The 144,179-nt window shown below is 42.7% G+C and overlaps 3 protein-coding genes across 5 annotated transcripts; all 3 read right to left on the reverse strand.

Moving 5' to 3' along the window:
- Nucleotides 1–3,104: 3,104 nt before the first annotated feature.
- erlin2 (ER lipid raft associated 2) lies at nt 3,105–66,774 on the reverse strand. 3 transcript variants are annotated; one of them, XR_009651458.1, is made up of 13 exons: nt 66,705–66,774; nt 62,156–62,265; nt 57,135–57,216; nt 54,364–54,410; nt 49,003–49,064; nt 48,050–48,175; nt 47,523–47,596; nt 32,752–32,810; nt 23,526–23,617; nt 23,353–23,442; nt 15,872–15,951; nt 5,083–5,387; nt 3,105–4,861 (listed from the first exon to the last, which is right to left on the reverse strand). XR_009651458.1 is itself a non-coding variant. In XM_060907522.1 (13 exons), the coding sequence occupies exons 2-12, from the start codon at nt 62,257–62,259 to the stop codon at nt 5,226–5,228; spliced, it is 978 nt and encodes a 325-aa protein (XP_060763505.1). In that variant the 5' UTR covers nt 62,260–62,265; nt 66,705–66,774; the 3' UTR covers nt 3,105–4,861; nt 5,224–5,225. The 3 variants fall into 3 exon arrangements, 2 of the variants coding, with proteins under 2 accessions (XP_060763505.1, XP_060763504.1); XM_060907522.1 differs by having other exon boundaries at nt 5,224–5,387; XM_060907521.1 differs by having other exon boundaries at nt 3,105–5,387.
- A 9,010-nt stretch (nt 66,775–75,784) lies between these two features.
- LOC132872186 (uncharacterized) lies at nt 75,785–77,410 on the reverse strand. The gene is made up of 3 exons (XM_060906816.1): nt 77,236–77,410; nt 76,771–77,053; nt 75,785–76,675 (listed from the first exon to the last, which is right to left on the reverse strand). The coding sequence occupies exons 1-3, from the start codon at nt 77,319–77,321 to the stop codon at nt 76,103–76,105; spliced, it is 942 nt and encodes a 313-aa protein (XP_060762799.1). The 5' UTR covers nt 77,322–77,410; the 3' UTR covers nt 75,785–76,102.
- Nucleotides 77,411–92,203: 14,793 nt separating this feature from the next.
- Nucleotides 92,204–96,424, reverse strand: znf703 (zinc finger protein 703). The gene is made up of 2 exons (XM_060907523.1): nt 95,789–96,424; nt 92,204–94,461 (listed from the first exon to the last, which is right to left on the reverse strand). The coding sequence occupies exons 1-2, from the start codon at nt 96,044–96,046 to the stop codon at nt 92,950–92,952; spliced, it is 1,770 nt and encodes a 589-aa protein (XP_060763506.1). The 5' UTR covers nt 96,047–96,424; the 3' UTR covers nt 92,204–92,949.
- Between the last annotated feature and the right edge of the window lie 47,755 nt (nt 96,425–144,179).

The raw sequence follows: 144,179 nt of genomic DNA on the forward strand, positions 1-144,179 counted from the left end.
AAACGTCTGTCAGGTCATTGGGACAGTTTCAGGGACAGACTGGCTCTTGGCCCGAGATCACTGCTTCAGTCACTACGTTTACATGCACATAGAGAGAATCGAATTTCTGCCGTTGCTTGACTGAAATCGAAGTTCAAAATGCCATGTATACACCTTAATTCGGCTGAAATTGAACCGAACTTGATTTCTCGGAATCGAGCTACACGAGCTACTTTAAGCATGTATACCCTATCGAGCTAGTTGTCGAGCTACTTCCAGAAGTGACGAGTGACGAGACCACAAGCGGGAAACACAACAGCCTTGGTCGGCATGACAACGAATCATGACAACGGCATGAATCTTTTTTGTGGCATTGTTAAAATTTAGCTCACTTACTGTATCACCAAATACATCTGTACAGCTGTTGCATCGCTGTGAATTGTGTATATAAACAAGTCATTGTATTTGTGTGTGTGTATATATGTCCAACATCTGAAGAATGTTAATAAAAACAAAACAATTGAACTTTTTGTGTGTTTATTAAGACATAAGTTAAATTGTAAGCAAAAAAATATACATTTTTTTTGTAAGCAAAAAATGGACTTTAGAAAAACATTATTGTGCAAAATAAGTTGTCTTACAAAACAGTGGTCTGCGCCGGACAGTTTGTAGCCACAGTCTGTTAGAGCAAGCCTAACAGCTTGAACACGGAACTGCTAGTGTTGCCAGATTGGGGGTTTTAAGTGCATTTTAGCAGATTTGAACATGTTTTGGGCTGGAAAACGTCAGCAGTATCTAGCAACACTATAGCTCTTCTTCATGACGACAACTGGAAGTGTACCAACACGATGGGGCGTGTAGCGCCACGTGTGGCTTGGGTGCACAATGCACCTTGCACAATAGCCCGATTTCACTTGTGCATGTAGGATTGGATTTCTCTGGCACCCCTGCTGGGACTCTTTGCTCGATTACCAACAGCAGCTCGATTTGGACGTGCATGTAAACGTCGGTTATAAAAAAAGGACTTCAGGTTAAAAAGTCAAGTTTGTTTGTATAGCGCTTTTAACGACAGACATTGTCCCAAAGCAGCTTCACAGAATCTGAATGACCCAAGACATGAGCCAATTTTATCCCTAATCTATCCCCAATGAGCAAGCCCATGGTGACGGTGGCAAGGAAAAACTCCCTCAGACGACACAAGGAAGAAACCTCGAGAGGAACCAGACCCAAAAGGGAACCCACCCTCATCTGGACAACAACAGACAACATGACTAACATTTCATGTTAAAACTGTTAGTCAGTTTCGTTGATGTTATAAACTCTTCATTGATGGAAACTTGAGTGCAAAACTGTTCATGACAACTGCAGTCCTAAAGTTAGCAAGTCAACTGTAGTCCTCAGCCATAAAAGCATTACTGTAAGAGTCCAGAGCGTCTTCCAGGTGTGACTTTCAACTGTCCATATAGGGCCGTCCTCCACAGGAGCGATGCAGTGAGACTCCAACCAGATGTCAGGCATCAGGCAGGTCCAGGCAGGTCCGAGGAGCAGAAGAGGAAAGTTCCTCAAGCTTTTTATTTTTAAATAATTAGGTAACTGATGTGATGTAAGCAGAGCGCTGCACTCCTAAGCTCTGCTTTATCATTACAAATCCAATAATTACATAAACCCTCAGGGACATTAATGTTGAAACCAGATCCGGATTAAATGCAGTTGTGTTTCTGTACACAGACACTTTCTCTGCTGTCATCAAATATCAATAATTTATGACTTTCACCCATAAGCTGTTTTTGCTCGAGATGGAAGAAACATTGGAACCAAGCTTGAGCTGCAATCCAAGATGCACAGTGACCACACCAAACCGATTCAAAGTCCAAGATCATGTCCAACACACACAGAGTTAATGAGTGCTGGATCCAGCAATCAGATGTAAATTAGAGTTTGTGACGTAGCTAATTCCTGTTTCATAGCGTTTAAAATCTTTGTTGCTTGTCAATGAGGAGAAAAAAACCTGATGGAATTAGACAAGAGCTTACAAATATCGCACCAAAATGAATAAATAAAATTATATATATTTTAATGCACTTGCATGAGGTGTTTTTTCAGATGATTTGATAAAGCGATATTTGGCAAAATTGAAAAACCTTTCACATTTAAGGTCACATGACATGAACGAAGAGGAACAAAACCAATGAAAATTACAATGACAAATACCAGGTTGTGAAGATCCATCACCATGTTTAATTGAACTGACTGGTGTGAGAGGAGAAAAACACAGCTTTCGTCACACATCGCATGATCTCATCTCATTATCTGTAGCTGCTTTATCCTGTTCTACAGGGTCGCAGGCGAGCTGGATCCTATCCCAGCTGACTACGGGAGAAAGGCGGGGTTCACCCTGGACAAGTCGCCAGGTCATCACAGGGCTGACACAGACAACCATTCACACTCACATTCACACCTACGCTCAATTTAGAGTCACCAGTTAACCTAACCTGCATGTCTTTGGACTGTGGGGGAAACCGGAGCACCCGGAGGAAACCCACGCGGACACGGGGAGAACATGCAAACTCCACACAGAAAGGCCCTCGCCGGCCACGGGGCTCGAACCCGGACCTTCTTGCTGTGAGGCGACAGCGCTGACCACTACACCACCGTGCCGCCCCACATCGCATGATGATTTTGAAAAAAAAAAAAAGTGCAAGCAAAAAAAACAAGCTATTTTGCGTAAAATTGCTACAGAAGCCAGCCTCACAAGTATGGAGAGGGATTTCAAATCTGATATCTCTATTTACATCCACGGAGAGCAGAGGTGGATAAAGAACCCAATTTCATTACTTAAGATCAAAGTACAGATCCCACTGGGCAAATGTTACTCAAATACAAGTGAAAGTTGTACAGTCAAATTTATACTTAAGTAGTGAAGTAGTTGCTTTTAAAAAATACTTAAGTATTAAAAGTACATTTTCTGTCAGCGCATTGTTGTATTATTGCCACAACGCTTACAAAACCTAATGCCTCTGAAACAACCGACTGGATTTACTGACGAGCTTGTAGAACCTGTAGAATAAACACCTGGTATAACATTACAAAATGAAACAACGGAACTGAAAAAGAACCACGGTCACTTTCATTTTTTTTCTTTTTATTGAACACTCCTCCCCACCCCCACAAAGCAGCATGGTTGTGTTCTGACCCAGCTGTGGCAGTGTGTGCACATGTGTATGTTAATCAGGAAGACAGCTGAATAGCTGTAAATGCAGCTTGCTCAGAAAATAAAAGTGACAGTCTAACCTAATTAAAACTCTGGTCCAGACCTCAAGCTTAACAACAGCCCAACAGCAACACGGCTTTAAGCGAGAGAGACAAAAAAAAATAATAATAATAATTGTGCAAGGCCATGATCTGACATCAAAACAAAAAATTCGAGCAATTCGTTGTGACTGACTAGTATAATACTGTCCATCTCACAGGTCTCACATGCAAGTATTCATGCACATATGAATCTGCCCGTGCCATCATGGTGGCTTAACGTTAAGCTAGCTAGTCAGTGAAGCTCCACCTGACATGCTAGCAAACTCTCTTCAAACTCAAATCATACTGGGTAGCTAATGTTACTAGGGAAGAAGGAGGAAAAAAGGGGGGGGAAAAAAAAAAAACTCAAGTACACTCAAAGCTGTTTACTATTGTGCTGATTTTATAAACAAATCACTTGGACACAATCTTCCTGCTGGGGTTATGTCAGTTTACAGAGAACCACACTCAACAGCGCCCCTCCATGGATCTAGGGAGTTTTATTTTTATTGTTTTGTTTTAACGTGTTCTGGATCACACCAGGCAGGAAAGTTGAGGGAGCTTTTAGGTGTTGTCTCTCTGCTGCTCAGGAATAAACTTTTTTTTGTTTTAATGGGTTCTGGATTCTTTTCTGCCTGGTGTGATCAGAACATATTTTAAAAAAAAAAAAAACCACACCTCCCGAGAGATTAAAACTAAGACATTTTGTGTGTGTCATGAATCTCAAGCAAATTACAGACATTTGTGCAAAATATTTTTGATGAATTCTTCAAAAAAGTAGTTTTGGAAAAGCTATAAATCTCTACATACACTCCATTTAATTTTTTTTTGAGAGAAAAGACTTTGTAGTTAAGATAATTTGTGTCTCAATACACTAACAATTCAAAAAATAAATAAATTACAACATTTTGCAGTGAAACCTAAAAAAAAAAAAAAAAAAAAAAAAAAAAAAAAAACATACATACACATATATATATATATATATATATATATATATATACATACACACATATATATACATATATCACACACACATTTTTTTAAAAACAGTCTGGCGGTGTTTCAGTGTACACCCATCCCCCGATAACTGTGGTGCATTTCACTGGCAGATCGTTTATAATGCGTGACACTGAATATATTCTAAAAGTATCGTGACGGATGTGCCGTCTCATCGCTCACCCCGAGTGGGTCACGTTAACGGATCGCGTGGCTCTGATCCAAGAAAAACCTTCAGGAACGTCAGGAACGTGTAAAGTCAGTGAAACTACTTTTTATTCTTTTCAGTGTTGGAAGAGACGTTACTCTGACTTTCTCTCACATGTTCAGAGTCAGAGTCACATTTTAGACTTCTGTAATCCACTCAGAGTAGAAACAGGGTTTCCCCCCTCAGTGCAGGAACATGCTGAAACTCTTCTTGGTAGTAATGCAGCAGATGGTGTGGGAGTTCAACACCGACAAGAGTTCATTCAGATTAATAACACCAGACGGGGGGGGAAAAAAAAAAAAAAAGGTGGTGTGTGTGTGGGGGGGGGGGAGACACCCCTTTCAGCTTGATATCCGCTGTCTCAGGGATGGAGCTGTCTCTACTTGCCTAAAAAAATAAATAAAAAAAAGTTACAAACCCATCCCTTTATTGGCCCATATCCCTGTTCCAGAGCGTTCTCAACTGGAAACAAAACTACTCTGACCAGTGACCATCCTTCTGTCCAGCTCAAGGCTGCTGCTGTTCTTGTTATTTAGACATCAGAAGAAGAAGAGAGTCACCAAGCCCCGTTTTAAACTCAGCTCTGTGTTTTCTTGGTAAACACACACCTGAAGAGGAGCCCAGCGAGAGCAGAACCAGTACTGCTGCCTCTTCTGTAGTTCCAATATGACACCTGTTTCCCAGTGTGAGAGAGAGAGGAAGAGAGAAAGAAAAAGAGAGAGCAGGAGAGACTATCAGCATGTCTTCACCTTCAGTCCACATTCAGGACGTCTTCAGAGAGAAGGTCTGTGGGTTTGGACATGCTCCTAGAGTCGATGAACACGCGCGGGATCTCACTGCCAAAATAGATCTTACTGTTCGCCGCTATAGCTTTATACCTCATCATCTGCAGGTACTCCGGGGTCAGCTTCATCTGAGAGATGGAGAATATGAGAGAGATGGAGAATGAGACAGACAAGAGAGAGAGAACATTAATGAAATGAACCCTGGTGTTCACTGCCTACTGTTGATAAGAATTCGTATCTTATTTTTAAAAAGATGACATCTGGGAAGACTTTTGGTTCGTTTTATTTTGGCAAGATGAGCAATCTGAGAAATTCGACATGGAGCTCGTATTAGCAGGAAAAAAAAAAAAAGTGTTGTGGCTCAAGCAGGTACTCAATTGCGATAAAGCGGAAAAAGAACGAAAAAAATTTAATCATGAATGTTCATCGCTGAGGACCTGCGTCCTTACTCCATCCGAGGAAATCAAGCATTTCAGTTTCTCCTCCACGCCCTGGGGACAGATGCCCACAGCACCGCTGTACAGGGACACAAAGGAACTTGAGTGGTGGAGATGCAACAAGAATCTTTTTTTTTTTTTTTTTTAAACTTATTACTTTTAAATAACAAGCAGTACAGGATAAGTAACAAAGAAAAAAAAACCAAGAACAATAAATTAAATTGGGGAAGATGATCCATATTTATATTCTTTTTCCTTTCAAGTCAGTCGGGGCTGGGATTCGTCCTTGAATGCAGTCCATTTCTGCTAGTTTTGTTCAAAGTCCTCTTCTCTGACCCTTAGGCAAAAAGTCAGTTTTTCCATGGTGTACATTTCCTCAACAATGTTCAGCCATTGTCTCAGGCCCTGTCCACACGGCAACGGATTCAGGTGAATCTGATAAAATTGTTTATCGTTTCGGCCTGGCGTCCACACGGCACCGGCGTTTTGGGTGCCCCAAAATGAAATCTTTTGAGAACGGTTTCCAGAGTGGAAAAATCTGGCAACGGCGCCGTTGCGAAGTCGTCTGGATGAGTAGGACGGATTTGTTTACGATAACGTCACAATCACATGACTAGAACAAGCAGCACTCTCGCGCGCATCATTCGTAACAACAGAAATTGAAATTGTTTCCACATTAACCTGACTGACCTGCCAGACAGACAATTTACACCTGCTTTGATGAACAGAAAGTCCAGCCTTCCACACAAAGCAACAGTTACCTGACTATAATGGAGGCAGAGGGGAAAAGGGTCAGAAGACCCTCAACAGACTGTTTTGTATGAACCACTGCATTGCATTCACTTCTGTATACAGCTTTTCTTTTAAATAAACAAGTAACAACCATTTCTTGAATTTCTTTTTTTTTATTGGATAAGACTGCTTTTCAAAATGTTCTCACACAATAAGAAAATTAAGTTATATAAAACTGCACACTAATAAAACTAATTTGTACACACAGAAGGCACGATTTCCTCGCGTAGTCGCAGCCGTCTTCTTGTTGTTGTTGTATGTTTGTTCCTGTGAGTGCTTCACGCCGGGTAGAAGAAGGGGTTTATGCGCATGCGTCCTACTTCTTCTATTGTTCTGGTGTCTCTGATGGGACCGTCTTACAGCGCACGTAGAGGTGTGGCATGTGTATTGCATCGTTTTCAGCAAGCGTTGCATTGCCATATGTACCTGATATTTTACTGATCTGTAGCCTTAGTCTTGGGGGGGGGTCCCCACAGGTATTAGCCCGAGGTACACAATCCAGGGGTCCATCGGTACTTTTTGGTTTAATGTTTCCTCCATTATTTGAATAACATTTTTCCAAAACAGTTGTATTTTTGCACAGGACCAAAAGATATGTGAATGACCAGCATCCATACGTCCACAACCCCACCAACATTTCTGTTGTAATTGTTTACCTTTGGAGTAATAAAGAAGCATACAAGATTCTTTCAGCTAAATTCCTGCCATTCTTTAGAATTGGTTGAAGAATGATGTGTGAGACACATGGAATGCCAGTCACTGTCATATTGAATTCTTGTTCCCACTTTGATTTAACATTTAATAAATTAATTCCATTACATTTTTCAAAACCTCTCATTTCATCCATCTCATTAACATCTGCTGATAGGTACTTATTGACGACTTTGTCGTAAAAATGTCCTAGCTGTAGACAGTGGTAGAACTCTTTGTTTTCCAAGTCAAATTCTTTGAGTTTTTCGAAACTTTTGAAGGTTTTCCCTTCAGTTAATGTGCACAACAGCGGTCATTCCCCTTTCTCTCCACTTCATAAAAGTGTCATCTGACTATGCAGGACCAAACTTGGGTGTTTGAGAGGGCCATATTAGTAGTTTGCTGTCACCCTCCATATTGTTTTTCTTGACAATCTCAAACCATGTTTTCAAAGTGTCTCCTATAATAGTATCATTTTCCTCATGGTCTATATATTTTTCCCCCCTAGCTTAGCAGGGGGTTGCAATCTACTTCCATTCAATTCAATGTGTTTCCACTTTGCTTATGTTGGGGAACACCAGTAGACAATGCATCTCAATTGAGACGCGTAATAATATTGTTTTAGGTTTGGCAGGGCTAGGCCTCCTTGTTCTTTATCTAGCTGAAGAGTTTTGAATTTTACCCTTGGCTTTGCACCTTCCCAGATGAGTCTAGATATCAGCTTGTCCCATGATGTAAACTGGGATTTTAACACGAAGTGAGAGAAACGACAGTCGTCTGGGCAATACATTCATCTTTATCACCTCGATCCTTGGACTGAAATCCAATATTTATGTTGACCATCATGTTATATCTTTCTGAATTCTATCGTTTAAAGTACCATAATTAGTCTCATACAAATTGTTTAAGTTCTGTGTGATTATTACACCCAAATATTTTATACATTGTTTCCCACTTAATTTATATTTACTCCTGATTTTCTATTTTATGTGTAACTTAGAGTACCTGTGTTTTTGTGATGTTCAGTTTGTACCCTGACATCTGTCCAAAACTTTCCAAAGTCGTCAAAAGTTTAGAGAATGTAAAGTTTGGGTTTAAAGGAACAGTCCACCGTATTTCCATAATGAAATATGCTCTTATCTGAATTGAGACGAGCTGCTCCGTACCTCTCCGAGCTTTGCACGACCTCCCAGTCAGTCAGACGCGCTGTCACTGTTAGCAATGTAGCTAGGCTCAGCATGGCCAACGGTATTTTTTGGGGCTGTAGTTAGATGCGACCAAACTCTTCCGCGTTTTTCCTGTTTACATGACCAGTGATATGAAACAAGTTCAGTTACACAAATTGAAACGTGGCGATTTTCTATGCTACGGAAAGGCCGCACTATAATGACAGGCGTACTAACACCTTCTGCGCGCTTCGACAGCGCATTGATATCTGAGCTCCGTATTTTTTTTTTTTTTTTAAATATCGCGTCCACATGGGCAACGGATGAGTAAAATATCAGGTTCATATGGCAACGCTTGCTGAAAACGATGCAATACACATGCCACACCACTACGTGCGCTGTAAGACGGTCCCATCGGAGACACCAGAACAATAGAAGTAGGGCGCATGCGCAGGTAACGGGTTTATTTTTTTCTACTTGCCATTGTGTGTAGTGGTGGGGAAATTCTGCGCTGGCCCTTTAAGAGCACAGGTAGTTATGGGAACGAGGCGCTGGCCTCTTTCAGTTCGTTTTGGAAATGTAAGCGCCAATGCCACTGGACGTTTGCAGCCCGTCCTCAGCAGTGTATTTGTGTCTCATTTCTTCAGAGTAAAAAGACTGGTGAACAACACAACACAATGTCTGTTACACGCATAAACCCCTTCTTCTACCCGGCGTGAAGCACTCACAGGAACAAACACACAACAACAAGATGGCTGCGACTACGCGAGGAAATCGTCCCTTCTGTGTGTACAAATTAGTTTTATTAGTGTGCAGTTTTATATAACTTAATTTTCTTATTGTGTGAGAACATTTTGAAAAGCAGTCTTATCCAATAAAAAAAAGAAATTCAAGAAATGGTCCAGTTACTTGTTTATTTAAAAGAAAAGCTGTATACAAAAGTGAATGCAATGCAGTGGTTCATACAAAACAGTCTGTTGAAGGGTCTTCTGACCCTTTTCCCCTCTGCCTCCATTATAGTCCGGTGACTGTTGCTTTGTGTGGAAGGCTGGACTTTCTGTTCATCAAAGCAGGTGTAAATTGTCCGTCTGGCAGGTCAGTCAGGTTAATGTGGAAACAATTTCAATTTCTGTTGTTACGAATGCTGCGCGCGAGAGTGCTGCTTGTTCTAGTCATGTGGTTGTGACATCATCATAAACAAATCCGTCCTACTCATCCAGACGACTTTGCAATGGCGCCATTGCCAGATTTTTTCACTCTGGAAACCGTTCTCAAAAAATATCGTTTTGGGGCACCCAAAACGCCGGTGCCGTGTGGACGCCAGGCCGAAACGATAAAAAATTATCAGATTCACCTGAATCCGTTGCCGTGTGGACAGGGCCTGAGGCAACAGCCCTGTCGTGTGCCTCTGTAAAGTTTGAAACTGCCTGTCAGAGAGCCATTTATCCTCAACCTGGTAGTTGGGTCGCTATATAAAGCTTTTATGCAACTGATGAATTGGTTATTAAAGCCGAATGTTTCCAGCACTTTATAGAGGAAAGGCCAGCTGACTATCAAATGCCTTCTCAGCGTCGAGGCTGCACTCAGACGATGTTTAACTTATTCTATAATGTGGAGTGTACGTCTAATATTGTCCTGTGTTTGTCGGCCTTAATGAATCCAGTTTGATCTTCATTTATTAGGTCTGGAAGATGATTTTCCAGTCTTTTAGAAATTATGGAAGTGAATAATTTATAGTCTACATTCAATATGGAGATTGGCTGATGAGATTCACATAACTTTTTGTCTTCTTTTGGTATCCCTGATATCACTGCTTCTTTCCATGATGGGGTATTCTAGCATAGAGTCCAATTCAGAGATTCTAGCAAAGTGGGTGCGAGGTCCTCTCTAAAACCCTTATACCACTCATTTGGGAATCCATCACTCCCTGGGCACTTATTTTCAAATTACTGATAGCGCTATCTAATTCCTTTTTTGTGATTGGGGCGGACAATGATTTGTTTTGTACTTCTATGTAGGGAAGATCCAGTGATGACAAATATTTATCAATTGATTCCTCATTTATTAGGTCTGGTTGTGAGTGCAATGTCCTATAATATTCCTTGAAGCAGTTTTCTATTCCCTGAGGCTCGAGTACTACTACATTACTTAATGGGTCTATAATCTTAAACATATAGTTTTTAATTTGTTGAGTTCTAAGGCATCTTGCTAATGCATTTGTTGCTTTTGGGCCCGATTCGTAATGTCCGTTTTATAAATCTCTATTTTTAAATCAGCAGCGACCATTGCATCTATTTTTCTTCTAACTGGTCTGTTAATCTTATATCTATCTTTGTTTCTCTAATTTTCTCAATTCCTCCTCTAATTTATCATATTTTCCTCATCTTATTAACGTGAGCCGTCCTTGAGATCAGATTCCCTCTCAAATTGCTTTAACTGTATCCCAAAATTATTGTTGGTTCTATTTCACTATTCTTATCTTCAATACAATCCTTAATTTCTCTTATTTCATTCACGGTTGTTTGGTTATTCAGGATTCCGATATTCATTCAACATAATGTGTTTTTACGTCTGTCTCATTTAAGTGTATAGTTAAATAGATTGCATTATGATCCGATATATCTACTGTTCCTATAGGGCATTCTTTCACCTTATGTCTATCTGAGATATTCATCAGAAAATAAATCTATTCGTGAGTGTATCTGATGAGTAGCCGAATAACGTGTGAAATCCTTCTCAAGAGGATGGAGATTCCTCCAGACAAACATACCACTTTCTTTGATTGAGAGAGAGAGAGAGAGAATTTGACATACAATTTCATGGATTAAAGCAAAAAAAATTATTTGACTGAAAATTGCCCGGGGGGGGAATGGGTGGATTTCGATGAAATTCTGAGAATGGTTAACTTAGAACTGATAACTTGATCAATTAATTAATATATTCAATTTATTGCACTCTCTTTCCATTGCTTCCATATATTATTTTTGTGGCAAACCACACAAATGCATGCACCTGGAATGTTTAGTTTTTTGCACCATGAACTAAATTTCCGTTTTCACCTATTTCGTACAGCCAAGCCCACCTCCACTTGTTTTTTACACCTTTATCGATGGCAGACACATCAGTGCCTTCTTTCATGTAAAGCGCATCCATGCTGCCGAAACCAAAAGCAGAACGACATGCTCCTCTATGCTCGACGTCATTATAGAAAAAAGTTTGGATCTTCGCTTAAATTAAAATTATAATTTAACCTTACTTTGTGTTGAATACGACTTCAAAAACAACTCAAGATTTTATTAAGAGAAATATTGTGGCCAACACGAGTGTGAAGTTACCTAAAAGATCGTGTGACGTTGGCTGCTATCTACTTTGCGTTCGTTCTCATTTTCCTCCATCGTTTCATAGGCCAGAAACAGATGTTTTGACGTAATTTAACTTAGTAGGCTATGATTATTATTTAACCGTAGTCTTCTAGACATTTTGACTGTTTGGGGCATTGAACGCTGGTGTATGATTTTCAGGGAATAAAGTTTAGCGCATGTCGGAACATCATTGCGCTCGCAGCCTCCAACTCCTCAAACGTCCTTTAAACTGTGATATAACGTAGGCTATAAGGCACGATTCTAACATACCTTACACACTGGCCTAACGAAAATAATAATTGTTGGGGCGTCTGCTGATTTGTTAGCTATAAATTTAGGTCTAATCACTTCTGACAGTCTGCAAGCATTGCACCGTCGGGTCTTCAAGTCTGGCTGAAGCAGAGGAGCGGGCTTTCTGGGGTTTATTTTTTCGTTTTTTTTTTTTTAACATGCTCTATTTCTATATGTCCAGGTTTGAACTAAGTCATTTTGGCAAGATTTAATTTAATACAAAACAGAAATGGTCAGACACAAGCACGCCAAGCACATGGGAATATATTTTGCCAATTTTGACAGCGCATGTTTTTTTAATGCCGCACCATAGACAGCGAACGTTTAAACATGATCAAACATAGGAAATGAACGACACGAAGCATGGCTCAAAAACAAAAAAAGTTAAATAAACCCTGCTGATAGTTGATGGTGTTGCAACACATCAGTGTTATAACCCAATCTCTACCCAACCACCCGTCATTTTAATTCTCCTCGGATCAGCAACGACCTCACATTTGGCCTTGGGAGAGTTCAGTTGACGGAAATCCGTCACACGACGGAAAACTTTAATCCATGCAATTTATGTTGTTTTTTGCTAGTCATGTCTATTGAGTAATTCAAAGTTGTGTTCCAGTCTCCAGCACAGACTAATATCCCTTCACTTAAAGCAATAATTTTGTCAAAGAGCAGAGTGAGAAGTTTTCTATCACTTTCTGGAGGAACATACTGTATATACACGCAAATGTGACCAGGACATTATCAAGTCTTCCTTTAACTATGATGTACCTCCCCTCTTTATCTCCTCCTTCCTTAATTAGCTCAAAATTCGGGGAGTTCGACACTAGAATAGCCACTCCTCTTTTTCTATTATTTTTACAAGAGCTGAAAAAAAAAAAAAAATTCAAGTATCCAAACCTTTTCAACTTATTGTGTTCTTCATTTGACATGTGTTTCCTGAAGCATTACAACCTGTGATTTCTCTTTTTTTTAGCTTTGCGAATACTCTGCTTCTCTTAATCGGATTTCTTAGGCCATTTACATTCAAAGATACGATCTTTAAGTTATATGACCCTGCCATATGTATCACATGAAATATTGGTCTCCCCCAAGAGAAGGAAAAAAAAAAAGCCAGTAACAGTAACTATGCTACAAAAGAGAACATAAGAAAACATAGGCCTCCAGATGAGGAGATCCATCTCCCTGAGTGACCCTGTCGGAAGGTCGAGGGTAAAGCCTCCCATCAGAAGAGGGCCCAATATTAGAGATGGTCAAGTCTGGCAAAAGAACCATCACCACCCTTTGAGTCCAACGTATGTCCTAATTGAAACCACTCTTCCCATATATAAGATGATTAAACACTGTGGCCAAAGGATCATTCAAATGAAATATTCAAACATTGTAAGTTAGCACAAACTTATTTATCAGAGCGTAGCAGAGAAGCCTTAGGTGTTTTCCTCCGTGTCCTCTCTCGGGAACTCCTGCAGTTTCTCCCTCGCTCTCTGTGCGGCGTCCCCCTGACGGTCTGCTCTCTGCTCCCATCCAAGCAGATCAGCCAAGCGTGTCCAGGGCGGGCTCTCGCTCCCTCACCTCATATCCCCGCCTCTGCAGCTCTCGCCATGCCGCCTCTGCGCTGCTAGAAGTTCAGACCCCGGTGTCCCAGTAGATCCTCATGCTAGCGTAAGGCGTTTGAAAACTGATTCCTTTCCCCTTTAGTGCTTTCTTGACTGTTAAACATAAGGAGTACAACACAATCTCAGCCGCATAGTCATGATCGAAGTAAATCGCCCTGTTGCCATGCAGTATTTTGCCCCTTTTCCAGGCCTCCCTTAACACCAATTCCTTGGTAGTGAACTCCTGGAAGTTGACAATTATCGGCCTGGGTGGGTCTTCAGGTCAGGGTTTCTGCGCCAGGGAACGGTGCGCTCGCTGAATTTTCAAATCTAAATCCTGCGGCAGCGGTATCTCACATTTGAGGAGAGTTGTGATGAATGATAATACGGAGCTTTCCTCCTCGCCCTCTGGCACACCGAACATGCGGATGTTATTACGTCTGGATCAGGACTCCAGGTCCGTTAATTTAGCTTGGATAATCTTTTGCTGTTTGACACAGGTTGAAAGCACCTCATTTACCTCCACTGCCCAGTCCTCCCCACGCCCCACCCGGGTCTCCACTTCACCTACTCAGCCGGACAGGCTTTGCATTGCTTTTGTAAAGTTGCCGAGTTTGTCATTAGTTTCTTGACCCAAGAGGTTGATTTTCTGTGTCAGGGAATCATTACCCCCATTCAGATCAGATTTAAGTTCCTTAATTGCTGCCATTAAGTCAGTAGAGTTTGTGTTTCTTCCAGTTTTCATGGCTTCATCCGCACCGCTGCTCATCTGCTGTGCCTCGGGGTTGCTAGTTTTCACCACCAAATCGCTTTTATCTTGATAATTAGGCACTCTTTCTTCTGGCCCCTTGCGTGCCTCTTCCCACTCATCCAGAGTATGTTCAACACAAAATTAAATTAACGAGTTTTTAAAGCGGGAAAACAAACTTTTCTGGGAGAGTGGTCACAAACACGTTTAATCACTCCATAAGCTAATGAAGTCCATCAAGAATCATTTTAAATCCAGTTTCATTTCACTAAACCAGAACGTCAGGGGCGTAGCAGCTCATCTGGCCTGCCATTAAAACCACCATGACGACCAAAACATCAAACAAAACTGAAATGTGACGATGTGAGCGAGGGCCAACCTCCACGACAAACTGTTTACAACAGGATCAACAACAAAAGGGCTAAATTTTGTTCCCTGAGGGAATATCGACCCAAAACATCAATCAGAAATGGAGTCGGATGAGAAATTTGAGAGGAGATATAATTCTAGTGAGAGGCCTGGAAAATTCATTAATTTGGCCTAGTTAGTAAAAAATTTGACAACACAACAACCAAGTTGTGTGGAGTGACGAGTTCTTTCAAACAAAACAACGGAAACGGAAAATTAGTGGAGAACTGACAGAGGAGATGTGATTTAACTGGATTGTGGACGACGGACATGACGCCACGGTAACAGATTACTGGCCTCATTGACATAAGCTAATAAATTAACTGCACACCATGTCTTAACCCGTTTAAACTCCACTGCTCAATAAAGCTCGACAAAACTGTTCATATGACCAGGCTCAGAGTCACAGAGCAAAATTAACCATGCTCTCTGGGAGGGGCATCTTGTCTCTCTGGCTGTGATTGACAGGAGACTCATGGGTGTTGATATGTAGAAGAGGGCAGAGAGCACTTCCCTCCTGGTGTGTTGCGTTGCCCCATGATGCAACATGAGCAGCAGGCTGAAGAGACGCAGATGACTGGTGTAACGCAACAGAGTTCACATGGTCGCTGTCATGTGATTGGGCACTAGATTAGGCTGGTGGGCGGGGAATTGGCCAAAGAATTATGTAGTGGGGCTCTGGAGGAGACAAGCATTTTTCACTCTATTCTCAGGAGCTCATGATGTCATAGCCAAAGATCATACTTTCTGGGAGGAGGGATGGCATTAATTAGTCCCGTCACTCAGAGTAAGAATAATTAACCACGGGTGTCAGAGCTCATTAAGAGGACACTGGGGCTTTTCAGCCATTTTATTTATGTAGCAAACGAAAAAAAAAAAAGCTACAAACCACATCGCTTTTGAGGGAAACTCCAGCAAGTCCATTCAGAAACCTTTTAACTCAGTAAAACTGTGAATGTTAAGATGCTGCAGGAGAGAAATTAAATAAACAGGCTGTAAGAGAACGAAATGAAAGAGCCTGAGGAACAAGTGACAGACATTAAATCAAAAGACAAAATATAAGAGGGGGAGGAAATCCAGGCTGATTTACTGAATGTTTTTAGGGAACACATGACCGTTCGCTCACCTTATTAGCTTCAGCTGCTCTCTGAGCCGTGTAGAACTCAGCATCTGCTTTAGCTTTCTGCCGAGCGAGAAATGCACCATCTAGAGAGAGAAAAAGAAATTCAGCTCCAACAGGTCTCTAATCTAGAAACTATTTGAGATGGATGGTGAGTGAGTGTGAGAGAGTTGGCACATGCGCATTCTGTGCGACGTACTTCCTGGCTTCCAAGTTGTTTGCGACAAGTCTTTTTTTTCCCCACGAGTGTTGGCATTAAATCACTAATCTTTATTTTCTCTACAAATAATTTTCCAGTATACTTTCCTTTTTTTTTTTAAATTTTATTTTTCACCTTCCTTTTCCCACATTTTAATAATTTTTTTTTCAGAAGAACGCCAAAACCGGAAGCTCTTTTTTCCTCCTCCTGCATAAAGACCACAAGTGGAGGCCATCCACATCAGATCTGCTTTAATATCAACAGATCCTTGATTAATGTACGTGAATCCTTTCATCATGACACACCTTCAGCTTGTTCAGTGTGCTTAGTGCAGGATGTTTAGTCATTCTTCCTCTGTCGCTAGCGATAGCTTTGTGATAAGTGATTAGTTAGCTCTCTGACAGAGAAGATTACAGTTTTAGAAGTGCGTATCCAGACTCGAGAGAAGGCTAGCGAGAATGAGAACAGTGTAGTTTCTGCAGGGGAAAGTCTGGATGCCCTAGGTGGAGTTAACAATTCCCCCAACTCCGGCATTAGAGCCCTCACAGTGGGGCGAATGGGTGACAACTCTGCGGCATAAGCGTAGAGCCAAAGCTACCACTGAGGCTCGCCCACGGAAGCACCACTCCTCTCCGCTTCACGTGTTGAATGGGTTTGCCCTCCTCAGTGATGCACCCGTTGAGAAACCTGAAAGAGCTCTGGTTATAGGGGACTATCATACGGCACGTGAAATTAGCTAGGCCTTTGGAGGCACCAGCAGCTTCAGTCAAGTGTATACTGGGAGCCAGGGCGCTAGACATAGCAAGTAATCTTAGGATCCTAGGCAAGCACAGGTTCTCAAAGATAGTTATCCACGTAGGAGCTAATGATATACGCCTTTGTTAGTCTGAGGTTACTAAGAGTAACTTTGTAGAGGTGTTTAAATTAGCGAAGGCGATGTCAGATGCTGTAGTATGCTCTGGCCCCATCCCAATGTGGCGTGGCGATGTAGCTTACAGCAGGTTATGGTTGCTGAACTGCTGGCTGTCCAGGTGGTGCTCTGAAAACAGTGTGGGCTTTATAGATAATTGGGCTAATTTTGAAGGCACTGCTGGCCTGTTAGGGCGGGACGGTATCCATCCCACTCGGGAAGGTGCTGCTCTCATTTCTTGCAGCATAGGTCATAGTCTCAGAACAGGCCTACTGAATTTCTGACAATCCAGAGCCAAGGCCAGGGAGCAGACGAACAGGCTAAACCGACTGCCTGCTAGCTGCACAGAGTCGTCACTCAGGGCCCACTACATTGAGACTGTGTCTGTTCCCGGAGCTCAACAAAAAAGTAGAAATACTCAGTTTGTTCCAGTAACCTAAATCAATATAAAATTAGATCATACTGACTGTACAGCTGCTGACAACACCTTTGATCTAAAGGTGGGGCTATTAAATATTAGATCTCTTACATCTAAAGCGCTAATGGTTAACGAACTCATTACTGATCAGGAGTTTAATGTACTTTGTTTAACTGAAACATGGATTAAGCCAAATGAATATATAGCATTAAATGAAGCGAGTCCTCCTGGATACAGTTATATACACCAGCCTCGTCTAACTGGCAGAGGAGGCGGCGGCGCGGTTATTTATAATGACTTAATCTCTTCCCCAAGTCCTGTGCTATTGCTGCTTTGGCCTCTTTGATTGTTGGACCATCTTCTTCTTCCTGTACCATAGCTTTGAGAATTAAGGCTACATCCACACGACAACGAGATTTTTTTTTTTTTTAAGCGGGTAAATTTAAAAAAAAAAAAAAAAACCGCGTCCACATGGGCAACGGATCAGTAAAATATCAGGTACATATGGCAACAATGCAACGCTTGCTGAAAACGATGCAATACACATGCCACACCTCTACGTGCACTGTAAGACGGTCCCATCAGAGACACCAGAACAATAGAAGTAGGACGCATGCGCATAAACCCCTTCTTCTACCCGGCATGAATGAGTGCTGCTTGTTCTAGTCATGTGGTTGTGACATCATAAACAAATCCGTTCTACTCATCCAGACGACTTCGCAACGGCGCCGTTGCCAGATTTTTTCACTCTGGAACCCGTTCTCAAAAAATATCATTTTGGGGCACCCAAAACGCCGGTGCCGTGTGGACGCCAGGCCGAAACGATAAATTTTATTGGATTCACCTGAATCCGTTGCCATGTGGACAGGGTCTCAGTTCCTTCAGAGGGAGAATCATTGAGGAGGTGGGGGTGGTTTCACTGCTCATAAGTGTTGTCACTGTTTTCAGTGGTTTCAGGAGTTTAATGAGTTGTTCTGCCAGTCCTTGCTCCTCATCACTCAGTGCCATGTTCTTGTTGGACTTCAGATCTTTGTCCAACAAAGCAGAGTAGATGGCAGCCTGCTGTTCAACATATCTTTCCAACATGTGTTGTATTCCATCTAGTCGTGACATCTTGGATTAATTTGTGGTTTGGCAGATTTAACATCTCTTGTTTTACAGTCAGTCCATGTGGGCTGTGGTGCTTTTGTGAAAAAAACCTCAACTTTTCTTATCTTCCCGAGGAGGCGGGACACACTGTTGATTGACACTGCCTTCTTAGCTGCGAGGTTTACAACGTGAGCAAAGCAGCCAATTTGTGGTCTCAGTCCAGCCATCTCATGAACAGCATTTACAATATTGGCTGTGTTCTCTGTGGTCACTGGAATGGTCATATTAGGCCTTTCTAACTTCCACTCAGTCACAGTATTTTTTAGTTCATCTGCCAAGTGCGCGCTAGTATGGCTTTCATAAAGAGGACGAGTTTGCAGTCCGGCGCTCTTCAGTTCCCAGTCCGAGATATAATGCACGGTAACGGTGAGGTAACTCTCTGTTGCCCGAGATGTCCAGCTATCGGTGGTCAGCGCGAGGCTTTGTGTATTAGCCAAGTCTTGCTCAATACATTTGCACGCTGTTTCATAAAGGCCAGGCATTATAGTGTTGGTGAAATGCGTGCGGGAGGGCAGCGTGTAACGTGAATCAACAGTTTATCAGGTACCGAAATCCCACGCCTCCAACGGAAGAAAACGGCTGCAGATCTTTACGCCAACCGCGTGGCTTGTGTGTTTGTGTTTTTCTGAGCTGCTGCTATACTTTTGTTGAAAGGCATTTGAGAGAGACTGCCGTTTTTTATTGGGGTTACCTGCTCGAATGATCTGCTTCCAGAAAGAGATATATTGGGGTGGTGGCGTCTGAGGTGACTAGCCATGTTAGACGCTTTTCCCGCGGAGTATGGAAGGTGGGTCAAACAATGCTTGCAGACAGTCTTACTTCTGTTTACCGTTTTCACTCTGTCCTCATTATAGTCAGCTGCAAATCTGAAATGTTTCCACACCGCAGATGTGTGTGAAGCCGGAGCATCTTCATAACTCTTCCTCTCGTCAGCGGTCGCCATGACCGAGTTTCTCGCCGTAGCAAACTTTTGGCTTAGCTCAGTATCACAGCAGAGGGGACAGGATAATCCTATGATTGGCTATTAATTGTAGCAGGGAGGGGTTCTCTGCTGTGAGTAGCTTGTTATGCTGAAGCAAGCACACGGAGTGAGACACATTCTAATGCAAAAATATTAATAATAGTAATAAAAAGAACCGCGGTTAAAAGGCGTATTGAACTGTGTAGGGCGTACCGTACGGGTTTAAACCGAGTATTGTTGCATCCCTAGTGTCTACATACAGTGGGGCAAAAAAGTATTTAGTCAGCCACCAATTGTGCAAGTTCTCTCACTTAAAAAGATGAGAGAGGCCTGTAATTTTCATCACAGGTACACTTCAACTATGAGAGACAGAATGGGGGGAAAGAATCCAGGAAATCACATTGTAGGATTTTTAATGAATTAATTGGTAAATTCCTCAGTAAAATAAGTATTTGGTCACCTACAAACAAGCAGGATTTCTGGCTCTCACAGACCTGTAATTTCTTCTTTAAGAGGCTCCTCTGCCCTCCACTCGTTACCTGTATTAAATGGCACCTGTTTGAAGTCGTTATCAGTATAAAAGACACCTGTCCACAACCTCAAACAGTCACACTCCAAACTCCACTATGGCCAAGACCAAAGAGCTGTCAAAGGACACCAGAAACAAAATTGTAGACCTGCACCAGGCTGGGAAGACTGAATCTGCAATAGGTAAGCAGCTTGGTGTGAAGAAATCAACTGTGGGAGCAATTATTAGAAAATGGAAGACATACAAGACCACTGATAATCTCCCTCGATCTGGGGCTCCACGCAAGATCTCACCCCGTGGGGTCAAAATGATCACAAGAACGGTGAGCAAAAATCCCAGAACCACACGGGGGGACCTAGTGAATGACCTGCAGAGAGCTGGGACCAAAGTAACAAAGGCTACCATCAGTAACACTACGCCGCCAGGGACTCAAATCCTGCAGTGCCAGACGTGTCCCCCTGCTTAAGCCAGTACATGTCCAGGCCCGTCTGAAGTTTGCTAGAGAGCATTTGGATGATCCAGAAGAGGATTGGGAGAATGTCATATGGTCAGATGAAACCAAAATAGAACTTTTTGGTAAAAACTCAACTTGTGTTTGGAGGAGAAAGAATGCTGAGTTGCATCCAAAGAACACCATACCTACTGTGAAGCATGGGGGTGGAAACATCATGCTTTGGGGCTGTTTTTCTGCAAAGGGACCAGGACGACTGATCCGTGTAAAGGAAAGAATGAATGGGGCCATGTATCGTGAGATTTTGAGTGAAAACCTCCTTCCATCAGCAAGGGCATTGAAGATGAAACGTGGCTGGGTCTTTCAGCATGACAATGATCCCAAACACACCACCCGGGCAACGAAGGAGTGGCTTCGTAAGAAGCATTTCAAGGTCCTGGAGTGGCCTAGCCAGTCTCCAGATCTCAACCCCACAGAAAATCTTTGGAGGGAGTTGAAAGTCCGTGTTGCCCAGCGACAGCCCCAAAACATCACTGCTCTAGAGGAGATCTGCATGGAGGAATGGGCCAAAATACCAGCAACAGTGTGTGAAAACCTTGTGAAGACTTACAGAAAACGTTTGACCTCTGTCATTGCCAACAAAGGGTATATAAAGTATTGAGATGAACTTTTGTTATTGACCAAATACTTATTTTCCACCATAATTTGCAAATAAATTCTTTAAAAATCAGACAGACAATGTGATTTTCTGGATTTTTTTTTCTCATTCTGTCTCTCATAGTTGAAGTGTACCTATGATGAAAATTACAGGCCTCTCTCATCTTTTTAAGTGGGAGAACTTGCACAATTGGTGACTGACTAAATACTTTTTTGCCCCACTGTATACATCACATCACACAAATAAATATACACACACGTATCTAGTGCTTTTAGTCAGTTAAAATTATAATAAAAAGATAAATCCAGTGTCCTCAGAGAAAAAGATCCCTTTCTCATGACACTGATATTATATAAACATTGTCCAGCCTTACTACTGAAGGACTCCTAAATGAAACATTGTGCTGGAAGTAGGACGTGATTATGCTCTTTCTTGTGGGCAGAGCCTGATAAGCAGGGCTCTGTGCACCCTCTGAGTAAAGAGCACACAGTGGCTAATTGTGCCCATGGCTGACGGAGCATCCTGCCAGACACTGAGAAGAGGGAAAATTCCGGGAAAAGAATCTGGATGACAGGGACGAAGTCCAAATAAGCAGCTCTCTCTATTAGTCCTCGTTTCCTCCAAAAAGCCCCTTTTTTTGTAAAGGCCCAGTTACTAAGGAACCCAATGGGGGACAGCTGAATGGAATAAATTCAACATCTTGAACACAGTTAAGCCACACAACCACACAACGAGCACAAGGGCTCCAAGTGAAACATTTACATTTCAGTCAGAGAGCAAAATGAAAAATCCATAAACTCAATTCTTTTAAACATCAGCACACTTGTGTTTATTAATATCTTCAGGCCATGCACGTGTTTATTTATGCAGAGGAGCTCAAAACTTCCGGTTTCAGCCTTTTCCCGGATTCGCTATTTTCAGTAACTCTGGGAAACAGTGGGAAAACATTATGGGTTTGTTTTGTTTTTTCTGGGAAAGTCACAATGCTGGCGGCACGGTGGTGTAGTGGTTAGCGCTGTCGCCTCACAGCAAGAAGGTCCTGGGTTCGAGCCCCGGGGCCGGCGAGGGCCTTTCTGTGTGGAGTTTGCATGTTCTCCCCGTGTCCGCGTGGGTTTCCTCCGGGTGCTCCGGTTTCCCCCACAGTCCAAAGACATGCAGGTTAGGTTAACTGGTGACTCTAAATTGAGCGTAGGTGTGAATGTGAGTGTGAATGGTTGTCTGTGTCTATGTGTCAGCCCTGTGATGACCTGGCGACTTGTCCAGGGTGAACCCCGCCTTTCACCCGTAGTCAGCTGGGATAGGCTCCAGCTCGCCTGCGACCCTGTAGAAGGATAAAGCGGCTACAGATAATGAGATGAGTGACAATGCTTTGTACCCACAGTGGCTTTGTAAGATATCCTAGTAGTAGAGTAGCCAATCAGAGCGTGCGATTGCTTATATCCAGTGAATGTGGATAGAATAAAAATGTATATACACAAATAAAACCCGGAATACGTGGTTCTGATAAACATCATAAAAGTAACATTGCTTCCTAACGCTGCTTCATAAGTGTGTTAATATAAAGGTAAACCTCCTTCATTAACCATATCATATAAATGTCTTTATACCACATCGTTATGAATTCTCCATTCTGATTGGTCAGGTGGTGTTGATTCATTTGCAGGTTTACATTAACGCGCTCTTTCTAATATGTTATTTCTATACGAACAGCTCACTCAGAGTGACTTGTATGGCAGACGCACCGCTAACTAAACTAATTTTTTAATTAACATTTATTTAATGTTTACTGAAGGAGTCTCCAGCATCAGCGGTAAAGCTGTCGTGAAGCTTTCTGGTATCTTCAGGACAGTTTACGCTTCATGATTTCTCTCTAACATAAGCTGTGGTTTTCTTTTTGTCTTGTTAACTTCAAAAGGGAAAAAAAAGGTTGTGAGGGAACGAGTGTTTATAGCTGCTATAACGCGAGTGACCGGTCACTATAAACTGATCAAGCATGATACTCTGTTCATTAATGAATTAAAATTGTAATGGTTGGTGAACTGCTGTGGCGGAAGAGGAATAAAGCACTTCAGGAAGCGCTGTGATAGGAAACTAAATCAACCTGGTTGTGGTAACAAGAACTCCGCTTCATCACACCAGCCTGCCGTTGATTATTTTACTGTAACTGCACCACACAGAGGGTTTTATTCTATAAAAGTGACTCGCTACGTACCCTCGATCTCGGAGATCTTTTTCTCAGTCTTCTTCTCCATCACCTTCTGTCCAAATTTGATTTCGGCCACCTGAGCGATCTTTTCTGCCTCTAAAAAACACACCCACACCAAAAAAAAAAAAAGTTATGCATATCATCATAAATAAACCACTCTGAGTGACAGCTCTGCTCACCAATCACAGCTCGTTTCCTCTCAGTCTCCGCCTCCTTCTCCACCACCTTCTGTGTCTGTGCGGCGATCAGCAGCTTGGTTCTCTCCGTTTCCCTGACACACACACACGATTTTTGTGGATTAAATAAAATGAATAATACAGCCCTCCCTGCTCCACAGTGGTATAGATGACTTGCAACCACGTGACCAAAACGTGCTACATCATGAGCGTCCACCATGATGGTGGATTCACAAAGCAACCATGATGGCAGCCACTGAAAGCGTGTCGTCTGTAAACAATGCTAAATTCTCAGTATTACCACAATTTGAATTGTCAAGCGAAGATAGAGGTGTGGTTTTGACAGATTTCTTTTTTTTTAAAGTCACTTTTCTGAAGATAAGACACTTCTACCGACCATCGAGTACGAATACAGGTCATTTTGTCCAAAACCTTTTTCAGACGCACTATCAATTATTTTATATTTCAGGTATTTATTTGTTCAGAAAGAGGAGGAATTCTCAATGAAATTTAACCGAAGCGAGACACATTTTTGTAAAGCAAAGGAGTGCCCGAGTATGGATCACATTAAATCGTTAGGTGCCAAGCTGCGCTCTCGCGGGGCTTCGTTCGCGAATCCTGGGCTGAGGTGCGGACCTACTGACCCGAGACCATGCCCTTTCCAAGGAGGAGGCTTAGAGGGAGGTGCCTGTAAAATTTGGCTTCGCCGTGAGCTCCCCTGGCCGAGTTATTCATTTTTAAAAGGCGGCTGGATCACATTAAATCTTTAGGCGCTGAGCAGCGCCCTCACGGGGCTTTCGTTCGCAAACACCGGAATGCCTGAAATATAAAATAGATTGATAGTGTGCATGAAAAAAAGCTTTGGGCGGAATGTCTTAAGTATCGGACGAAATTGTCAATGGATGAAGTGTCCTGATCTCCTCGCCGTACTAAGCCTCAGAGTTTCCTTGCCCTCTTTCCGAATCATGGATGAAATTCTAAAAAAAAATAGAAACGTGCCATGGTCACAAGTACTGTTGTGACCACAACCATATACAGGACAAAGATATGGCATAGCTCAGTGGTTCTCAAATTGGGGGGCATGGACACTCGGTGAGTGGGGCGTGTGGTCACAGATCACTCAGTGGCAAATGCCAGGGGCTGGTTTACAGTTGCACCAACAAATAAATATCTTCGTCTTCAGTCCAACCAATGAAAATGGAGAGAGGAGTTATTTGAATCTCAGCAAGGAACTTTTATAGACACACCTCAAGTGCATAAGAGATCACAGACATCAGAGAAACAACTGTGCAATCGAGGCAGGCTCGTAACACTGCAGCTTTCATATCGCCTACTATTAGCTTTTCAATTACCTTTTACCAACAGCCTTTTTAAAAGGCTATATCCTTGCATATATAGCTAGCCTTCCAGCACTGCTATTGCAGAAATAATTTAAACAAAGTCTAAGGTAGAGATGAAAGTGGAGCAAAGAAAAAAACCCTGAAAGTCAAACTAAGATTTGGTGGGGGGGGACATCCCCCGAAAATATTTTAATAACATAACACGCAAAACCCTGCATTCTCATGCATTTTAGTACTTATTTTCACTAAAACAAGTTATAACTTTTAAGCCTTTTTCTTTCATGTACATTAATGATTAACATGTCAAAAATATCAAATTTAATTCCCCTAGTTAACAAGTAATTTTCAGGAGTGCATTTAGAAAACGTGGTGATTTTCCTGCTACACAGTTCAGTACTTTGAAAAAAAAAAAAATCAGACAGTTGAAGATAAACTCAGCAAAATCCCCAAACAGTGCTGTTAAACAGGAAAGGTCTGTTAGAGTTTCTAAAGCTTTCAGGTTTCAATGTTGGGGACGTTGAGCCTCGTTTATCAATCTTTTAGTAGAGTTGTGCGTTTGCAGAAGCTAAAGTGAACTAAACATTTCCAATTCAGATTTATGCGAGTTGAAGTCAATTGTTTACATTAGTTCGTATTGTCTGTAAATTTAAACACACCAATGAACACCAAATTTCTCATATAAATCAGGGGCGTAGGGTGTGTGTGGGTGTGTCACACACTGACTGGCAGCCTGAGTGCATTATGTAACAAAAAATTCCCATTGCTAGTTTTAGGCAGCTTAGAAACCGGCTCTTCCATTACTGCTGTTTCTTCCACGTATTCTTGATGATGTGTTCTAGAAACGGCACTGAAACTTGGCTTCGAAACCACATAATGCAACTTTGATTTTGGGGGGGGGGGGGGGGACAAAAAAAAAAGTATTCATACCCCTTGAACTTTTGCACATTTTTCCACCTTACAACCACGAACTTAAGTTTTTTATTGAGATTTTATGTGATAGACCAACACAGAGTAGCACATAACTGAAGTGAAACGAAAATGATAAATGGTCTTCAAAATTTTAAACAAATAAAAATCTGAAAAATGTGGTGTGCATTAGTATTCAGCCCCCCTGCGTCAATACTTTGTAGAGCCACCTTTTGCTGCAATTACAGCTGCAAGTCTTTTGTGGTATGTCTCTACCAGCTTTGCACATCTAGACACTGAAATGTTTGCCCATTCTTCTTTGAAAAATAGCTCAAGCTCAGCCAGATTGGATGGAGAGCGTCTGTGAACAGCAATTTCAAGTCTTGCCACAGATGCTCAATGGGATTTAGGTCTGGACTTTGACTGGGCCATTCTAACACATGAATATTCTTTGATCTAAACCATTCCATTGTAGCTCTGGCTGTATGTTTAGGGTCATTGTCTTGCTGGAAGGTGAATCTCCTTCCCAGTCTCAAGTCTTTTGCAGCCTCCAACAGGTTTTCTTCCAGGATTGCCCTGTATTTAGCTCCATCCAGCTTCCCATCAACTCTGACCAGCTTCCCTGTCCCTGCTGAAGAAAAGCATCCCCATAGCATGATGCTGCCACCACCATGTTTCACAGTGGGGATGGTGTGTGCAGGGTGATGAGCAGTGTTAGTTTTCCGCCACACATAGCGCTTTGCATTTAGGCCAAAAAGTTCAACTTTGGTCTCATCTGACCAAAGCACCTTCTTCCACATGTTTGCTGTGTCCCCTACATGGCTTCTTATGCCTGTCTTTCAACAATGGCTTTCTTCTTGCCACTCTTCCAAAAAGGCCAGATTTGTGGAGTGTACGACTTATAGTTGTCCTGTGCACAGATTCTCCCACCTGAGCTGTGGATTTCTGCAGCTCCTCCAGAGTGATCATGGGCCTCTTGGCTGCTTCTCTGACCAGTGCTCTCCTTGCTCGCTCTGTCAGTTTAGGTGGACGGCCATGTCTTGGTAGGTTTGCAGTTGTGCCATACTTTTTCCATTTTTGAATGATGGATTGAACAGTGCTTCTTGAGATGTTCAGAGCTTGGGATATTTTTTTATAACCTAACCCTGCTTTAAACTTCTCCAGAACTTTATCCCTGACCTGTCTGGTGAGTTCTTTGGTCTTCATGATGCTGTTTGTTCTTCAGTGTTCTCTAACAAACCACTGAGGCCTTCACAGAACAAGTGTATTTATGCTGAGAGTAAATCACACACAGTAGGACTCTATTAACTAATTAGATGACTTCTGAAGGCAATTGATTGCACTGGATTGTATTTAGAGGTATCAGAGTACAGGGGGCTGAATACTAATGCACACCACGTTTTTCAGATTTTTATTTGTTTAAAATTTTGAAGACCATTTATCATTTTCGTTTCACTTCACAATTATGTGCTACTCTGTGTTGGTCTATCACAAGTTTTTTATTGAGATTTTATAAGTTCATGGTTGTAAGGTGGAAAAATGTGAAAAAGTTCAAAGGGTATGAATACTTCCGCAAGGCACTGATTTTTATATACATCACGTCGAAAGGAGGAGGAAAGTTTTGCTTGTTTTGACACGGCGAGTTATTAACAAGAGAAAATACTCATAATTCGCAACTAAAAAAGACTGCAGCTACACTGGCAGCTTGAACATGCTTTCTAGTGCGATTGTGTTGCGCTTGCGCAGAACGGTGTCAGTCCTGCGCGCCTTAGCACGTGCACCTGAAGGCGTGCGCGCCTAACGAGCTCCGGCATGCGCGCCGTTAAGAAAACACCCGTCTTTAAATCAGTGAACTATGTTTGGGCTATTTAAGGACCGCGCCCATGCAAGGACGATGCGAAGTATTACGCCGCGTCTAGGAACGCGAAAAATCCGAAAAATAAATCTCTCTCCATTCGGAAAACTGGAGATTTTCAAGAGTTGTGTCAAATATCCGGATTTCCGGGTCATTAGCGGAAAAAATCCGGAGGAAAATCTAAAAATCCGGAATTCTGGGAAAATCCGGAACACTTTCATGACTCTTAAAAAGACTATTTCAGCCCTCTTTTCTCACTTTAAAACTCCATTTAAATCCAATCTTACCATCTCTCTTTCCTACTCATCAACCTACCATTTCTCCTCTCTTTAATCCTTCTCCTACTTTTTTCTCCCTTTCCTCCACTTTTTCTTCGATTAAAAATTGTAAGGTCCAACACCGTATCACAGTTGATTATATTTTAACTTAATTACATTAAGCACGGTTTGTAGATTGCTCATTTTAGCGGAGCAAAATTACATGATCATCACGAGGCACTTGCAACTTAAAAAAAAAAAAAAAACCCCGACGCTCTTCCAGTCTGTGCTTCAACAGGCAGTTCAGATGATCAGTTACATTAAGTCGCGTTTATTTGGGGTCCTCTGTCAGAAAATGGGTTCTGGGCATGAACAGCTGCTCTTGCACACAGAGGTTCACTGACTTCCCAGAGGGAGTGTGTTATAGTGCTTGTATGAGCTACGAGAAGAGGTGGTGAAGTTGTTTTTGACTAAAAGCAATTCAGAACTGGCCAAACACCTCCATGATTCCCTTCCTTGTTGTATTTGGTCGACATAGTTGACCGACTGAAAAGCTTGAATCGGTCTTTGCAAGGCCGAGATTCCAATGTGTTGGTCCTTGCTGACAAAGTGGATGCATTCATCCAAAAACTTGCCCTCTGGCATCACCACAATTACTGGAAACTGTGACGTTCCCCAGCCTCGCAGACTTCATCGCTGAGGCACGCGGCAGTGGTTTCTCTATTTTTCAATCAGCTGCAGATCACCCGTCTGGGCTTAAGCAGCAGTTAGTTTCTTATTTCAAGGAGGACTGCTGGGCATTTTCATGGGTTCGGGACCCATTTGTTTGCACCGCAAACGATTTGTCACTGCAAATGCGAGAGCAGCTTATTGAGCTGAAGCGTGACAACAGGCTGAAGCACTTTTTTTTGCACCTGTTCTCTTGCGTCCTTCTGGGTAACACTGATGCAGGAGCGCGCACACACACACACACACCTCTGTGACGCTGCCTTAAAAACTCTCCTACCTTTCATGTCAACATACTTGTGTGAGGTAGGCTTCTTAAAACTGACCGCACTAAGTACTGCAATCGCACACAGATTAAGGAGGACCTGAGGCTGTGTTTAACTAAAATTGAGCCAAGAATTCGAGAACTCTGCCAAACAAAGCAGGCTCATGTATCACATTGATTAAAAAAAAAAAAAAAAAAGTTTACTAGATGTGCATCTTGGCCCAATGAAGAACTTAAATTTTGGATGTGATCCAGAAACTTTTAAAAGGATATAGGGCAAAATTGAACATTTTCAGTCTCAGACTGTGTTGTCTAACACTAATACACTATTTAAAAAAAAAAAAAAAAAAAACAGTAATCACTTGCTATTTTTGGGGGGGGGGGGGGGGGGGGAGGGGGGGGGGCCCTCAAAGTACACTTACTACAGTTAGGGGGGCCCAGATCGCAAATATTTGAGAACCCCTGGCATAGCTAAAAGAATGCTTAAAGCAGTGGGGGGGGGGGGGGGGGGGGGGGGGGGAGTTGCGCACACGCAGCTGTTTTGTATAGAATGTCATTTGACCTCGCATTTGTATATCCATCAACATCGCCGACATCCAGGTTTCCATTTTGCTTTGACGTCACTTGCAAGTCAAGGATAGTCCAATTTGCCTTAAAGCCAATTCAATGATATGCAAGGAATTAATTTTACAAAAATTATGCCCTTACAGAAAAATAATCAATGATCGGGAGGCGTGATGACGGAGTGACCCATTATCTCCTGGAAGTTGATTGTTTTCCAATAACAGCACACCCCGAAGTGTTTTATTCCTCTTACACCACAGCAAATTTTCCAACGATTACAATTTCTATTTATTACATCATACTATTTATTTATCTGCTTATAGTTACATTTTATCATCATAGAACATCTCTGAAACCAGTTAGTTCCTGTTCTCACTTACAACAGCTATAAACAGTGCTGTGGGAATATAGATACAGTGGTGCTTGAAAGTTTGTGAACCCTTTAGAATTTTCTATATTTCTGCATAAATATGACCTAAAACATCATCAGATTTTCACACAAGTCCTAAAAGTAGATAAAGAGAACCCAGTTAAACAAATGAGACCAAAATATTATACTTGGTCATTTATTTATTGAGGAAAATGATCCAATATTACATATCTGTGAGTGGCAAAAGTATGTGACCCTTTGCTTTCAGTATCTGGTGTGACCCCCTTGTGCAGCAATAACTGCAACTAAACGTTTGCGGTAACTGTTAATCAGTCCTGCACACCGGCTTGGAGGAATTTTAGCCCGTTCCTCCGTACAGAACAGCTTCAACTCTGGGATGTTGGTGGGTTTCCTCACATGAACTGCTCGCTTCAGGTCCTTCCACAACATTTCCATTGGATTAAGGTCAGGACTTTGACTTGGCCATTCCAAAACATTAACTTTATTCTTCTTTAACCATTCTTTGGTAGAACGACTTGTGTGCTTAGGGTCGTTGTCTTGCTGCATGACCCACCTTCTCTTGAGATTCAGTTCATGGACAGATGTCCTGACATTTTCCTTTAGAATTCACTGGTATAATTCAGAATTCATTGTTCCATCAATGATGGCAAGCCGTCCTGGCCCAGATGCAGCAAAACAGGCTCAAACCATGATACTACCACCACCATGTTTCACAGATGGGATAAGGTTCTTATGCTGGAATGCAGTGTTTTCCTTTCTCCAAACATAACGCTTCTCATTTAAACCAAAAAGTTCTATTTTGGTCTCATCCGTCCACAAAACATTTTTCCAATAGCCTTCTGGCTTGTCCACATGATCTTTAGCAAACTGCAGACAAGCAGCAATGTTCTTTTTGGAGAGCAGTGGCTTTCTCCTTGCAACCCTGCCATGCACACCATTGTTGTTCAGTGTTCTCCTGATGGTGGACTCATGAACATTAACAGTAGCCAATGCGAGAGAGGCCTTCAGTTGCTTAGAAGTTACCCTGGGGTCCTTTGTGACCTCGCTGACTATTACATAGCGAGGTAATAGTGTTGTGAAGATCAGACTTTGATAGATCCCTGTTCTTTAAATAAAACAGGGTGCCCACTCACACCTGATTGTCATCCCATTGAAAACACCTGACTAATTTCACCTTCAAATTAACTGCTAATCCTAGAGGTTCACATACTTTTGCCACTCACAGATATGTAATATTTGATCATTTTCCTCAACAAATAAATGACCAAGTATAATATTTTTGTCTCATTTGTTTAACTGGGTTCTCTTTATCTACTTTTAGGACTTGTGTGAAAATCTGATTATGTTTTAGGTCATATTTATGCAGAAATATAGAAAATTCTAAAGGGTTCACAAACTTTCAAGCACCACTGTATAATTAGTCAGCGCCTAAAAGTGGAGCTCCTGATGAGTTTATGAGCAAAACATTTCCAAAGGACACAATTCCCCTGAATAGAATATAGCACCATGACTGAACCATTGAATCGTGTCGTGTTTTTCACCTCAATAAATCACTGCATTGTCTCGTGACAGACATATCACAGTTACGATACATATTTGTTCCTTTCTTTGATCACTGCATGCCATGCATCAGAAACACCAGCACATTTATCATGGTGCAACTGAGTTTGACTGACTATATGGTTATTACTGTACAGTTACGATCAAATATCAAACTTGAAATCTGATTTCATCTGCCACATCCACAGGCAGCACCATTAATCTCCCTGCACCTGTTCCTGATTAGAGCTCAATCACAGCGCAGACATTTATTTAAGGACTCAGAGTAACAGTTTGCGAAAGCCTTGTATTTTGTGTCCCCTTTCTGGTTTTGACCCCGTTTGTGTTTTTGGACTGAGTATTGTATTCCCTCTGATGTCCTGTCTGTGCCTCACTCAGACTCTGATTTTGGATCCGTTTGTGAGCGTGTTTTCAATAAAAAACTCCTCCTGCAATTACATCCATCTATCACACTTCCGACACAAACTGTCAACTGTCCAAGTAAGTGGACTAAAAACATAATTCATTTTATATCAAGTGGTCATGAATGTTTTCTGTAAATGTGTTATTTCTAAAAAGCAGATTAAAAATCAATCTCTCTGGCCGTCAATCACTGCGGACTATGACTGGAGGGGAGCCCGTTTGGCATACAAGGCGAGGTGAAGGGTCTCTCTTAAAAGGGGAGTAATACGTGAGCGCAACTTACAGCTTTCCCCTCGCTAGTCAACCCCACTTTCCAGAGGTGTATGCTGTTTCAGCTGACGGGGCTCTGGCTTTGGGCGGGTATCAGGCGCCCCAAGTAATCAAACCCGATACCGCTGCCTTGCGGTTAGGTTTTCTGAACCAAAGGCTAAGGGTGAGGTCCCTGACAGAAACCCCAAAGTCTGCAGCAGCAGGTCAGTGGATGGTTGCAGACGGCATGTTTCAGAATGAAGCCGATGGCGACTGCTTCCCAACATTTTCTCTGAGGAAAGGTCACCCACCCAAGTGAACTGGATACTGCAGGGCAACTCAGTTTTCCACCAACTGTAGGGCTGCGGCATTCCACTGGAGGCCAGAGAGTAGCCGAGTTGGTGTGCACACAGCTGCCTACCCTACTACATTTCTGTGCAGATTAAAAATAAGCACTGGATAAAAACTCTTATGGAAATAAAGATACACGTTTCACTGTCTGGTGGTTAAGTGTTTATGAGATATGCCGCCTTGCACTTATGATCGGGTTCTCTGTGGTGGGACACAGACGTCATTTATACAGTTGCAAAATCAGGTTGATGCTCTTAAGTATGGAGCTCTTCTATAAATAAGACCATGCGGTAAAGGGGGGGGGGGGGGGGGGGGGGAGGAAGCAGTGATGTCCATGCTTGCTGGACGTCACAAGAAACTTACATGAGCTCATAGTTTCTGCGGATGGACTCAGGAATGTTGGGTTTAGTAACACGAACAGCCTGCAAGATACAAAATTAAAATCAGACACAGAAAATATGAATTATTATTATTACAGGGTTCCTACAGATATTTTATGTTGAATTTACTACCTTTTTACTACCTTCACAATTTTTTTTACTACCACAGCGACAATTTGGATTTGGACATTTTCTCACAATTTAACAAGGTAATGTTTGAGTGTGTGTGTTAGTCCAAGTGAATGTGCTACATATAAGTTAGTGACAACTCTACCCAAAGAGTTGGATTGATGAGACAAGATAGAAAGAAAATCTGAACGTACAGGTAGTGTAACTCTTTCCCTTTGGACGCATAATAGAACCTCCCATTGCTAGGGCTACACATGGAGTAATGCATATTTGCATAAAAGAAAAACTTCCACATACAAGTTATAATTTTATTGAACTGTGAAACTGTGGCCCATAACCTCTTAACGGGTACACAGATTTGCACTAAACCTTGTGTCTCAACACTTCACATTAGGTACAAGATCTGATTACATTTTGTCGGCCAACACTTTCAAGATGGCCAACCTTTTGTTTGTGGAATAATCTTTTGAACAGGTGAACAGATTTGCACAAAAAATCTTATGTGCTTAGGTACATCAACTCATTACATTTAGATCAGGTCAAATGGCAAACACGAACCCACACACACACAAAGCGCACACACACATGGGTGCACACACGCATGACAAAGACAAGACACACACCCTAAAGATACAAAACACACATAACCCAAGCCCTATTTTGGCAGTCTCTCAACACATTGCCAAGTTTGCTTAAGATAGTCATTTGCACCAGTCCTGTAGTGGTGAAGGCCCGTGGGCAGAGTCAACACCTTCCTCCCAGAGATCAGTGTTTTAGAGGGTTAATCTTAATCATTTGAACAGTTCAACAGATTTGCTCATCACATTTTGGATGCCTCAAATGGCGCGCACACAACGCACCAGGCGCGCACACAACGCATTACATGTGTCTCAGTTGTTTGACCTTTTCTTCGATCAACTTTTCAATGAACGCCTCTCGCCGATTGCCATCTACCGCCTTTAGCCAGTCTTTAAAATCAGGTTCCTCCAGCCAGAGGTCTGAAAATTTGCATTTCCCCATTGTTTAATTCACACGCAGATGTCGCCAGTCGGGTCAACAGATAGATTCGACTAGAGCCGTATAAACAAAGTCAGTCAGTCTCGTACTAAACAATCTCTGGTATAAATTTATACTGGATTCGACCGTTATTGGAATTCAATGCGCATGCACCACCAACTCCTCACTGCGGTCCTCCTCGATACATAAAAATAAATTCGCCCAAATATAGTAATTTATGGATATTATGGCATGCAGGTTAATTAAACGAATTAGAAAAAACACAGGCCCAGTTGGATGGGGGTCCAAAAAAAAAAATTTACTACCACGTCAGATTACGTTTACTACCTTTTACTGGCCATAATTTAGCCTATTTTAATTAACTACCTTTTAAAACCCCGCGGGAACCCTGTATTATTATTCAGGATGAAGAATCAGTAGTTTGACCACAAACAAGACAGAAGTGAGTGTACGAAAGAGCAGAAGACAGAAAACATGGAGATTCTTTTCTGCTGGCAAACAACGTCTTCCTGTGACTGAGCTCATTCTTCTACTGGGAGGGAAAGGCCCCCCCCAAAAAAAATCCTGCCTGATTATGTAACCACCTGAAAGCAGTCTGGCAGAGTTTCCTCCACTTACTGGAAGACCAAAAAAAAAAAAAAAGAGAATAAAAGAGAAAGAAGGCGTATTAAGGGGCTTAGGAATCCCCCCCCACACAAAAAAAAAGCAAAAAAAACCCACACTATAATAAAAAACAGTGCACACATCCCACCCCCAGGAATTCACGCTGCAACAATCTTCTGAAGGCTCTCACTGACTCCCTGCTGAAACACTACAAAATCATGAGAGCGCAGAAAAGAAAATGACTTGTACTTTCCTTCTTTACTCACAGCCTCATTTTGCTGCATGAAACGAAGAAAAAAAAAAAAAAATGCCCCCTCGTTAAAAATTGTGCCTCATGTTCAGTATGAGTGTCTCATGCTGAGGACAATTTCTTAAAGAAACATTGCATACTTTTTGTCCATTTATAGTTATGTTTAATGTTCTGGAAAACAAGCTCCTGTTCTTGCTTATGTTATAGCAGCTATAAACAAACATTCTCTCCCCCCCAAAAAAACAAACAAACAAAAAAAAACCTTTTACTTCTACCGGTTACAAAAACACTGACACTGGAGACTCCTTCCATAAAATGTTCGACACTGGTAACATATTAAAGTCCCTATGAATGCGCTGTTACGATAGAAACAATAACTCCAAGGTTTTCAAAGTGTGGGAGAGTCAGCCCCCCCTCAGAGAGCAAATAAACAACAGCGCCCCCCCTCATTTTTTGTTGTTGCTATACTTAATGTTCCATTCGTATTTTAAAAAAAATGGTTGTTGTACACATGATTTTTTTTCCTTTTACACATTTAAACATCTGTGCTTTGAAAACTTTTACACATTTTAAAAACCTGCTTTTTTAAAACATCTTTACACATTTTAAACATGTGCTTTTTTTTTTTTAAACATCTTGTTTTACACATTTTAAACATCTCATAGCATCGTTAGTGAGCACCTCTTGGCAGACAACACACTGTGGCAGTGGAGCATCTTCAGATCCAGTCCATGAAAATCCAAACTTTAAATAATCGTGGTCATACTTCCTTCTTTTTTTGCTTGGCCCAGACTCTGTCTCCTCACTCACTGTAGCTTTAGGTACTAAAAATCCATCCATTTTGTCTCTGGTAAAGGCTAGCTGAAGTTTGCTAAATGTCCGCAATAGTAACTTATTCTGGTTTATTTTTCCTCACGCTGCGCCCCCCCCCCGAAGAACTCTGGCGCCCCCTAGGGGAGGCACGTCCCACACTTTGAAAAGCCCTGCGATAACTTGTTAGTATGAGCACATTTATATAAACCTGTGATTTGCAGCTGCACTGCTGTTATGAAGCATTCGTATAAATCTGCAGGTGATTATAGGAAATCGTGCGTGCTGACTGGTCGAGCGATTCTGATTATTAATTTCTTGATAATCACCTTGAACGACTCGGCAAAATGGCAGCCAATTGCTCCGTCACCGTAAGTGAGGAAGAATTACAAATGATGAAAGAAAACGCTGTTCTGAAAAGCACTAAAGATGCTCCGAAGTTTGGTCTAAAACTATCCAAAGGGAAGATGAGATTGGGATTCATTTTATCGATTTCAAAACAAAAGTATTTTCTGTGTGATGTAGAGAAGTGACAAGTCTGTGCCACAAAGTTATTACAATTACATTCTGCTTTTGAACTTTGAAATAAATTGTTTTAATACGATTTTTTGAAAAAAAAAAAAAAATCGCCTGTGTATTTATACTAAAACCGTTATCCACCTCATGCTCAGTGAACACTGATTTTGTCTCCGTTACTAAAAATCACTGATATTCACTTTGCCTTCAGTGAATAATTGTTAATTATTAAACTGCTGGGTTTAGACTGTGCACACACACACTTAGACATTTACATCAGTCATCCATCAACTGAACAAATCACCTGCCCTCTCTGTCTGGGATTAGGACCAGTACTGAATCAATATCCATGAACACTATATTAAACATCAAGAAGAGAGAAGCCATGTTCAGACAAGTCAAATTTCTTGGCGTTGCTCATTTGGAAAAACTTCACACAAAATACTGTTGCAACTTTACAACCTGCACTGATGACTGACATGACACACACACACACACACACACACCAAACTAATCATCGGTTTAAAACCTCCTCCAGATTCACTCTGTGTACACACGCCTACATCGTTACCATAACGACTCAACAATCCAGAACTGCAAGATAACTGCCTTTCAAACAAATCAGACTGGAAAAGATCCGATCATTTACAGCAACAGGAAGTGGAGTGACTGGTACTGATGTGCAGGGGGCGGAGCAAACGACTTGAAGGCTGAGAGCGGTTCGAATTTAAGCAAAAGCGTGAAAAAAGTGAAGTAGCGCCGACCAGCAGGAAGGAGGGACGGTGGTACGACATTACGACTTACAAACTTGTTACACTCACCGGCCACTTTATTAGGAATACCCTAATAACTAACTTTCTTCACGTGCAGCAGTAAAAGACCTCGGAGTGATTATTGACCCCAGTCTTTCATTCGAAACTCACATTGATAACATTACCCGGATAGCTTTCTTTCATCTCAGAAATATTGCTAAGATAAGAAATTTAATGTCACTACATGACGCAGAAAAACGAGTTCATGCTTTTGTTCCCGCCAGGTTGGATTACTGTAATGCCTTACTGTCTGGATGTTCCAGTAGGAGCATAAACAAGCTCCAGTTAGTTCAAAATGCAGCAGCAAGAGTCCTTATAAAATAAAATACTACTATTGACCTTTAAAGCACTGAATGGTCTCGCACCACAGTACCTGAGTGAACTTCTGCTCCTCTATGACCCGCCACGCCTACTTAGATCAAAAGGTGCAGGCTATCTGCTGTACCTCGTATAGTGAAGGCTACATCAGGGGGCGGAGCCTTTTCTTACAAAGCCCCACAGTTATGGAACAGCCTTCCAAGTAGTGTTCGGGAATCAGACAGTATTCCCTCTGTGCAATACCTCAATCCATAACGTGAAATGCAACACACACCTCAGGACTGTGCACCTTACACACAACACACACCTCAGGACTGTGCACCTTACTGTACCTTACCTTGCAGTACTTCATAATGTGTAATATTTTATTTTCTAAATGTGACTCTCCTCTGTGCAATAATTTATAAATGTGCAATACCTCACTCCATAATGCGAAACAACACATACACCTCAGGACTGTGCACCTTACCTTACCCCCCTTACACCCTCTTTTTCTCTCTCTCTACACGTTGTTTGCACTGTTATTGGAGTTGCTTTTAATCTCATTGTACATGTGTATAGTGACAAAGGCATTCTATTCTATTCAGACACAGTCTCAGTGTTTAAGTCTCGGCTGAAAACAGATCTGTTTAGTCAAGCCTTGTGTTAATGGTGTTTATGAGGTAAAGGAGTAGATCTGGAGGGTCCTCAGACAGTGTTTTGGTAAACTGGGATGTATGGATGCTGTCAGTCCCCACTCGCTTGCTCACTCGAGTTTGTTGACGGTGTAGTGGCTGCTGCTTTATGTCCCGGGGCCCCTCATGCCTGCGTTACCTTCTGGCTCTCCCCTTTTAGTTATGCTGTCATAGTTAGTTGCCGGAGTCCCCGCTTGTACTCAGTGCAATATGTATACTGCTCCTACTTATTCAGGTGATATTGGGCATACCTAACCACCTGTGTTTTCTCTCTCTTCCCCCCCGTCTGTCCCTCTAATGGCCCTTTTCCACTACCCTTTTTCAGCTCACTTCAGCCCGACACGGCTCGCGTTTCGACTACCTCAGAGCAGCACGACGCAGCTTGCTTCAGCCTCACTCAGCACCCAAAACTCGCACAGTTTTGCAGTGAGGCTGAAGCGAGCCAAACCGAGCCGAGTGGGGCTAGGGGCGTGAGGAGACACTCCCCTGTGCACTGATTGGTGAGGAGGAGTGTCCTCACATGCCCACACGCCCCGCGAGCACGCTGGGATCTGTAAACACCGTAAACCCGGAAGAAGAAGAATTACGAGAATTTCTGAAGCCTTATGCGCCTCGCCTCATCTATACGCTCTTGCCAGTATCTGTTGGCGTTGTCGGTGACGACAAGCCACAGCACCAAGACCAGCAACACTAACGACTCCATGTCCTCCATGTTTATTGTTTACTATCCGGGTCGTGAGACTACCGCTTAAAAGGACACTGATGTCACTGTTTGCGCCGCCTAACGACATCACGTGACGTCCACCCACTTTCGCTAACTCCACCCAATGTGTCCACCCACTTCCAGCCAGCACGGTTCAGCGCGGTTGTAGTCGAAATGCAACTCCAACAGCCCCACTCAGCTCGACTCAGCCCAACTCAACACGGCACGGCTCAGCCCGACTCAGCCGTGTTGGCAGTGGAAAAGCGGCATAAGTTACATGTCAATCCTGAGATCAAGATGCTGAACCTCTTCTGCTCCTCGGACCTGCCTGATCCATCCTGATGCCCTACATTTGGTTGGAGTCTCATCGCATCGCTCCTGTGGAGGACGGCCCCATGTGGACAGTTGAAAGTCACATCTGGAGGACGCTCTGGACTCTTACAGTAATGCTTTTATGGCTGAGGACTACAGTTGACTTGCTAACTTTAGGACTGCAGTTGTCATGAACAGTTTTGCACTCAAAGTTTCCATCAGTGAAGAGTTTATAACATCAACGAAACTGACTTCATGTTAAAACTGTTAACGTTATAGTCATGCGGTCTGTTGTTGCCCAAATGAGGATGGGTTCCCTTTTGAGTCTGGTTCCTCTCGAGGTTTCTTCATGTCGTCTGAGGGAGTTTTTCCTTGCCATCGTCGCCGCAGGCTTGCTCATTGGGGATAGATTAGGGATAAAATTAGCTCATGTTTGAAGTCATTAAAATTCTCTAAAACTGCTTTGTGACAATGTTTATTGTTAAAAGCGCTATACAGATAAACTTGACCAATAACTACACCCGCTGTTCTGTAGTCAGACAATTCCTTGATGCATCAAATCATGCAGATACAAATCAAGAGCTTCAGTTCATGTTCACAATGTTCAAACATCAGAACGGGGGGGGGGGGTGTCTCACAGTAAAATGTGACCTTCACTGCGGTATGGGTGTTGGTTTGAGCCAGATGAGCATTTCAGAAACTGCTAATCTCCTCCTGGGGTTTCACACAACAGTCTCTAGAGTTTACACAGAATGGTGCGGAAAACAAAAAGCATGGACTTGAACGACAGTTTTGTGGGTGGAAACAAACCTTGTTGATGAGAGAGGGTCAGAAGAAAACGGACAGATTCAAAGTGGTTCGAGCTTTTTGGCCAGGAAGGATATAGTAACATACAGTGCTCAGCGTAAAGGAGTACACCTCCTTTGAAAAGGAGCATTTTAAACAATCTCAGTGAACACAATTTCCAAAGTGTTGACAAAACAAAGTTTAATATAACATTTGTAACTTGTAACAGGAAAGTAAGGTTAATAACTTAGATTACACATTTTTCAGTTTTACTCAAATTAGGGTGGTGCAAAAATGATTACACCCCACAACAAAAACTACTACATCTAGTACTTTGTATGGCCCCCATGATTTTTAATGACAGCACCAAGTCTTCTAGGCATGGAATGAACAAGTTGGCAACATTTTGTAACAATCTTTTTCCATTCTTCAACAACGACCTCTTAGTGACTGGATGCTGGATGGAGAGCGATGCTCAACTTGTCTCTTCAGAATTCCCCATAGGTGTTTGATTGGGTTCAGATCAGGAGACATACTTGGCCACTGAATCACTTTCACCGCTGTTCTTCAGAAATCCAACAGTGGCCTTAGATGTGTGTTTAGTCATGTTGGAAAAGTGCACGACGATCAAGGGCACGGAGTGATGGTAGCATCTTCTTTCAGTCTAGAGCAATACGTCTGTGAATTCGTGATGCCATCAATGAAATGCAGCTCCCCGACACCAGCAGCACTCATGCAGCCCCACATAAGGACACTGCCACCACCATGTTTCACTGTAGGCACCAGGCATTTTTCTTTGTATTCCTCACCTTTGCGACGCCATACAGTTTTGAAGCCATCAGTTCCAAAAACATTTATCTTGGTCTCATCACTCCAGAGTATAGAGTCCCAGTAGTCTTCATCTTTGTCAGCATGGGCCCTGGCAAACTCTAGGCGGGCTTTTTTGTGCCTGGGCTTTAGGAGAGGCTTCTTTCGTGGACGGCATCCATGCATGCCGTTCCTCTGCAGTGTACGCCGTATTGTGTCACGGGAAATAGTCACCCCAGTTTGGCTTTCTAATTCTTTAGATAACTACAATGAACTTGCATGCCGATTTTCTTCAACCCTTCTCATCAGAAGACGCTCCTGTCGAGGTGTTAACTTCCGTGGACGACCTGGACGTCTCTGTGAGATGGTTGCAGTTCCATTTTTCTTAAATTTTTGTACCACTTTTGCTACAGTATTCTGACTGATAAGTAAAGCTTTGCTGATCTTCTTGTAGCCTTCACCTTTGTGGTGTAAAGAAATTATTTTCTTTGGGTAATTCTGAAGAGACAAGTTGAGCATCACTCTCCATCCAGCATCCAGTCACTAAAAGAGGTCGTTGTTGAAGAATGGGAAAAGATTGATGTTGTAAAATGTCGCCAACTTGTTCATTCCATGCCTAGAAGACTTGGTGCTGTCATTAAAAATCATGGAGGCCATACAAAGTACTAGATGTAGTCGTTTTTGTTGTGGGGTGTACTCATTTTTGCACCACCCTAATTTGAGTAAAACTGAAAAAAATGTGTATTCTAAGTTATATTATTAACCTTACTTTCCTGTTACAAGTTACAGATGTTATATTAAACTTTGTTTTGTCAACACTTTGGAAATTGTGTTCACTGAGATATTGTTTAAAATGTTACTTTTCAAAGGGGGTGCACTCCTTTATGCTGAGCACTGTAATCACTCTTTACAACCGTGGTGAGCAGAAAAGCATCTCAGCATGCAATAGAGAGAGAACACAGTGGGTTCCAGTCCTGCAGTTCCGAATAAAGCGCTCGGCGTGGATCAAGATCTCATTATTATGACTAGCATTATAACTAGAACTAATACCTCGTTATTGAGTGCTCGTAACGTATTACAATTTACTAATCCATTATTTCAAAAATAACTCATGACGATTTACCAGTCATCATGACTTGATATACTTTAGTAATTTATTACAACTTAATAACTCCTTATTACAACGAACATAGTACAACCCCAATTCCAAACAAGTTGGGACAAAGTACAAATTGTAAATAAAAACGGAATGCAATAATTTACAAAATCTCAAAAACTGATATTGTATTCACAATAGAACATAGACAACATATCAAATGTCGAAAGTGAGACATTTTGAAATTTCATGCCAAATATTGGCTCATTTGAAATTTCATGACAGCAACACATCTCAAAAAAGTTGGGACAGGGGCAATAAGAGGCTGGAAAAGTTAAAGGTACAAAAAAGGAACAGCTGGAGGACCAAATTGCAACTCATTAGGTCAATTGGCAATAGGTCATTAACATAACTGGGTATAAAAAGAGCATCTTGGAGTGGCAGCGGCTCTCAGAAGTAAAGATGGGAAGAGGATCACCAATCCCCCTAATTCTGCACCGACAAATAGTGGAGCAATATCAGAAAGGAGTTCGACTGTGTAAAATTGCAGAGTTTGAACATATCATCTACAGTGCATAATATCATCAAAAGATTCAGAGAATCTGGAAGAATCTCTGTGCGTAAGGGTCAAGGCCGGAAAACCATACTGGGTGCCCGTGATCTTCGGGCCCTTAGACGCCACTGCATCACATACAGGCATGCTTCTGTATTGGAAATCACAAAATGGGCTCAGGAATATTTCCAGAGAACATTATCTGTGAACACAATTCACCGTGCCATCCGCCGTTGCCAGCTAAAACTCTATAGTTCAAAGAAGCCGCCGTATCTAAACACGATCCAGAAGCGCAGACGTCTTCTCTGGGCCAAGGCTCATTTAAAATGGACTGTGGCAAAGTGGAAAACTGTTCTGTGGTCAGACGAATCAAAATTTGAAGTTCTTTATGGAAATCAGGGACGCCGTGTCATTCGGACTAAAGAGGAGAAGGACGACCCGAGTTATCAGCGCTCAGTTCAGAAGCCTGCATCTCTGATGGTATGGGGTTGCATTAGTGCGTGCGGCATGGGCAGCTTACACATCTGGAAAGACACCATCAATGCTGAAAGGTATATCCAGGTTCTAGAGCAACATATGCTCCCATCCAGACGACGTCTCTTTCAGGGAAGACCTTGCATTTTCCAACATGACAATGCCAAACCACATACTGCATCAATTACAGCATCATGGCTGCGTAGAAGAAGGGTCCGGGTACTGAACTGGCCAGCCTGCAGTCCAGATCTTTCACCCATAGAAAACATTTGGCGCATCATAAAACGGAAGATACGACAAAAAAGACCTAAGACAGTTGAGCAACTTGAATCCTACATTAGACAAGAATGGGTTAACATTCCTATCCCTAAACTTGAGCAACTTGTCTCCTCAGTCCCCAGACGTTTACAGACTGTTGTAAAGAGAAAAGGGGATGTCTCACAGTGGGAAACATGGCCTTGTCCCAACTTTTTTGAGATGTGTTGTCGTCATGAAATTTAAAATCACCTAATTTTTCTCTTTAAATGATACACTTTCTCAGTTTAAACACTTGATGTGTCATCTATGTTCTATTCTGAATAAAATATGGAATTTTGAAACTTCCACATCATTGCATTCTGTTTCTATTTACAATTTGTACTTTGTCCCAACTTTTTTGGAATCGGGGTTGTACCACATTACAGCTAACACAATTACAACTTAATTTGTTATAGCAAGATAGCTTTAAATAACTCAGTCACTTAGAAACATTATTTCAACTTTAACTCGTTATCGCTCACTAACTCATGATGACTAACTCATGATGACTTAACCTGTCTACCAACTTACACTCGTTATTGCAACTTTTTTTGATGCACCAAGTCATTTCTGTGATATGTTATTAGTAACTTCATTATGAGCGCTGCAGAATTTATTTTCAGAGAGAATTCATTTGATTTGTGCTCAAAACTGATTCATATACAAGTCTGAGCAGAAATAAAAAAACATTCATCATCAAACTGGTGGTTTTGAAAGTGTTCCGTCATTTGCCATGTTACACGTACAGTTGTTCCACTAGTAAAACCACATCACCCATGACTAAACTCAAAAAGTTCAACGCAGCCAGCTGTGCGTGTGTATAATAATAAACAGTAAAAGTGGGTGTGGCCTAGTGTCTGGTTTACAGACATGAACAACTCAGACTTTTGGCCTGAAATTCGTGAGAAAGTGCACAGAACAGCATGTGCATATTCTGTTTTGGATTAAAAGCTCATCATACTGAGCAAACCGCAGCCAAGTTTCATACTGCATGTGCCTGTCCAGGACCACTGGAGAGATCAGGGTTTAATCAGAAGGTTGAGAAGAGAATAGCAGTGTTTTCAGGAAACAGCTCATGTGTCAGTCATTGCAAACTCAGAAATCCATAAGACGCTCTAATTAAATAAAATACAGATGCAAGCGGCGATCACTGGGGTCCCGCAGCATTGCAGAAGTTGCAAACATTGGAATAAAAGTGGTTTAACATCTTCAACAGCACACAGGACCAATTGCAATGAGAATTGCAAATTTCGAGCTTCAGCAGATCTTAAGGTTTTGCATGGTACAACTTTTCATCATCAACACGGACTGGAGATAATGCAGGCTAGGTTTCATAAAAAATAAAAATTGGGGGAGGAAGTTGGTGGTAACAGACACAATGATTGGGAAATTATGCAGAATCAGAAAAGAAAATGGTGTTTTGGTGGAAGAAATGTAGCTGATGAGATGGGAGACAAAAAGACTATGTTCAGACTGCACCCTGAAACGACCCATATCCGATTTTTTTGCCCATATGCAACCTGTATCCGATTTGTTATTGACAATCTGAACGACACAGATCCGATTTTTTCACATGCGACCCAGGCCGCTTGGATATGTGGTCCTGAATCCGATGCATATCCGTTATTTTCACATGCGACTGCAGTCTGACCGGACAGGTCGCATTCATGCAACCTACACGTCATCAACAAGAGACAAACGTCACTATTCTGCGTTGGCTAATCCCGCCTCTTTGGTGGAAAACAACAACATTTGTACAGTTTTCAGAATTTAAATAGACTTTTATAGAATTGATCAAGCTAATGGTGGATTTGGTAGGGACCTGGATGTTGATCTGTTAGCCTGATTAAATAAAACAGTTTCTATAACTGATTTATAACTTAAACCATCCTGTATTACAAGATAAGATTGTCCTGGAAATTTCCAGTAATTTGACACCTTCGGTCTCATTCGATTACGTTCATTATGTCTTATATTGAATATTGTTAGTTTTTTTCTTTTTTTATCAGACATCTACAACCCTTCGGTCTCATTACTCTGCTGCCCACATTAATCAGATTATTGTGTGAGTTCCGCTGCCGCCACAAAAACCACATCGCCAGGTCTCGCCTCATCTCCATCGCAAACTGCACTGGTGTTTCTGCACCTTGAGCCAGCGCTGAGAGAAGTTGCAGAATTCAGCTGGCTATAAACAATCTAAATAAATATTTATAAAAATGTAGAAAAAAGTTTATTAATATGACGAAATAAATATGTGCAAATTATTAAGCCAGAATTAAGAGTTTGGTAATACAGCGGCCGTATCCCAAATGACTGCCTACTGAAGCTCGAGTGCACTATATAGAGTTTAAAAATCCATTACTTCCTAGTAACATGTAGTGCACTTATATAGAAATTAGAGAGACATTTAGGAGTCAACCCTCGTTACCAGGCTACACGTTTTCATTTCAGCTCAGAAACAAAAACACACACGAGACCTCACACTTTAACACTAACCAGATAATTAAACAAACAAACAAAAAAAAAATTAGTAAACCTGAAGAGTGCGCTTTTTTTTGTTTACGTATTACGTAGATGTGCTTATTACGTGTCAATTTGCGCATGCGGGACACTTTTGGGTCGTTTTCCGTTCATATTGGAGATCGCATTCAAGTCTCATATAATTGGTAATGTGAACGGCCTAACAAAAAAATCGGATTTCACAACAAATCGGATATGGGTCGTTTCAGGTTGCAGTCTGAACGTAGTGAAAGACTTCATAGTTGGACCATAGCTTGTGTGTGGCAATAAGCACAAGGCTTTAAAGTTTCATAAAGATTGGATGTTTTCTATGGCAAATACTGGCTGCTGAAATTTGATTGGCTGTTTTGGTGAACCAGCCAATCGGCACTTTAGGACATTTAGAAGGGGCCGCTTTGTCACAAGCACACTCAAGCACAGTGAAATTTAACCCGTCTGAAGCAGTGAACACACATGCGCATACACAAGTGAGCAATGAGCAGCTATTGCCGCTTTTCCACTACCAACGCGGCTGAGTCGGGCTGAGCCGTGCTGAGTTGGGCTGAGTCGAGCTGAGTGGGGCTGTTGGAGTTGCATTTCGACTACAACCGCGCTGAACCGTGCTGGCTGGAAGTGGGTGGACACATTGGGTGGAGTTAGCGAAAGTGGGTGGACGTCACGTGATGTCGTTAGGCGGCGCAAACAGTGACATCAGTGAGCTTTTAAGCGGTAGTCTCACGACCCGGAGAGTAAACAATAAACATGGAGTCGTTAGTGTTGCTGGTCTTGGTGCTGTGGCTTGTCGTCACCGACAACGCCAACAGATACTGGCAAGAGCGTATAGATGAGGCGAGGCGCATAAGGCTTCATAATTCTCGTAATTCGTAATTCTCCTTCTTCCGGGTTTACGGTGTTTACAGATCCCAGCGTGCTCGCGGGGCGTGTGTGGGCATGTGAGGACACTCCTCCTCACCAATCAGTGCACAGGGGAGTGTCTGCTCACGCCCCTAGCCCCACTCGGCTCGGTTTGGCTCGCTTCAGCCCCACTCCAAAACTGTGCGAGTTTTGGGTGCTAAGTAAGGCTGAAGCGAGCTGAGTCGTGCCGCTCTGAGGTAGTCGAAACACGAGCCGTGTCAGGCTGAAGTGAGCTGAAAAAGGGTAGTGGAAAAGGGCCATATGCTACAGCACCCAGGGAGCAGTGTGGGGGTAGGTGCCTTGCTCAAGGGCACTTCAGCCCAAGGCCGGCCCCATGTTAACCTAACCGCATGTCTTTACGCAAATTTAGGACATTTTGGCCAAGTACTTCAAATTTCAGATTTTTTAAGCGCAAGTATTTCTTAAAATATGAACATGTCAAGTGTAGCACCCCCTATGGATGAAACGTCATAAAATTGAGCGTATCCAAGGAATGGAGTAATGACCAGGTGAGATATATCTGAGATCCGAGGATATAAAGTGAAAACAGAACAGAGATAGATGACTATGTGAAAAGGTGATCTAAACTGTGATCTATCACTTGCTGGTTTTCCAGTAGTTGTAAACAGATAACGGTTTCTTGTCTTCACTAGGTAGCGATTAGCACCGTTGCCTCACAGCAAGAAGGTTCCGGGTTCGAGCCCCATGGCCGGCGAGGGCCTTTGTGTGTGGAGTTTGCATGTTCTCCCCGTGTCCGTGTGGGTTTCCTCCGGTTTCCCCCACAGTCCAAAGACATGCAGGTTAGGTTAACTGGTGGCTCTACAGTAAATTGACCGTAGGCGTGAATGCGAGTGGTTGGTTGTACAGGATGAGTGTTATGGATAATTCACTAGTTGGATTATACTTTAGCATTTTCCATGTGTTATTGTCTCGGTCACAATTACCTTTGAACAGTAATCCTTAATATTCAACACCTTTTCCTCTGGCAGAACAACTCCCTGACATCTTAAGTAATCATGATTAAAAGTCTTTTATTATACGCTGATCATGTACACTTCTTCCTGTCACACTTTTCCAACTGATGGTGTTTAGATGGACACAGAAATGTCCAGTTTGGTTTTGAATCGTCCGGCGAGTCCAAATAAACATTTTTACAGAGAGTGGAACAGTGTACTGAACGCACCTGAATGATTAGACCGGGAGCCATGATGGTCAGCTCCTTCTGCAGGGTAAGCTTCAGATTCTCATCAATCTGATCTATCTCACACACACACACACACACAGTACAATCATAATTCTGCACTCATCACAATTAGGGCTGTCAAACTATTAAAAATATTAATATAATTAATTACATGCTTTGTAAAAGACACCATTGATCAAGCATGGCCACACCCCCTGCAATAAGCTAATTTTTTAATGGTTAAAATGAGGCATGTAGCACAAGTGGGTGTTTTTTTTTTTTTTGATGTGGAGTGTGTATATTGTGAAGACACACCCCGCTCTGTGAGTCACATCATTATAACCACAACATTACTTTATAACGTGTCCAGAAATCTTATTCTGCCTGCACAGTGAATTCAACTCAACTCATGACGTTTCATATTTCTATTCACTCCATCACTAACACACTGGGACATCACACCAGGCTTCATGTGATTTGTTTTGCATGAGTGGAGGTGGAGATTGGTGTGGTGGTGCGTTTCATACCGAACAGGCCGATGTAAACCTCCTGAAGTGTGTGCACACTGCAGAACTGGTTCAGCTCATGGTGCACTTTGTTGAAGATCAGAGCCTTGTCATAGTCCACTGTGTAGTTCCTCACAATGGTATACACTGTGCAGGGAAGAGAGAGGAACGATGACAAACTGAGAACCTACACACAGACACACACCCCTACCTGCCAACCTTTAAAACGACCCTTTTACATAAAACGTCATCCATCAGCAATGTCTGAATACACACACACACACACACACACACACACACACACACACGTCACCACATAGCTAAGAACAGTCATGGCCCCAAATTGCTTTCTTTCTCAGCACACAGTCTTACATTAAACAGGGAGGATCGGCTGAAACCCAACGCTGCCTGCTCCTAATTTAGGAAAAACACTGGAACTCGTTTATCAATCTTTTAGAAAACTTGTATACAAATGTTATCATAAAGCTGAACCAAAGAAATCATTCCCAGGATTAACATCAGCCCAGTCAGAATTGGCCAACGTCACACTGGTTTACCCAAAAGGGACCAATCAGAATTTTTCTTCCTACTTGCATGGGATTTTATATTGATAACCAAGATTACCTCATATTACCAAGCATTTTTCAGCTCATTAATATAAAATGTAAAATGTTCTTTACTTGATTGATTGGCAAATCTCAGGACTGAAACGGTTTGCCCAACTAACTACAATTTCATGAAGGCCACATTACTTGTGTAAATGCTCCTGCAAACTATTTACGAATAAATTTGTTTGTGTGAACATATGAAGATTGATAAACGAAACCAAATAATCGCTCATTACAGCTTGTGTTTCAATTAGAAGCCATGTTCGCCTTGTGTCTCCAGTACAAAACTAAAAATGGACACCATTTGGGGTAAACAGGACATCGTGGATATTTCACTAACTGTTACAGAAATGTAAATGCATTTACCAGCTGAGGGTACGAGGTAGTTCACCACTTCTATCAGATCGAAATAGATCATCACTCCTCCACTGCCAAAGAGACAACATAAATATTCATGAATGCAAGGATGAGAATGAAAAATATTTTAAAAAGTCTGAAAAAAGCCGGGGGTTTGGGGGCCACAGGCACCCAGCGGGACCCAGGGGCAGAAGCTAATGACTTTTGGCTTTTTTTTTTACTCCAAAACCATTAATTTTAATCAGCAAAAAGTTGCAATTTATTTGGAAATAAATTCCCCTTCTTGGTGGACTAAAATGATTAATATGGTACAAGAGACTCATTTTTAATCAATTCACATTTGATTTAAAAAAAAAAAATCAATGCACCTTTTAATATAAACGAGCTCTACAGTATTATATTTCTGCATCTTTGCTATTCATGTCTTTGAATACTCTAATCCTTTAAAATGAAGTGCAAACCAGAAAAAAGTTCTATCATATAATTCTCTTAAGCTTTCTTCTAACGTTATCATGGTAGCAGGAGGTCTTGCATATTAAGCAGGCAACATTCAACATCACTCATCACTTCCCTTTCAACTGTTGTGTACTAACTAGGATTTATCTGGACAGGATGTTGTGTAATGTAACAGATACCATCTGGCCAGTTTGAAGATTGAGATGATTTTGAATTAAAGAACAGGCATGTACAACTGGCATTACATATTGGAAATTTTTTTTTTTAAATCAAAAACTATAAGTTCATCTCGGCCTAAAAAATTTGGGCAGACGCTCCCGCGCAGCACACGCCAGCAATTTCCCTCCGTCCCCCTATGCAATGAGCAATAAGTAGGAGAGTTAGGCTACGTTCACACTGCAGGCTGAAGTGACTCAAATCCGATCTTTTCGCCCATATGTGACCTGTATCCGATCTTTTATTGACAATATGAACGACACAGATCCAATTTTTTCAAATCCGACCCAGGCCGTTTGGATATGTGGTCCTAATTCCAATTCCTATCCGCTCTTTTCATATGCGACTTCAGTCTGAACCGCCAGGTCGCATTCATCCGACTTACACGTCATCAACAAGCCACAAACGTCATTATTCTGCGCTGAAGTAGGCGGCGGGTCTCTCAAAAAAAGTTACAACATGGCACATAATCACGGGCGCAGATAGAGGGGGGGACGATTTAAATTCACTTCGTTCGGTCCCCCCCCCACACTTTGCATAAGGCAAACCTCACGGAAAAATCAAGAGACTATTTACCATTCGGTTTATTGAGGTGCACAGCAGTGTATACATAGTTGCAACAACTCACATAAAACAAAACAAAGACTGATATTTGGTTGGTTGAGCTGCGCAGACTGCACAGGTTGCGAGCTCGAGCTTGGTTGCTATGGTAACCCACAACAAGTTTGATAGGCATATTGGGGTTGGTTTGCTGGCAGCTTTGTCCCCCCCAGTTTTTTGTCCCCCCAGTTCAAAAAACGTATCTGCGCCCCTGCGCATGACATCAATGCGAGGGACGCTTCAGGCTGTGAAGGTTCTGAATCTTCTCAATGGAAGGACGCAGAGGTTAGGGAGCTGATTTCCATTTGGGGGGATACAGCTATTCAAGCTAGATTGGATGGGTCATACCACAACCGGGCGGTTTTACTTCCGTAAACACTGGCCATGCTCACTGCGTGTGACGTCGTCGTATCCTGCAGTGCGCATGCGGAACACTTTTAGGTCACTTTTCGTTCATACTGAGGATCACATACAAGTCGCATATATTTGTTAATGTGAACGACCTCACAAAAAAATCGGAATTGAGCATTAAGCCTTGCAGTGTGAACGTAGCGTTATACATGCTATCATATCTACATTTCTGATAATTTTAGGTATGATACTATGATTCTCCCCAACATGCTACATTAGATAAGCTAACCTCATTTATAAAAGATAAACACACACACACACACACACACACACACACACAGAGAGAGCATGGCATTGATTTGTGCGATATACACTATAAATATAATGAATCATTGAACAGGCAAAATAATTTTCACCCTCCCTTTGTGTTTTTTGGTGTATATGTGAAGTTGGATAGTCCTCGCCCCTCTACTAGCGGAGTTTATCATGTCAGAACACAATGAGCAAAGTACTTTTCCTGGGACATCTAGTTTCCGTATGTGATCAGCGAGCTTCGTTGTGACAGTCTGCTTGTCGATCTCGACATTCAGTGTTCTTTCTATCCAAGCCCATCGAAAACAGTTCTTTATTCCTGCACCTTTATCAATCTCCCTCGCTCGATCCTCTTCTTTCTTATCTAGGACTTTTGCCATTGTCGATATGCTAAAATATCCCTCCTGAATACGTGTCTTTCCGATGTTACCAATGCGTATCGTCAAACAGTGTGTACGGTTGGTGAACGGCGACTGCAGGCCACGCGTGGAGAGCATGCGTACTTGTGTTTATACACTGCACGCGATGGGATTTCCCGAAAATTCTACCGCAAATAAGTCGAACATTGTCGCAAAAGTGAATGTTAATTACGACATGTTGAAAGACTTGAGTGTGTTAACCCGGAGCCCACCAAGAATCAACACGTTTTAAGGTGACCACAGATCATTAACCATACCTCACCCCCCGAAAATTTCTCAACGGATTTACATCGATCTCAAAAACGATCATTTTGGTCTGAAAAAGTTGGAAATCCGCCGATCGGCAGAAAATTCTCATCCCTGATGAATGAGACTGGGACAAGCAATTAATATCATTCATTTCTGTATTCGCTTCACTTTTGTTTCCTCTCCATTACTGTCAGAATCACAGATGTGTTATTACACTGCAACTCCGTGATAATGAACTCCTTGGGGGACGTCCAAATAGTTTGTTTTATTATGACTGAAGTTTGTAATACTGAAATGGACCCACTTGTCACACCAATCACTCACTCTGACATAAAACAAGACCAACTGTTAATTTATATTTACACTTAATTCACTTATTTATTTTACTTCGTAAACATGCAAGTCGCACTTGCCGTTGTTTGCTTGCTGCATCTTTCTTTTCAGCCCGTTATGTTGATCGCGGTTATGGACGAAGTCTCGGAGCTCCTGTTCTTTAAAAGTTGAAATAGAATTTTTCGGGATACCGTAATCTTTAGATAAATTTGTTGCTTTCGCACCACGCTCTGGACCAGTGATTCTCAAACTGTGTTACGCGTACCACTAGTGGTACGCGGGCTCCATTCTAGTGGTACACCAAAGAATCACTTAAATATAAATAAAATTAAAAAAATAAAATAAAACGTGAAATATTATCCATAATATCCGAATGGATGAAAATCTCATCAACCCATGACAAGAAAATGAAAGGAGATACAAATTAAGTTAATAATTTTAAAAAGTTTGCAAGTGCTTCTGGGTAGCCATACGTACGCATTCCCGCCGGTTCCGCTGACAGACGGTTATCCGCCATTGGTAGACTAGGCTGTGATGGGAAAAGGTGGAGGTGGCTTTGCTAATTATGACGAGTACGACAAAATTACTGTCGTGGCTTAACTCTGCGAATGGGAGGGTGGATCAGGAGAGAGGGAGAACTGAAGAGGACGTGTGTGAGCCGAGCGCAGATGCTAACGACAGTGGCAAAACCAGCCCCAGAACTGCTAGCAAACGGCAGAAACCAGTGAGGAGGAAGTCTGACGAAAAATACATAAAACTGGGATTGATTTGGAGCGGGACAGAGGAGCTGCCCAGGCCGCAGTGTGTTGTATGCGGGGACATTCTGAGCAATGAGTCCATGAAACCATCGCATCTCAAACAGCATCTTACAACCAAACACACAGCACTAAAGGACAAACCAATGGATTTTTTTTTTTTTTACGAAAACGTGATGAACTGAAGCAGTCCAAGTCCACCATTCTGTCCTATGGTACACCTGTAACCAAAGCACAGGAAGCTTCATATCGTGCCAGCCTCCTGATCGCCAGAGCCGGTAAGCCGCACACAATCGGGGAACTGCTGTGTTTACCATTAGCCAGAGAGATGACACGTATCATGCTTAATGCTTTTCCTCACTTTTGTTTTAATCTTATTGTTCTTCCTCTGTTTGTGGGTGTGTGTTTCTGTTTCAGAAAGCAGTCACTGGAGTTAAGAAACAGCAAGAACTGCAGCTATGCATAGCCTGTTTTGATTTTTTTCAAGTACATCAAGTACAGTACTTTTTTTACTTAACATTTAAGTACAGTTATTTAACTTAAGTACATTTTCATTTAATCTTTAAGAACTGTCTTTTAATATTTTTTAGTACAATGTTTATTTCACTTTTATGTGCAATTAATTTGATTTGATTCATTATTTAAGTACAGTGTTTTATTTTCCTATATTTAAACACAGTGTTACTGTTCAAAGTACTGCGTGTAATGTTACAGTGGCCAACAATATTAAATATACTTGTTAAATAAAACCTCCGCCTTGTTTTTAATGAATACTTAGGCCTACTATGCTACTGTATTTTAATTTTGGTCATTATGGTGGTACTTGGAGAGCTAAGTATTTTCTGAGGTGGTACTTGGTGAAAAAAGTTTGAGAACCACTGCTCTAGACAGTCCAGGATATGAAGTTTGTCTTCGACGGAGAGCACCTTACCTTTACAAGTGTTATGTAATGGAAACGGATTTAACTACAGGAAGTGTGTTTATTTAAAAACGGGCAGGTAAACAGTTCAGAAACATAAATGCAGGATCATAGAACGGGCAATGGTCGAGCGAGGCACAAACAGAATATCAGAGGTAACTGCAAAGAAAGGCCAAAATGCAAAAGTGAGAAAACCAGTAAAGCAATACACAGATACAAAGGTTTGGTTACGTGAGACAGTACAGCACATATGCTTCAAAGTCTGTGTATTTAGTGTCCTGATAAGCACGCTGTGATTGCACTCTAATCTGGAACAGGCGCATGGTAATTAGTTCTAATGATGCTGCATGCACAAGAGCTCAGAGCATGAACGTGCATGGACATAAGTAGCCATGACAAGTGCTTATGGAGTAAAGAACTGAGTAAAACTGCTTCTAGCTCAGAAGTCATTTTATTGGATTTTTTTTTTTTAAGGTCAATGATCACTCTTCTTGATAATTGTTAGTGATCGACACCTAAGCGAGGCTCGTTAAGCCTTCGTTTTATGGCATTAACATGTATTAACTTGACTACAGACTTGATTACTTATCGTGTGTATTGGGGGGGAGGGAGGAGAAGCGCATGGCTCAGTGATTTTTTTTTTCTTTTCCTTTGAAGACTCCGACTCATCATTAAAGGCGGGGACATGAACTTACAATATAGCTTATCCATCAGCAACAAACCAACTGTTGACTGCTTTACTCCACAGATGTTTTCTTACCTTGTGCCACAGGGAACATTTTTCACTTCATCCGTCTGAAGCGTGGTCTGTGAAATCAAAGCAAGATATAGTAATTTAATGAGCCAATTTTAACCGCACAGCTCCGTGATTTCACCTTCACACACACTGTAGGCCTCATTTCCTTGGTTCACATCTGATAACGAAAGAAATAATCCATTACAACACCAATTCTGTTTCGAGCTGCTGAGACTCAGCAGTGAAGCTTTGCAAGATCAAATTAACTCGTTTTTCCTGTTTATAATGTGGAAAAATAAACAGCACCACCACTGCACAAACTTGTTTTTTTGGAAATAACACCAGCATTATAAAATTAGACAAATACATCTTTACATTCTATAGCACTAGATTAATTTAGCTTTGCTAGCTCTCATTTCTTTCATCTTAAAAAAAACCCACAAACACTGATGTAGATGGTACTCACGGTGACAAGCTACTAGACTTTACCACTGTGTATAAAAATGTAAGTAAATGCAGTTTACAAATACCCCTTTTCCACCAAATCAGTTCCAGGGCTGGTTCGGGGCCAGTGCTGGTGCTGGTTCACAACTCGTTCAACTTGCGAGCCAGCTGAGAACCAGTTTGCTTTTCCATCGCTCGCGGTGCTAAGGGGAGCCACGTCATTACGTCGCTGTATACGTCAGTTACGTTAATCAAAACTGAGCCTGGAGTTCATCAAAATGTTTGACTGTAAATGGAACATATACTAGCATGCAGGCTACTGATTAACCCATAAGAGCCCAGACCGATTTCTCAATCAAGAAAAATTATTGAGGAAGTAAAATGAACTAAATAGACGACAAAGAAAACATCTCTGACCTTTTATTTTTTAAAACAGCACTTTCACGTCTCAAGATCTGAAATATTAAATTGCAAATTTGCAGAACACTGCAACACTATTACACTGTTAACCCCAAAGTTCATTCTGTGCAAATAGTCTGAGTAAATTCCACTTTTAAAGATTAGTTTTATTGCATTACTTAAACAGTAAGAGTATATGAGACAGTCATTGGGTTACTCATTTTTGTAATTTAAACAAAACTATCCTGTTTTACCTCAGGCCACAGTGCTGCCCTGTTGTGATTGGCTCAAAACTCAAGGCAAGTTGAGCTGACGGCTACAGAGGAAGTTGCGCCATTTTCTAATTTACACAGAGCAATTTAAGGTCTTTGCACTTTTGGCAGCAAGCTAATTAGCATGTTAGCGGCTACAGTCGGTTGTCGGCACATTAAAAGTGGGTCAACGTTGTAACGACATAACGCTACTGTACAAGCAATGCTTATTTAACGCTAACAAACTTAAGCCCTATATGTTGAAATTCCTCTCTTATTCCTTCGTTAATTTATCACACAGTCTTACCTCAGTCAACTTCTTCCCTCCTTCTGTGAAAATTCAACGTCTCAGACGCGGACACAAGTGGGCGGGAGATGCGTTTGATTAAGTCTCCTGCTTGGCTGGTGATAGATTGGTGTCATTATAGCGCGTCGGAGCGGTTCATGCCAGGCTCGAGTCCGCTCAACGTCAAAAAATATTGGTTTAGCCTATTTTTTAAATAATTTTCAAAAATAAATTTTCAAAAAGTTACCCGGGCCACGGCCCCCCTTCAGGAATTCCTGAAGGCGCGGCGGCAAAAATCAAGGTGCGGCGGCCCGCCACAGCCAATTGTACATAGCGGAAACACTGCGTTGCTACGTTTGCATAAACCTTGGCGCGAATATCAAAGCAAAAACCACACAGAAGAAGCAGCAGCAACAACAACAATAATAATACTGGATGACTTCGCGTTTGTACAGCTGCTGCTTCTCATCGCTTAAAAATGGCGATCTTTCGCGGTCTTGTTGTTGGTCTTAACAACTCCGCTCCCCCGCTGACGTAAGCCCAGCAGAGAGTTGGTGCTAGCCTGGAACTGTTTTTTTGGCCCCAGAGCCAGTTCTTTATCAGTGGAAACAGAAAACCCAGTTCCAAACAAAGCACTGGCCCCGAACCAGCCCCGGAACTGCTTTGGTGGAAAAGGGGCATCAGAGGCCCAAGAGAACAGGAAAGAAGTCACTTTAGTTAACGTGGTTGGTTTTAAAGGAGAATGATGCAAGGAGATGGTTCACACCTACCGGCCCTCTGGCTGACCCGACCACATTTATTAGATTAAATTAGATTCAACGTCGTCACTGCACGTGTCACAGGTGCAATGCAACGAAAATTATTACTAACTAACTAGCTCTATGGTCAACCTCATGATGTTTGCCATGAGCCCTCCCTTGTTCTGGGGAACTGTGTATCACAGCCTGACTCATTTCCCCAAAGCTCTGTCGCTTGCCAGCATTGTGGCCAACTCTTGATGCGTTCCTCGTTCCTGAAATGGAGCTTTTTTTTTGTCAAATACAGCTTCTGCGATTGCATCCACCATCTCCAGTGTCACAATGCATGTGAATATTCTCCCTCTCTTGAATGAGAGAACATGTTTGACATTTACATTTAATATTTTCAGCCCAGATAACTGAAACTACAGTTACCAAGTCAGTGAATACAGCACTCCCACAGTCATTATACAAATTAGTCGTCAAGGGCAAGAACACAGCAGGAATGAACAAAACGCACGCTGTCACAGTACATGCACAGGTTTGTGTATGAATTTTATACTTTTAACCCCAAGCCAAGATTCTTTTGCACAGTAAGAGATACCTGAAAGCAGGAACCCAGCTCCTGAAGCCTGGTGGACGAGCAGGAAAGTGTATAAAGGTGTGTGTGTGTCTCACCTGTACAGACTTGTAGGTGGTAATGAAGGGCAGCATGAGGTGAAACCCCGGGCCGTTGGTGGCAGTCAGCAGAGCTCCACCTCTGAGAACCAAAGCAAAACAGTTTAATTTGGCACTTTAAGACTCTGAAGCTGCTCCTGGTGATCATGAAGAGGTTTTGCTTGTAACTGCCAGCATATTTTACAAGTAATTCTATGGAACGAGACTGCTTTTAAGAAGCACAGCTGGCAGCGGGAGCATTTCTTCCTCCCTCTTTTCATCACGGTGGCGCTTCCAAAGCTGAGAAACATTTAACCTGACATCAAGCCATACACACCAGGGAGCAATTTTTAAGGGGTCAAGTGAGGGAGAGGAAGAAAAAAAAATAAACCCATGGAAGTTCAGCGTGGGGGGGGATATAAATTAATTTTTTTTATATTATACACACAATATAAAAATAAAGCTTGCTACTGAGTGAATGAGGTCTAATCTTTCGCTAATATTGCACTGTGAATAATAAATCTAATCTACTGACAGTAAGTCCACATTAACTACGGTAGAACTGTTAAACACCGTTATAGTTACACAGGACTGTGAAACAGAAATGACAAAATCCGAGGAAACAATTTTAGCAGGGGGTCTGGGGGCCGCAGGGCCCCAGAAGCTGAACAGATTGTGTATATTGATAGATTTGAAGCATCTCCTGAAAGCAAATATTTTCTCAACCATGCCATTTAATTTGAACTGTTATTATTATGTTGAAATAATACAATATGAACTGATTTACCGTTTAACTGATAAGGGTTCACTTGAAGAATGAAAATATATCATCAATAACATACCTCATATTGTAAATTCACTTATATTCTTGTGTAGATTCGTATCAATTCATTGGGTACCATAATGTCTTTTCCGGGGGGAAATTCCAGACTGACTATTAAAAGGTCCCATGGCATGAAATTTTCACTTTCTGAGGTTTTTTAACGTTAAAATGAGTTCCTCTGACCTTCTTGAGTCACCCCAGTGGCTAGAAATTTCATAATGTGTAAACCAAACTATGCCCAACATTTGAGAATGACGCGTCAAAACGGCGCGTTGATAAACTCTTCCCTTGCCTACGTCAGCAAGGGAGATGATCCCCACGCCCCCCCTCTGGATTCCCACCCACTGTATGGATTGCCCGCCCAACTCAAAAGTTGCTGTTTGTCCTACCAAGCCTACTGCGCATGCACAAAGCCTACTGCGCATGCGCGGAACACATGACTACATTTTGTAGTGAGCCCATAGAAGACACAACATGGAAGTTGCGCTGTACATGGATGTGACAACACGGAAAGGAGTCTGTTTTTACTGCCGACGGGAGAGCCCCTGAAGACGCAGTGGCTTAATTTTATTTACTCCAATAATACGCCGTCGAGTCTACCTAAGACGGTGTATGTTTGTCGGAAGCATTTTCCTGAGGAATGTTTCCACAACTTGGTACAGTACAGGGCAGGTTTTGCACATCAACTGACACTGAAGCCTGGGTCCGTACCAAGCATCCCTGCCGCATCAGCCACAAACACCGAACAAGTAAGTGTATAACTGGTCGTTTTGCCGTGTTTTAAAATCGGTGCGTTAGCCTAGCAATGGCTACATTAGCTGTGCAGCTAACCGCTTCCTGCAGTTAGCCAGGTACATGGGCTCGAGTTGTACTATTTTTTTTTAGACAGGGCGGACGGACCTGGGCATTCGCCCGCCTGGCCGTGCCCGACGAGGAGCGCTCTCGGCCGGCTTGGGAGGCAGACGGCAGCCCCTCCCCCCATGGCATGCCCCCACCCTCTACCCTTCCCCGCCTCCATGCTTCTCATTAGCAAAACGACGCACTGGGAAAAGCTCTGAAATGGGGCTTTCTCCCAGGAGGCTATATCTACGTACCGAGGGTTCATTTCGAGAAAGGCTGCGGACAGAACATCCGGAAACCTCCACGAGCCCGTTTAAAGCATCAAACCACCATGCCATGGGCCCTTTAAATAATAGTCACTAATGTTCTTGTTTTTGAACTGATTCAATACCAAAATGTCTTTGTTCATGTTAGACAGATTCTAGTCAAAAACTATATACAACTATTTACAAGTCAATATTTATATTTATTTCCTTTTCTTTGTTAGCAGTTTCTTCAGCTTAGAAAGCCTACTCTTTTCTTTCTGACTTTCTATACGGCTTTTCCTTGCTCTTTTGGTCTCTCTTTCATTACATATTCATGATAACAATGGATATTATGAACAATAACGCAAGTTAAAACTACATAAATAATAAATGTGAACAAGATGATCTACCTGGTAATCTATAGTTCAACAGCTTCAATTTCACCAATTCCGCATGTTTTTTTCCTTTAACATGGTCAACCAAACGTGTTCTTCCACCAGAACCGTACTTCACATCCTGATGGCACAAGATGCAGTAAGCTTTCCCCGGTTCTTTTATCTTCCGTATGTGCTCATGGAGATATTCACTACCGGCTTTAAACTCCAGCCATAGCCAATTCCATGGATTTTTGATGCCGTTTTCCTCGTCAATGTTTTTGACATCGTTGGTCTCACCGTCCTCCCTCTGAACGATGTCCCTCCGTGACGCGGACATACCGCGAAATTCTCCTTTTCAAAACCGTTGATATCGAAAGCGTGTTTAAAGAGCACAATGGTAAAACGAAAAGAACAAGATTCGCGCCATGGTTTGTAAGCATGGCACAAATGCCGTAAACTGGTCCGTCACTGTCACAAAAGAAAAAAAGATACCAAAAAAAGTACAATGTCGTTACAGAAAGAACAATTTGCGGTAGGCTCTTTCCCAGACTCGCCGGCTCGGTGACACTCGCTGTACAAGACTACTAGCGGTCGGTAGACAACAACCCCTACCCCCCCCATTGCAAAATTAGATGATTTACTAAAATTATATTTTTGGCGGCCAAATTCGCGGAATTCCGCGGATTTTTCACAGCTCTGGTTACAGCATAAGAAATTTTTTCTTCATTTCTGCACAAGTTCTCCAGCCAGCGATTTTTTTTTTCGTTTTTATGATAAAGCAGGCCGAGTGCATGGCTGGGTGTGTGTGTGTGAGAGAGATAGATATATATCTAAGTATATATTGCAAAACCTTCAGATTGATCCTACACCACAGTTTAAGAGTTTTAGACTTTGAAAAAGTGAACAGTAATGCTGTGAAAAGTAAAGGTTATATTAAATATGAACTGAATTTGTATTTCCTACATGGAGCTGAAGGATTATTTTTTGATAAGATTATTCAAAAAAAACAAAAAGGTCATGTTACTTAAAATAAAATACCCACATGGGCCTTTTTTTTATATATAAACTTTATTCAAAGAAAAACACAAAAAGAGCCATATACTAATTAAAAAAAGGGGAGAACATGTTATTAAAAAAAAAAAAAACACACCCCAAAAAAAAAAAAAAAAGATGCCACATTATCATCATCAACAAGAGCCATATTATTAAACAGAAGAAAAAAAAAAAGCGCCACAGTAGAGGGACATGTAGGACGGCTTGGAGACAAAGTGAGAGGATAAGCTTGAGATGGTTTGGACATGTATAGAGGAGAGATCCAGGGTATACTGGGAAAAGAAAAGAATGCTAGAGATGGAGTTGCAGGTAGAAGGAAAAGAGGAAGAGCAAAGATGAGATTTATGAGGAAGGTTGGAGTGACAAATGATACGGAGGACAGGAGGAGATGGAGGGACATTCTACACTACGGCGACTGCTAACGGGAACAGTCAGAAGAAGACAGAGCTGAAAGATTTGGGATTAAAACCGGGGGGGGGGGGGGGGGGGGGGGGGGCACAATAAGCAGAGAAAGTATATTGTGCTTTGGCTAATTTTTGCAAAGTGAATAAAAATGTGCGCGCTAAAGCAGAACTGAAGGCAAATTTATCATCAAAATTCTCATTTTATTAAATATCGGAATGCATTTCTGATCGCTATTTTGTCACTGCTATAGCAAGTTATGAGTGTTTTAAATATGCTCTGTAATATATCAGTCCATATGCTAAAGCAATTACCATAAACGAGATTCGTTGAGACCTGTGTGAGACATCGTAGGATGGAAGTAAAACGTACAGCAGAAATCAAAGTGACCAACATCTGCCAACGCTGTCAAAAGACGTGCGTGCCCTCTTTCGAATGCTGACGTAATCAAGCCAGAAGTTGTTTTGATAGCAATCAGGAAAGTTTGAAAAAAGTAGGCAGTAATCGTCATTTAAACTCGTTTTTGTGCAATATTTCGTTTGGAAAACAGTTTTCAAAATGGCGGCACTGACACCTGGCTGACACTTCACGTTCCGAAGTCTCTCACAAGTCTCGTGAAGATCACGCGGATAAGCGATGGTCCACAGCAGGCAAACAAAGTAAACTAAATTCAACATGGCTAAAAACTGAACAGGCCCATAAGTATAATATTTAATTGCAATTAGTTGCCAATACGAGTCACGATATAAGGTTACTAAAACCGAAAACGGAATTGAACACCACGTTAAGAAATAAAGCAAGTTTAAAAATGGCTTCAGTTCTCCTTTAAGGCTACAGCACCATCTGCTGGACACAATCATTGTTGCACCAATTAAATTCTGATTGTCGTCATTGTCGTATTCTCTTGTATTTTCTAAGCACGTAGCTTTGCCGTGATTTACATCACATTATACCTGCACTGTTATAAACAACCAATTAAGAAAGTAAGGCGGTGGGTATCGGTTACATTTACTATTACAAATTACTCAAGTTCAAGAAAACTAAAGAAAAGAAGCCATAATAGTGAATTAAAAAACAAACTGACCCCCCCCCCCCAAAAAAAAAAAAAAATTAGTAAATGCACAAAAAAAATTGTTAGCTTTAATTCAGAGTGAAGATGGAAACTAGGATGCTTTATTATAACATTCTAATAAAATACCTCCATCACATGACGCTGTAGCTTTAAGCCAGAGTGAGCATGTATATATAAAAGTGCTATAGTTAACTGAAAGACTATTTTGTGCACGTGTAATCGAGTGTCACCTGTAGTAAACAGCTGTGTGTCCTTCCTCAATCTTGTGGACAGCAGAAAACAGTGCAGCACCTCCAATAGCCAGGATCACCGACACCACGGCTGCCGCCGTCATCCTGACCTGCCGAGGAGGACGACCACACACGCAAGCAGGGAGATTTCACTGTACAATAAGCCTATAGTCCCTTATGTAGACTATGAAGGGTGTAAATATGATGTCTGAGCCATAGTTAGTGCACTACATGTCCAGTGAGGAATCAACAGGACTACATACTGTATGGTGTAAAATACAGCATCTAGACCATTAGTGCACTACATGGTCAGGAAGGTGACCATGTGGATGACACAAGGTGTAAAATACAGATTAAAACACCCTTTCTAGTGCTTTACATACCCAAAATGGAGCCATACATAGGTTCTATAATCTATCATCAAGTGCACTCTATATCCAATATGGAGCCTGATAGGGAGTATAATCCATATCTAGTATCTACCATATGGGCTATTGGACCAACTCTAACAAGATGGAAACGGACTCCAAAAGTGGCAGTCCAACAGGCGAAGGCAGTGCTCCAACACCCTGACATCGTGGGCTACGTCCAACAAGGTAGAGGAGGTTTGGAGCTGGGGCAGAGCAGACCTTTGTGGAGCAAGGCAACCCCAGCAGAAAGGAGGAAGTTGGTAGTCCTGGAAGTATAGCGCCAGGAGGAAGCAGCAAGATATGCTATGGCTGTCACACAAGCAAAACAGGGACAGTGGATGAAATGGGAAAGGATTGAAAAAAGGAGGATAAGCTGGAAGGACCTGTGGGAGATGGAGGCAAGCAGAATTAGCTTTCTGCTCAGAGCAACATATGTCCTTCCTTCACCCAAAAAACCTCCAGCAATGGCTGAACAAAGATCCATCCTGTCCACTATGCTCAACTCCAGCTACCCCCAGACACATCCTCACTGGATGGAAGGTGAGTCTCTCCCAAGGCAGGTACACATGGAGGCACAATGAAGTGCTGAAATGCCTGGCAACAGCAATCGAGACCAAGGGAACTGCTACCAACACCCTGCCCCCCAGAGCTTCGAGCACAGCACCAAGGACGCTATTTGTCCGAGAAGGAGAAGTGCAGAGAGGGCCTCCTCCACTAACCAGGACTGGTCAGCTGGAAAGAGCCCAAGACTGGAAAATGCAAGCTGATGTAGGCCAGTGGCTTACAGTCCCACTACCACCCTAAGACCAGATCTGGTCCAACACCCTGCACATTGTCTGCTTTGCAGAGCTGACAGTACCCTGGGAGGATGAGGCTGCGGTATGCAGAGATGGCAGCTGAGGCAGAACAACAAGGCTGGAAAACAATAGTTTGGCCAGTGAAGGTCAGCTGTAGAAGCTTTATTGCAACATCTACCGTCAGGTCAATCAAAGAGCCAGGGATTCAAGCACAAACCCCGCGTCAGACAATAAAAGAAACGCTGCAGCCAGTGGTTGTGGATCAGAAGGAAGGACCCCAAAATGTTCAGGACACACACCCAAGTCTGATCAGCCTGTGGTGGGCCTGCCTTAGCAGGAGGTGTATTGTGATTAAAAGGCCAAAATATCCAATGACACTACGGTGCACAACTGATGGTGTCCCTAACATTTTCTGGTGATTTCTAGCAACTGTGAGTGGTTGGCATTTTAAAGTCAGTACAGTGTGGAGGGCTGCATACAAAGAACTATCAACAGCTCATCCGAAGCCATAAAATAAAACGTGCACTATATCTCCAACATGGAGCCTGATAGGGATTAAACTCCCCAACTAGTGCACTACACATCCAATATGGAGCCTGATGTGGATTACACTCCCCATCTAGTGCACTACACATCCAATATGGAGCCTGACGTGGATTAAACTCCCCAACTAGTGCACTACACATCCAATATGGAGCCTGACATGGATTACACTCCCCATCTACTGCACTACACATCCAATATGGAGCCTGACATGGATTACACTCCCCATCTAGTGCACTATACATCCAATATGGAGTCTGACATGGATTACACTCCCCAACTAGTGCACTACACATCCAATATGGAGCCTGACATGGATTACACTCCCCATCTAGTGCACTATACATCCAATATGGAGCCTGACATGGATTACACTCCCCATCTAGTGCACTATACATCCAATATGGAGCCTGACATGGATTACGCTCCCCATCTAGTGCACTACACATCCAATATGGAGCCTGATATGGATTACGCTCCCCATCTAGTGCACTACACATCCAATATGGAGCCTGATATGGATTACGCTCCCCATCTAGTGCACTACACATCCAATATGGAGCCCGATATTACACTCCCCATCTAGTGCACTACACATCCAATATGGAGCCTGATATGGATTACACTCCCCATCTAGTGCACTACACATCCAATATGGAGCCTGACGTGGATTAAACTCCCCAACTAGTGCACTACACATCCAATATGGAGTCTGACATGGATTACACTCCCCAACTAGTGCACTACACATCCAATATGGAGCCTGACATGGATTACACTCCCCATCTAGTGCACTATACATCCAATATGGAGCCTGACATGGATTACACTCCCCATCTAGTGCACTATACATCCAATATGGAGCCTGACATGGATTACGCTCCCCATCTAGTGCACTACACATCCAATATGGAGCCTGATATGGATTACGCTCCCCATCTAGTGCACTACACATCCAATATGGAGCCTGATATGGATTACACTCCCCATCTAGTGCACTACACATCCAATATGGAGCCCGATATTACACTCCCCATCTAGTGCACTACACATCCAATATGGAGCCTGATATGGATTACACTCCCCATCTAGTGCACTACACATCCAATATGGAGCCTGACGTGGATTAAACTCCCCAACTAGTGCACTACACATCCAATATGGAGTCTGACATGGATTACACTCCCCAACTAGTGCACTACACATCCAATATGGAGCCTGACATGGATTACACTCCCCATCTAGTGCACTATACATCCAATATGGAGCCTGACATGGATTACACTCCCCATCTAGTGCACTATACATCCAATATGGAGCCTGACATGGATTACGCTCCCCATCTAGTGCACTACACATCCAATATGGAGCCTGATATGGATTACACTCCCCATCTAGTGCACTACACATCCAATATGGAGCCTGATATGGATTACACTCCCCATCTAGTGCACTACACATCCAATATGGAGCCTGATATGGATTACACTCCCCATCTAGTGCACTATACATCCAATATGGAGCTCGATATTACACTCCCCATCTAGTGCGCTACACATCCAATATGGAGCCTGATATGGATTACACTCCCCATCTAGTGCACTATACATCCAATATGGAGCCCGATATTACACTCCCCATCTAGTGCACTACACATCCAATATGGAGCCCAATATTACACTCCCCATCTAGTGCACTACACATCCAATATGGAGCCTGATATGGATTACACTCCCCATCTAGTGCCCTACACATCCAATATGGAGCCTGATATGGATTACACTCCCCATCTAGTGCACTACACATCCAATATGGAGCCTGACATGGATTACACTCCCCATCTAGTGCACTACACATCCAATATGGAGCCCGATATTACACTCCCCATCTAGTGCACTACACATCCAATATGGAGCCCGATATTACACTCCCCATCTAGTGCACTACACATCCAATATGGAGCCTGATATGGATTACACTCCCCATCTAGTGCACTACACATCCAATATGGAGCCTGATATGGATTACACTCCCCATCTAGTGCACTACACATCCAATATGGAGCCTGATATGGATTACACTCCCCATCTAGTGCACTACACATCCAATATGGAGCCTGATATGGATTACACTCCCCATCTAGTGCACTACACATCCAATATGGAGCCTGATATGGATTACACTCCCCATCTAGTGCACTACACATCCAATATGGAGCCCGATATTACACTCCCCATCTAGTGCACTACACATCCAATATGGAGCCCGATATTACACTCCCCATCTAGTGCACTACACATCCAATATGGAGCCTGACATGGATTACACTCCCCATCTAGTGCCCTACACATCCAATATGGAGCCTGACATGGATTACACTCCCCATCTAGTGCACTACACATCCAATATGGAGCCTGATATGGATTACACTCCCCATCTAGTGCACTACACATCCAATATGGAGCCGGATATAAACTATACTTCCTAATTAGTGCACTAAAGAGAGTTATTTTAAATCCAAGCCAAATACATAATTTTTGGTGTTAAAGTTTGGAAAGCAAGCCAAGTGCTTCGTCATTAACACTATCTAGTGGAATTTACCTGAACAACTAGCTTAACTAGCCAGCTTTTTTGACGTTAGCAGATTGCTAGCTACCTCGTTTGAGTCTCACAACTTAGAACATTTCTTTCCCAAACATTTCAATTCCGGTCCGTTTGACATTCTACACGAATTCAACACGATTTCTGCCGCTAATCCGCTGTTCAGCTGAAGCGAACCGGAACAAAGCGCTGTATTACCTGTCCACGCTAATTCAGATTATCCCCTTCAGACACCTGAGCACCTCAAACTCTCCACGGCGTCATGACGCACAATTACGTCCTTCGTCACCGGAAGTTACCGCTGCTTCCTGCTTCTTCGTGCGATTCCCGCCTTTTGTCGATAGATGACGCCAAAGTCAAAGTTAGCATTAGCATGGCAGTTCTTCAGTTCAGTTTGTCAGCTTGGAGATATTTTTTTAACTATGGTGTACCACATTAAAAATAAAGCTTGTGTTGCAAAAAGGGGATAAATATATATTAAAGTTGTATACTATATATTCACGAAAATCAGGATTCAGAGCACTAAGGATGTGCCAGGAATTCACTCAAATGTTTTTTTATTTTTTAATTTTAAGCCCAAATTAAGGGCCAAAGTCGTCTCCACCTCTTGAGAAGACTGAGGTCTTTTGGTGTGTGCAGGACACTGCTTAGGACTTTTTATGACTCTGTGGTAGCATCAGTGATTTTCTACGCTGTGGTCTGCTGGGGCTGTGGAAGTTCAGAGAGGGACAGGAAGAAACTTAATAAACTGGTCAGAAGGGCTGGCTCAGTCTTGGACTGTCCTCTGGACTCCATTGAGGTGGTGGGTGAGAGGAGGATGTTAGCCAAGCTGACCTCAATCATGGAGAACCCCTCTCACCCCCTACATGAGGCTGTGGGGGCTTTAAGCAGCTCTTTTAGTAGTAGACTGCTACACCCACACTGTAAGAAGGAGAGATACCGCAGGTCATTCATACCTACTGCTGTCAGACTGTAGAACACCCACAACTTGTAATGTAGCACCAATAACCTGTTTGTCGTTATATTTGCACTACTTCAGCACTACTACCTCTGCCATCTCTCATCGATGCAATTATTATGTGCAATAATATAGGCCTTAAACTATTTTTATGCATACTTATATCTCATCTCATCTTATTATCTCTAGCCGCTTTATCCTTCTACAGGGTCGCAGGCAAGCTGGATCCTATCCCAGCTGACTACGGGCGAAAGGCGGGGTACACCCTGGACAAGTCGCCAGGTCATCACAGGGCTGACACATAGACACAGACAACCATTCACACTCACATTCACACCTACGCTCAATTTAGAGTCACCAGTTAACCTAACCTGCATGTCTTTGGACTGTGGGGGAAACCGGAGCACCCGGAGGAAACCCACGCGGACACGGGGAGAACATGCAAACTCCGCACAGAAAGGCCCTCGCCGGCCACGGGGCTCGAACCCAGGACCTTCTTGCTGTGAGGCGACAGCGCTAACCACTACACCACCGTGCTGCCACTTATATTATATATATATATATATATATATATATATATTATTTATGTACATATGTGTGTATATATACAGAGTCTACCTGTAATGTGCAATTTTTCCGAGCATCTCAATAAGGCAATTTTTCTATACTTTTTCTCGGTAGATAATGTAAATAGCCCTCTGTATTTAATCCTTCGTTTGTCTAATTTTTATTTCAGTTTTATTTGTTACCTGTTTGACATTTTCTTGCTACTGTAACACGTGAATTTCCCCGATGTGGGATGAATAAAGTGAATCTAATCTAATCTAATCTAATCTAATCTAATCTAATCTAATCTAATCTAATCTAATTACAATCCATCCATCCGTTATCTGTAGCCGCTTATCCTGTGCAGGGTCGCAGGCGAGCTGGAGCCTATCCCAGCTGACTACGGGCGAAAGGCGGGGTTCACCCTGGACAAGTCGCCAGGTCATCACAGGGCTGACACAGAGACACAGACAACCATTCACACTCACATTCACACCTACGCTCAATTTAGAGTCACCAGTTAACCTAACCTGCATATCTTTGGACTGTGGGGGAAACCGGAGCACCCGGAGGAAACCCACGCGGACACGGGGAGAACATGCAAACTCCGCACAGAAAGGCCCTCACCGGCCACGGGGCTCGAACCCGGACCTTCTTGCTGTGAGACGACAGTGCGAACCACTACACCACCATGCCACCCCCAAATTACAATCATTACACTTAAAAGTGCAATCATCAATATTTTTAATTTCCTCCTAGGACAAATAACATGGAAAATGATGTCCAAATGATAATAAACAATAGTTTAAGCCACTGTCTCAGAACAGTTTGGAAACCTGCCTTCCAGTCAGGAAAGTTTGTTGGTATTTGGATTGGCTTCTTGTCAGTCATTTTTATAGCCACGCCCCAAATGCCTCTTCATATCCTCATAAATCATTATGAAGAGAAGCTGTACATTTATAGAGTCTTTAAGGCCCTGCTCACACTACAGCTCACGATGGGCTTGCGAATACTTGACAATGACTAATCGGTAGCATCGCCACCAATCGTGTGATGCACGGCAAAAGTTCTCCAAGCTTCATGAGTTGATTTTGGTGCATCTCCACCTTGTAAGTGACCAAAAACAGCACGAAAAGTTTCAATGCATGCTTTGAAATTTGGTGGAGATGTTTTCATCAGCAAACTAAGCAATGAATACTCACAGATGGGTTTGGGAATACTTCCCAAAGCTCGGGGAACCTTCACTAAGCCTCTTGGGATGTATTTGTGTCAAATCCATATCTGCAACACAGCGGTGAGGTGTAGCTGAACCTTTGCCAAGATATGAAAAGTGCATTTACATCGATCCTTTGCTGAGGTTCATAATTGGTTGGGTGAAGGGTTCATGAATTTTCGGCAAATGTTTGGCAATGGTTAGATGATGCATTTGTGATCATCGCTGATTGATCAAGAAAGTGGCACAGTAAAAGTATGCCAGGAAATAAAGTTATTCATGTTTTGTTTTCACAACCCAGTTAAATCCGGAGACATAAAACCAAAGTCTCACGTCACATCATTCCGTTCCGGATATGTAAAATGGTGGCAAAATGCTTTTGCTTTCCTGGAATGAAATTCCTTCCTGGTTTTGAGCACGTGCTCAGTGTCCTTTTTGCTAAAACATTGAGAAATGTAAAATTCTATTAAATATCATAAGCATTGTTGCATGGCTCATCTAAAACAGTACTTTGGTATTTCTATAATCTAAATCAGATCTCCTTGAACCAGAAATAAAGTGTTTTATGTTAAACATCCATTACAGAACTGGCCTACATTCCTACCAGCCTGGAATCAGCTGAACTGCCAACAACGTTGGCCGTGTTTCCATTGTAAAGCTTAACCTCCCTCAACCTGACAACAGCAGAAACATGAGATCCCTGCATGACCTGCTCTTTGGTGCCGTGGTGGTAAATTTATGTTGAGCACCTTTAAACAAAGCAAGAGAGAGAGAGAGAGAGAGAGAGAGAGAAGACTTGGCGGAACACAATGAGAGAAAAGAAGTTTGTCAGAGTTCATTAAGTATCAGGGGAAGATCTGTGGGGCTGGCAAGGCGAGGCGCGCCAGGGGCCGGGCGCCATTAATCACGTCTGACAGCGAAGCGGGCACGCCGAGACGCTGCTCGTGATTACAGAGAAGGGTCCTGACCGAATTGGTCGGTTTGCCGAACAGAAACTCAAGACAAGGAGGCAAGAAAGCGGAACCAAAGAGCTCTCGACCTGCATTACTCTCATTGGCCCCAGTTTTTCACGGCGAGACCCTTTTCCTGTTTCAAAACAATCATGGCCACGTGGGAGTGAATGAGCCGAGGTGATGAGTTGCCAAAGCAAGGTCACTCTGCTCTCGAGCATTTTGCCTTCGTGTTTATGGTTTTGTAACTGGCACAGTCATGTCGAATCAGAGTGAAAGAGTGATAGAGAAAGGAAAAGAAAGGAAAAAAATAGAAAGTAGGGTCCTGTGTTCCTCCTCTGCATGAGACTGACTTGACAAAAGCCAGATATTTGAAAGTGTTGACTGCTTTCATGACGCTGACATTTCTCAATACAGAGAAAACCAAATGCAGTTAAAGGTGGAACGTCGCACTGTCCCAGTACACTGTCCCTGGTCATCATCCCTGTACGCTGTCCCTGTACACTGTCCCTGGTCATCATCCCTATACACTGTCCCTAGTCTTTGTCCCTGTACACTGTCCCCGTACACTGTCCCTGGTCATCATCCCTGTACACTGTCCCTAGTCATCGTCCCTGTACACTGTCCCCGTACACTGTCCCTGGTCATCGTCCCTGTACACTGCCCCCAGTCATCGTCCCTGTACACTGTCCCTGGTCATCGTCCCTGTACACTGCCCCTAGTCATCATCCCGGTACACTGTCCCTGGTCATCATCCCTGTACACTGTCCCTAGTCATCGTCCCTGTACACTGTCCCTAGTCATCGTCCCTGTACACTGTCCCCGTACACTGTCCCTGGTCATCATCCCTGCACGCTGTCCCTAGTCATCGTCCCTGTACACTGTCCCAGTACACTGTCCCTGGTCATCGTCCCTGAACACTGCCCCCAGTCATCGTCCCTGTACACTGTCCCTGGTCATCGTCCCTGTATACTGCCCCTAGTCATCATCCCGGTACACTGTCACTGGTCATCGTCCCTGTACACTGCCCCTAGTCATCGTCCCTGTACACTGTCCCTGGTCATCGTCCCTGTACACTGTCCCTGTACACTGTTCCTGGTCATCGTCCCGGTACACTGTCCCTGGTCATCGTCCCTGTACACTGCCCCTAGTCATCATCCCGGTACACTGTCCCTGGTCATCGTCCCTGTACACTGCCCCTAGTCATCGTCCCTGTACACTGTCCCTGGTCATCGTCCCTGTACACTGTCCCTGTACACTGTTCCTGGTCATCGTCCCGGTACACTGTCCCTGGTCATCGTCCCTGTACACTGCCCCTAGTCATCGTCCCGGTACACTGTCCCTGGTCATCGTCCCTGTACACTGCCCCTAGTCATCATCCCTGTACACTGTCCCTAGTCATCGTCCCTGTACACTGTCCCTGGTCATCGTTCCTGTACACTGTCCCTGTACACTGTCCCAGTACATTGTCCCTGGTCATCGTCCCGGTACACTGTCCCTGGTCATCGTCCCTGTACACTGCCTCTAGTCATCGTCCCGGTACACTGTCCCTGGTCATCGTCCCTGTACACTGTCCCTAGTCATCGTCCCTGTACACTGTCCCTAGTCATCGTCCCTGTACACTGTCCCTGGTCATCATCCCTGTACACTGTCCCTGTACACTGTTCCTGGTCGTCGTCCTTGACTAGTGTCTATGTTCTACCTGCCTAATCTCCACTGAAATAACAGCAAGGAGTCTTTTTCTTTCTTATTTACCAGTAAAACTGAGGTTGATATTGATATTTTATGTTGATATTTTGTGTCATATCCTACACTCACTGGCCACTTTATTAGAAACACCCATACACCTGCAGTTCTCTAATCAACCGATCCCTCGAAAGCAGCACGATGCATCAAATCCCACAGATACAAATCAAGAGCTTCAGTTAATGTTCACAATGTTCAAACATCAGAACGGGAAAAACTGTGATCTCACAGTGTGACTTTCTATCACTGTGGTATGGGTGTTGGTTTGAGCCAGATGGACCGGTTTGAGTATTTCAGAAACTGCTGATCTCCTGGGGTTTTCACACACAACAGTCTCTAGAGTTTACACAGAATGGTGCAGAAAACAAAAAAACCAAACACTGAGTGAGTGAGCGACAGTTCTATGGGTGGATACGAACGCCTTGTTGATAAGAGAGGGTCAGAGGGAAATGGACAGATTGATTCAAACTTTTTTGCCAGGAAGGATATAGTAACTCATATAATCACTCTTTACAACCATAGTGAGCAGAAAAGCATCTCAGCATGCAACAGAAAACAGAAGAACACACTGGGTTCCACTCCTGCAGCCAAGAAGAAGAAACCTTTATTCGTCACATGCACACTTCAAGCACAGTGAAATTCATCCTCTGCATTTAACCCATCTGAAGCAGTGAACACACGCACAGACACTCAGAGCAGTGGGCAGCCACACCAGAGCGCCTGGGGAGCAGTACGTTGCTCAAGGGCACCTCAGCCCAAGGCCACCCCACGTTAACCTACTGCATGTCTTTGGACTGTGGGGGAAACCGGAGCACCCAGAGGAAACCCACACAGACACGGGGAGAACATGCAAACTCCACACAGAAAGGCCCTCGCCGGCCTCGAACCTGGAAACTTCTTGCTGTGAGGTAACAGCGCTAACCACTACACCACCGTGCCGCCCCTAGGAATCTTAGAACCAAGAATGAGTTCCTATTAAAGTGGCTGCTGAGTGTGTGTCAGTGTGCTTTTACATTGCGCTAGTAAACACCAAATTTTCACTCAAATATCAGAAAAAAGTATTTTTCTTTGCTTTTTTTAACCAATAAAACTGCTATTTATCAATAAATATTGATATTCCTTCCCTGTTGTTTCATCTTGTTTCCGCTGTCACTGTGTCTTTACCCTGTCTGTATAAAATATCTATAGAAACATACTAGCAAGATAAATTGCTAATCTGACATACGCTCACCAGCAAGAAGTCTTTTTTCATTGTAACCTGCCAACAAAACTGAGCTAAATAACGATTTAGCTAATTGTTTCATCTCTTTATTTTTATCATCACTGCATCTTTATCCTGTCTGTAGAAAACATTAGCAATGATGTGCTAGTGGCTTAAATGATAAACTATTTGCTTTCCAGAGAAATCTTTCACTGTCCCATTTGAAAGCATCAAATATTTTCACACGGTTCGGCATTCATGATTTGGATACAACATTGTTATTTTTCAGTATGGCGGTTCTGTTCACGCCCGATGCTAATTGTGTAATTCGCTGTGTATAATTTACCAATAAAACTGAGGTAAACATTGATATTCTCAGTTGTTTTGTCTTGTTTATGATGTCACTGTGCCTCGATGTTGTCCGTATTTGGAACACAAAGGCTACATGTTAGCTAGTTCAACAAGAGGTTTGCTAGCTAGGCTAATTATAATTTAGAAGATTTTTCATTGCGTCACTGATTAGCATGTTCACTGCTAAGCTAAGAATCATGAAAGCCAACTTGACATGATTTTCTTAGAAGGTTTCCAAGCTGCTAATGCAAATTATCCGGCTATATTGAGCTAATTTGACTGAGGAAAAGCACCACCACTACCACTTTTGAGTTACAGATGGGTGCCTAAAAAGGCATGAGTTTGAGTTCATATATGGGCTCAGAGACACGCCCATCTGTCTCAAATACAGACACGCCCACTGGCCTGACAAACTCTCCATGGCTGCTGTGGTTCCCTGTGAGAGATCCGTCTCTCTCAGACAGCTCATGTGGAGAATAAATAGGACTTAGAGCGACAGGCGAGAGGGGGACGAGAGTGCTTTAGCGACAGTGATGTGTGTGTGTGAGAGAGAGAGAGAAAGCGAGAGGGAAGGAGGGGCGGGGCTGAGTGACGGCCGGAGATGGAAGCCTGTGTTAAGTGCTGCTCTTGAAGGCACGTCAGGCCCCATTAGATGTCAGATGTAACAATACTGAACTGGCAGCGAGGACTGCTGCGAGTCTCACAGCCATAAATCACACACTGACAGCAGCCTGACACACACACACACACGCCTCTGTGTTTTGGCTTTCACAGTGTCCACAGATTCCCAAATTAAAAGGCCGCCAGCATGATGACATTCCTCGTAATCTCTTTTGTATGTCTTTTTTTTTTTTTTTTGTGTGTGTGTGTGTGTGTGCGTGCGTCCGTGCGTGCGTCAGACCATCAGAAATCCCTGGGTCAAATAAGGGTGGAGCTTATATTACATTTAATCAGCAAATCACAAATCTGATCATACGTTACGGCCAGTGGGTTTTTTTTTTAAGTTCATACAAAATATAATATCTTAGCCACATTAGCTAAGCTAAGACAGCACTGTGCTAACATTAGCCAACTAATTAACCAAGCTAACAATACTATAAGTGTTTGTGTTCAGTTAAAGTTGTGTACTCTTCTGTTTGTATAAAACCCATAGTCAAAATGGTAGCCAGGTTTCTTAAGAAACGGTAATAAAATAGTAGAAAAGTTGCCTCCAGTGGTGTCAATCAACAGCAAATGAGCATTAATTAAAAAAAAAAAAAGATTACACTGAATCAGTGCTTCAAGGAGAAGACAGCCATTTTACTTACAATCACAATGCACAAACTGTGCGCTATACTGCTCATGCTAATGCTAACATCTTTTCATTTGAGCAGCTACATACGCAGAATTCGAAGCAGATAGATCATGTATCTGTCCTTATACCGAGTAAACACACTTTTGTTCTTAATTGGAAAATGTAATGTTTTCTTCAAAAGGAAAGTGACTGTAAATCCAGATAACTAGCATCGGCTCGCGACTAGTGAGAGTTGCGATAAGGACGTGTAAGTGGTGAACACACACTGGAGCTGTGGCCACTGATGGATCTAAACTTACAGTTATTTTCAACTGCTTACACACATTTTCAAAGCTCTGTGTCTGTTTCTCAAAACTTTACACACAAATCCAACTATTGCTCACACAAAATGCAAAAAGCGCCCTATCTCCTGCGAAATGAAACACAGTATTCAGAATATTCTAAACACACCTCAAAAGCAAGCATTTGTCTCACATCATAAACACATTTCCCATAGTATCACAGACGTGTGTATATCATTTACACACTCATCTCATCTCATTATCTCTAGCCGCTTTATCCTTCTACAGGGTCGCAGGCAAGCTGGAGCCTATCCCAGCTGACTACGGGCGAAAGGCGGGGTTCACCCTGGACAAGTCACCAGGTCATCACAGGGCTGACACATAGACACAGACAACCATTCACACTCACATTCACACCTACACTCAATTTAGAGCCACCAGTTAACCTAACCTGCATGTCTTTGGACTGTGGGGGAAACCGGAGCACCCGGAGGAAACCCACGCGGACACGGGGAGAACATGCAAACTCCACACAGAAAGGCCCTCGCCGGCCACAGGGCTCAAACCCGGACCTTCTTGCTGTGAGGCGACAGCGCTAACCACTACACCACCGTGCCGCCCCATTTACACACTGTTGCTCTAAATCTAAAGCTCTTTTGTTTTTATGGGTTTTTTTTATATATTGCCATACAAGAATGAAAATGCAGTATTATGCAAATAGAAGTCAACACAAGCAATATTGGAACCAAAAATATTAAATTTTCTGAATAAATCGGTTGCTGTTGTGAACGCAGTATTGTACAGCATATAAGAAAAAAGAAAGCAAAGTACACCAACCACCACATATGGTGATACAGCAACCAAAAAATAGACATGTATGAAAAAGTGTGTGTGTGTGTGTGTGTGTGTGTGTGTGTGTGTGTGTGTGTGTGTGTGTGTGTGTGTGTTGATGGGGAGAGCAAGTTGGGTGTGTATTTAGGATCAAGCTCTCCTCCGGGCTGGGTCTGGCCACAATATTTCATCAACATCGCATGCTATATTTTCTCTTGCCAAACATCAAGGAAAGAATTGTCTTGTGTGGCGTATCCAACCTTGGATAGAAGCAGCATCAGTGTCACCACATGCTTCCTCCATTGCCTGGAGAAGTGTAAGGCGGGCATAGGGACGATGATCATACACTTTCCAACGCCATGTTGAGAAGAATTCTTCGATCGGGTTAAGAAATGGTGAATATGGAGGCAGGTTGACAACAGAAAAATGGGGATGGTTGACAAACCAATTTTGGACCAGCTGGGAGCGATGAAAACTGACATTATCCCATATAACCACAAATCTTGCCTGTTCTGGATTCTCTTCCTTTGGAGCAAGAATATCATGAATATTGTCCAGAAATGTTAGGATATGGCCAGTGTTATAGGGGCCAAGTGTTGCATGGTGGTGCAGGACACCATTCTGTGTTAAGGCGGCACACATGGTGACATTTCCTCCACGTTGGCCTGGGACATTGACAATTGCCCTCTGTCCAATAATGTTTCTCCCCCTCCGTCTTGACTTTGTGAGGTTGAATCCCACCTCATCCACATAAATGTATTCATGGAGGATGGGGTGGGCATCCATCTCCAAAATTCTCTGTATTGGACAAAAGAATAGATTAGGATACGCACAATACAATAGTCTGTCTCAGCAGGTGAAAGTCTGATGTACTGGCAGTGCTATGTACATACCTCCACATAGTCACGCCGCAGGTTCTTGACTCTGCCACAGTTCCTTTCAAATGGGACCCTGTACAGCTGCTTCATCCATAACTGATTCCTCTGGAGGACCTGATGTGTCGTAGATAGACTAACAGCATCAATATTGTTGAATATGGTGATGTCTTCCAAAATATGATTTTGAATCTCACGGATTCTAATGGCATTATTTGCCAAAAACATATTCACAATTGCAGTCTCCTGCTCTTGTGAAAATATACGACCTCGTCCTCCATGATGCTGTTGTCTTTCCACTCTAGAAAATTCAGAAATACAGTAGTACTGTAAGAGTGCTGTATAAAGTCAAGGTTGTACTGCCCTGTGTACAGTGTAGTGCAGTAAAATGGATGCTTGGAGCTACAATAGTATACATGTATTTTACAGCTATGCAGGAATGGCTATTACACGTACATTACAGTACTGTTGATTGTTGCATACCTGTTCTCATTTCGAAAAGTTCGAATTATGGCCGCCACTGTAAATCGACTCAAGTTGGGCTGGACTCTGAGTCCAGCCTCTCTCATGGTCAACCCATGATTGATCACGTGATCAATCAGAGTAGCCCTAATCTCATCAGAGACTATTCTTCTTGGTTCTTCGTCCCTTCCTCCTTCAACTCGTCCTTGTCCTCTTCCTGCTCCCCTTCCAAAGCGTCCTCCACGAACCCGAACTCCTCGTCGTCCTCTGATTTGAGGTGGACTTGTGAAGTTTGAGTGACAGAGTTTAGAAATAGTGTAATATATAAAGGTTTTGTGTGTAAGCAATTGAAAAAAACTGTAAAAGAGCTAAACACTTAAAACATTAGAAAAAAAAATTGTGTGCGTGTGTGTATGAATGATTGAGGGTGCGTGTGTGTGTGTGTGTGTGAGAGAGAGAGAGAGAGAGAGAGAGAGAGAGAGAGAGAGTGATTGAGGGTGTGTGTGTGAGAGAGAGAGAGAGAGAATGATTGAGGGTGTGTGTGCGTGTGAGTGTGTGAGAGAGAGAGAGAGAGAGAGAGAGAGAGAGAGAGAGAGATTGAGGGTGTGTGTGTGAGAGAGAGAGAGAGAGAGAGAATGATTGAGGGTGTGTGTGCGTGTGAGTGTGTGAGAGAGAGAGAGCGAGAGAGAGAGAGAGAGAATGATTGAGTGTGTGTGTGCGTGTGAGTGTGAGAGAGAGAGAGAGAGAGAGAGAGAGAGAGAGAGAGAGAGAGAGAATGATTGAGGGTGTGTGTGCATGTGCGTGTGAGAGAGAGAGAGAGAGAGAGAGAGAGAGAGAGAGAGAATGATTGTGTGTGTGTGTGTGTGTGTGTGTGTGTGTGTGTGTGTGTGTGTGTGTGTGTGTGTGTGTGATTGAGGGTGTGTGTGTTATTGGACAGGCCGATAGGAGCTGTCCTTGGACAGTGTTAGATAAACACTGCGTCCTCTCCTCCTTAATGCTCGGCCCATCTAACATCCTCCATATGGGACAACATCCTCCTGCTTTGTGCGTCATGTGTGGGAGTGTGTGTGTGGAGGAGTGTGTGTGTGTGTGTGTGTGTGTGTGTGTGTGTGTGTGTGTGTGTGTGTGTGTGTGTGTGTGAGACAGAGAATGGGAGAATGTGCTATAGGCTGTTCTTCCATAATGCTATTAGAGAAGTGTGTTTGAAAAGCTCTGAAACATATCTGCCTATTTGACAGAACATGTGTGTGTGTGTGTGTGTGTGTGTGTGTGTGTGTGTGTGTGTGTGTGTGTGTGTGTGTGTGTAGGAACAGATGATGATGGCAATGATGAGGAGGCAGTAGAAAAATCTGAGACCCCCTACTCTCACACGAGCCAAGAAAAGAAACAGATCCAGTCACTGGAGGCCGAGAGAGAGAGAGAGAGAGAGAGAGAGAGAGAGAGAGAGGAGTCTGTTAAACTTGTAAAGTTATTAATCATACAGTACTCTGTGTGTGTGTGTGTGTGTGTGTGTGTGTGTGTGTGTGTGTGTGTGTGTGTGTGTGTGTGTGTAGCACATTTTCTTTACATACGTCAAAAAACGACCAAAAATTATAGTAATATTCTGAATCTACAGTTTATAACGTATATATTTGATCATGTATCACTACTAAGCTCACTAATGAATACATGTAACCAAAACAACAACTCAGTTAAGCTAAACTATTTTAGTTAGCCTGCTCAACAAGAATAGTTTGTTTAGTCAAAAAGGCTCTCTTCATCCTAGCTAACATTATGCTAACGTGGGATCAAAACCAGCAACTAAGTTTGCTAACAAGCTAACTAAAGTTAAAACTATCACATTGTTTACTTCACAAAGTTCTCTTGAAAGTTCGCTAAGATTAGGCTAACGACTATAACATGCAATCAAAGAGAGTAGCCAAGCCAGCTAGCTAATGTTAGTCTAACTATTGCACATGTTTTGTGAAATTTAAAACCTAGTGTGAGTTTATGTCGTCAGCTAGCTAACATTAGGCGAATTTCTGTAAAAGTTCTGAAGTAAAACAACAGAATTATTTTATCATAAAATATATGAAGCTAATGTTAGTCAAACACAGACAAAGTGACATCCAGGAGTCTGCTTAAGTTAGCTAGCATGTCAGCGAGCTAGCATGTCTTACTCCTCTGTATATTAGAATATTATTGAAATTTTTGAAATATATATATATATATAAAATATAAAACTTATATAAAGATTTTGTTGTTGTGTGCCATAAGTACTAGTCAGCTAGCTAACTAACATAAGCTAATCAAGCTAATATCCAAGTTTACCAGTGAGCTAACTTAAACCAAATTTGCTAACAAGCTAGTAAAAAAGATATCTTTCAATCAAGGTAACTATAAGCAAAGTATGATAATATGATGTGTACCTAATATGTAATCAAACATGCTAATGTAAGCTAAAACCTAAGAGAAACTATCATGTTGTTGAGTTTAAATGGTCTCTTAAACCTAGCAAACATTAGGCTAACTACTATAATGTGTAATCAAAACTAGTTGCCAAATTTGCTAACAAGCTAACTAAAGTTAAAACTATCATACTGTTTAGTCAAAATCTTTCTTGAAAGCTAGCTAACATTAGGCTAATCACTATAATATGTAGTCAAAACTAGTAGCCAAGTTTGCTAATAAGCTAGCTAATATTAAGCTAAGTAGCATACTGTAATGTGTTATCAAAAACTAGTAGCCGAGTTTGCTAGCAAGTTAACTAAAGTTAAAACTATCATCTTGTTTAGTCAAAAAGAGTTCCATGGGCTAGCTAACGTTAGTCTAGCTACTATAATGTGTACTGAAAACTAGTCGCCATGCTTGTGAGGTACAGAGAGCTCTCTTATAAGCTCGCTAATATTATGCTAACTATTTTAATGTTTAAGCAAAACTAGGGTGACCATTTCCATAACACCAAAAAGGAGGACATTATTTGGACAGGGGGTCTGGGGGCCCTCCCCCAGAAAATTTTCTATTTCTTAGATGCAATTTCCTGCATTCTAATCAATTTTAGGGTGAATAATGGCAAATCCCATCTGATTCATAGCCCTCAAATTTTTATGTAAACCACAGTGGCAAGATTGAGAATGGATTATTTTTATGCAAGTCACTCAAGTTTGGTGAAATCAACATCGCAATTTTGTAGGGTTAAAGATTATGATTGTGGGGAAAAAAAGAGTAAGGTCAAAGCATTCATAGTATTTATTATAATTCATGTATTAGCTCTTAATTGGCTAGAACACACAGTATTTATATTTATTAAAAACATTGTGGAGTAACAAACCACTGAAATTAAACTTAAGGTGCTGAGTAACAAAAAGCACAACATTTGTAGATTCTCAAAGAACAAATAGGCAACATAACCAGCAACATTATAAAACGTTTTAAAGCATTCATCGTATTTATTATAATTCATGTATTAGCTCTTAATTGGCTAGAACACCATATTTGTATTTATTAAAAACATTGTGGAGTAACAAACCACTGAAATTAAACTTAAGGTAGATATAGTAGATGTGCGTTTGCACTGTCATCCATATCCTGACAAGTTCAGTTGTGAGCAGCTGGTCTACCGGACAGACTCGTGTTTCCAAGTCCCAGCCAGGGCCAGGGGGGCAGGGCACTAGGCACGCGCCAGGAAGATCATCAAAGGATAGAGCGCAACGCGTTCTAGAACGCAACGCCTCGCGGTGCGGCGTTCGCATTGCATGCCAAAAAACATCGAGCCATAGACCCTTTATTGTAGATTACTAGTGTGCAGCACAGATCTGCAGTTTCCCTACAAAATGTTATTCTAGAACTCTGCTCTTCCAGTCTGGCAAGTCGATATTATATAATTCCGCTCATCGTCTTTAAAAGGAGGACAAATGTGCGTCCGGCTTGATGCTGCGCCGGACGCTGGACAAGACATTGAAAAGACGGACGGTCCGGCCTAAAGCCGGACGTCTGGCCAACCTAAGCAAAACTAGCATAGCCAACATTATCTCAGCTACTGTGTATAATGATAAACTCAAACCAGCGAGCGGTTAGCGTGAGGCAGAGTTCAGTCCTGAGGTGATTGTTAGAACAGAGAGGTGACACAGCAGCAGTGTCCTGATTTTACTCTCATCACATCTGCTGCGTTCCTTAACGAAGGGCTTCAGAAACACGCTTAATGATTCTGTGCTTTGTACCAAGCTAATGGATCTAACCAGCTACAGTGTGTGTGTGTGTGTGTGTGTGTGTGTGTGTGAGTGAGACTGTGCTCTTTAAGTAAAGGTCAGCAGTAGTGAGAAAGTGATGTATCAGCACTTTAGCACAATCAATCACAACAGAGGTCAGCCTCGCACGGGCGCACGCACACACACACACACACACACACACACACACACACACACACAACAAATGCCTGGATCCAAACATAAATGCACTGCTCACTAATTAACAAGATATAATTAGTTAATAAATAAAAATAAATAATCTCTCATTATCTCTCTCTCTCTGTTGTTCTCTCTCTCTGTCATTCTCTCTCTCTGTTGCTCTCTCTCTGTTGTTCTCTCTCTCTCATTCTCTCTCTCTCTTTCATTCTCTCTCTTTCATTCTCTCTCTGTTGTTCTCTCTCTTTCATTCTCTCTCTCTTTCATTCTCTCTCATTCTCTCTCTCTCTGTTGGTCTCTCTCTCTCTCATTCTCTCTTGCTCTCTCTCTGTTGTTCTCTCTCTCTGTTGTTCTCTCTTTCATTCTCTCTCTTTCATTCTCTCTCTGTTGTTCTCTCTCTTTCATTCTCTCTCTTTCATTCTCTCTTGCTCTCTCTCTGTTGTTCTCTCTTTCTCTGTCATTCTCTCGCTCTGTTGTTCTCTCTCATTCTCTCTCTCTCTGCTGTTCTCTCTCTCTGTCATTTTTTTGCTTTTTGTTTTTCTCTTTCCTTTTCTGTGCCTCTGTGACTTTTCTTTCTGTGTAGCTTTTGCTTTCTCTCTCTTTCTCTGCCTCTTTTCTATCACTCACTTACTTCTGCTTTCTCGCTCTCCTTTTCTCTCTCTCTCTATAGTTCTCTCTCTCTTTTTTCTCTCTATCTTACCCCCTCTGTCCCTCTTTCTTTCTGTCTTTACCTGTCTGTTTCTCTTTCTTTCTCTTTCACTGTGTAATACTTTTTTATTTTCATTCTTCTCTCTCTCTCTCTCTCTCTAAGTAGTATTTACTTTCTCTTTAGTCTTTAACTTTTTCAGTTTTTTTTCCATCACTGTTTCTCTCTCTGTCATTCTTTTGTTTTTGTCATTGTTTTACTTTTCCTCTTTCCTTCTGTGGCTTTCCTCTCTGTCATTTTTACTTTCTCTCTCTCTCTCTCTCTCTCTCTCTCTCTCTCTCTCTCTACCTGTCTGTCTCTATCATTCTGTCTTTTTCTCTCCTTTTCTCCCTCAAGCTGTTTCTATAAATGTCTCTATCTCTCTCTATCTCCCTCTGTCTGTCTGTCTCTCTGTCCTCCTTTCCCTATCTCACTCTTTTTGTATCTCCATAATTTTTTTACTTTCTTTGATTGTCTGTTTTCCCTTTCTTCTCTCTCTGTTTCTTTCCCTCTTTCCATCTGCCTGTCTCTTACCTTTTCTCACTTTTTTGTAACTTTTATTCTCTGTATATAATTTTTACTCTCTCTTGTTCTGTCATCTTTTTCTACTTTCTCTCTCTCTCTCTCTCTCTCTCTCTCTCTGTCTGTCTCTCTCTCCCTGTATCTCTCTCTCTGTTTCTGTCTCTCCTCTCTCTGTCTCTCTCTGTTTCTGTCTCTCTCTCCCCTCTCTCTCTGTTTCTGTCTCCCTCTCTCTCTGTTTCTCTCTCTCCCTCTCTCTCTGTTTCTGTCTCTCTCTCTGTTTCTGTCTCTCTCTCTCTCGCTCACTCTCCCCTCTCTCTCTGTTTCTCTCTGTTTCTGTCTCTCTCCTCTCTCTCTCTGTTTCTCTCTCTCTCTCTCTGTTTCTCTCTCTGTTTCTGTCTCTCTCTCTCTCCCTGTTTCTCTCTCTCTGTTTCTGTCTCTCTCTCCCCTCTCTCTCTGTTTCTGTCTCTCTCTCTCCCCTCTCTCTCTGTTTCCGTCTCTCTCTCTCCCCTCTCTCTCTGTTTCTGTCTCTCTCTCTCCCCTCTCTCTCTGTTTCTGTCTCTCTCTCTCTCCCCTCTCTCTCTGTTTCTGTCTCTCTCTCTCCCTGTTTCTCTCTCTGTTTCTGTCTCTCTCTCTCCCTGTTTCTCTCTCTCTGTTTCTGTCTCTCTCTCTCCCCTCTCTCTCTGTTTCTGTCTCTCTCTCTCTCCCCTCTCTCTCTGTTTCTGTCTCTCTCTCTCCCCTCTCTCTCTGTTTCTCTCTCTCTCTCTGTTTCTGTCTCCCCTCTCTCTGCCCCCCCCCCCCCCCCCCCCCGCTCTCTCAGTTTCGGCCCTGCTCTGTTTTTTTTCCTCCCCCTCCTTCCCGTAACCTCTGCGTGGCCTCCGAGCAGCTCTGCCATAAATCAGTCCTAAGATCATGTCTGCCAGTTAGACTAAACAGGAGCATTTGTGAGGATTTGCTCGCGCTCATTAATCATCCTGACAGTTTGAAAAACACATTTCTCCTTTAATGACTGTATTTGGATAATCAGGCCTCGTTCCCCTCCCTCCCTCGCTCCCTTGCTCCTTCCTTCTCTCCCTCCTTCCTTCTCTCCTCTCTGCAGCAGTTTTCAGTGACAGCTGGCTTTGGTTTATGGTCGAGTCGGAGGTGGTGAAGAGGAGAGAGAGAGACAGAGAGAGGAGAGAGACAGACAAACAGAGAGAGAGAGAAACAGAGAGAGACAGACATAAACAGAGAGAGAGAGAGAAACAGAGAGAGAGACAGACAGAAACAGAGAGAGAGGAGAGAGAGGGAGAGAGAGAGAAACAGAGAGAGGAGAGAGAGAGAGAGAGAGAGAGAGAGAGAGAGAGAGAGAGAACTTCTTTAAGAATGTGAGTTTCAACTAGCCTGGAAAGCTCACATGACTGGAGAAGGTTCTCTGTTCTCTGGTCTGTGTTCTGTTCTCATATGACTCGCCTCATGTCGTTTTTGCAGAGATCCAGCGCAGGGTCACAGAAGGAGACGGAAGGACAATCGGGTGAACGGAGGCGGGTGGGTTTGGGGTTTTTATGGGTTACAGGAAATATGGCATGGCGTTGACAGGAACATGTTCATCTCTGCGCCTTTCATTAGAGGAGACGTGACAGATTTCTGCACCCCGTCTCACACTGGTGTGTGTTCTAACATAAACGTTCAACCTGACGTAGGGGTCGGGTTTATTCCCACACTCACCCTTTGAGGTCGGATACAGATGATGTGATCACTGAAGTCACTTCTGATAAAATAAAATCACAATTTAAAACATAATTCTATGAAAAAATAACCATTAATGTTACCAGGTCATGATGTTCACAGCAAAAGATTTTAAAACAGAACCAACAACTTTTTAGAGAAATAAAAACTGGCAAAAAAAACTATCCTTAACTTCTCTCCTTTACTGTATATATAACTATATATTAATCTATTCACATTCACTGTATATGAGCAATCACGCGCTCTGATTGGCTACTCTACTACTAGGCTATCAGCTCATATACTGTGAGTAGAGAAAAACAAAATGGCGGCACGTGTTGCTGAACCAACCGAGGACAAATAGAGTTGAAAACTCTACTCGAAAACAAAACCCCAAAAAATACAAAAAAAGCAACAAAATATGGAATGAAAGTATTTGATGGTAAGAACATATCTTTTTTTATTTTTCAAGAATTATTATGGACTCTGTCAGTAATATGCATGCGTTTATGTAATATGGACTCTGTGTGTGCACGTGGGACTGATTGTTAAAATGTTTGTGTCTTTGCTGCTGTAACAATCTAATTTCCTGCAAAGGATCATTAAAGTATATCTTATCTTATTTTATCTTATCTTATTATTATCACATTTTTCACAAATTGCTCCTGTCATTTTGCCCGTTTGTTTACATTCTAAGCAGAAATGATTTTGCTTGTTTATCAAATTTGCAAAAAATAAAAATAAAAATGCTCTGTTTCTCAAAATCCAGTGAATGTGGTTAGAATAAAACAGTTATTCCACTCAATCTCGGTGCTACACGCCTCGTCGCCTATCAGCTCATGTACCACTCGATTTTATGGAATAACTGATAAATATAGTTCTAAACAATTTATACATTCACATCACATCACATCACTTTTGTTTTTTATATTTTAAACTCCATGTTGTGCTGTTTTAGGAAGATAATCAGCGATGTCATGATGTGACGGTGTGATGAAGATGAAACTGAGTTCCTGTTCGTCCCAAAATCAGCAAGTGCTTTATTCCTCTGATGCCACAGCGATTCACTGGTGTATTATTTACACATTTTACTTTTTATGCATTTATAGTTATGTTTAGTGTCGTGGAACATCCATGAGACGAGTTTTCTCTCTCGCTTAAAAAGTTGTGTAAACTTTTTTGTCGGAAAACTTCAGGAAACATTACAGCGCTGACAGTGGAGACTCCTTCCACAAACATAGAAACCTTCACCATATCAACCATTACACCCATTTCGAAGTCGCTGTGAATGAGCTGTTGCTATAGAAACGGACAGGGGGTGCGTTAATATAAACCTGCGCTGCTGTAAGAGAATGAATCAGCACCAGAGTTTTGTGTAATGTTGTGTAACTGACGATGAGCAGATGTACAGTATAGTTTGTGTAATGTTTCTCCGGCGTTGTGGACAGACGGGTGGACAGGGTTCCGGTGAGGACGCTGCGATGAGCCCGAGCGTCTCGTCAGCAGGTACACCGGCCCCAAGCGCTCGGCTCTGCTCCGCCTCAGTGTTGGATCGGTCAGCTTTTTGGTCTTGACACATTACTGTGTCATTACGGAACAGTGTGTCATGCTGGCTGTCGCGAGTTTACGCCAGCTGTCATAAAGCTGACACGAACCCAAACTGTGTGTGACAGGAGGTTTAACAAACCGCTCGCACTGTTGTGCCAAGTTTCTGACAAACCGCCTCGGGAAAGTTAAACAGCCACAAATCTGAGTGTGTGACTAACACTGACACCTACACTGAAGTGCAACTGTGTGTGTGTGTGTGTGTGTGTGTGTGTGTGTGTGTGTGTGTGTGTGTGTGTGTGTGTGTGTGTAGTTTCTCACAGTTGAGATAGAGTACAGAGCGTTATGACACATTTAACCCTCTAACACCCTCCAACAGAATGTTCCAGATCTGGGACCTGTTTTCTTTCCATATCTTATCCATATCTATGAAAAGGTAATCATGACACTGGATAGATAGTGTGACTAAAGTTACAGTGATTTGCGCTAGCTCTTACAATCCGGGACGTCTGGTCACTGGACCCTTTAGATCCGGAACGGTAAGAGATGGAGAATGATGCTTAGTGAGGAAAAAAGTCCTGTTTTTCATGGATCATTCCGGTTCAGTGATCCAGATCAGCACCAAAAGTCCTAGTGATGTAATTCAGCCCAGAGGGATTCTTCATGTGAAATTTGGTGATGATTGGTTGAAAACTGAGGGAGAAATAGAGTCCTTAAACATTAGGATAACAATAACAATAATAATAAGAGAAGAAGAAGAAAGTAGAAAGCTCCTGAATGAGAGTAACAATTTGCGCTAGTGCAAATTAATTATTACTGTGGACATACAAACAAACAAACAAACAAATAGACAAACAGACAAAAACAACCCCCACAGTGTAAAGTGTTTAATCTTTCTTGTAGAAATTGGATTCAGACCTTTCTTAAGTGCAAATGTAAAAATTCCCATGAAAGTTGTTAAATGGAAAATTTTTTATGCTTTTTTATGAGCGCTGTCTCGATGTGAATAAGGCCGTTATGAAAATTAAATGTCAGCCTGTATTTATTTCTCTTTCAAGTCGCTGAGTATTTTGGTAATAAAAAGTTTACGTGTACTTCACTATGGACCAATGTGGAAAAAGTTATAAATAATTTTCCTGGGTTGCGTTGAGGCTAAAACACCTACACACCTACAGCGAAGTCATTCACAGCCATGTAGGTTGGGAAATTCCCCCCGCCCCCTCCTGCCCCTCCCCCTCCTGCCCCCCAGATGAGCGTCATGCATGCTGTCATTTGGAGCACGACTCTGGCGCGACTTCGAATCCCAATGTTCCTGTGCCAAGGCACGTTTTTCCGTGAGTGCCGAGTTCCCCCGGAGCGTTCTCCTAAATGGAGTCCAGCTGGTGGTGCAGTGTGTGGTGTGTTAGCGGCATGCCATCGTTACCGCGCCTTCATCACACTCTGCTGCTGTTTCGTTCATAGGCCTGCGATGATAAATGACGCCAACGTGAAACCAGGACACGCCATTCAGGGGCTGCTGTTGTTGTTGTTGTTCCTGTTGTGTTTTATGCCTTGCGTTTTGGAGTTTTTCTTGATAAAAGCCTGCTCTTTTGGGGTTTTTTTAATGAAAAGACACTGCTTCAGGATCTGGCATGTTTTGAGGCGTAATGAGGTTTCGCTGAATGTTCATCAAGGCGCTGGTCAATCAGGAGCACAGAGAGACAGAAACATTGAACCGGTGTGCAGAGAGACAAAGAGCCAGACGGAGAGAGAGAGAGAGAGAGAGAGAGAGAGAGAGGGGAAGGGAAAAATGGAGGAAAGGAAGATCGAGTGCGTCTCACTCTGCTTCTCGCTCTGGCTAATTGGAGAGCAACTCCACACGCTGTCATCATTAATCACTGGCGCTGTCGGCTGCCAGCCCAGGACACTGCTGAGGCCGAATAAAGCTCTTGCACACTCTCTCTCTCTCTCTCTCGCTCTCTCTCTCTCTCTCTCTCGCTCTCATTGCTGACTGAGCAATGGGGGACATCAGTAACCTCACATCCTCCACCTCCATTCCAAACCCCATGAGGCTGAATCCTCAGAGAAGAGAGAGATCAGTCAAACAGGTGTAGTCCTGCTGAGGAGAAACTTGTCAGGGATTGGAATTGTCCTCACACACACACACACACACACACACACACACACACACACACACACACACACACACACACACACACACAGAGGCAACAGTAACAGAGCGTCGACTTGCATATTGACTCAGCTGAAGCCAGAAAGGAGAGAGAGAGAGAGAGAGAGAGAGAGAGAGAGAGAGAGACAAATGGGACTGCGAGATGGATGAGGGATGTGATGAACGAGCGAGAATGAGATGAATCGGTCAAGATAGAGTGCCTTCCCTTCCATTTCTCCTCTCCTCTCCACTCTCTCTCCTCTCCGCTGTCTCCTCTCCTCTCCTCTCCTCTCCTCTCCTCTCCTCTCCTCTCTCTCCTCTCCACTCTTTCCTCTCCTCTCCTCTCTGCTGTCTCCTCTCCTCTCCTCTCCTCTCCTCTCCTCTCCACTCTCTCCTCTCCACTCTTTCCTCTCCTCTCCTCTCCTCTCCTCTCCACTCTCTCCTCTCCTCTTCTCAGTCATTAAGGATCCAAAGTCATAAACTTCAGAATGAAACTCTGGCCTCTCCACCACAGGGCAGGATGATATAACGATACAATATCGATATCATAATAAATTGTATTGTGATACTCAGCATATTGTGTGTAAAATCTGTTTTTATTGTACTGAATTGTTTAAATGTTTTTTCTTCCTGTTTCTGTTTAGTTTTTTTTTTTTTATAATTTTTCCTCAGACTTTATAACTCACACTGACACATCAATACCTGGTTAAACTGAAGATGAAAATCTCATCTCATTATCTCTAGCCGCTTTATCCTGTCCTACAGGGTCGCAGGCGAGCTGGATCCTATCCCAGCTGACTACGGGCAAAAGGCGGGGTACACCCTGGACAAGTCGCCAGGTCATCACAGGGCTGACACATAGACACAGACAACCATTCACACTCACATTCACACCTACGCTCAATTTAGAGTCACCAGTTAACCTAACCTGCATGTCTTTGGACTGTGGGGGAAACCGGAGCACCCGGAGGAAACCCACGCGGACACGGGGAGAACATGCAAACTCCGCACAGAAAGGCCCTCACCGGCCCCGGGGCTCGAACCCAGGACCTTCTTGCTGTGAGGCGACAGCGCCAACCACTACACCACCGTGACGCCAAAATGAAAATTGGTCAAATATTTACCAATTATTTTACCAATTATTCCAGAATCATTCACCTACTGATACATTTAGATGGCTATTAAAATATTTGTAATTGATTGATTGCATCATTCTTTCCTTTTGTTTAATTAGTTTATTTCTACTTTTTTAAAATAACAATAACTCACAATGATTATATTTTTTTGCATATTTTAATAATCACAATAACCAGATTGCTATTGTTTACAGATAAAATTCAGTTTTAATTTTTTTTTGCGAATCGTTTAAATATTTTAAGCAAATAAACAAACAAACAAACAAACAATTTTTCCAGGTTTTTGTACTCACACATCCATCTCTGATATTCAAATCTAATTTTATTTGAACTACATTTGACCCCAGTCTTGTTTATCTTTAAATAAAAATAATTAAAAAAAAAGAAAGATCTGATAGTTTTTCTCTGCTTTTTGACTCACAGTCACAGATTCACAGTGTGATGTTTTGGTTTTCTTGATTTGATGTGAAAATCTTTTTTTCCAATCTGATCAAAATGTAAGTGCAGTAAATACATTTTTAGCAATATTTTAAAAGAACAATATGTGTTCCACTGTTTAAATTTTTTATGAAAATCTTTTTTCTACCATTTCAATTTCTTTTCATTTTATTTTGTTAAATCACCGTAATCGGGTTGTGACGTCCTTTTTAGAAATCCGAGTGCTATTTTGCTGGCAACAAACCTGAACAAAATAAATATAATTGTGCAAAAGACTATTATAATATTATATTTGTTCCAAATATGGCTTGTCCGTTCCACTAATTATGCTGCACGATTGCAAATGTAAAGTTAAAATTGCTGTAGTTACCCTCCACCTCCACTAGGGGCAGCAGAGACCAAGCTGATGTGAGATCTTTGGCATGGGCAGCGCTCAGTCGACTTCCTGTCTTAGTTACAAAGAGAATTCAGAGGAATTGTTTTTGCTGTGGTTACACTGTTGATGGCAATGAGCTTATAAACTTTGATTTTATATGTGTATATTTATATTTTTTTATCTCGCACTGTTTTCATTTGTCCTTCTTTGAGAACTCTTAAATCACATAACGGAGGGATCTGGGTAGAACTCCTTAGAGAAACCATCGAGGAACTATCCAAAGAACCCCTGAGGTACGGGAGGGTGATACAACATCACATCACGATACTTGAATACCTTCAGGATGTGTATCATCTGTTTAGAAATTGTATCACGATAACAGCGCTAGCTCAGGAAAGTGTAAATGCATTGTGCCATAACTGATTATGATATCGATAATGATATTGAAGAGCTGTTTTTTTTTATCAGAACAGTATGAACGTCCACTTAAGTGCTAGTTTAATACTGATAATCTTACTCTTTCTCTCTTTCTCTCAGCATCCTATTTAGAGAGAGAAGATCATCATCATGATCATCATGGAGACCATCTTTAAAACCTCCGAACCTTCGGTCAGAAGCTTCAGTGGGCAGCGCTGACCTTGCAGGACGAGCTGGACTAACCGAGGCTCTCTGATGTGATCAATTCACTTAATGGTCCTGTCAAGTGACACCTGTGCAGTGTCCTCTTCTGTCTGAAGTGCTAATGAACTCCAAGTGTGTGTGCAAGTGTGTGTGCAAGTGTGTATACGAGAACCCACATCTTCAAGCGAAATTACTCCCACGGCAAATACTTATCAATATTGAAATATTCCACTATTGCTTGAAGCTAGCGCTCAGAACTAGCTCAGTGTCCGAGATCCGCGCGACCTTCACCGGCCGACCCTGCAGACCTCATACGGCGCTCCAACAATAAGGGCCGTCCTCCTGAGGGTCGTGTCAGGGACGCGTGATAAATGTTTCTCCACTAACAGATTCCTGTTGTTGTCTTTTGGCCTTTGTGTGACTGGAGCGATCCATCAGAGCTTGCAGGGGAGCAAGTTCAGACCCTCAACAGGGTTATTACCGGCCTCCTGCAGAGCTGTGGTTAAGAGTCACCGGGTTGTTCGATGCTGAGGAAGCACTTTACACAACAACAGCAGTGTAGATCCACAAATATTTCATGTTAACATAGAAAGCTTTGGTCCTACAGCGAGTTTAAGAGCTATACATGTCCATAAGGGGTCAAACGATAACAAATGGACATTACAGGCCAGACATCACCAATGAGGAGAAAGCAGTCCTTTCACCAGTCATCTACAGTATCTAAGGGGTTTTATGGTAACCACCAGGCACCTGAGGGGGGAAAAGCTGCTGCTTGTCTGGTCTGGTTTAGTTAATTTAATAGAGTGCCATGTTTGACTGGTAACTCTCACGGTTACCAGAGGACCGGCCTCCCACTGTAACCCTAGCTGTATAGATGAGAGGTCAAGGGCTACAGAAACGGAGATTGGCGCTGCCCGATGCACCTTAAGGACCTGGTTAGTACTGGGATGGGAGACTGCCTGGGAAGACCAGGTCCCGGAAGGACTTTTGAATTTAAATGTTTGACTTGTAGCTAACTGATGTAAACGATACATTTGTCGAAGGATGGCGAAGTATACATTAAGAGATATTATTTCATGCTAATGGATGCATTTTTCAAGATCAGTGGAGAAAGAGGCAGTGCTTCCAAGGGGTGTGGTAAAATCAGAGATTTCATAACATCTAAACAACTGTCAAATTATCCCAGATTCCTATGCTAGTTGGCTCATTTGTCCTTTTAACTGGAGGGAAAAAAAAGAAGACTGCACTTTTGGTGTATTTTTGAGCGACATCTCGTACCATCAGCGTTAAAATGTAGAGATTCTATGCAAAAATGCGTAAAAGCTTAGCAGGCTTGCCATTAGCCTTCTGATCTACGCTATAACATAACGTTATACACCAGTCCTACACATCTACCCTAGCTGATGAAAAGAGAGAGGAATTAAAAACAAATGTAATCAAGTTATCATTTATTTCACAAAATAAGACATTCTGTTAAGTGTATAGCGCCACCATCTCTACATAGGACTCTTCATTGTTTTCATTTCCCCTGCTCCCTCCAACCCTCCGCTAAACCCCCTCCAGCTTGCAGAACCAGTCACCATAGAAAATATATCACATCTATCTGTTTGCAGTTTATTCTTTTGAGCTGTACAAGTACAAAAAAAGAAACAAAAAAAAATGGCAAATTTCCAAGAACAAACCGGCTGTCGAGCAAGTCACGCTTGCTGGAACACACAAAAGTAAAAGAACAGAAAGAAATAACAACCAAAAGATAAATGAGTCTGTTATAAAAGTGTACTGTGGAAAGAGTGATATTGATCTCTGAAAATATTGTTCCTGTACCAAAGTGACAAGGAATGCATTCCGATGGTAAATGTTTCCCCAAGTACAAAGCCAAGCGCTCAAGAGAAAAATAAATATACTTTTTTTTATTAATAAACTGAAATAAAACTTTGATCATCAAATAACATTAAAGGTATCAGGTCTATTATTCTCAGGAATCAAGCACAAGTTCATGGTTCTTTCTTCAGAGTTGACAGCATTCATGCCTGAGCGTGCCTGTGCTTCCCACCTCCACCATTTACAGAGGTAACTCCATCCAGTTAAAGCTCCCCTTTTGGCTTGGAGCCTCTCTTATGGATGGTCCTTGTCCTCGTCTTGACCTTTTCCTCATTCTCTGCCCAACTGTGCGTCCATCAGGGGTAACCGAGTGCTGATGCCGAGCCCAGTCTCTGGCCATAGAGAGCGTAGGGTGAGTAGTACGGTGCCGTAGCAGGAAAAGAGTGCATAGGTAAGGAAGGCGCTCCAGGCAAATGTGGTTTGCTGTAGGGATGATAGCGAGCCAGGCCGAGTCCAGGTGAACCTCGAAGAGAGAAGGAGCTTGGGAGAGCCCCAGGGCTGCTAGGAGGGGGCAAGTGTAGGTGGCAAGAAGCAGCTGAAGAAGATGCGGAGGAAGGATAGGCAGACAGGAGCTTTCCATCCACGCCAGGAAGGGAGGTATGAGTGCGCAAGTGCGCCAAAAGTTCCTCAGAAGTGCTGAAGCGTTTGTCGCATGGCCCGCTGACGGAAACCCAGTTGCAGGCGTGAGGAAGGGAGTCACTAGGAAGCATGAAGCCGTAGGTGTAGAGTGGGTGGGAGAGTGAGCCGGAAGCACCAGATGTGGACAGAGAGCCTGGATGGAGTGCATGGAGGTGTGGTGAAGGATACATCAATGGGAATCCTGACTTGAGAGTTGATGAGGGGTCATGGATGCAAGTGTTGCAGTTGCTTCCCCCCAAGTGGGGCACATTGGGGTAAGTGAGGCAGTACGGGTCTCGGCACAGGCCTTGCATAAAGGTTGGAGGCGACGTTCCCGTTAGAGGACTAGAGCTTGGGTGTTTTGCCATCCCAGCAGCACCCACTAAACCAGACTTGGCAGGGTCCAACCCAGAGACGAACTGGGACGGATAACCAGCGTAGGCACCAACAATGGAGCCGTGGTATCCTAGGGTGGAAGCAGGTAAGGGGAACACAGAGTGTCCTGGTTTGAATGGTGAAATTGGAGCAACATGGCTGGAATTAGCTAAGGATGTCTGCGGTGGTTGGGAATCGTTCTTGCTTTCCGGTCGAGGGCTACTAGAGGCACTGCCACTGCTGGAGTTGACACTCGCACGTGCCTGGCTAGAGTTGGCCATCTGGGCATTGTCAAGTCTGCTGTTATCCAAGTCTTTTTTCCCGACACGATCGCTGCCACCGCTGCTCTCCGTGCTGGAGTCAGAACTTCCAGATTTGGAGTCTACACTCAGGGGTTTCTGCGTGGACGGAGATTGTGTCTGGCGGTGTACATGTCCCTGGCCTGGAGCATGCTGGGACGGTGAGCAGGTCCTCGGAGACGGGATGTGAGGAGGGAATGATGGACACGTCGTGTTAGCCGAACTCCCACCAGAAGTCCTGAACCCGGATTTGTCGGCTGACCCGCTCGGCATGATTCCGTCCTTCCGGCATTCCGAGCTGTTTTTGGAATAAGGCTTGAAGCTGGACTTGTCTTCCAGACCTTGCTGTTGCTGCTGCTCTGCTGATTTGAGACCCGAACTGTTCGACCGGCCATCTTTGTCTCCCAAGTTGCCCGTGGAGAGCGAGCTGAGCTTGGAGGACGAAGGAGGATCCGGCTTGCCGATCTGGGAGCAGGTCTGAGCCAGAAGGGCCAGTGGACTCTTCTTAGCATCCAGCTGAAAGGAAGAAATCGAAACATACGGTCAGGTTTAATTAATTTAAAAAAAAAAAATACACACAACAAACACACACTGATTTTATAAGCAGGTCTTGGAAATGATCTTCTGGAGCTCAAGGCACATCCAGGATTCTGTTAAGAATTCTGCTTAATTTTATTATGGGGAAAGAGGGAGCTAGTGTTTCATTCATGCAGCCTTCATTAAGGAGATACCGTTAATTCATTTATACAAACCTCATTAAAAACTATTTGACAAGCAGCTCAAAATGCCTGATGACATGTGGGCTATGGCGCTGCTCTGGAGCTTACTGTATGTCCAGGCTGCGCTAATTTTCACGGCTATATTATATTATATATAAACCTTCTTTAAACATGAACAGGTCGAGCATTTGAACACAGACGGCACAGTCTTCTGGTTTCTAGTTTGAGAGCTGCTGCATTTTACGGCTGACTTTTTATAACCTGGTCTGTTTTTCAACAATAATCACAGTGTTGGAATTGTGAACTATTTACTCTCGTGGTTTTACCCAACGCCCGAACCCTGACACATCACCTGCTCACAAGAAAAACAACCGCCTATCACTTCAGCGGGTTCATATCCCAATGTTAGTCTTCTGTAAATAGAACATGACATTTTGCTTTATGGCTGTGTTTATTAGAACAAATTAACGTGCAGATAAATATTAACACTGGTAAATATTAGCACTAACTGACAGATGTGGAAAACAAAGCTGGTGTGTGATTGCTGTAAATAACGCTTCTGTGTTTGTGTTTGTTAAAAGCACTGGATAAAAACCGTGGGAGGAAAAATACTGGAAAGACGCTCGAAGATCTGGTTTTATTCCGTGCTGCAGTTTGTTTTGTTTGTTGAGATGCACTTTTTAAATCTTTTTTAAATTCTTAAAGGAATGTTTTTGTTTTATTGTACTTGTGTCAGACAGACACTCCACTAGATAGAAAAATACAAAACCTCTTACAGGAAAAGAAAGCTAAGTTGTTTGTTGTTCCCACTCCCCTCACTTTTTGTGTATTTTTGAATGGGTAAAATTTTAATCCCCCCCCCAAAAAAATTTTTTTTAAAATAAATAAATAAATAAATAAAATATGAATTCCAGAAATCAGGTGTGTTTCTCTGGTAAGAGATTATTATTATTATTATTATTATTATGCAAAATATTTCATCAGTAAATTATTTTTAAATTCTGAAATCCCCAGTGCTTTCCTCCAGAACAGAATGAATATGAGCATAATATTTTAGTGTTAATAATAAAAGCACGGATGGCAGCAGCAGCAGCAGCAGGTGTGGGTGACTCCCCCTGCGGTACCTCGATGGGCAGCGGGGCGGAGCTGAGCGGCTGCAGGTAGTCCGCGTGGAGCATGTGAGCCGCGCGCGCGCTCAGCATTTGGAGAACCCGGACCGGAAGCCGCTTGGCGTGACGCGCCGGGTCAGTGAGGGGCAGCGGTGCGGGCGCGAGCTGTGGAGCGCGAGCGCCGGTGAGATGGCGGTCGGGGCAGCTGCTCTCCGGGGCGGGGGAACTCCTCGGTGTGCGCGCGACTCCAGACGGCGAGGGCACGTCGCTCATGTGGCGCGAGCGCGTCGTCGTCCGCTTCTCATTTGCAGCGCGCGAGTATCCGCATGGCGTCCAAACACCGGCGGAAATATCCAAACTCGGTGGGGAAAAGTATTTAAAAAAAAAAAATCCGAATAAACAGCAAAACACGTCTCTATGGAAACGATACACTCCCGCGCGCGAGTAGTATCAACTCCAAAATAAAAACCCACACACCTGTACACTTCTACAAATCAATCAGCACCAAAAAAAGGATCCTTTAATCTGAAGAGAAAAATGATATCGAAGAAAATCCCGGTGTACTTCCGGTCCGGTCCGGTCCCGTGCCCGTCCGCGCGCGCGCTGTCCTCAGTACTGCCTGTGTGCGTGCCGCGCTCGCGCTGCTCTCTCACCGAGCTCTGAACAGCGCTTCAAAGCGACCAGCCGCCGGCCAATCACAGACAAGCAGGAGGAGACTGTGGTAAAGGGGGCGGGACAACATCGCCTACGCTCCTCCCACTCACTGAAAGCGCACACAAATCCTTCACACGAGCGCAGCTGGAAGAGTCACTGGAGGAGGAGTGCAGGAGGAGGAGTGCAGGAGGAGGGAGGAGTGCAGGAGGAGGAGGGGGGAGTGCAGGAGGAGGAGGAGGGGGGAGGAGGAGTGCAGGAGAGGAGGGGAGGGGAGGGGGGGAGTGCAGTGGGAAAACGCATCGGAACAAAGTGTCAGGAAAAGACACATCTTACTCACAAGGGTTGTTAAAGCAGATACGTAGAACCTTTTTATTTTTAAATACATTTCTGAGTGAATAGAACCTCCATCCTTGACTCTTGTATGCTGCATAAATGGGAATTTAAAAAATAAATGTAATTATTTTTTTCGTGGTCCAAATCCTGCGCTTTGATTGTCTGGCAAGCGGGTCCGTATCCTACAGCACAGACCCCAGTTACGGACCCCGGTTACGGACCTCTGGCAACTCGCTCGTTCACAACAACAACAAACATGGTAGCATTTTTTGTCAACATTTATCTTTTTTTTAATAAGATTTATTTATAAGATTATCAAAAATCTTATAAATGTTTGCCAGCATTTCTCAGGAGAATGGCATTAATTTTACAGCATGGATAGCGATAACGACAGTGTTCACAGCAAAAGCAAGTTTTACTACCCTGAGGAAGAAGAAATAAAAGAAAACATTTCCGGAGAAAGCTAAAAACCTGTAACTGCTGCTAACACCGAGCAAAAACATGGCTGAATCCTAAATGACTCCTATTTGTATAAATATGGGACTACATAGGCGGCAAAATGTAGTTTTTTTCCTGCCATGGAAGTGCACTTGTATACCGAGGAGGAAGCAATTTGCATTACAGCCGTGAATGAGGATTCAAAATGGCGGCTCGGCTCGGTTTTCCCTTTCGGGCGCTCTCGTTTTCTGTTAGAATTTGGTAAAGAAAAAAATAAATATATTATTTACCAGCTTAAGGTTGGTCCGTATGGTGAAATACCGTGACCTCGGCCTTGAATACTGACCTCGGCCCAGAGGGCCTTGCTCAGTACTTTCAAGACCTCGGTCACGGTATTTCACCATACGGACATCCCAGCAGGGAAATAACATATACAGTGGTGCTTGAAAGTTTGTGAACCTTTTAGAATTTTCTATATTTCTGCATAAATAGGACCTAAAACATCATCAGATTTTCACACAAGTCCTAAAAGTAGATAAAGAGAACCCAGTTAAACAAATGAGACAAAAATATTATACTTGGTCATTTATTTCTTGAGGAAAATGATCCAGTATTACATATCTGTGAGTGGCAAAAGTATGTGAACCTTTGCTTTCAGTATCTGGTGTGACCCCCTTGTGCAGCAATAACTGCAACTAAACATTTGCGGTAACTGTTGATCAGTCCTGCACACCGGCTTGGAGGAATTTTAGCCCGTTCCTCTGTACAGAACAGCTTCAACTCTGGGATGTTGGTGGGTTTCTTCACATGAACTGCTCGCTTCAGGTCCTTCCACAGCATTTCGATTGGATTAAGGTCAGGACGTTGACTTGGCCATTCCAAAACATTAACTTTATTCTTCTTTAACTATTCTTTGGTAGAACAACTTGTGTGCTTAGGGTCGTTGTCTTGCTGCATGACCCACATTCTCTTGAGATTCAGTTCATGGACAGATGTCCTGACATTTTCCTTTAGAATTCGCTGGTATAATTCAGAATTCATTGTTCCATCAATGATGGCAAGCCGTCCTGGCCCAGATGCAGCAAAACAGGCCCAAACCATGATACTACCACCACCATGTTTCACAGATGGGATAAGGTTCTTATGCTGGAATGCAGTGTTTTCTTTTCTCCAAACATAATGCTTCTCATTTAAACCAAAAAGTTCTATTTTGGTCTCATCTGTCCACAAAACTTTTTTCCAATAGCCTTCTGGCTTGTCCACGTGATCTTTAGTAAACTGCAGATGAGCAGCAATGTTCTTTTTGGAGAGCAGTGGTTTTCTTCTTGCAACCCTGCCATGCACACCATTGTTGTTCAGTGTTCTCCTAATGGTGGACTCATGAACATTAACATTAGCCAATGTGAGAGAAGCCTTCAGTTGCTTAGAAGTTACCCTGGGGTCCTTTGTGACATCACTGACTATTATATGCCTTGCTCTTGGAGTGATCTTTGTTGGTCGACCACTCCTGGGGAGGGTAACAATGGTTTTGAATTTCCTCCATTCGTACCCAGTCTGTCTGACTGTGGATTGGTGGAGTCCAAACTCTTTAGAGATGGTTTTGTAACCTTTTCCAGCCTGATGAGCATCAACAACGCTTTTTCTGAGGTCCTCAGAAATCTCCTTTCTTCGTGCCATGACACACTTCCATAAACATGTGTTGTGAAGATCAGACTTTGATAGATCCCTGTTCTTTAAATAAAACAGGGTGCCCACTCACACCTGATTGTCATCCCACTGATTGAAAACACCTGACTCTAATTTCACCTTCAAATTAACTGCTAATCCTAGAGGTTCACATACTTTTGCCACTCACAGATATGTAATATTGGATCATTTTCCTCAATAAATAAATGACCAAGTATAATATTCTTGTCTCATTTGTTTAACTGGGTTCTCTTTATCTACTTTTAGGACTTGTGTGAAAATCTGATGATGTTTTAGGTCATATTTATGCAGAAATATAGAAAATTCTAAAGGGTTCACAAACTTTCAAGCACCACTGTATATATTTGAGAGTAATAGGGTAGTCACACTTGAGCCGGAATGAAAATTCTTCGTATTCCGGGATATTCAAAGTGCATTCTAAAAATTCTGACTGCATTCTGAGTGCATTCCAAACATTCGGGCCCATTCTTGTGGCCGGCCTTAATGTTTTGCTCATGCTCAAAACATTCAAGGTGCATTCGAAGAGCAGAAATATTGAACGGCATTCAAAGTGTATTCTAACTGCATTCTGACTGCATTCTAAATATTCTTACGGCATTCTAACAACATTCCAAACATTCTGATCGCGTTCAAGGGAAAAATCAAAATGGCAAGCCACTTCAAATCCTGCCAGAATGTCCCGAATGTCCCTCGAATGAGTCGGAATGCACCTCGAGTGCATCTCAATTGCTGCCGGAATCTATTTCGATATTAAAATAGTTCAGCTGGAATGCACTTTGAATGCCGTCTGAATATTTTGATTGCCGCTTTAATACATCTCGAATGCAGTCAGAACGTCCCGATTGGCCCTCAAATGAGTCCGGACGTGATTCAGAACACCACTGAATCGCATAAAAACGCAGCTAGCTGCCGCTGGAACTTCAGTCTGCATTGAGGAGTTGCCTGCTCAACATCAACCTTTTGTCCATTGTTTTAAAAATTTTTAAAGGTTTCCCAAGTTTCTCACGTCATGCCACCAAGGAAGAAGGGAGCCAAGGTCAAGAACTCCACTACTGGCCGTGGCCATGGTCGGGTCTGATACCTTCTGGGTTTTCTCCTCCTAATGTTTCTTCTCCTAGCCTTCTCCACATCTCTTTCAAGCAGGTTTTGCTGGAGGACAGCAATCTGGAGCAAAGCAACATGGTCCAGGGGGTCCATACTCCGTGGTGTCTGGGCTGAGACTGATGAAAATGCTAGATCCGGCAGCGTTTTATACCCTATCGGGGACCATTCCGGTGGCATTCTTGGTACACTCGAAGTACATTCTAAGGGTGTTTTCACACTTGGTCCCTTTCAGCCATCTAACCGAACTCAGATCGATGACTCAGCATTTTTTGCACATATGTGAACACTCCAACCGTACCCAGACCCCTTTAAAGCGAATCGAACTGAGACCACCTCAGGAGGTGGTCTCAGTACAGTTCGCTAAAAATCAACGGTACGGTTCGCCTAATCTGCGCATTGTGAACAAAAAGCGCACCGGGTTCACTTCGCCTTTTTCACTGTAGTTTAACCTTCTTCGTTTGCCGTAGTTGGTCACGTGACTGTAGCAGGGAAACTCAACTTCCTTTTGGAACTTACCACAGCCGCTTTACAGTTCTCTGAACTTACTGACTGATGAGTCGGCCACAATAATATAACTATATTATTTATATATATATATATATATATATATATATATATATATATATATATATATATATATAATACATTTATTTTCCTTAATCCTCACTATTTTGATCAAAGAATACAGCAGGGCAAGCATGGCAGCAGACATTTTGATTCAAGAGAAAATTACCCAGAATTCCATGCACTGGGGGTCTGAGGGCTCTAGAGGACCTGGTGTGAACAGAAAGAGGACTGAGGCCCCATCAAAGCTTTACTGGACCAGAAAGAGAACCCAGTCCTCTTTGTAATAAATTCACAGTGTGAACACAAAAAGAACTGAGTTCTTTGTCTGTTGGTCCACTTTTTGGTCCACTTAAAGAGGACTGAGTCTGGTTCCTTTAAAGGGGACCAGGTGTGAAAACACCCTAAGTATTCGAGCTGCATTCTCTTTGAATTCTTAGACGTTTGAAACATATTCGGCGGCTATTCTGGGAGCGTTCTGACTGCATTTGAGGTGAATTCATACAGCATTCGAGGCACCTTCCAACCAGACTTCGGGTGGTATTCGGGCAGCAATCGAACCGCACTCGTATGGCATTCTAAGTGCATTCTTAATATTCTTACTGCATTCTAACAGCATTCTAGGTATTCCTACTGTGTTCCAACTACATTTGAACTGCATTCGAAAGCTAATACACCCGGAATGTGCGAGAATCATTCGAGACGGGTTCGAAGCACATTCTAAGTATTCGAACGGCATTCTTACAAAGCTGTAAGAATGTTGGTCAGTTTGAAATTCCCGCCCAAATGTGGCACAAATTTAGAAAAAATTCTCATTCCGGCTGGTTCTGCTTGATTCCTGCTAATTCCGAATAAGTGTGACGGGGGCCTTAAAATCGACCGCAAAGTTATCATTCAAGCTGAGCCAGCTAGCCCTGAGCGCGTGATGTCACAGCAGGAACCGGTTTTAAGGCCGAGGCCTTTTACAGCTATAGACCAAAGTCATATAAATAAAAATTTATGGTGAAAATAAGAAACACCATTACCGGCTTGCTCAACTGAGACTGATTTGACTTCACTGATTGTGGGTTGACTCTCATTAAAACAGGACGGGTGCTATAACTTATGCAACAGACATGTACATGCATGCATTTTCACTGATAAAACGTAAAAGGCTCATTAAATAATCAGATGAACTGAGACAATCACATTCTGAAGCAAATTAAATAATCTCATACCGCTAACTTAAACACACAATACAAGTTACATGGATTAATCTAAATGCGGGTAAACAAGAAGTGGTGGTGTTGTTGTTTTTGTTGTTTTGTATCCAAATGAGAGTCGGAGCTTACCCGTCTGTGTTCTCGTTTCTTGAAGGCCAACCTTGTGGCCGATTGTTTTGAAACAATCTGACTTTCAGTTGTTCATTCAGTTCTCCATTCATTCACTTCTTCCACGTAAGGGCGAGATGGCAAAAATATTCAGTTTAGAAATAAGACGGCTGCTCCACTCATTCTCCATTCTCTCCATTACTGACTACTCCGCCATTACTGCTCGGTTCAGGCAATTACTAAAACCTGGGATGGAACGGAATGTCGCCGGTTTTAGCAACAACCGCGGGGAGGTCACTGCCCGAGCTATATGTCCCGTCCCATTCCGTCCCAGGTTTTACCAACAACCCTCGAGTCACTCCGGGAGAACTGGTGCAACTAAACTCACTTTCCTTTAATAAAATAAAATAAATACTTTCCTTTTCTTGTAGTTTTCTTAAATTGTTTGTACTGCACCCTCTTTCAATACGGGCTTATAGCCAACGCTCCTCAACAGATCAGAGGTCTCGTATGAGTCTTCAGTAAAATGTACAGAGCAGAGGAGAGACCACTTCGTAGCCGCCCAATGTGCCCGTGAACAACTCGCAAAACGCGTCTAAATCTTTGCAGTTTGAACATTCTTGGGCCATGAATGCAACATAAATCCACCTTCTGTCGTGTTGCTGCACCGGCCAGCAACACATCTACATGGCATGGCGATAAATTAGCTCAAAATGGAGGATCGGAGTTGCAGTCAGCTCTGTGTGTTAGTATAGCGGAAATGGCGATGAGACCGATAGACTTCCCGCTGTGACATTACGGATGTCAAGGTCATTCACTCAGACCGCTACCTATATAAATCACTTTAATCGTAAAAATTACTATATTAGATTTATTGTTAACGCTTAAAACTATTCCTGTACCATTCTTGAGGTCTCAAGGCATTTATAAACGAAAGTGATGCCATGGTTCTGCGTATCTGCTTTAAATTGCTAAAAAAGAAAACGACACTCACAAAATTACACTGAAAATACACTCAGAATCAACCGCTAACTGAATATTCGCTCGTGCCACAATAAAACGTCTTTAAAAAGTAACTAAAAGAAGTAAAAAAAAGAAAAATCAGACAGAACTCTTAAAACACATGCTTTTTTTCCTCACATAAATTAAAACTAAGTTTTTCATTTTTTTTAAAAAAAGGAGGAAGATCATATCAGTTATTCAGACTGAGGAGATGCTCTTCAGAAGAAACACTTTTTTGTTTTTCTTTCTTTTTTTAAATTAAAAGATAAGATCAGTCAGCTAGAGGAGACACTTGTCATTTTTAAAAAAATTTTTTACTTAAAATAACTTTTTTTTTTCAAAAATATCAGATCAGTAAAGCGAGTTAACTGTGGGTGGTAGAAATGGGCAACTGGACTTGCTTGAAGATTCTTGAAAACGTTTCACCTCTTGTCCAAAAGGCTTCCTCAGTTCTGTCTGACTAATAGGGAGTATCAGACAGAACTGAGGAAGCCTTTTGGACAAGAGGTGAAACGTTTTCAAGAATCTTCAAGCAAGTCCAGTTGCCCATTTCTACCACCCACAGTTTACTATGACCTGGATGATTGAGAATCTTCACAGACATAAAGCGAGTTAAAAAATTTTCCCCTACAAATGGAAAAAAAATTTCAAATGAAACATGTTCCCCCCCCAAAAAAAAAAACATTTTACACATTTTATATTTTTTCCAAAAAAAAAAAAGGAAATAATTCACCTAAAATATTCAGAATGATTAAATCAGTGGGCAGCACGGTGGTGTAGTGGTTAGCGCTGTCGCCTCACAGCAAGAAGGTCCAGGTTCGAGCCCCGTGGGCAGTGAGGGCCTGTCTGTGCAGAGTTTGCATGTTGTCCGCGTGGGTTTCCTCCGGGTGCTCCGGTTTCCCCCACAGTCCAAAGACATGCAGGTTAGGTTAACTGGTGACTCTGAACGTCATGGCGCCGTTCTATGGCGACTCGGCATTACTCTTTGTTTGTTTGTCTTGCGTTATTTTGTTTGTTCCTGGATCCCAGTTCTGGCATTGTCCAGTATGACAGATTTGCTCTACTTCATATCCGTGACAACATGCCCACTTTTCGGCCTGATCTCCCATTGGACTTTCAGCAACACAGGGAGCGGCAAAAGCAATTCTGGAAGCCTCGGAAGCGAGGTGCGAGAGGCGGCACACTTGTCCGGCTACGGCGCCGCATCCACCACCCGGCTCTTCCAAGCTTGGTTCTCTCCAACGTCCGCTCCCTGGTGAATAAAATGGATGAACTTTCCCTGCTCACCCGCTCACAGAGAGACTTCAGGGATGCTGCTGCTATCTGCCTAACTGAGACCTGGGTCGATGGAAGTTTCCCAGACTCTTCGCTACAACTACCCGGCTTCTCTTTTCATCATGCAGATCGCACCACAAATTCACTGAAACAACGCGGGGGTGGTGTTGGCTGCTACATCAACAGCAACTGGTGTACTGACTACAAGATCTTGTCACAAACCTGCACCCCAGAGTTGGAGTCTCTCACGGTGATATGCAAGCCCTTCTACTCTCCAAGAGAATTCTCTGCCGTTGTCCTGATCATTGTTTACATCCCTCCGGATGCCTCTGCGCCCTCTGCCTTGCAACAACTGGCGGATCATATAATGGAGGTGGAAAACAGCAACCCAGATGCAGCTATGATCGCGCTGGGTGATTTTAACCACGTCACCCTGAAAAAAGTCTTACCCAGATACAAACCCCACATCCACATCGCCACCAGGTTGGATAAAACACTGGATCAGTGTTATTCTCCAATCCCTGAGGCTTTTCATGCTGTGGCCAGGGCCCCCCTGGGTAAGTCCGACCACAACTCTATTCTCTTGATTCCCAAATACCGTCAAAAACTGAAGGTATCAAAACCAACTGTCAAACACTTTAAGTGCTGGTCCCCACAGGCCATAGAAACATTACAAGACTGCTTGGACTCCACTGTTTGGAGCAACTTCTGGTCTGACGGCCAGGGTGATATTGACTTCTTCACTGATACTGTCACAGCCTACATCCAATTCTGTGAGAGTGTCTGCATTCCTGTGAGAACTGTGACTGTCTTTAATAACAGTAAGCCCTGGTTTAATAATGAACTAAGACTGCTCTGTAGGAAGAAACACTCTGCCTTCAAATGTGGTGACATGACTAATTACAAAAAATTGAAATATGATTTTCAGCGAGCTGTGGTGAATGCCAAAGCTTCCTATAAAGCTAAACTTGAAAAAAAATTACAGGCAAATGATATTAAAGGTGTCTGGCAAGGGCTGCAGGACATCACTGACTTTAAAACAAAACATCATGCTCCAGTCAGCGACCCAGCCCTCCCTGATAAGCTTAATAATTTTTACTGCCGCTTTGACGACGGTGTTCAGCTGCCTGCCCCCTGTTACAAAGAACAAGGTGGCCCTCCACCCACTGTTTTTGAACATGACGTCAGAATTTTGTTGCGCCAGCAAAACACCAGGAAGGCATCTGGGCCTGATGGTGTGGCGTCTGCTACACTTAGACACTGTGCTGACCAACTCACCCCTGTCCTCACTTGTATTTTCAACTGGTCTCTCCAACTTGCTATTGTGCCTGCCTGTTTCAAATCTGCTGTGATTATCCCAGTCCCAAAGAAACATAAAATCACTTGTCTTAATGACTATAGGCCTGTTGCCCTAACATCTGTCATTATGAAAATCTTTGAGCACCTGGTTTGTAAGCACCTGTCCAGCATTACCTTAGACCCCCAGCAATTTGCCTACAGAACAAATAGAAGCGTGGATGATGCAGTATCCCTCTGTTTGCACTCCATCCTCCAACATCTGGAATCGAAATGTACATATGCCCGTGTTCTCTTTGTTGATTTTAGCTCTGCATTCAACACCATTGTACCTGTAAAGTTGATTAACACTCTGCAAGAGCTGGGTGTCAGTACATCACTTTGTAGATGGATTTTTAATTTTCTGTGTGATAGAAAGCAGGTTGTTAGAATTGGTGACTACTTTTCACAGCCCATGCTCCTAAACATCGGAGCACCACAAGGTTGTGTCTTATCTCCTCTGTTGTACTTCCTATACACACATTTCTGTCAGTCTCACTCCAATTCAGTTTTGTTGTACAAGTTTGCAGACGATACATCAGTTGTTGGCCTCATCACAAACAAGGATGAATCTGACTACCGCAGGGAAGTGGACGAGCTGGTGGGTTGGTGTGATAGGAACAACCTGATTCTTAACATCTCTAAGACCAAGGAACTGGTCGTTGACTTTAGGAAAACCTCTGGCCCCCTCTCCACTCTCTCTATCAAGGCGGTGGAGGTGGAGAGGGTCACTCACTTCCAGTTCCTTGGGACTACTATTCATGAATCCTTATCATGGGACCTTAACACCAAGATCAAGATCAGCAAAGCCCATCAGCGACTTCACTTCCTGCGGCAGCTCAGGAAGTTTAAAGTCAGTCAGACAGCCATGATTCATTTTTACAGAGCTACAATTGAAAGTGTTCTCACATTCTCCATCCTTGTCTGGTTCAGTAACACCACCTCATGGAACAAGACAAGGCTGGAAAGGGTTGTACGCAGAGCATCCAAAATCATAGGCGCCAACCTCCCCTCACTTTCCTCCCTCTTTTCATCGCGGTTCATTAGAAAGGCAAGAAAAATCATAGTTGACCCCTCCCACCCAGCACACCATCTTTTTAATCTCCTCCCATCAGGAAGGAGATATAGAAGTTTGAGAACCTCAACATCATGGTTTAGGGATAGCACATATCCACTAGTCATCAGACATCTGAACCTTCTCTGACTGCCATGATATGTAGCACTCTATATGCATGGTATGCACTTTACCATTGGAACACTCTAAGATGCACTTTATCATGCAACTTTAAATGCAACTTATTTTTAGCCATTATTGCTGTCCAATGACTACTGGGTACCCCACTACTGTTCACTGTCTTTGTCTGTTTTACCCATGGCTGTCTGCCTTTAGGTATGTGGGGTTTTTTTTTTTCATATGTATTTGATGTTGGGGATGTGCCAAAACAAATTCCTATCAACTGTGTTGACATGGCAATAAACTATTGAATCTTGATCTTGAATCTTAAATTGAGCGTAGGTGTGAATGTGAGTGTGAATGGTTGTCTGTGTCTATGTGTCAGCCCTGTGATGACCTGGCGACTTGTCCAGGGTGAACCCCGCCTTTCGCCCGTAGTCAGCTGGGATAGGATCCAGCTCGCCTGCGACCCTGTAGAACAGGATAAAGCGGCTACAGATAATGAGATGAGATTAAATCAGTTAGAGGCATGTCTCCCCACCCCCCCCCCAAAAAAAAGCTATATATCTATATAAAAAATATTTAAAAATTTAAATAAAGAAGGAGAAAGATCAGATTGGTCAGTCATTCTTTTTTAAAATTATTTTATCCAAAAATTAGAAATATATCAGATATCATTCTTCATTTAGAACACTTTTATTTTGCAAAAAAAAAATTAATTGGTTTAATCGGTTCTACAGAGGAGAAACTCAACACTCAAGCATCGTTAAAACCAAAGGTCCCCCCAAATCAGAATGAAATCATTTAAAAAAAAGAAGAGAAATAACATTTTTAAAATCAAACAAATGAGAAAACTCAGATCAGTCACAGTTATGCGAGTCGCGCTTCTTCAGCTGAAACATGCTCGCTCTCTTTTCCCCCCATAAAATGTTTTTTTGTTTTTTGGACCCACATAGTTTCTTGTGCCATTCCAGCTAAAATCAGGATCCTCGCAGTGAAAGATGGCCGATTTCCTGGTTTTTTAACACCGCCATGTCGTTTTTGCGTTTCTAATGACACCAAATGATCTATTTGACACTCAGCCGCTGCTGGTGTCAGACTGGTGTCGGTTCCCCAGCTGGAATCTTAATAACTTTATTCCATTACCACAGGCCGCTTTGCCAACAGAGTCATTTAGCTAACTTAATTATGCAATGAATTGGCTTCATTACTTAACCGAGGCCTGGCAGAGCAACTGCTCCAGCAGGCAGGCTGTGAGAGTTTCGCGTCTCAATGCCTTTGAAGCTCAGCAGTAATTTATGGCCTGTAATTGTTCACGAGTTTGAAACGCATGCACTGTTTCATCCTTTGTTTACTCTGGATACACAAAGGCGAGGCTTGTTTACAGGACACTCTTTGACTCTTTTTTTTTCCCAGACTGGAAGAATAATCTGGGCTAAGAATAGTCCATGTTCCGAACTAATGAATGAACAAACAGAGTGCTCATGCCACGCCCTGTTACTGACAGGAATCTGTCCAAGTGATCAACTCTGTCAGGAACCAAATACCCATAATGCATTGTCCTGTTATAAAATGACACTGATGGTACACAGGTTGTGTGCAAATGGTGTTTAATGTTTACTGTTGAATTCTGGATTCTGATTGGTCAGCTGTCTTTAAACAATTTGCACAGGGACTTGTAAGACAGATTTGCCATGTAGTCCAAAACTAATAATAAATAATTTTTTTTAAACCCGTGTTGTTATTTAAAAAAAAAGGGGTGGGTGGGTGGGGGGTGTTGTCAATAAATAAATAAATACATTTTATATATATATATATATATATATATATATATATATATATATATATATATATATATATATAAATAAATGTTTTTTTTAATTATGTAATATAATGTAATTATGGTGAAGTTTTCTGTCCAAATGATCACCATGATAATGAACCAAATACCCATAATGCATTGTGCTGTTATAAAATGACACTGACGGTACACAGGTCGTGTGCAAATGGTGTTTAATGTTTACTGCTGAATTCTGGATTCTGATTGGTCGACTGTCTTTGGGACTTGTATAACAGATGTAGTCCAAAACTAATAATAAACATATTTTTTAAAGCCTGTGTTGTTATTTAACAAAGAAAAGTTTTTAATTACAGGGAAGTTTTCTGCGAGGAGACATTTCCGTCACACTTGTGGAAGGAGTCTCCGGTGTCAGTGCTCTGTAACAGTCCGAGGTGAAGCTGGAGCTTGAAGTTTTCTGACGGTTTTCTGCGGTGAAATGATGAGCTGTTAATAAGAGAAACAGGTGTCAGTTTGCCTGAAGCGTTGGGACAGACATCGGAAAGGAAAGGGCGTTTACTCCAAGTCTGTGTGAATAATTTTACAAAACCAAATACATTCAGCATGAAGAACAACACTGTGCATCATTTTAATGTGTTATTTAAATATGAGCAGTGTGTACATGTTTGCTAATCCTCACCCGCCATGGGCATATACCGTATACTGTAAACCACCATCCAACAAAACACACACACACACACACACACACCACAGGTGTGTGTATACAGTATGTATTCTCGCAGCTACCTGAGGGACTGAATCAAACAGTTTAATAAAATAACTTTAAAACTACAAGGTTTAAGGTTTTAGCCAGTTAGAGTCTTGCTAGCTAGCTATACTGTAACTTTACAGCTCGCAAGATTAAAAAAAAAAAATTGGTTCATCAACACAATAGTAAAAGATAAGGGTCACATTTTTCACTGAAAGAACATAAGAGGAATTTTTCATTTTAACTTTTTGAAAAGTAAATGGTAAATGATCAAGTTTGAAAGCTCTGGACTCTTACAGTAATGCTTTTATGGCTGAGGACTACAGTTGACTTGCTAACTTTAGGACTGCAGTTGTCATGAACAGTTTTGTACTCAAGTTTCCATCAGTGAAGAGTTTATAACAGCAACAGAACTGACTTCATGTTAAAACTGTTAATATTATAGTCAGGCTGTCTGTTGTTGCCCAAATGAGGATGGGTTCCCTTTTGAGTCTGGTTCCTCTCGAGGTTTCTTCCTCATGTCGTCTGAGGGAGTTTTTCCTTGCCACCGTCGCCACAGGCTTCATCATTGGGGATAGATTAGGGATAAAATTAGCTCATGTTTTAAGTTGTTCAAATTCTGTAAAGCTGCTTTGCGACAATGTTTATTGTTAAAAGCGCTGTACAAATAAACTTGACTTGACTTAAAGTGTGAAGAAAGTTAGCTACCTACTGACACCCCATCCATAACTCCTTTTCCTTTCCTGACCAGATAACGTGAATGTATATCTAAAAATATATTTATTAAAATAAATAGTGAAAACATTTTAAAAAAAGATGTTTAATACTAAAATCATAAATGTTCCAGATGACAGTAATATCAAAACATGCCACAAATCTATGGTAGAATTTATGGCAAAAGCTGATGTGAAATTTGTTGTGGGTTTTTTTTTTTTTTTGGTTCACTTGTCACAGTAATGTTAGTGAGCTATCTTTTAATAATATGGTATATCTAGCTAACCTGGACTAGCAAAATCAAGATTAATCTTTGTTTAATATTCTCGATTGATGATAAAGCTGTACTGCCTTTCAGATTTTTCAAGTGTAGGTCATATAAAGAATTTTCCCGACACCCAATTATTTTTGTTCAGTGACTGAAAGCTACTGAATTCGAATCACAGACTTCCAATTTTATTAGGTTTTTTTAAATAGAACAATTAATGAATTTATCTCCACATGGCCCTAAATTCTCCGCTATTTTTTCCTGCTTCACCATGGCCCAATTCAAGATACTACGCGAAGCGAGCGATTTCATGCACATTATTTGCTTTAATCCCCTCAAATTAAATAACTTCCCAGCCACAGAATGGCCTGATATTTTGTGAGATATTACAGAAATAAACAGATATCACAATCACCACATTTCAGACGGAACTAAATTTCACCGATTTCATGAAATCGAAAGGCCGTCTCGCTTTAACTGTAAAGAAAGGACACTTAAAGTTAAGACAAATTTTTTTTAAAGATTTTTTTGGGGCTTTTTTCACCTTTATTGGATAGGACAGTGTAGAGACAGAAAATGAGTGGGAGAGAGAGACAGGGAGGGATCGGGAAATGACCTTGGGTCAGAATCAAACCCAGGTTGCCGGATTTATGGCATGGCACCTTATCCACCTGAGCCACAACACCCCCAGTTAAGACAATTTTTTAAACAAATTATTATTATTATTTATTTATTTACAAATTATTAACAATGGTTTTAAGATAAGATTAACTTTATTCATCCCTCAGTGGGGAAATTTACATGTTCCAGCAGCTCACAGATAGAAAGAGTCAGAAATAGACAGTAACAAAAAAACAGAGTGCGATAAAAATAATAAAATAAAATAAATAAAGTACAAAGTAAAAACACGGGTCATGTATGTAATCTCCACAACAAAATAAGAATGGAACTTACGTAAGAACTTTTCCTCCAAAGTGAGTAATCTAGATAACTTTGTTTTGAGAGAAATATTCACTTGTAGCTTAGCATTAGCTCGCTAACTTTGGCGAATAGAGCTGGCTATCAAAAATGGAATTATCAAAGCTAAATTTTTTTTATAAATCTCATGAACGTAGGACACATTTGACAGAAATGATGCATTTGCCCTGGCGACTTGTCCAGGGTGTACCCCGCCTTTCGCCCGTAGTCAGCTGGGATAGGCTCCACCCCACCCGCGACCCTGTAGAACAGGATAAAGCGGCTACAGATAATGAGATGAGATGAGATGAGATGATGCATTTGCTGCATTTTGTTCACCAATGTTCGCCATTTTATAGTGTTAATCATGTGAGTTTTTCAGACATCTGATTGTAATTTAAGGTCTTTTTAAGGTCATCAGAAAATTGTGCTTCATATTTTTAGATCTACCAAACAAATAACAGAAGTGACAGAGCAAAAAAAAAAAAAGACCCAAACCTGTTTACTTTAAACTTAAGTATGACTTTCTGAGCAGATCATCGTTTTTATTGCCGCCATCTTCATCATCGTCACTGCTACATCAATCAGTGTCACAGTAGATTTGCTTATTTATTTTATTTTTTTTTTTTTGTTCTGGTTTGTTTTCATTATCTGAGGTGATAAACTGAAACCTGTTCCCATCTGTGTCCTTCTTGGTTTCACAGCCTGGATTTGCCTTCTCACGTGGCTTTGCATACGTTTTGCATGGTCAGACCCGCGGCTGTGAAAAGTGTGTGTAGAGCAGCGTGCTGATTTGCACACGGAGAACAAAACAGCACATTGACCATAAACTCAGGCAACAGCAAGTGTTTAAAAAAAAAAAAAGATTAGGCATGCAAATCACAAGAGAAACCAGGGAGCGCGTTCACCACAACGACCGAGTGCTCAAAAAGAAACACAAACAAATTAGGATGGAAATAAAAGAAAAAAAGTTCTGATGTTTTGCACATCGACACATTTCTTAGGCAAGTCTAAGGCCACTTTATTAGGAACACCCCTACATCCACCTGCCATTTGTTTTCTGCAGTTCTCTAATCAGCCGATGCCTCGATGCATCAAATCCCACAGATACAAATCGAGAGCTTCAGTTAATGTTCACAATGTTCAAACATCAGAATGGGAAAAATTGTGATCTCAATTTTTGTGTGACTTTCTCTCACTGTGGTATGGGTGTTGGTTTGAGCCCGATGGACTGGTTTGAGTATTTCAGAAGCTGCTGATCTCCTGCGGTTTTCACACACAACAGTCTCTAGAGTTTACACAGAATGGTGCAGAAAACAAAAAACACTGAGTGAGTGAGCGACAGTTCTGTGGGTGGAAACAAACGCCTTGTTGATAAGAGAGGGTCAGAGGGAAATGGACAGATTGGTTCGAGCTATTTTGCCAGGAAGGATATAGTAACTCATATAATCACTCTTTACAACTGTGGTGAGCAGAAAAGCATCTCAGCATGCAACAGAAAACAGAAGAACACACTGGGTTCCGCTCCTGCAGCCAAGAACAGGGATCTGAGAACCAACAACAAGTTCCTATTAAAGTGGCCGGTGCGTGTAGTTTCAACTTAATACTTTTAAGTGTCAGTTTGCCAGTCACAACCTTGACCATGCGAAATAGTGAAATGTCAAAATATTAGCTACGTTTGCTAGCTTTCCAAACACAGCACTAACACTAATGCTAACGCTAACACTAATTAGCATGTGACTGAATTTTTCCAGCAGCAGGACTTTGATGGTGGTTCATGTCCCTGATTGCCAGCTAGCTACATCAATACCACTGCGTAATTTTAAAACTACATTGCAACTGCTATCGGCTAACTTTTATGGTGTGGTAACTTTGCTGGCAGGTTGTTAACATAATTGATGAAAAGGTTTCATGACATCACCATCATGGCTTGGTGTACTGCTTAGCACAAATACTGGTTGTACTGTATACGCACAATATAATAGTAACATGAGCTAAGCTAGCCGTTTCCCAAAAATGCCACTGTGCTGACTTTAATCTGCTTACGACTTTGCTCAGTTTGTGCTGTATTTGATATGATTAGTAAGCCATATTTGCGACAAAGTTAGCTAATGGGAATAAAGATTTTTTTTGAAGGTTAACATCAATTAAACCAGTGTTTCTCAACCACTGGGCCACGGCCCATTAGTGGGCCACAAATATTTTTCAAGTTGAAGGTAATTTTTACTCGTAGTAGGGTACAATTGCTGGGTTGCATCCGATGTCACATCTGCCTCATTAAGCTACGGTCACACTACAGGTCGTGATGCTTTGCAATGAGTTATTGATGAAAATGAGGCGTTTTGGTGGCGATGCATGGCGAGATACACATGAGCTAAAAGTTGTGGCCACACAGCAGGTGAACACTTGACTATCACGCCTTTGCACACTTGAGTCTGGTGCAGTTCGAGCGGCCGCACTTGCTCACTCGCTCATGGAGCACATTGTACGTGCGCTTGGGACCCGGTCATTATGGGAAACACCTGATACTGATTTGAGAAGCAATCAGTACGCACAGATACGGACGCTGTTTTCACAGAGGCTTTGCAAAGTATTATCATTATCACTGTCATGTTTGTTTCTTGCCACGTTTATAACACTGTTTAAACACTCTGCTCTATGATTCTGCTTTCTGTTTTGTTTTTGTAAATATCACGCCTGCTAATAAACACTCCTCCTGCACTTAGATCCGTTTACCGCCGTCTATCTTGTAGTGTTCTGATCCCCAGATCTTTAACCCAGCCACATATAAAAAGTTGTTCTCCTCCATGCTCTTCCAGGTTTTCATCTATGTGTCCGTGTAGAACGATGTCTGCAGCAACAGGTAGTTTGAGATGTCAGGGAACTCAACGGATGGATCATTTTCCAACTCATAGGAAAAATCCTTCTTTGTTAGTGTGTAAGGATCTAATCCCATCGAGTGGTTTCTATATCCACTTGGTTTTAATAACCTGCTTGTTTGCTGAACACAAACATGGCAGTAAGTTCTTGTGTTAATGGACCAGACTCCACTTTTGGATCATTAATCCCTTCTGACTGAGAACGACCTGCATGCATGGGTTTGGCTTCTGGCACATCCGTACAGTTTTAAACACAGTACCTACAATTACAAACAGTTTGTTTTATTGCATTTATTTAATTCCTGGGCTCCATCTGTAACAGGGAGTGATGTCACATCCCATTAATATACTTTACAGTAGATTATTAGATTCTAATAAAATAGATGAGCCAAAATAATTGGGGATCTTTTTTAATGGGCTCCAACTCGTTACAAGTATGAATAGGTAGGCCTTAAAGTAAGAAAGGTTAAGAACCCCTGCATTAAACCACTTAAAAGTAGCCAAGTGTGTTGGTGGGTGAGTTTTTGGTGACGAATTATCAACATTTATTATTAAATGATTTCCATCAGGGATAAACAAAAAAGAAGTACTCTATCTATCAACAGCAAAAAATTGTGAAGACACGAACAATTTTCGTAAAACATATTTACACACCACAACCTCATCTCATTATCTCTAGCCGCTTTATCCTGTTCTACAGGGTCGCAGGCGAGCTGGATCCTATCCCAGCTGACTACGGGCGAAAGGCGGGGTACACCCTGGACAAGTCGCCAGGTCATCACAGGGCTGACACATAGACACAGACAACCATTCACACTCACATTCACACCTACGCTCAATTTAGAGTCACCAGTTAACCTAACCTGCATGTCTTTGGACTGTGGGGGAAACCGGAGCACCCAGAGGAAACCCACGCGGAGAACATGCAAACTCCGCACAGAAAGGCCCTCGCCGGCCACGGGGCTCGAACCCAGACCTTCTTGCTGTGAGGCGACAGCACTAACCACTACCACACCACAACCTTTTCATAATAAAATATATAGAAGTTATGTTTTGCTACCAATGTTTTTTTTTTAAAAACATATTTGTAACGTTAACTTATTTAGCATTGACAAAAACTAATCGCATCAGGAAGGAGGAGGAAATTACACCTGGTACGAAAATCGACGTGAATTTTGATTTATGGTGTAATCATTGGCGTGCTGTAGATGCACCCAGCCTGCTGCTGCTCAGCTTCCTGCAGGACGTGAGATCGAGTGATCGCAGGAGCAGAACCTTTTGTGAAGGACTTTTTTGCAGTGTGTGAGAGAGTGTACGACCCGAGATCTTTCGAGCTGATCTGACAGTAAAAACAAAGCACACCTGTGGAGATGGATGAAAGCCGACGCTCGGCGTCATAAAAATGACAATAAGATAGAAAGGTTGAACTGTTGACCTGGGGAGAGGCGGAGCTGCAGGTGAGCGGGTTTTTATTCCACTTTGTGTAGCATAACAGTGTGACATATTTGTCCTGTATTCAGGATTGTCTGTTTATAGTTATGCTTGCTGAGGGTTTGGACCTGTCAACATCCTGTCATTTTAAAGGTAACAAAAAAGTCAACACACACACACACACACACACACACACACACACACACACACACACACACGTACACAGACACACCCTGAAATGCGCTCTCTGACAAGCTGACAGATGATCAAAGGTAGGTGAAGCATCACAGGTGTTATTACAGCGTCTCTTCCCGGATAACTAACGATCCTCCGAGCAAGTAATCAGCGATCATAATCTGTTATGTTGTGGTTGATCGAAGTATGAAAACTTAATGAGGGAAATAAACTGTGCACTCTGTTCCTGGTTGCAGGCCGAATGAATTCCGGCCTTGGTTTGTCACTGCACATCAGCACATCGTAAAATAATAAAATAATTCTTTAGTCATGAGTTGAGAATGCGAAAGAGTTCAAGCTGCTGAAACCAAAGATGGAGAATACATTTTAATTGTAGTGCTGTTGTGATGCTCATTTAAACTCCACCAATCAGAGGACGGCAAACTCACAGGACAGCTACGAATCCGGTCACGATGATCACAAAATATAAACAAAACAGACAGAAATCTCCATATTACCCTTAAGGACTGTTTGTTTACATGACCTGGTTTTCTACACAGCGTTGGTTGATGAAGTAAACTACGCAGAACATAGTAACTTAATTTCATCAGAGATCTCTCATTAGAGATTTACACACAGTGTGACTAGTCGTGATCTTAAAAGATTGTAGAAATCACGCAGTCGAAACCCAGCCTGAGACGGTTTTGTGAAAGATAAAAGAGCAGATTATGGAAAGTCCGATTCCGCTTCAGTCGACACTCGTGATGTTTGTCTTGTTGTTATTAATGCCAAGCATCACTTTTCATGCAGGGTGTAAGTGTGAATGCATAAAGCCTCAGTGGGAAGTGATCTGATCTGTCGTCTCACGCTACGCAAACACACACTTCACATCACCGCTGCCAGGATCTACATCTACGCCCACCTGTCAGCTCAGCCGCTGTTGTGGTTTTTCATGTTATGTTTTAACACGCAATGTAATCCGTCCTCCATTCTTCCACCGCCGTGGAAAAAAATCAAAGTAATAATGCTTTGTCTGATAAACTGTTTTGGTTTTTTTTTTTATTTAAATTTCTCAGAATACTTTTCGGAAAGTAAAACTTTTCCCAAACACGACAGCTGTACAAATGTTTGGTTCTTGTCACATTTTTTAAACCTAATTTAATACGAAATATGTAAGAATTTGAACAAATCATTTCGTTTCACATGAACTGAATTGTGGCGGCACGGTGGTGTAGTGGTTAGCGCTGTCGCCTCACAGCAAGAAGGTCCGGGTTCGAGCCCCATGGCCGGCGAGGGCCTTTCTGTGCGGAGTTTGCATGTTCTCCACGTGGGTTTCCTCCGGGTGCTCCGGTTTCCCCCACAGTCCAAAGACATGCAGGTTAGGTTAACTGGTGACTCTAAATTGAGCGTGGGTGTGAATGTGAGTGTGAATGGTTGTCTGTGTCTATGTGTCAGCCCTGTGATGACCTGGCGACTTGTCCAGGGTGAACCCCGCCTTTCGCCCGTAGTCAGCTGGGATAGGATCCAGCTCGCCTGCGACCCTGTGGGACAGGATAAAGCGGCTACAGATAATGAGATGAGATTTTAATGATGTTCATTTTAACTAATGGGAAATGTTTAAATGTTTGAACCGATATTAAATCACGTTTTCAAAGCATTGTGTACATTTTTGCAAAGATGTAAAAGGTAACATTCCGATAATATCATCCTCTGTTAACTAGGTAACTAGGTACTGTATTTACTAACGTAGCTTGTGAAAGAGCTAGCATGCTAAATGCTAAGTAGGTGAGTTATTAAGTGAGGTCAGAGATGGGGAGATACAGATGTAAGAAAGTAAGAAGAAGTTCTAAAAGTACCCCAGAGATGAAGACGGAGAAGCAGAAGAAGAACAAGAAGAGAGGAGGAGAAGGAATAGAGAATCAATATAAAAAAAGAAAAAGAATGAGAGAAAGAATAGCAGGGAGGGCTGGCAGAACGGAGGAACAGCTCCTTTCATGTCTGGCCTTGAAGTGGGCTTCAAACAGCTGGTTTGGCCAACACATGACTGACGGCCACTTCCTGTCAAAGATATTTAAAGAGCCAACATCTTGTTTAAAAAAAAAAAAAGAGGACGAGCCCCTTTAAGCCCGGAGGTGCTTTGCGAATGCATGGTGGTATCACAGCCCGTCGCTTTTAACAATGCAGTAGCCAAACAAAAGGTTGAAAGGAACACCTACACATCCGGAGACAAGAGCTCACTTTCTGCTCTGATCTCACAAGTCACAATAAAGCGTGTAGCTCACAGCAGGAGGTCACGCCCCTCGGGACAGTTGGGGGGGGGGGGCACACGTTGGTGGGTTGTACCAGGGAATAAAAACAGAAAACTACAATTCAACTTGTGCCCATGTACTTAATTTTTGAAATAAAGATGTCGCATGTGAAAGCTAACTGCCTGACCGGCCTCCACAGCTCACACTTTTAGGTCGATGGAAAGTTTTCCGAATGTTACGGATGTTGGAATTTTTCATTCCCAAACCACAGAATCGGTCAAGTTTTCAGGATCAGAATATTTTTGTTTATTTGTTTGTTTGCTTGTTTGAAACGTAATGATTTTTCATGTTATGCTGTCACGCAGAATTGAACCCATCCTGTTTCTGAAATATTTAGAATTTTCACCAGGTTTCCATTCAGACAGAAAAGCAATTATAGACCTTTTTTCCCCTGAATGTTCCCAAATGAGTCCAGGAATTTTTTTGAATGTGTCAAGTTTTCATTATGTGCTAACAAGGATTTTATCTGAAATTTATGAGAATCTGTTTGAATACAAAATGATATAAACAGTTGGCAAGTTAATCATTATTGCCGGCCACTTTAATAGGAATTTGTTCTTTTACATTACATGACAAGCATTTAGCAGACAATCTTACCCAGAGCGACATACAACACACCCACAGTGGCCTGGGGAGCAGTTTGGGGGTTAGATACTGTACTTTGCTCAAGGGCACTTCAGCCATTCCTGCTGGTCCAGGGAATCATACCAGTAACCTTTTGGTCCCAAAGCTGCTTCCTAACCATTTGGCCACGACCTCTCCACTGAATCTTTGGTTCTAAGATCGCTGTTCTTGGCTGCAGGAGTGGAACCCAATGTGTTCTTCTGTTTGCTGTTGCATGCTGAGATGCTTTTCTGCTCACCACGGTTGTAAAGAGTGATTATATGAGTTTGAAAACGTGATTTAATATCGGTTATCCTTCCTGGCAAAAAAGCTTGAACCAGTCTGACCATTTTCCTCTGACCCTCTCTTATCAACAAGGCATTTGTTTCCACCCACAGAACTGTCGCTCACTCACTCACTCACTCAGTGTTTTTTGTTTTTCGCACCATTCTCTAAAGAATTTAAACTCTAGACACAGTTGTTGTTGTTGTTTTGTGAAAACCCCAGGAGATCAGCAGTTTCTGAAATACTTAAATTGGTCAGTGTAACGCTTATAAATGTTCTCGCAACGTCGCTGCGCTTTAATAATGCTACACTCTAACGTTTACAGAACATTGCAAATCACGACATAACTGTTTCAGAACATCATGTAAGTTTGTCAGGTCCTGAAAACATGATCTGTTAGTGAGGTCACTCGCTGCTATAAGAATTAATTCATGACTTGACGTCGATAAGACAAAAAAAAAGTATTTAAATGTGAAACCATAAAAAAGCGGAAACTCTTTTGTCAGAAAACGTACAGCTTTACCCGCTGACACTGGAGACTCCTTTCTTAATGTTAAATAAATGTCTGCTCATATAAAACATGTTTTTTGATCTGTTTGTGTTCAGCGCCTGCTGTAAGAGTCCTTACGGATGAGCTGTTACTATGGAAACGATAACGTATTTTGTATATAAGCCCTGGTCCCACAATACCGATAACTATAACTGTAACTCCAACTCTGACTCTCCCTCTGCCTGAATTTAGTTCCAGTCTGGAGCAGAAACACCACAACTATAATCCCCACTATAATATCGCTCAGCCCTGACACTCAGGGAAATAAACACATGCAACTTAGGAATAGTCAGGGAAGTTTTTTCCAAGTAGTAGCACATTATTCCGGGTCACACTGTACAGCCTGGAACTCAAAACAACCCATGCACACACTCCGGTGGTTGATAAAATACGGATAGTCCACGGATTACGGAAATATAATAAAAAAGGATACAAAATACAGAGTGGTTACGGATTTTAATACGGACGCATCATGGATGCTAATAATTTACGGATTGGTCACGGACGTTTCAGTATATTACAGATTGGTTACCGATTTCATACAGATGATGCATCGCGGATAAAAAAAATGAAGAAGTCTAAAACAATTAAATGTTTGGACTGTTGAAGTTCATAATTAAAATATCTTACCTGCATTTATATGTTTATTAATTTACTATTAATATTTCACAGAAAATAATCACATATCTGTGAATAAAAGATCTGTGCTTTGTCTCATCTCATCTCATCTCATTATCTGTAGCTGCTTTATCCTGTTCTACAGGGTCGCAGGCAAGCTGGAGCCTATCCCAGCTGACTACAGGCGAAAGGCGGGGTACACCCTGGACAAGTCGCCAGGTCATCACAGGGCTGACACATAGACACAGACAACCATTCACACTCACATTCACACCTACGCTCAATTTAGAGTCACCAGTTAACCTAACCTGCATGTCTTTGGACTGTGGGGGAAACCGGAGCACCCGGAGGAAACCCACGCGGACACGGGGAGAACATGCAAACTTCGCACAGAAAGGCCCTCGCCGGCCACGGGGCTCGAACCCGGACCTTCTTGCTGTGAGGTGACAGTGCGCACCACTTCTGTGCTTTGTATTATATTTTTTTATTTTCTGTGAAGCCGTATTCCATGACTTCATGATGCAACAAGGATGCACAAAGATGCCCGGGGAAAATTGCATGTGCTCAGACATCACGTAAACAATGACCTGATTGGTCAGATGTTTTATCAGATCAGGCCCAGGCCTGGAAAAATGGCTCCAGAAGCAATCTCACCGATACGGATAAACCCAGGCCTGGGCTATAGGGATTGTTATCACTCTGGTGTGAGCACTGACCACATAAACTGCACGGGACCGATTTATTTATAGTTATAGTTATCGGTATTGTGGGACCGGGACTTTACATACTTTTACATGTATCTTCATTTTGGACTCTGTGAAGATCTTTGGCTGGAGAAATATAACGTATGAGTTTTTCATGACTGATGATTTAAACTGGTTTCTGTTCGCTGATGAACTCAATCTACATCTGGTATCTGCTGCTGCTGCTGCTGCTGTTGTTGTTGTTGTTTTAATACACATTCTAATGTGTTTGTTATTTGTGCGAGCGTACTTGGCCGAGCTCCGGCTGTAACGCGACGGTGCTGTGGGCCGAGAGCCGAGCTGCCGGTCGTGATTTAAGCCCAGAGAAAGAGATTAAAGCAGAGAGACAGAGAGAGAGAGGGAATTGTAAGCAGATCTGAGTGGGAGAGGCAGTGCATGCAAATCACTCATATTTAATTAGGTGCGCCTGAAGGATGAGGTGCATGTGGTGTGGAACGTCCAGAGGCCAGAGGCGGGGCCGTGTCGTCTCCAGAAATAAGAAGAGTTTGAAGGAAGAGGAACGCGACAGGTTTATGGTGTGTGAGTGACATGCTCGAGCAGGCCTGAGGGATGAGGAAAAGCAGAACTCGCATTCGCTTCTGCGGTTCTTCACCAAAAAAAAACGTAGCACAGAAACTCAGATCAAATAATAAAGCGAGGCACGACTTCATGAACCACGAGGCGCGGAATGTGTGTGTGTGTGTGTGTGTGTGTGTGTGTGTGTGTGTGTGTGTGTTTGAAAGAGTCGCATTATAGCAAAACCAGCTGCAATAAGAAAGTATGGAAACGAACAGACAGGAAAAACAGACACGTCAAAGAAAGTGACATGACAGACGATTAGCTTGATAAAGTGATGCTGCGTTTACAGAAAGATTCCACGTGATGAGCCAAACACGGAACACAGCTCGAGGTTTCCTGACAACTCAGCGCTCAGGACTTGTTAGCAGTCAGCGCTAAGTGTAATTAGCAGTTCCCGGTCACACAAGAGAACCAGTCCAGAACATTGTGGTTCTGTGATGGTAAAACCAGAACAGCCTCTGTTTTATAGATATATCATTAACAGTTATTCCCCAAAATCGAGTCGCACATGAGCTGATAGGCGACGAGGCGCAGAGCACCAAGATTGAGTGGAATAACGGTTTTATTCTACCCACATTCACTGGATTTTAAGAAACAGAGCATTTTTTTTTATTTTTTTGCAAATTTGATCAATAAAAACTTTGTACAAAATGTCCAACAAAATCATTTCCGCTTAGAATGTAAACAAACTGGCGAAATGACAGGAGCAATTTGTGAAAAATGCGATAATAATAATTCTCGAAAAATAAAATAAATACGTTCTTAGCATGGCGGCACGGTGGTGTAGTGGTTAGCGCTGTCGCCTCACAGCAAGAAGGTCCTGGGTTCGAGCCCCGGGGCCGCCGAGGGCCTTTCTGTGTGGAGTTTGCATGTTCTCCCCGTGTCCGCGTGGGTTTCCTCCGGGTGCTCCGGTTTCCCCCACAGTCCAAAGACATGCAGGTTAGGTTAACTGGTGACTCTAAATTGAGCGTAGGTGTGAATGTGAGTGTGAATGGTTGTCTGTGTCTATGTGTCAGCCCTGTGATGACCTGGCGACTTGTCCAGGGTGTACCCCGCCTTTCACCCGTAGTCAGCTGGGATAGGCTCCAGCTCGCCTGCGACCCTGTAGAAGGATAAAGCAGCTACAGATAATGAGATGAGATGAGACGTTCTTAGCATCAAATACTTTCATTCCATATTTTGTTGCTTTGTTTTTTGTATTTTTTTATAGTTTTGTTTTTGAGTAGAGTTTTTATTTCGTCCTCGGTTGATTCAGCAACATGCTCCACCATTTTGTTTTTCTTCTTTCGGGTTTTTTGGTGGTTGGCAAACCAACTTAAAGGTGCATTACTGCCACCGACTGGGCTGGAGTGTGGAACAGGAGATATTTGGGGTAAAACAAAAAACTATATTCTTTCAGCTATTTCTGTTTCTTTTAAAGCGAGACGGCCTTTCGATTTCATAAAATCTGTGAAATTTAGTTCCGTCTGAAATGTGGTGATTGTGATATCTGTTTATTTCTGTAATATCTCACAAAATATCAGGCCATTCTGTGGCTGGGAAGTTATTTAATTTGAGGGGATTAAAGCAAATAATGTGCATGAAATCGCTCGCTTCGCGCAGTCAAGCAGACAGAGGAAGTCCGTGTGCGCATGCGCAGGTTTACCTTCTTCTTCTTTTGGGTTTTACAGCAGCTGGCATCCACAGTGTTGCATTACTGCCATCTACAGGTTTCCCTTTGAGCGTGCACTGACAGTTCCATCATTCTGTCGCTAAACGAACAGCTGATCACACCGAGGTGCTCGCTGAGCGCCCATATTTATTAGTTTGGTCCTGCGTTTCCTTTCCTTCGTATATAACGTAACATCTTTTCTTCTTGCTTTCCGTTACCGTAGTCACTCTTTCACGTTTCATTCGCACACTCACGTCTTCCATTTTTCTCTCTTGTTTCAAATTTGTATCCCACAATGCCTTGCGTGAACGGGGAAAGCCCACCACGTGATGCATGACGTAGTATCTTGAATTGGGTCATGGTGAAGCAGGAAAAAATAGCAGAGAATTTAGGGTCGTGTGGATCTAAATACATTAATTGTTCTACTGTTTTTAAAAATCTAATAAAATTGGAAGTCTGTGATTCGAATTCAGTAGCTTTCGGTCAGTAAACAAAAATAATTGGGTGTCGGGAAAATTCTTTTTGTGACCTACACTTGAACAATCTGAAAGGCAGTACAGCTTTAAATACTTGATAACAAAGTGATATATCTGACATGATGCACTCCACCATTTTGTTTTTCTCTACTCACAGTATATGAGCTGATAGCCTGGTAGTAGAGTAGCCAATTAGAGTGTGTGATTGCTCATATCCAGTGAATGTGGGTAAAATAAATATAAATATATACATGTTCTTTTCTACTGATGCACAAAAGCACAAGATGTGAAATACACATCATGAGACAAAGATGTTTTATTGAGTGAAGCCAGTCAGAGGGTTTAGAAGAAGAAGAACTTTATTCATCACATGCTTGTGAAATTCCTCTCTGCATTTAACCCATCTGAAGCAGTGAACACACACATGCACACACACATACACTATTTGATGCCAAAACTGGAAAGTTTAGGTCCTTATGAACAAAAAATGATGTAAAGCTGTAGTGTGTGTGTGTGTGTGTGTGTGTGTTTCACAGGTTGTGACTCATCACCGGTAATCAGCACCAAGCGTCTCGAGACGCGTGTAATGGGCTGATGAAACGGTAAATATTTGCGTGTAGATGTGACAGAGTGTAGATTAAGACATCAAGCGAGCATTTCCGTGAGACTAATTCACAAGACTAAGAGTGAATTTCCAAAGGTTGGCGTAGCGGATTAATCATCGTCTCGGGAAACAGAGACCGTACAGATCGGAACTTTCTCCAGGCTTAAAGAGCTGTTTCATGAGTTTAGCATTAAAGCGGCGCTGAGATTAACCTGTCTGTGTGCTTTCTGTCTGTCTGAAATCACCAGCATGCCTTGAAGTTAATGAGGGAATTTTATTTAGGCCATAAATGCCTCTTACGCACTCTTACACACACACACACACAAACTTAAACACACTGCTCTGGCTGAAACAAAAGCAGGCATTGTCCTCCACATGGTGAAGTTATCAGCGGTTGAGTGAGGAAAAACACACTCCCCAAAACACACACAGCCTGATCTGAGCACGTAGGCTGCAAATCAGGTCAGAGCATGCTGTCGGGGAAAAAAAAGTGTAAAAATCCAATCAGACACAAGAAGGTGTTTGGTGTTTCTTCAAATACGATATGACCTGTTTCAGGAGTCATGCATCACACAAACCAAACATCCGCATTCTTTTACACGCTTTATTCTTGTGGTTTTTTTCTTTGTCTGTAAAATGAATCGCACACACTTTGCATACCCGACTTGCGTATGAGATAAAATGAGAGTTTAATATCCAAAATACGCTGCATTCACTCATGTCATATGAAGCTCAAATCAGGACAAAAGAAGATCCGTGGGTTATTTTTTAAACGCGTCACACCACCACTGAGTTCTGGATGCTGATTGGTCAGAATATGCGTGCTGATTTGTTTATTCGTTTTCTATCACAGCAGCTCTGTCAGTAGCGCATGTCTACACCCTGCAATGCCAAAAAAAATCACACACTAATATTTTGTTGCATTGTTTCTACAATCTTATACAATATCACAACATTTATTTCCATCCAGAGCTGCATTAATGTTCCTCTGAGATCGTGTCTTGACGACAGGAGACTCGAACCTCTCTGAAAAATCTTCATCATCCCAAAGACTCAATGGGGTTAAGGTCGAGACTCTATGGTGGTTAATTCACGTGAACCTGTACAATAAAAAAAACCCACAAAAAAACAACCACTGATGTGATAAGATGTGAACCTGGTCATTCAGTACATTCAGGTCGTCAGCTGACTTCATTTTATTGCTCCATAACGTTGCTGAGCCTCAGCCTGACCAACTGAATCAACCCCAGATCATCACACTGCCTCCAGAGGCTTGGACAGTGGACACTATGCATGATGGATTGATGCATCACTTCATCAGCTTCCCTTCTTACCCTGACACACCCATCACTCAGGAATAGGGTCAGTCTGGACTCATCAGGTCACATGACCTTTCTCCATTCCTTTCTCCAGAGTCCAATCTTTATGCTCCCGAGCAAACTGAAGCCTTTTCTCCTGATTCATCTCACTAACGAGTGGAGTTCTTGTCGCATTGCATGTGTGGAAATGATCTTACATTCACTATTAAACATAGTCGTGAGAGCTACTGTTGATTTTTTTTTTGCATTCATCTTCACCAAGTGTTTAAGTGATCTCTGATCACGCTCAGTCACATTTTTTCCACAAAGTTGATGGTTCTTCACGAGCCTTCAGGTTTTAATAATGTGTTGGACAGTTCTTACCCCAATTCCAATAATTTCTGTAATCTCAGTTGTTTTCTTTGCTTGATGCATGTCAATAATTTGACCTCCTGAACCACAGAAACATCTTTTCCATGACCACAGGACACGTCTTCTGACATGGCTGTTTAAGAAATGAGAAGCTACTCACTGCATCAGTCCGGGTTAAAAGAATTGCTTCAACTGAAGGACGTTAATCACTGTAGTAATTATCCAATCACAGGCTCTTATTAGGCTTGACGGCGCGCCGCTGCACTGATGAACCTCCCGGCCGTCTGTATGGGAGAACAGCATGCCTTTGTTTGGCCTTTAAAGATGTTTAAAAGTGTTTAATCTGCATAAAGCTAATGTAGATTCAAGAATAAATAACATATTTATGGAATATATTGTTCATTTTGTGCGGTGTTGTGACGAGCTTTTACTTTAAGTGTTTTTTAACACTGTATGATGCAATACACCAAACTCACAGGCGCCGCCATCTTGGGAGTTTTAGTGATATTCATCACCAGTCCGTGCGTTTTGTTGTTGCTTCCAGTTCGCTCACTGTTGGTTAAATCAGCTTGAAACACATGATTCCCACCTCGTGGTCAAATTGATTTTTCTAATAAACTTGCCCAAACACTGTGGCGTCCAGTGCCTGTGAAAGATTGGATCACTTAGGAAAATTTTGTATCCTTCCTAAAAATCAATGATTTTCCTAATTTTTTTTTCATGGAGAAAAAATGAGGAGGTGTATAAATATCAGTGATACTGCGTTGAAGAGAATTAACAAAAGTTTGAGCCTCTTCTACACAGCGCATTCAAGCACCTCCATCATTAGTCATGCTCGGTGTCCACAATTTAAAGTGAACATGCCTGATAAATTCTGGCTTTTATGTTTAAACACAAAGGATGGACCGATTTCACTGATGTGTTATTTTTAAACCTTCAAGGTGCAGAATTGTGATCTACAAGAAGAAGCCTTTATCTGTAATTCTTACCCTGATACGCAAAACTCTAAATCTCTTTATTTTTGTCTTTTTGGTCTATTAACTTCTGATTGGGGCGGCACGGTGGTGTAGTGGTTAGCACTGTTGCCTCACAGCAAGAAGGTTCTGGGTTTGAACCCAGTGGCTGACGGAGGCCTTTCTGTGTGGAGTTTGCATGTTCTCCGCGTGGGTTTCCTCCGGGTGCTCCAGTTTCCCCCACAGTCCAAAGACATGCAGGTTAGGTTAACTGGTGACTCTAAATTAACTGTAGGTGTGAGGGTGAATGGTTGTTTGTCTCTGTGTCAGCCCTGCAATGATCTGCTGACTTGTCCAGGGTGTACCCCGCCTCTCACCCAGAGTCAGCTGGGATACAGTGGTGCTTGAAAGTTTGTGAACCCTTTAGAATTTTCTATATTTCTGCATAAACATGACCTAAAACATCATCAGATTTTCACACAAGTCCTAAAAGTAGATAAAGAGAACCCAGTTAAACAAATGAGACAAAAATATTATACTTGGTCATTTATTTATTGAGGAAAATGATCCAATATTACATATCTGTGAGTGGCAAAAGTATGTGAACCTCTAGGATTAGCAGGTAATTTGAAGGTGAAATTAGAGTCAGGTGTTTTCAATCAATGGGATGACAATCAGGTGTGAGTGGGCACCCTGTTTTATTTAAAGAACAGGGATCTATCAAAGTCTGATCTTCACAACACATGTTTGTGGAAGTGTATCATGGCACGAACAAAGGAGATTTCTGAGGACCTCAGAAAAAGCGTTGTTGATGCTCATCAGGCTGGAAAAGGTTACAAAACCATCTCTAAAGAGTTTGGACTCCACCAATCCACAGTCAGACAGATTGTGTACAAATGGAGGAAATTCAAGACCATTGTTACCCTCCTCAGGAGTGGTCGGCCAACAAAGATCACTCCAAGAGCAAGGTGTGTAATAGTCAGCGAGGTCACAAAGGACCCCAGGGTAACTTCTAAGCAACTGAAGGCCTCTCTCACATTGGCTAATGTTAATGTTCATGAATCCACCATCAGGAGAACACTGAACAACAATGGTGTGCATGGCAGGGTTGCAAGGAGAAAGTCACTGCTCTCCAAAAAGAACATTGCTGCTCATCTGCAGTTTGTTAAAGATCATGTGGACAAGCCAGAAGGCTATTGGAAAAATGTTTTGTGAACGGATGAGATCAAAATAGAACTTTTTGGTTTAAATGAGAAGCGTTATGTTTGGAGAAAGGAAAACACTGCATTCCAGCATAAGAACCTTATCCCATCTGTGAAACATGGTGGTGGTAGTATCATGGTTTGGGCCTGTTTTGCTGCATCTGGGCCAGGACGGCTTGCCATCATTGATGGAATAATGAATTCTGAATTATACCAGCGAATTCTAAAGGAAAATATCAGGACATCTGTCCATGAACTGAATCTCAAGAGAAGGTGGGTCATGCAGCAAGACAATGACCCTAAGCACACAAGTCGTTCTACCAAACAATGGTTAAAGAAGAATAAAGTTAATGTTTTGGAATGGCCAAGTCAAAGTCCTGACCTTAATCCAATGGAAATGTTGTGGAAGGACCTGAAGCGAGCAGTTCATGTGAGGAAACCCACCAGCATCCCAGAGTTGAAGCTGTTCTGTATGGAGGAACGGGCTAAAATTCCTCCAAGCCGGTGTGCAGGACTGATCAACAGTTACCAGAAACGTTTAGTTGCAGTTATTGCTGCACAAGGGGGTCACACCAGATACTGAAAGCAAAGGTTCACATAGTTTTGCCACTCACAGATATGTAATATTGGATCATTTTCCTCAATAAATAAATGACCAAGTATAATATTTTTTCTCATTTGTTTAACTGAGTTCTCTTTATCTACTTTTAGGATGTGGCAGCGGGGGCATGGTCAAGCGCCGGTCTGTGACAGGAAGGGCGGAGTCAGGGAAGGTAAGTGGCAGAATCACTACACCTGACGTCAATTAACCTGTGTTTGTATGTGTCTTCCCAGTGACCGCGCCCTATTTAAAGAGGGAGAGCAGAGAGCAGAGGAGAGCTCATCCCCGAACAAGACGCCAGTCATGTGTGTGTCTATTTGAAAAGATTGTTAAACTGAAAAGTATAGCAATAAACGCGATTGTCGAACCTGATCTCTGTCCTACCGTCCTCTGTGCTCCACCCACCAACACTGAACCGCTACAGTGGTGCTGAAACCTGGGACGTGGAGCACCAATGACGAACTGCCCCATGGAGTCTTCCCCGTTCACCAACCTGGTCCATGCCCTCGCCACAGCCCAACAAAGCCAGCACCAGGTGCTAGTCACGCTCCGTAAGGAGCAGGAGCAGCGCTTTGAGGCCCTGGTGTTGGCCCAGCAAGAGGACCGACAGGCGTTCCGGCACCTCCTCGCATCGGCGGGGACAACCGATGCTTCCGCCGCGGGCCCGTCCTCTCTCACACTGACAAAGATGGGCCCGCAGGATGACCCCGAGGCTTTCATCATGCTCTTTGAGCAAGTCGCGGAGACCTCGGGGTGGCCAATGGATCAGCGTGCAGCGCGCCTCCTCCCCCTGCTAACGGGAGAGGCACAGCTGGCCGCGCTACAGCTCCCCGCCGACCTCCGGCTGGCCTACGCGGACCTTCGCCAGGCCATCCTCCAGAGTGTGGGGCGCACCCCCGAACAGCAGCACCAGCGCTTCCGTGCTCTGCGCTTGGAGGAAGTTGGCCGGCCGTTCGCGTTTGGCCAGCAACTCCGGGACGCCTGCTGGCAGTGGCTGAGGGCCAACAACCGCGACACCAAGGAGATCGTCGATCAGGTGGTGCTGGAACAGTTCATCACGCTCTTGCCGACAGGAACCGTGGAGTGGGTCCAGTGCCACCGCCCGGCATCGCTGGATCAGGCCATCGAGCTGGCGGAGGACCATTTGGCGGCTGTTCCGGCGGCAGGACAGCAGACAGCCTCTTCTCTTCTCTCCTCTTCTCTCTCTCTCTCTCTCCCTCCTCCTGTGTCCCGTCCTCGCCCCATTCCCCCACCGCGGAGGCGGAGGCCGGCACCGCCCCAGCTGGCCCGCCGCACCCGCGGTGCCCTCCCATTTCTCCCTTCTGTGTCTGTCTCTCCCCCCCCTCAGGTGAGTGAGCCCCAGAACACCGGTGCAGAGAGGAAGCCCGGGCCGGTTTGCTGGCTCTGCGGGGAACTGGGCCACCTCCAACAGCAGTGCACGGCAATGGAGGTGGGCGCGGTGGTTCGGATCCCTGACGCACCAGAAGCCGCCCTCAACCGGGCCAGAGCGTATCGCATACCGGTGAGTATCCAAGGGGATACATATCAGGCGTTGGTGGATTCTGGTTGTAATCAGACCTCAATTCACCAAAGCCTGGTGCAACACGAGGCATTGGGGGGAGCACAGGGGGTGAAGGTGTTGTGTGTGCATGGGGACGTTCACAGCTACCCTTTGGTGTCAGTCCACATTTTGTTCCGAGGGGAAAAATTTATAGTGAAGGCGGTGGTTAATCCTCGCCTTACCCACTCTTTAATTTTGGGGACTGATTGGCCGGGATTTTGGGGTTTAATGACATGCTTAGTAGAGAGTGGGTCCTGCCATTTAACAGGGAGAGGTCTCGGTGTCGCTTTGGCGGGAGCAGCTGTCACAGAGCCGTCTACGTCATCTCCACATCAGAGTGAGGAGCCGCCGGCCCCTCCTCTCTCTATTGGGGAATCCTTTGCAGATTTCCCATTAGAACAGTCGCGAGACGAAACTCTGCGACATGCGTTTGACCAAGTGAGAGTAATCGATGGTCAAACGCTCCAGCCGAATGCCACCCCGTCCTTCCCCTACTTCTCGATTATGAAGGATAGATTATACCGAGTGACGCAGGACACTCAAACTAAAGAGCGAGTCACATAACTTTTAATTCCAAAGAGCTGCCGGGAATCGGTATTCCAGGCAGCTCACTTTAATCCCATGGCTGGACACTTAGGGCAGGATAAGACACTAGCCCGAATAATGGCCCGATTCTATTGGCCAGGGATTCACGGCGATGTTCGCAGGTGGTGTATGGCGTGCCGCGAATGCCAGTTAGTAAATCCAGCGGCCATTCCAAAAGCGCCTTTGCGCCCTCTACCATTAATCGAGACCCCGTTCGAAAGGATTGGGATGGATCTCGTCGGGCCATTAGATCGGTCAGCACGAGGGTACCGCTTTATATTAGTTCTGGTGGACTATGCAACGCGATACCCGGAAGCAGTGCCTCTGTGCAATATCTCAGCACGCAGTATTGCGGAGGCGCTCTTCCGCGTTATCTCCCAAGTTGGAATCCCGAAAGAGATTCTGACTGATCAAGGCACCACATTTATGTCATGGACACTGCGCGAACTGTATGGGTTACTGGGGATTAAGCCGATCCACACCAGCGTGTATCACCCACAAACGGACGGTTTAGTGGAACGATTCAATAGTACCCTCAAGAACATCATTAAAAAATTCATAAGTGAGGACGCACGTAATTGGGATAAGTGGCTCGAGCCCTTGTTGTTTTCAGTGCGAGAGGTCCCCCAAGCCTCCATGGGGTTCTCCCCGTTCGAATTATTATATAGGTATTTGCCACTTGGCATTATAGACGTGCTGCGGGAAAATTGGGAGGAGGGACCTTCACAAAGTAAGAATGAAATTCAATACATTATGGACCTGCGCGCAAAACTCCACACACTCACCCACCTAACCCAGGAGAATTTGCAGCAGGCCCAAGAACGGCAAGCCTGCCTGTACAACAAGGGTACGCGCCTTAGGGAGTTCACACCGGGAGATAAGGTACTCGTACTGTTGCCCACATCGAGCTCCAAATTGATCGCCAAGTGGCAAGGACCCTTTGAGGTCACACGGCGAGTCGGGGACGTCGACTACGAGGTGAGGCGAACGGACAGGGGTGGGGCACTACAGATTTACCACCTCAATCTGCTTAAACTCTGGAATGAGGAGCTCCCCGTGGCGTTGGTGTCGGTGGTTCTGGAGAAGGCAGAGCTGGGGCCGGAGGTTCAAAAAGGGGTATTGGCATCACGTACCTCTCCGGTCCCCTGTGGAGACCACCTCTCCCCGACCCAACTCACGGAGGTCACCCAGTTGCAGACCGAGTTTTCGGATTGGTTCTCGCCCCTGCCCGGTCGCACTAATCTCATAGAGCACCACATAGAGACGCCCCCGGGGGTGGTAGTGCATAGCCGCCCTTACAGGCTACCCGAACACAAAAAAAAGGTGGTTCGGGAAGAACTTCAGACCATGCTCGAAATGGGCATCGTCGAGGAGTCCCACAGTGACTGGAGCAGCCCGGTGGTCTTGGTACCCAAGGCCGACGGGTCGGTCCGGTTCTGTGTGGGCTATAGAAAAGTCAATGCGGTGTCTAAATTCGACGCGTACCCAATGCCTCGTATTGATGAGTTGCTCGATCGACTCGGCACTACTCGCTTTTATTCGACACTGGATTTGACGAAGGGATATTGGCAGATCCCCTTGACTCCACTATCCCGAGAAAAAACGGCCTTTTCCACATCGTTTGGTTTACACCAATTCGTCACACTTCCGTTTGGGCTGTTTGGGGCACCTGCTACGTTTCAGTGACTGATGGACAGGGTCCTCTGCCCCCACGCCACCTATGCAGCTGCTTATCTTGACGACATCATCGTCTATAGCAATGACTGGCCGAGGCACCTCGAACATCTAAGGGCCGTCCTTAGGTCGCTGAGGTGAGCGGGTCTCATAGCCAACCCGAAGAAGTGTGCGATTGGGCGAGTGGAAGTACGGTATCTGGGCTTCCACTTGGGCAATGAGCAGGTGCGTCCCCAAATTAACAAGACTGCAGCAATTTATTTATTTAGCTTTTGCCATAGGAAGATATATATATATATATATATATATATATATATGGAAACCACAACAGCTTGCGCCAATTACAGTGGCCCCATTGTACCGAATCTGCATGTCTTTAAACTGTGGGGGAAACCGGAGCACCCGGAGGAAACCCACGCAGACACGGGGAGAACATGCAAACTCCACACAGAAAGGCCCCTGTCGGCCGTGAGGTTCGAACCTGGAACCTTCTTGCTGTGAGGCGACAGTGCTAACCACTACACCACCATGCAGCCTGCCCGAGGCCCAAGACCAAAAAGGGGGTGAGACAGTTCCTGGGGCTGGCTGGCTATTATCGTAGGTTTATACCTAATTATTCGGACGTCACCAGCCCGCTGACTGATCTCACTAAAAAGGGGGCACCAGATCCGGTCCAGTGGACGGAGCAATGCCAGCGGGCTTTTTCTGAGGTAAAGGCTGCACTGTGCGGGGGGCCACTTTTACACTCCCCTGACTTTTCTCTCCCCTTTATGTTGCAGACCGATGCGTCGGACAGAGGGCTGGGGGCGGTGTTGTCCCAGGAGGTGGAGGGGGAGGACCGCCCCGTCCTGTACATCAGCAGGAAGCTGTCGGTGCGTGAGGGGCGCTACAGCACCATAGAGAAAGAGTGTCTGGCCATCAAGTGGGCAGTCCTCGCCCTCCGGTACTACCTGCTGGGGTGCCCTTTCACCCTCTATTCAGACCACGCGCCCCTCCAGTGGCTCCACCGCATGAAGGATGCCAACGCATGGATCACCCGTTGGTATCTGGCACGCCAACCCTTTAATTTCAAGGTGGTCCACAGGCCGGGGGCGCAGATGGTCGTGGCGGACTTCCTCTCCTGTCAAGGGGGGGGGGGGGGGGGGGGAGTCGGCTGCAGGCCGGGCGGCCGTCTGAGTCGGACGGTGGGGGTATGTGGCAGCGGGGGCATGGTCAAGCGCCAGTCTGCGACAGGAGGGCGGAGTCAGGGAAGGTAAGTGGCAGAATCACTACACCTGACGTCAATTAACCTGTGTTTGTGTGTGTCTTCCCATTGACCGCGCCCTATTTAAAGAGGGAGAGCAGAGAGCAGAGGAGAGCTCATCCCTGAACAAGATGCCAGTCGTGTGTGTGTCTGTTTGAAAAGATTGTTAAACTGAAAAGTATAGCAATAAACGCAATTGTCGAACCTGATCTCTTTCCTGCCGTCCTCTGTGCTCCACCTACCAACACTGAACCGCTACATAGGACTTGTGTGAAAATCTGATGATGTTTTAGGTCATATTTATGCAGAAATATAGAAAATTCTAAAGGGTTCACAAACTTTCAAGCACCACTGTAGGCTCCAGCTCGCCCGCGACCCTGCAAGGATAAGCGGCTACAGATAATGGATGGATGGATGGATGGATGGATGGATGGAGTCCCAAGAATAAGTCGCTCAATGCCATCCTCAAATTAGGGAGTGTGTTAATGCCCAACCTAGCTAACATCTTATCTAAGGCATTCATCATCATCATCATCATCATCGTTGTTACTCTTTGAGGCTTAACCTCATGAATCCAAGGACTCTGAGCGCCCGTAGCAGCCACAAATCCATTGTTTGAATTCAGAGCGTTCCCTCTGCTGCCCCTTGTCCATTTCCATCATTCTTTTTGATCCTCGTCCATCTGCCCAGCTGTCATCTCTTCCTTTTGCTTGCTGTAGGAACCATGAACAATGTCTGAATTTTAGTTTATTAGCATTTAGCTAGCCTAAATTAAGTGTTCAGTATTGCGATATATTACATAACTGATTATCGGTGCATACGTCATTCGCAGCTTGAGCTCAAACCCTCACAACTCACCAGCTGAGTTTCCTCTCAGCTCATAAAATTGCTTTTAAAAAAAGTCCAGATGTTTTCATTACCTCACTTCAACTGTCTGGAGTCACATTAACCAGCAGCGTGCTCCACTGCACCAGTCCACTTCGACTTTGGAGAACATTTAGAGGACAAAAATGAGAATGATGGACAAATAATGTCACTTAATCACGTGAATAAAATATACATTCATTCTTCAGTGTCCTGCTCAGGGTCACACAGGTCGATTATTTTTCTGTCATAGCACATCCCCAGTGAGTGTTTTATTCCCCTAATACATATAGAAATTTGTTAACACTGACACTTTTTATTTATTAAAGACGACAAATTTTACTTTTTATCAGTTTATAGACACAGCTAATGTCTGTGAAACAGGTTAGCCCCAAATTTGTTACTTACATTATCGCAGCTCCTCTCTCTAGTCGTTCCTCCACCTGCTTCTCGTTTCAATACTTTATTAAGAAAAAAACCCACTAAAGACATCAAAAAAGGTACAGCTTTCCTGCTGACACTGGTGACTCCTTACATTAATGTTAAATCAGCCTCTGTGTAGAAAACATGCTTATTAATCAGTTTACATGGAGTGTTTGGTTGTAAACGAGCTGTTACTATAGAAATGGTAATGAATTCGAAAGAGCGCATTAATTATAAATAAACCTGTGATTTGCAGAAGAACTAATGTCAGAGCTTCTGTTCTAGGAAATGAATCAACACCTCCTGACCAATCAGAATCCAGATTATAAGCTGGGGAAGGATCATCTGTTGGGGGAAGGGGGAAGAGGAAAAAAGAGAGAAAAAAGGGAAAAAATGGGAGAAAAAGAGAAAAAAAGGATTTTTAAAGTATAGTTCTCCAACATAACAGTTCTTAAATGTTGATGTACATCGTAAATTACTTTTAAAATGTTATAATTCTATTTCTCCATGTATTTCTATGACAGAAATGTTCCCAGAGGGATCCCGGTTCGAGTCCCATGCTCGGCAGAAATTGAGACGTTCATCATATGCTGAAAGTTGATTTTTTTTTTATTCTTAATTATAACAACAACAATAATCTCATCTCATCTCATTATCTGTAGCCGCTTTATCCTTCTACAGGGTCGCAGGCAAGCTGGAGCCTATCCCAGCTGACTACGGGCGAAAGGCGGGGTACACCCTGGACAAGTCGCCAGGTCATCACAGAACAACAATAATAATAATAATAATAATAATAATAATAATAATACAAAGCTAATAACAGTAACAGCAAAAATAATGTTCATAATCAACAATGTACAAACAAATTATATCATTTCCAAGAATAATTTAAAAAAAAAAAAACTATCAGTATATGACGAACGTCTCAATTTCTGCCAAGTGTGGGACTCGAACCGCGATCCCACCAAGAATGTTTCTGTCATAGAAACACATGGAGAAATAGAATTATAATGTTTTAAAATAATTTACAACGTCCATCAACATTTAAGAACTGTTGTGTTGGAAATCTATACTTTAAAAATCCCTTTCTTCTCCTTTTCTCCCATTTTTCCCTCTTCTTTCCTCTTTCCCCTTCCTCTCCATTCCTTCCCCCCAGTAAGAGACTATTCTGTATGGGGGTTTGGGGTTTTTTTATTGTTTTTTTTTTGCACTGAGATACTAAAACATGTTTTATAAAACAGTCCTTTGCTTACTGTCTGATTTTTTTTCGTTCTTATAGTTGGACTTGACAACATCTGTGCATCCTGCATGAACAGAATCAGATCAGACAAATGAAAGTGTTTCTCACAGACTCGGTGTCTGTAAATCTCCTGCAGTTGTCTGTAAACTGCACAGTCGGAGATTTTCCTGCTCCAGCACACAGAATAAACCTGATGAGATTCTTCCCTGGTGGTCTCCGTCAACAGCGAAAGCACTTCTGGGGAGAGAAAACGCTGTCGAATAGAAAGCGCAGGAGAATTTCACACATCTTTCTGTACAGAAACCAAACTGATTCCCACAGCGCTAACGTGGGCAGAACGTTTTCAGAACGTTTCAAGGACATTTGTTCGGATGGCCTTTTTAGGTCTGTAGCTGTTATAAACATACCTATGTTTGGTGCGTTCCAGTTAGAACGCGACATCCTGGGCAACATTGACATCTAACAACACGTCGTCTGCGAATGTCAGGAAAATGCTTTGGTCAGATATCAATTTCCTCCTGATTTTTTTTTTAAAGCTATAACAGTAATTTCTGTCAGTTGGTCTGTTGGTAAAATTAATGAACTAATGTAACCCCAGTGTGTATATAGCTAGCTAATATGGCTAAAATTCTCACTTATACCAATGTTCAGTGGTACATTTTAGATGATGTAGCTGCTTGTGTTTAAATCTAAAATAATTTCCTCTTTGTTGGACTACAGTTTACTACAATGATAGAATCTTTCGGTTTCTACTTTTTTGGAAAAAAATGTCATGGCGTCGGAACTCTGCTGAAGCTTTTTTCTAAATTTCACTTGTACTAGTAAGTGATAATAACTCGGGGTGTAATGATCAGCTGATTCAAATCCGTGCCTTGTTTTTTAAAAACAAAGATTGAATTTAATCAGGGCGGCACGGTGGTGTAGTGGTTAGCACTGTCACCTCACAACAAGAAGGTCCTGGGTTCGAGCCCAGTGGCCGGCAAGGGCCTTTCTGCGTGGAGTTTGCATGTTGTCCATGTAGGTTTCCTCCAGGTGCTCTGGTTTCCCTCACAGTCCAAAGACATGCAGGTTAGGCTAATTGGTGGCTCTAAATTGACCGTAGGTGTGAATGGTTGTCTATGTGTCAGCCCTGTGATGATCTGGTGACTTGTCCAGGGTGTACCCGCCTCTCATCCATAGTCAGCTGGGATAGGCTCCAGCTTGCCCGTGACCCTGTAGGACAGGATAAGTGGCTACAGATGATGGATGGATGAATTTAATCAATGTGACAATCATCAATCGATTGATTATTATTGAAAAAAACACAAATATATAAACAGATGTGTGAATAGTCTTGTGAGATGATTTAGCCGTAGCTTTGACACTTTTAAAATATTCTTTCTCTCCATCATCATCATCATCATCATTCACGATTATTAAAGATTCTGATCAAAGTGAGTTACATATCGATGAGAGGCTACAACATCAGATCAGATTCAGTGGTCCAATCAAAACACTGCCTTATGAATAAAACTCATATTGTGTGTAAACCTGAGGTTTAAACCCCAAACGAAAACATCATCCATCAAGTTACAAAATCTTAATTATATGAGTTCCATGATGAGGGATGTGATATATACGGTATTTTTCCCCCATAAAGATGTAACCTTTAGCCTTGCTGCTTTTAGCAACATGAAGGCGCTCAATTAAAAGCCAATCACCAGCCATCGGTCTCGTCACTTCGAACAGAAGATTATTACGCTGATCCCCCCCAGATCATTAATCTCCCAGTGAGCGGTGGCTGCAGAGGGGTCACGACAGACAAATGCAAAACACGGACTGGAACCCAAACACCACAACACCATTTCTGTCCACTGACATCCATTCAAAATGTCAAACTGAAAGTATTTGGTCATAAAAAACAATAAATTACTCAAGAACTCTAAACATCACTGACAGATTGATTTATGGTACGAATTTGGGAGAAATATTCATCTAAAGCAGCTTCCAGCTTACAAAATACAACTCACTGAGTGATGGTAGAACGTACTGTCATCTGTTTCTAAATACAGGTTTCATCCGTCACACAATGATTCAAACTTTTGTTCAAAACATTCATCATTTTCCAGGAATCCAGTAAAAAAGTGCGAAAAGGGGATTTACAGGTGAGATCCGAACTCATATCGATTTATAAACTGAGTCACACCTAGTACAAGTGTAATATCATGTGAGATTTCAGGATGAACCCAGACCAATAATCAACACGCACTGGCCACATTATTAGGGACACCCATCCACCCATCCACCTGCTGTCTGTTCTGCAGTTCTGTAATCAGCCGATCCTTCGACAGCAGCACGATGCATCAAATCCCACAGATACAAATCAAGAACTTCAGTTAATGTTCACAATGTTCAAACATCAGAACGGGAAAAACTGTGATCTCACAGTGTGACTTTCTCTCACTGTGGTATGGGTGTTGGTTTGAGCCCAGTGGACTGGTTTGAGTATTTCAGAAACTGCTGATCTCCTGGGGTTTTCACACACAACAGTCTCTAGAGTTTACACAGAATGGTGCAGAAAACAAAAAACATGTTTTGAGTGAGTGAGCGACAGTTCTGTGGGTGGAAACAAACGCCTTGTTGATAAGAGAGGGTCAGAGGGAAATGGACAGATTGGCTCGAGCTTTTTTGCCAGGAAGGATATAGTAACTCATATAATCACTCTGTACAACCGTGGTGAGCAGAAAAGCATCTCAGCATGCAACAGCAGAAGAACACATTGGGTTCCACTCCTGCAGCCAAGAACAGGGATCTGAGAACCAACAACAAGTTCCTATTAAAGCGTATATTTCTGTGTTATGTGCTAGAGATAGTGTATTGCGTTTCTTCAGTGTTACAGTGATGGACTTTTCCAGAAAACATTATCGACAAATCGACACGAGGGTATAGTTTGGCTGTGTATATACTGTACATTACTGAGAAAAAATTACATTACAATACAGGCATTTAGCAGACGCTCTTATCCAGAGCGACATACAACAGACCCAGAGCAGTCTGGGGAGTGGTTGGGGGTTAGGTGCCTTGCTCAAGGGCACTTCAGCCATTCCTGCGGGTCCAGGGAATCAAACTGGTGACCTTTTGGTCCCAAAGCTGCTTCTCTAACCATTAGCCCATGGCTTCCCTATGAACAAATGATTGTTGGTGTGTTGGCGTTTGGATGAAACTGATTTTCTACACGGATGATAGAAATCTCACAGAAATAGGAATTAACAATAAACTAAGAGGAGGGAAGAATCAGCTCCAGTCCCAGTTTTACTGATGACAGTAAGTCCAAAATATGACTTGTTTGGTGCCGCGGTTAAAACCTCTCAGTCTCAGAGCATCCACATGATGAACAAATGATACTTAAAAGACATTAAAACTTGAGTCAAAATGCTTAACTGAAGACCTACTGGTTAAAATGTTGTAATTTTATTGCAAAATTGACATTTTCGTGGAACTGCACGCAATATTTGTCAAGAAAGCTACAAATGCTACAAACACACCCAGGAGTGACAACAGTGTGTTTCACCTCTGGTCTGGTGTGTGTTTTTACAGGAAGAGTATGAACAAGGTTCTGCTGGTGAAAATTGTTCAAAAGATTTTCCACGATATCCTGTTTACAGAACCATTAATATCCAAAAGGAAACTCACAAATGAACTGGTTTGACAATCTGAAGAACCTCCAAAAACCTATCAGGAGCTTGAAGGGTCTTCCAGATGTTTATGAACTGTCCTAATGAGAAAGTCTGTAGGAACACTGTAAGATCTTTCAGAAACATAAGGGTGATGTGAGAACCCCATGAGTAGTTGTTCTGAGAAGACAGAGAAAGAAAAGAATCTTTGAAAGATCTTCATAGAAATTAAAAGTTAATTAGTAATACAAAATTATGGGAAGAAAAAAAAAACTTGAATGATTGCCCAAGAACTTAAGAGTTCCGCTGCTGATACTGTCAAAAAAATTGCTCAAAATGTTGTTGTTATTTTTCTAAAATAACATAGTGGTTTTACTGGTGAGATTAAGAGACAACTTATTCAAAAGATTTTTCTAGAACTTAAAGGTTCTGCTGCTGAGACAACCCAAAGAACCTCTAAAAAAATCTTCCAGGAACTGGATGTTCTACTTTTAAGTCAATCCAAGGAATCAGTGAAGACCTCCAATGAACAAAAGGTGATGATAATAAGATCTTCCAGGAACTTCCCTAGAGTGGAAAGATCCAAAATATCTTCCAAGACTTGAGGGTTCTGGTGTTGAGACAATCCAAAGAATCTCTGAAGACCTTCCAGGAAATTAAGTTTCTATTTCTCTAACAATCAGAAGAACCAGAAACCTAAAGGTTCTGCTGGTAAGATAACCTGAAGAACCTCTCAAAAAAAATTTTCCAGGAACTGGATGTTCTGCTTTTAAGTCAATCCAAGGAATCCCTGAAGACCTCCAAGAAACATAAGGTTCTGATAATAAGATGTTCCAGGAACTTCCCAAGCGTGGAAAGATCCAAAATATCTTCCAAGAAGATATTAAAGGTTCTGGTGCCGAGACAATCCAAAGACTCTCTGAAGACCTTCCAGAAAATTAAGTTTCTATTTGCTGTAACAATCAGAAGAACCGGTGATTTTCCAGAAACCTGAGGGTTCTGCTGGTAAGACAATCAGAAATATGACTAAAAACAACCTTCAGATAATCTCCAGAGCAGAAAGATCCGAAAGATCTTCCAGGAACTTCTCCAAAAGATCTTCCAAACATCTGAAAAACCCTCACAAAAATGTTTGAAAGACTGACGAGTTTCCTAAGAACCCCTAAAATATCTGGTTAAATGGAAATGGAACAGGAACAGAAGTAAGAATTGAGAGCCAGATTGTGGAGCTGTAATGGAAGACCATGAGCAGTCAGTATGGCCACATTGATCTCTCTCATACATGTTTATTTTCAGCTTCATGGACAAGATGGGAGGAACAGAATCACACACGTGTCCTCTGATGTCCAGATTTCACTGCAGTTCCTGGGAAAACCGGAACCCTGCAGAATGTTATTAGTATTTGATGAGAGAGAGAGAGAGAGAGAGAGAGAGAGAGAAAGTCTGCTTGCACAAAACCTGCCAGAAGGTTACACTGCCTGTGTGTCATAAATTACCCCTGACAGTCCACCAAAACGGGGGCTGCGCTGTAGGGGTGCTGAGAGAGAGAGAGAGAGAGAGAGAGAGAGAGAGAGGGGGGTGGTGGCAGCTTTCTTCTCGCCCCCGCTTGATGAACGAGCCTCAGAACAAGGCAGACAATACATCATATCACCTCTAATGGGGCCCCATTTCCCCGGCCATAACTCAGCCGTTTAAAAATAGAGAGGAGCGGGTGAAATATGGCGCCGTATATCGCCCCAGCCTGACACTTTTACGAGTCCTCCCCGCACTACGGAGGCACTGATTGCTATTTCAAAAGAAGCCCGTCACGTCCTGCGCTGAGCACAACCAGCTGCTGCAGAGGGAGAACGGAAAATTATGGCCTCCGAGATTTGGGTTATCTTTTCAGAGAGTCGTTCAAGATGCTGATTTACAGTGTTTGCGCTCAGCGTTATTAAAAACCGAATCTGCGGCTGCGCCATCACTCAGGCGCATGTGGGAAATTCCTCCGTTAGGGGAAAAAGAAGGAGTACACATGGAAAGACAAAAAGGTTAATGCTTATGTGGGCTTTTCTTCTCCTTCTCTCTCACTCCACTTCCAGACTGTATGGCTCATGTCCTGAGGTGTTGCTCAGTATTTCTAGATGATCCTCCTTTCTCATGTCTAGTTCCTGAAGTGCACCAAAGTGCCCTTTTGCAAGCAAAACACACCCACTACATGATGCTGCCACTACCATGCTTCACGGTTGGGGTGGTGTTCTTCAGATTTAAAGAGTTTTTCTCTGATCATTGTAACCAGACTGTTCATCTAACCAGAGCACACTCCTCCATCAACCTTCAGTCTGGTTTCTGGTTGTTTTTGGAATATCACCTTCATCCTGACGTCACAGCCTTTCGAGCCATGGTGACATCATGTAGATATTTTGATGCCTCCAACTTCTTCACCAGTTCCTTTGTTGGTATCTTGGGTTTCATTTGAATCTTACAGACCAAAGTTTGTTGATCCCTGAGAGATCATTAAATGTGTGTGAGTGTGTGAATGTGATTTCCGGATTATTATATTTACAGATGTGTTCATACCGATGTTTGTGGTATCTTCAATTGTTTGGAAATTCCTGAGGAGGAGCCAGACTGTTGGAGAGAGAGAGAGAGAGAGAGAGAGAGAGAGAGAAACAGATAAAAAGCCCTTGAAGGTGTGGAGTTCTCTGGGAGATCCCCAGTGGGTCCCTAGAACTGTTTGTTCCAATACCACCTATGTTTCCATCATAGGAACCTTTACAGGAACTAATGAATTATTTCAGAAAGTCAGGAATTTCTGGTGTATTTCCATTACAAGCATATTTCTTTTAAAGAACTATCAGTCACATTTCCACCACTGTTCAGGAACTTGTGAATACTTTCAGGAACTCAGAGCCTCAGGCATTGCAGAAACTTTTTCAGGAGCTCTTTTTAAGAGCGTATGAATATCAGGCCTGCTTTCATTCCAGAGAGGTCTCCAGGACTTTATGAGCTCATTCAGGAACTAATTTCTGCTGCAGGAACCTTTTCAGGAAATCAGTAACTCTTTCAGTAACTCAGGGCCCTCATGCATGTGTCCATCACAGGAACTATTCAGGAACTTATGAATTTTTTTCAGGACCTCAGGACCTTCAGGTAGTTTCTGCTGAAGGAACTCAGGAACTCTTTCAAAAAAACTTGGGACATTCAGACTTGTTTCCACCACAGGAATCTTTTCCAGAACTCTTAAAGTGGTTTTAGAATTTCAGGCCCATTTGCATTGCAGGGTCCTTTTCAGGAAATCAAGATTTTTATTTTTATTTTCAGAAACTAAGTAATTTCAGGCAGGTTTTCAGGAACTTGGGGACAAAGTTTAAATTTTTTCTTTGTTTATGTGTAAATTGATGATGAATTAGTTTTAGATCTATGTGTGTGGAGGACGGAACCTGTGCCTGAACTCGAAAATCTCTCATGCTGCTTTTCTAGGAAACTCGGAAGCAGGATGTTGGAACTCAGAATGATACATTTTTGACCTGTTTGAGCTACAAAGTGAAAAAAAAACATACGTCTCCATCCATCCATCCATCCATCCATCCATCCATTATCTGTAGCTGTTTATCCTGTCCTACAGGGTCGCAGGCAAGCTGGAGCCTATCCCAGCTGACTATGGGCAAGAGGATACACCTCCATGTTCATCTTTTTTTAGAAACAGTCTAGTGATGTGTGTGATGTAGGCTACAACCCCGATTCCAAAAAAGTTGGGACAAAGTACAAATTATAAATAAAAACGGAATGCAATAATTTACAAATCTCAAAAACTGATATTGTATTCACAATAGAACATAGAAAACATATCAAATGTCGAAATTGAGACATTTTGAAATTTCATGCCAAATATTGGCTCATTTGAAATTTCATGACAGCAACACATCTCAAAAAGTTGGGACAGGGGCAATAAGAGGCTGGAAAAGTTAAAGGTACAAAAAAGGAACAGCTGGAGGACCAAATTGCAACTCATTAGGTCAATTGGCAATAGGTCATTAACATGACTGGGTATAAAAAGAGCATCTTGGAGTGGCAGCGGCTCTCAGAAGTAAAGATGGGAAGAGGATCACCAATCCCCCTAATTCTGCACCGACAAATAGTGGAGCAATATCAGAAAGGAGTTCGACAGTGTAAAATTGCAAAGAGTTTGAACATATCATCATCTACAGTGCATAATATCATCAAAAGATTCAGAGAATCTGGAAGAATCTCTGTGCGTAAGGGTCAAGGCCGGAAAACCATATTGGGTGCCCGTGATCTTCGGGCCCTTAGACGGCACTGCATCACATACAGGCATGCTTCTGTATTGGAAATCACAAAATGGGCTCAGGAATATTTCCAGAGAACATTATCTGTGAACACAATTCACCGTGCCATCCGCCGTTGCCAGCTAAAACTCTATAGTTCAAAGAAGAAGCCGTATCTAAACACGA

The sequence above is a fragment of the Neoarius graeffei genome, chromosome 24 (assembly GCF_027579695.1).
Source record: "Neoarius graeffei isolate fNeoGra1 chromosome 24, fNeoGra1.pri, whole genome shotgun sequence".
NCBI lineage: Eukaryota > Metazoa > Chordata > Actinopteri > Siluriformes > Ariidae > Neoarius > Neoarius graeffei.

Coding starts and splice junctions, on each gene's coding strand:
- erlin2 (XM_060907522.1), bottom strand. CDS start 62,259: ATGACGGCGGCAGCCGTGGTGTCGGTGATCCTGGCTATTGGAGGTGCT. Junction 32,811..47,522: donor CTCCCGGTCTAATCATTCAG/GTGCGTTCAGTA, acceptor TGTATCTTGCAG/GCTGTTCGTGTTACTAAACC. Junction 23,618..32,751: donor CGCAGAAACTATGAGCTCAT/GTAAGTTTCTTG, acceptor TGTGTGTGTCAG/GGAAACGGAGAGAACCAAGC.
- LOC132872186 (XM_060906816.1), bottom strand. CDS start 77,321: ATGAGAGAGGCTGGACTCAGAGTCCAGCCCAACTTGAGTCGATTTACA. Junction 77,054..77,235: donor ACTTTTCGAAATGAGAACAG/GTATGCAACAAT, acceptor TGAATTTTCTAG/AGTGGAAAGACAACAGCATC. Junction 76,676..76,770: donor TGCGGCGTGACTATGTGGAG/GTATGTACATAG, acceptor TGTCCAATACAG/AGAATTTTGGAGATGGATGC.
- znf703 (XM_060907523.1), bottom strand. CDS start 96,046: ATGAGCGACGTGCCCTCGCCGTCTGGAGTCGCGCGCACACCGAGGAGT. Junction 94,462..95,788: donor CCGCCCCGCTGCCCATCGAG/GTACCGCAGGGG, acceptor TCTTCCTTTCAG/CTGGATGCTAAGAAGAGTCC.